The sequence below is a fragment of the Paramisgurnus dabryanus genome, chromosome 4 (assembly GCF_030506205.2).
Source record: "Paramisgurnus dabryanus chromosome 4, PD_genome_1.1, whole genome shotgun sequence".
In the NCBI taxonomy this organism is placed as follows: Eukaryota; Metazoa; Chordata; class Actinopteri; order Cypriniformes; family Cobitidae; genus Paramisgurnus; species Paramisgurnus dabryanus.
This window is the reverse complement of record NC_133340.1, coordinates 41,596,198-41,706,215: the sequence shown is the minus strand read 5'-3', so window position 1 is coordinate 41,706,215 and position 110,018 is coordinate 41,596,198. Positions and strand designations below refer to the sequence as shown.

The 110,018-nt window shown below is 38.8% G+C and overlaps 3 protein-coding genes across 4 annotated transcripts; all 3 read left to right on the top strand.

Moving 5' to 3' along the window:
- The first annotated feature begins 20,426 nt into the window (after positions 1–20,426).
- On the top strand, positions 20,427–31,357 carry klhl2 (kelch-like family member 2). Its single transcript, XM_065254642.2, has 15 exons — positions 20,427–20,769; positions 21,067–21,192; positions 21,567–21,673; positions 24,503–24,624; positions 25,037–25,199; positions 25,295–25,404; positions 25,785–25,901; positions 25,991–26,140; positions 27,460–27,577; positions 28,049–28,246; positions 28,442–28,543; positions 28,606–28,734; positions 28,816–28,956; positions 29,042–29,185; positions 29,996–31,357. Exons 1-15 carry the CDS (start codon positions 20,753–20,755, stop codon positions 30,022–30,024), a joined length of 1,773 nt encoding a protein of 590 aa, XP_065110714.1. The 5' UTR covers positions 20,427–20,752; the 3' UTR covers positions 30,025–31,357.
- A 1,212-nt stretch (positions 31,358–32,569) lies between these two features.
- On the top strand, positions 32,570–36,284 carry msmo1 (methylsterol monooxygenase 1). Of its 2 annotated transcripts, none has more exons than XM_065254640.2 (6): positions 32,570–32,703; positions 33,475–33,758; positions 33,842–33,990; positions 34,183–34,309; positions 34,429–34,583; positions 35,514–36,284. In XM_065254640.2, the coding sequence occupies exons 2-6, from the start codon at positions 33,504–33,506 to the stop codon at positions 35,701–35,703; spliced, it is 876 nt and encodes a 291-aa protein (XP_065110712.1). In that variant the 5' UTR covers positions 32,570–32,703; positions 33,475–33,503; the 3' UTR covers positions 35,704–36,284. The 2 variants fall into 2 exon arrangements, with proteins under 2 accessions (XP_065110712.1, XP_065110713.1); XM_065254641.2 differs by lacking the exon at positions 32,570–32,703 and adding an exon at positions 32,795–32,933.
- A 1,077-nt stretch (positions 36,285–37,361) lies between these two features.
- On the top strand, positions 37,362–79,741 carry cpe (carboxypeptidase E). The gene is made up of 9 exons (XM_065275009.2): positions 37,362–37,836; positions 64,516–64,712; positions 72,164–72,331; positions 72,414–72,531; positions 72,885–73,067; positions 75,853–75,992; positions 77,427–77,526; positions 78,095–78,213; positions 78,302–79,741. Exons 1-9 carry the CDS (start codon positions 37,590–37,592, stop codon positions 78,398–78,400), a joined length of 1,371 nt encoding a protein of 456 aa, XP_065131081.1. The 5' UTR covers positions 37,362–37,589; the 3' UTR covers positions 78,401–79,741.
- Positions 79,742–110,018: the final 30,277 nt, after the last annotated feature.

Here is a 110,018-nt window from a genome sequence, read left to right as displayed (position 1 = left end):
ATGAGAAAAAATAGGTAATTGAAATGTGGCTCCCCTTGAGATGTCAGAAGGGGATAATATAGCCCATATATGCACTATCCAACACATTTTTGCTCACACCTAAAAAGTGGCAATTTTAACATGCTATAATAAATTATCTATATGATATTTTGAACTGAAACTTCACATACATACACTATTTGACATCTTAAAAAATTATTTTGAAATGTGCACTTTAAGTGCAGTTAATCTCTGTTGTTGTGTTACCATACCATTGCCTAACCATATCATGTATTAGTATGTGTTTCTGCTATTTCAAAGCTTACTATATGTAACAGCATGTCAATCATGGTGTTACTTATCTCTGTATAATGGTTTACTGTTCAGCATTGGTATAATGGCATAGTTACAGTAAGTTAACCATGTTCTTTCTTTCTAGGCTTCATCTTTATCTAAAAACAAACGGTGCTATATAGCACTAAAATTGGTTCTTTGCTCGTAATGATAGAATAACCATTTTTAGTGCCATATAGCACCGGGGAAGCACCAGTGAAGCACCTGTGTAGAACCATATAGTGCTATGTAAAACCATATGTGGTGCTATATGGCCCCTATATGGTTCTACACGTGCTTCACTGGTGCTATATGGCACTTAAAAATGGTTCTTCTATGATTACGAGCAAAGAACCAATTTTGGTGCTAAATAGCACCATTTGTTTTTAGAGTGTACATGTGCTGCAGAAATTGTTCTTCCTCTTTGATCCATATTACCATCACAGGTAAGGGTAAAGTAAAAAAAAATTTGTCATCAAAATGAACCCTTGTGTAAGCTATGTTTCTTAATGTTCAGACATTCGCGAGTGACAATAAATCCAGCTGAAATTTGTTTGTCGGACATATTTATAATATTAGGATATGTTAGCATGCTGTGCACTTATATTTTAAAGCATTATTAAAGGTTGACAATTGACACTTATTTGACAATTTCCTCTTGTTTGTGTGCTTGTGCTGCAGTCTATCTATACAGGACATCAACATGCAAAAGGCGTTCAAGCGTGACACCATCCAGGACCAACAGGTGGTTTTCAGAGACTCAGAGATGTAAGTTTACCAGTTCTGTGACATAACACCTTCTTTAAACATCCTCACCCCATACTGGTGTATCCATCTCACAAAAAACTGTCTGGGTCATATTTTACCCCGAGAACATACTAAAAGTTTTTTTTTGCCTAAAGATGTTGACACCTGTTTTATTGAGCATTAAGATTTTTCCAGCATTGTGACATTTTGCCACAGTTTTCCAGACAGGGCTTATAGTTCCAGACTAAAATGCGTGTTTGAGCGGCCTTAATTTCAAAACACCTTGTATTGACATATCTAAAAGGTCCTGATCCTATTTTTCAAACTTTAGTTAGTATGTAATGTTGCTGTTAGAGAATAATAATACCTGCAAAATAATAAAGCTCTAAGTTCACTGCCAGGCGATATAATTTCTTTAACAGAAGTCCCCTTTCAATGCCTACAGGGAACGGCTGGTTTGGACTACAACCCTCTACTTCCCGGTTGAATGACGGCAAAGCAAGAGTGTTTTACTAAACTCCACCCACAGGAATACATCTTTACAGGAAATGTACAGGAAAGGATGCGTATGTGTATCCTTCGCGCTCATCACGCGCTGAAATCACACACAATCCTATGCGCCCAGCACCGAAAGCACACCTTTCAATCACGCAATGACGCAATGAGGTGCACTTGCTAGCCTGTTCCATTTAACGTGTTCTCCGAATGCTTAAGAGGAGCCTTGCCTAGCCTCTGAAGGATACTTGTAAGGACTAGTCCTGCCAAGGAAGTATCCTTGACATTGAGAAACGGCTACTAACAAGCTGATGAACTGAATCAGGTGTTTTATATACAGTATGGAGACATCTAAAATGTTCTGGGAGGGGGGGCCCGAGGACTGGAGTTGAGAACCACTGTGCTTAATGATCACATTTATTACTTTATTAAAAAGAAAAAAAGCTGATTGTACAATCTGAAGTTAGATATAGGCTGCCAGCGAGTCCTTTCAGTTTTTCGCGACCACGGAAGAGCGCAAAATCAACAAAATGTCGATAATTGTGATCCTGCATTATTTGTCATATTCTGTATTAAATATTTCCAAAAATTAAAAATGTATTATAAAAATAAATTAAATATATCTGTCATTACATAAAGAGTAGACTACTCATGTCTCTATCAAATGTTGAAATGTACAGTAGTATCCTAGCATTTAGGAAGAATAGTTTTCTCATTTTTGTAAGTCACATTTGCTAAATGTTTAAATGTAATGGTAACTCGCAATTGATGTGCAGGCATTGATGCTAAAACAATAATAAAAAAACAAAAAAGACTATGATTACAATTAATAAAAAATAAAAAAACATGCGTACGCCAGTTCTCACAGTTGTGATCTATAAAAAACTAACTTGACAGTTGAATGTAAGCAAACTCTGAGCCATGCGTACGCACATTCTGGAGACAATGGTAATTGGCAACACAGATGATAAGGTTGTGAATTTAAGTGAGATTGAAGAAATGTCAGGCGAACAATTATAGAGCCCACAGACACACATTTTCACTCCATATCATACATTAGATCCACGTTACCATGAAAATTAAATCCAGTAGTGTTACTTGCTTGAGTGAAAATTGTTTCATAATATTTTACTTTAATTAATGTGCCTTTTTATCCTCAAATCTCAAACTGTGGAATTACAGCCATTAAACTCTCTGACAGTTGTTACGCTCTGTGTACTCGTTACAATAGTCCTACTGTAACTGTGGTGTTCATAACAAAAACGTCATGAAAAAACATGCATTTGCCTATCATAGGCTATAGCAAATGCATTTGCACCCATTTCTTTACCCATGGGCGTGCTGGCCTGAAAACAAGGTGTGTTTTGAGGCAACTAAAAACTAAAAAGACTATGCCATTGACCAACTAAAACCTGGTCTAAAGTCTAGAGTCAATAGCGCAATATTTTTTTGTTATTTAAAAAGCGTGTTAGTAATATGCGCTTATAAACAGTACAACAATGTGTGTACCCAACGTGCGTACACAACGTGTGCACAACGTGCAGCAGCACATAAAAAATTTTAAATATGAAAAATTAAAGCATTAAAATGTAAAAGATTATTATCGAGTCTCTTACACATAAATGAGGACAGATTACAGGACTTTAGAAGGCATGAAGAGCTGCTTCACTTGTAGCCTGGTTAAGCATATTTTTTAGCTTTTAAAAAGTGCAAATATTGCATTTATCTTGAAATGTTTTTTTAAATGCTACCCCACAAATCTATTGTATTTGATGACTTTATAGCTTTGGATATGGTGAGACAATATCCATTTTTAAGTAACATTTTTCAAAACACTCACAGTGCTGTCTGAGTGCTGACCTTGTGTGGACAGAGTAAACTTACCCTGCTGTCGCCTACTCATAAATTAGATATTTTACAATAGAGTAGTATTTTAAGGATATCATTATGGTTTTTGAGTCACGGATCGAATCATTTTCAAATAAGTTTTCAGCTCCATTGCCATTGATGCGAATTGCATTCTGGTAAACTTAGATGTCAAAAGTCCACACAAGTCACTTCCTAATGCATTCTTGATAAAAGGGCGACGCAAGATGTTATGTGAACTGGGCTAAATGTGAACTTTGGATTGAAACAGAACCTGGACCCCAACTGATGCCATTTCACAAGTCCACAAGAATACAAGTACAGACAAGAATGCATATTTAGAAACGCCCATGGTTTCATATGCATTTGGATCTCCCTAGGCAAAGTGGCTCACTGACCAATGTTACCTTGACAATGCAGCACATGTGCATGGAATCCAGGATTCAATAGTTACAAATAAATATAATTTTTATTATTTCTTGTCAAATGTTGTTTATTTTTTGTCTTATTTCAAACTAAATTGTTTTGCTTTGCTTGATGTTTAAAGTAGATACAGTTAAGAAACACAGCAGCTGCTATTAAACACTTTCCTATAATCTAAACTATAGCCTTTAATACATTTTAACCTCAGATCAATATTGGTTATTACATTAAAATAACAATTCTGCTTAACTTTGTATAGTCGAATACCCCAGCCATATTTTCTTCAAAATGCACAGCGAGAACTTTTTATCAAAGATCACGTGATCACAAACAGAACTTGCATTCTGACTTTTTAACACATTTTAAGAATTGAATTCCTCATGCTATAGATAGGCAGAGTGCACAAAAAGGCAGTTGGACGCGGTAATGTACCCGGCCTAGTTGGTTTATGTTAAGCCTCACATTGGACTATCCCTATAATTAATTCCTGCAATATGGCAACGGATCTGTATGTTCAGTAAACTTTATTTAGGAACATTTTCTTTTTCGGGGCACTATAAAGAAAACCGGAAGAAATCCTATACCTCAAATTATCAGAGCCACTGCCTTTTTCATAAATGGTCTCATCTCATGTGTCAAGGAACTTATAATTATTGCACATGTAAAGGCTGACTCACCCCATTATTGATAAAGCATAAAGGCAGTTAAAACTCATTTCCCCCCTTTGTGGTGTTCTGACCGACACACCAAAATGACAGCTAATCTCCTAATTTAAATTTATTTATTTAACTCTTGTGCCTTGGTAACATAAAGTAGGTTTATTAGAATGTAAATGTACACTAGGTACTTTAAACACAGTCCTTTAATTGAATCATGACCTTTACTATCTGTCTTAAGACAAAGGACTTCTGACTCCTGCACTAAGGGTTAGAAAACGTTATCCCCACTGATCTATATAAATTATTGGATTGGCATGATGTCACAATTGTGAAGTCACCGCGCTGTCATATTGGTGTGCCCAAACATTCTATTAAAGTATTAGAACATTGTCAGATTTAAATGTAAAACAGTACTTACCAGTCTCCATTTTTATATCTGAAGTCTCCCTGTACATTATAACAACACAAACGTCCTGAGCATGTACATAGTTTGCCTGTTTATTTAAAGTTGTACATTTTACCTTTTAAAACAGAGTCACTACACATTCATCTTCATTACACTATCAGATCAGCGGACAGAAAGCAGCATATGTATTAGAGATTGACTGATACAGATTTTTTTTTAAACGATACCGATAAAAAATATTTGGTTGCTTATGTGCCCGATAACCAATTTGCTGAATCGATTTTTACTTACTGTAATACTACTGTTTTTGACACACTTAGAACAACATTACTGAACTGAACAAACCCTTCTAATAATAACAATTACTTCCTCTTTAAAATAACTTTTTTAATTAAAATAGATTTATAGTTTGAGAATGTTTGATCATTTTTGATCGAGCGTCACTTAAAAGTCTCATTAGCTAAGGAATCACATCCTTTGTTTGAAAACCTCAATTAAAGAACAGATTGATTCACATCCACAAAACAGCCATGAATGTTATTGGAATAAATCAATTTAAGACCAAATACTCTTAAAATGAATGTGTTAAAATAACACATCTTGTGTCTAGTTAAGGACAACACATCTAGTGTGTTGTCCTTAATTAAACACATCTCTGTGTTTTTTTTAACAACACACTTTGTGTTGTTTTAACACATCTTGTGTTGTCCCTTTTATTTATATGAACTCAAATGACACATAATGTGTTAAATAGTTTAACACAAAACAATGTGTTAAAATTAACACATCCTGGGTGTGTTGATTTTGAGTTCATATAAATTAAAGGGACAACACAAGATGTGTTAAAAAAACACAAAGTGTGTTGTTCCAGAAATAAAACAGAGAAGTGTTAAGTTAAGGATAACACTAGGGGCCCTATTTTAAACGATCTAAGTGCATTGTCTAAGGGCATGGTCTAAATGGGCGTGTCCAATGCCACTTTTGCTAATTTAACGACGGGAAAAATGGTTTGTGCGCTGAGCGCACGGTCGAAAAGGAATGATCATATTTCCCTAATGAATAATGGGTGTGTTTTGGGCGTAATGTGCAATAAACCAATGAGAGTCTTATCTCTCATCCCCTTTAAAAGCCAGTTGCGCTGGCGCTATGTCTAATTCCTATTTAGATGACAGACTGTGTAAACTGAAAAACTAAGTGGAGGAAGAAGACAAAATCATTGTAATCTCATAAAATAATTTGCAAATATGCAAGAAAAGGTTTGTACTCTAAAAATACAAACAAGAGATAAAGAACTTACAAACGTGTGGAGAGCCGAAGCGTTTCAGCACTCGGACAGCGCCTTTGGATTTTTTTAAAGCATTATTTAATGTTTCTCTTTTCACCATCCACAGTTACAGAGTCATCAAATACAATAAATCCGTAGGGTATCATTTAAAAATAGATGCATTTGTTTAAAGCAAAGCATTTTTTTTCTTTCAGATTTATTTCTGCAAATATTTAACGTAAGATTAACGTTAATCTAATTACTACTAGTCTTCTTCACTAGATGTCACCCTCTGTTTTGCCTTGCGCGATGTTACCAAGAAGCGAGAGGCAAGCCTGTCATTCATTCATTCAGTGCTTAAAATGGCAGTTTCAGGTGCTTCATCGACGTTGAAGCTTGAATCCAGTATAAAAACCGGCCCGAGACCGGAATCGAAAACTGAACAGAGCCCTTGATGTGTTGTCCTTAACTAGAAACAAGATGTGTTATTTTAACACATTCATTTTAAGAGTGTAGGAAATGGCAAATGTAAATTAGATTATTAAAATTTTCATTTCGCACCAAACATTGCACATATAGACTGTTTCATCGGGTCGGAACTTTACTTCCGGTTTCTGTTTGTTTAATGGCCTGACTAGTTGCTTTACTGAACTCTTGAAATATACCTCATTGGTTTCCTAGGTCATCTATGTGTTGTTTATTGTGCTTGTTATATAAATCCTATACTTTAAAAGGACTTTCTTGTTATTTATTCTTAGCGGAGTTTACTGGAAGTTACGTGTTTTCTACGAAAGCCGCTTGTTTATGTTGTTACTGCTGAAACCGTCCATAGTAAATTTAAATACAGAAATGCATTTCCTTTTTACATATTGCATTGCCATATTGCATATTACATTCTAAATTGAATATTGCTACCAATAATGCTTCTATAGGTGCAACCCTACCCAGGTGCAGTGGGTCTGAAGCAGTGTCTAAGGGTACATCTCAATTCGAAGGCTAGATCCTTTGAAGGACGTAGACTTTGAAGGCTGCAACATCTCAAGTCATGAAGCGAACTGAAATGATACGGTCTAGCCTATGGAGGCAGTTGGATGACCTGCTGTTCCCACCCACCGCAACTGTCAGCAGGACACAAGAGCGGAAGTTTCAGACTTTGAAAAATGAATATGGAGCCAGATTTATTTTATTTTATAGCATATATGATCTTAGCTCTGAAGGGGCACATCCTCTTCGCTCTGAAGGGGCACATCCTCTTCGCTCTGAAGGGGCAAATCCTCTTCACTCTGAAGGGGGTTATACCCTTGGCTCTGAAGGGGATTATACCCTTGGCTCTGAAGGGGATTATACCCTTGGCTCGTAGGGGCAAATCCTCTTCGCTCTGAAGGGGCACATCCTCTTCGCTCTGAAGGGGCACATCCTCTTCGCTCTGAAGGGGCACATCCTCTTCGCTCTGAAGGGGCACATCCTCTTCGCTCTAAAGGGGATTATACCCTTGGCTCTGAAGGGGATTATACCCTTGGCTCGTAGGGGCAAATTCTCTTCGCTCTGAAGGGGCACATCCTCTTCGCTCTGAAGGGGCACATCCTCTTCGCTCTGAAGGGGCACATCCTCTTCGCTCTGAAGGGGCACATCCTCTTCGCTCTGAAGGGGCACATCCTCTTCGCTCTGAAGGGGCACATCCTCTTCGCTCTGAAGGGGCACATCCTCTTCGCTCTGAAGGGGAAAATCCTCTTCGCTCTGAAGGGGCACATCCTCTTCGCTCTGAAGGGGCACATCCTCTTCACTCTGAAGGGGCAAATCCTCTTCGCTCTGAAGGGGCACAGTAATGATACACCTACAAGTACATAGGCAACAATGTCAATTAGTACACACGCCTCTTACTGCTGATTGGCTAGCTGATTGAATAAGTGTGTTTTGGTAGTTGGCTGGACTCCCTTTTCCAAATCATGCACCCCGCCTTTAACTAGTACCACACCTTTAGTGGTCAAACTGAACACAGATTCACACAAATGCTGTAATTTCACCCTAAATGCATATAGATAACGTTTATCATTCTATTTTTTATTATTCAATTTGTTTAACTCCTAGATAAAGCAATAAAAGCAAAACACTCACTAGGAGTTGCAAAAATACTTAATCTGGTCAAAATGATATAAAGAACGTGTTAAATATGCTGCAGTGTTTATATTGCATGGGGAGGTGCATTTATGCAGACAGTGACAATTACTTACTCATTGTTGACTGTTAATCACACAGAAGACGAGAATCGTTCAAATCGTGTAATGTTTTAAAAATCCAGCTAAGACCAGCATAAGCTGGTGAACTGGTTTTAGCTGGTCTTCCAGCTTGGTTTTAGTTGTTATTTCTGGTGTAGAAAGCTGGTCTAGCTGTGTTTTGGTCACTTTTTAAGCTTTGCCAGGCTGGGAGGACTAGCTTAAACCAGCTACTGCCACCTTAAACCAGTTAAAACCAGCTACCAGCTTATGCTGGTTTTCGCTGGATTTTTCAGAAGGGGGGGTCTGTGTTGCTCTACACAATTCGCATACGGAGTGTGAAACAGGCTAGTTGTCGTTACCTGCGGTACTTAACAGTTATTGGCGACGTCTTTAATATAAATTACACAAAATTCACCGTCTGTTGAGCTGAGTCCGTTGATTTGTTTACGCTGTGAGATTTTGTAACTATAGCAACCGCTTCTCCGTTGCCGTTTTGACCATTGTAATATACTTACACACTAAAAGACGCTTTAGGTTAACTTAGCCCTACAAATGGCGTCCCCTTCGCGCATAAATGCCGTTTGAAAAAATGCCCAATGTCCTGTCAGCAATAACCTACTGCCCACTTAATGATGTGCCTTTTTGTTATTGCTGTCAGTTTGGGTGCTGGTCACTCACTGTTGCCAGACATTTGTAAAGTCACAGTAATAGCTAAAATACTTTATGTCTAAAAAGGATTTTAATAATGGAACCTGACAACATTGCTGCATCCGCGCTCTCACAACTGCGTGCTCAAATCTCACAGCGTAAACTATTATACAGTGAATTGTCAAAACCGGATTATACGCAGATGTCAATATTCGTTATAAATGGCTATTTGGTCATTCGGATAACTTTAAAAAAATCAATATTAAAAATATTAAAAACATTCAAAAATATTTTTTTTAAATTTAAAAATATCTTTTCAGAGCATTTTTTGTTGATGAGTACATTAAAGTTACGTGAAAATATTATATATTTTTATGACTTACAGAAAATGTCAAGTAATTAAGATGAAATGTCAAATAGTTAAAATAATTAAACCACATAAAATCTTACACGAGTGTATCGCAACGCCTGTGTTCCGCACTTACCGTTACCGTTCTGATGCTTACCACTAAATGATAGAATCCAGCTCTAACTGCGCTTTATATAAGTTCTATATGACGTCATACACTGTAGGTTCCATGGAAACGCGTCTGTGTCACGTGCGCGCAGGACGAGGAAAGCGGGCCAATTAAATCCATGTCGTTTTCTTAAAAATGTAAACATTTCAAAGCCGATATAAAATTATAGATGTAATCTTGCATGCTTTTTATTTACGTATGTAACGTTAAAAATGTTTTTATATTTTTTTATATATATTATAATATATAATTAATTTTATTAAATTTTTTAATAATGTACTGTGTGGTATTTTTGACAGTTGATCGAGTGTTGTGGTTGTAGCACAGAGATGACGTTTTATGTGGGCGGAGCCCAACTGGTGGCAGAAAGTGAAAGCTCTGCAGTAGCGGGCTGAAGGGTTATAGCAATTTAAATTCTGTCGTGTACTGTCGAGGGATGTTTCCCCTATGTTTCTCTTTATTTAGTGTAATGTAGCGTTTTCATGATGTTACGTTTATTTTTTAGATAAATTAAAAGTTTAAATGACTTGGCTACTGATGTGCATGTATGTAATGTATATCTTTTGTTTTTTTATTGGTAAATAAAAAAATATTTTAACAGTATGTACCGCTAAAGTACATATAAAAGCAGTACTATCGTGTGTTCTATTTAATTCCATTTAAATTTCCATATATAATTCCATATATATATATAGCCTACATGTTTGTTCTAAACTAAAACTTTGTTATTATTAAAATATTACGTTAAATTAATATGAATAGGCCTGTTTATAACACTTTACATCGTGTGTGTGTGTGTGTGTGTGTGTGTGTGTGTGTGTGTGTGTGTGTGTGTGTGTGTGTGTGTGTGTGTACCTGGTAATTATCACGTTGTGGGGACCAATTGTCCCCACAAAGATAGGAATACCAGTGTTTTTGTGACCTTGTGGGGACATTTTGATGTCCCCATGAGGAAACAAGCTTATAAATCAAACAAGATGATGTTTATTGAAAATCTAAGGTACAAGAAAGGTTTTTGTGATGGTTGGGGTTAGGGAATGGGGCAGGTAAGGGGAATAGAATATACAGTTTGTACTGTATAAAATGCATTACGTCTATGGAATGTCCCCATAAAACATGGAAACCTGTGTGTGTGTGTGTGTGCGTGCGTGCGTGCGTGCGTGCGTGCGTGCGTGTGTGTGTGTGTGTTATATTTATATATTTATTAAGTATGTAAACATAATAATTTTAGAACAAACAGGAAGAAGACATAGGGTAAGATGTAAGGTAAAAAGAAAACGGAAAAATTAAAAAACATTTAATAAATTATGATATGCTTTTTCAGTATAACCCATTCAATTCTTTAATCTTTCTTTATAAATTATAAACCTAACCTGATGAAAACGCTATAAGAAACACATAGAGGGAACAGACATCTTCTCTAATTATTTTATATTCTAATTATTAAAAGATCAGTGTGGAAGCTCACAACCGGTACTAAAAGTACAAAAGACAGCATGTTTAATTTTACTCCATGATTTTTTTATCTGATTTACAGTATAATCTGTGAATTAATCTTTTTTGGGACACATTTTTACTAGGCAGTGCTGCACAGAACTAAATACAGCTGATCTTCATGGATTAAATCTGACTTTTTTCATGTTTAAGTGCTATAATTGGGTCCCAGTGCTTGTATAAACTTAGAAAATGTTAAAAAGGTCAACCCAGTAACTTAGTTTTGGTGAACCATTCTCTGCAAGCATGTGAAAAATAGGTCAATAAAATTGTGATGTCAGAAGAGGATAATACCGCCCCTTAATATGCACTATCCAACAACAGCACTGCCAACATGCAAAAGGTGTTCAAGCGTGACACCATCCAGGACCAACAGGTGGTTTTCAGAGACTCAGAGATGTAAGTTTACCAGTGCTGTGACATAACACCTTCTCTAAACATCCTCACCCCATACTGGTGTATCCATCTCACAAAAAAATGTCTGGGTCATATTTTCACCCCAAGAACGTACTAAAAGTTTTTTTGCCTAAAGATGTTGACACCTGTTTTTATTATGCATTAAGATTTTTCCAGCATTGTGACATTTTGGGGCAGTTTCCCAGACAGGGCTTATAGTTCCAGACTTAAATGTGTGTTTGAGCTGCCTTAATTTCAAAACACATTTAATTGACGACATCTTAAAGGTCACGTTCTTCCTGATCCAATTTTTTAAACTATAGTTAGTGTTATGTTGCTGTTTGAACATAAAAATACCTGCAAAAAGATAAAGCTCAAAGTTCACTGCCAGGAGATATATTTTCTTTAACAGAAGTCCCCTTTCAAAGCCTACAGGGAACGGCCATTTTAGACTACAGCCCCCTACTTCTCGGTTGAATGACGTCAAAGCAAGAGTGTTTGACTAAAATCTCCCCACAGGAATACGTCAGTCGCCAGCTATGGCTCTGCTAAGCTAAGCTGCTGTCGAATCACAACACACTAAACAAACTACACAATCAGAACTTGTTACGTATTTCTAAAGGAGGGACTTCATAGAACAAGCAAGACATCAGCTCGTTTTAAGGACAGTGAAAACAGCGCTATACAGATAAGTAAATTGTGTGAAAAATAATGTGCTTTTTTACACTTGAAACATGAACACATGTTATATTGCACACTGTAAACACAATCAAAGCTTCAAAAACACAGGAAAATGGGACCTTTAACATATATCAGTATTGTTGTTTTGTCTCAAGATGCAAACCAGTATTGTTTTTGTAAGGTTTGTTTGTAAAAACTAAGCACATCTGAGATTATTCAATAAATCCTTTATCATTTCATACAACACTTGTCTCCTACCTGCTGTACATTCTCTTCATCTCTGTATCTGCCGCATGGTTGATTTGAAGTATTAACTCACCACAGAGTGAAAATTTGAGTATAGACTATAGACATATAATATCTGCCAGCCGTACTGTATCCATAGTGGGATACATCAATTTCGTTTGGATCTATCAATCTGCTGAGCATCTGTTTTCAGCTACTGCGCCATCAGGCAAAATTTAATCAGAAAAACAAGACAAATTGAGCAGATTAAAAACATTAAAAGATCTTAAACTGTTTGTTTGTCGTAGATATTTAACACAACTCAAATAGAGAAGCTGACTTCTGATGGACCTGGATAGATGATCTCATTGTTCCTGGGGATTTTAGAGCAGCAGATGCCCTTCTGCTAAAGACCTAAAGGCCTATATGTTAAATATAATTCTCTACAAGTAATATGTTTTAAACTGCTCCTATCATTGCTAAAAAACAACGTTATTTTGTGTATTTGTTAAAATACAATGTGTTTGCGTGGTTTATGGTTAAAAAACACATTATTTTCCACATACCGTACATTTTTGTAGCTCCAGATATACTGCTTTCCTCAAATGCATTGTTTTTGTACAAAACTCATTGTTCTGAAAAGCGCTGTGTCCCTGATTGGCCAGCTAATCTGTACGTTGTGATTGGCCTGAATACCTCTGATGTTAGCTGGAAATGTGAAGCTCCTTACCATGTTTGAAAGATTCGGTCACAATGCAATGCTAACAGGAGTTAACTTACAGGCTGTGAGTCCAAGCGGGAAGAAGTATGATAATGTCGGTCTTGTCCACGTCAACAGGCCCAGGAAGTAACTTACCTACAATCCGTGCATTTGTTGTACTCCAAGAAAAGAGATTTTTACGTTGGAAACCATAACTTGCGTTATCGTTTACTTTGGGGTATGTAGCTTTTGCATATTGTAAACATGTACTAATACACACTTACAAACCAAAGGAAATGTAAAATCATGAAACGGATAGTTGCTTTTTAAGGGTGGAACACTGATAAAAAACAAAGACAAGTAAACTAGAAAAATCAACCACAGTTGAACCAGAAACCATGGTTTTAAAGTGGATTGATTACCACTTGTATTATCATAGTTTTACCACAAATGTGGTTATAACATGATTACTGTACCTGGGAATTTTCATAAGTTTTTTAATGGCATAGTGTCATGATTTCTGTCTTACCGGCTGCCGTGTGCTCTGCTTTTCTTGTGTTTGTTGTGCTTTGTTGACAGGTCACGTTTGCGCGTCTTCACAGGTGATTCCCTTTGCTCATTGATTTATCACTTACGTCATCTCACAGCTGATCCTCGTTGATCGCCCGATCGGTTTGTTATTTAACTACCCTCAAGCCGTTTCTCAATATGCGTTCTTGTCTGTACTTGTGTTCTTGCGGACTTGTGAAACGTCATCAGTCGCGGCCCAAGTACTGTTCCAATTCAAAGTTCGCATCAAGCCCAAGTTCACATAAAATCCCCGGATGTGTTCTTGATCCGCCCATTTTATCGAGGATGCATCAGAGGAGACTTGTGTGGACTTATGACAGCGAAGTTTCCCAGAATGCATTTCGCGTCAGGAGTTCGTTCTTCCGAGTCTGAACTTACAAGTTCGAACTACGAAGGACACAAGTCCGAGTTCAGCGTACTTGGTTTTGAGAAACGGTCTCAGTTCTTTGTTCTGTGCGAGTTTGTCTTCGTACCTCGTCGCCTAGTCTTGTCTAGTTTTTGATTTATTCTAATAGCATTTTTGTCTGTGTAATCTGCTGCCTTCCAGCTTCCTAGTTCCTGCCTGTGATTTTTCTTCGCAAGGACTCGCCAGCATTGTGGATTATCTGAACCTTTCCTGCATTGTGACTTATCTGAACTTTCTCTGCATTTTGGATTAACCTTTCCTGCATTGTGACTTATCTGAACTTTCTCTGCATTTTGGATTAACCATTTAGTCACCAGCCTCCATCGATTGGACTAGGAGTTCCGGGGGTTTTCCCCACGGATTGTCCGGTTGCCTGGGCTTCCCATTAATTCCTGTTCTCTCTCTCTCTCTGTCGCAGCGCCAGCTGGGTTGCAACTTTGCGCTGTCCAGCGAGACTGTTTGAGGTCGACTACCGTGGTTCAGCACAGCCGGTGAAATTTCCACGGCGTTTCTACATCACAGACTATCACTCTGTCCAAGGGCTTCCGTGACGCGGCGCTCACAGAAGCGGTCTACAAGCCCCGCCCCGTATCGGGGTTCCCACACTATCTACCCGTGCGTGTGTTAAAGCCGGGGGGTTTTTCTTCTGTCTCTGCTGGCGGCTCATTCTCTTCTCTGACTCCCTCAACTTATTGTTCAATAAATTACCTCTGCATTGGAATCTATCTGTCTTTGTCATTCCTAACAGGACAAACTCGCCAGGAATGGATTCCGCGGAGGTTGATTCGCTGAGGACGGCGCTCGCTCAGCAAGGGTCCTGGTTGGGGCAACACACTGCACAGCTTTCCTCCACTGCCCAGGAGGTGGACGATCTCACGGCACGGGTTGCCGAGCTAACCTCTCGTCTCGACCAGGTCCGTCGCGATACCACTTCATCTATGCTGCCGTCTGAAGCGGAGCCCCATGCCACCGATCCGCCGCCCTATGACGGTGATCCGTCTTCCTGCCGGGCTTTCATGTCCCAATGTTCACTCATTTTTGCTCTCCAGCCCCGTCGTTATGCCTCGGAACGCACCCGGGTGGCCTACGTCATTACTCGCCTGGTTGGCAAAGCCCGCGACTGGGCGACTGCGGTCTGGGATGCCCAAGACCCCTGTTGCAGATCTTTTGAGGTATTCCGGGAGGAAATGGAGAGACTTTTTGACCGCGCTGTGCGCGGGGATGCCGCCGCCGCCCGACTGGTTCGCCTAGTTCAAGGTAAATCTTCAGTCACAGAATATGCCATCGAATTTAAGACCCTGGCGGCTGGCTGCCGCTGGAACGAGGAGGCCCTCCGTGCCCAGTTCGTCGATGGATTGGCTGATGGTATTCAAGACGAGTTTGCCACGCCTGAGCTTCCCCGTTCACTGGAGGGTATTATCGATCTAGCTCTCAGAGTTGAAGCACGGAGGCTCCTCCGTAGTCAACGGCGCTCTCTTCGCCAGCGCACCCTTTTTTCTCATCCCATTCAACCGGAGCTCGTTCCCAGCCCTGTCCCCGCTGAGTCCGAACCCATGCAAGTTGGGGGTCTTCGCCTGTCAGAGAGAGAGAGGGATCGTCGACTCCGCAATAATCTTTGTCTTTATTGTGGGAAGCCCGGGCACGTAGCTAGGACCTGTCCGGTAAAAGGGTCCGCCCATCAGTGAGGACGGGAGTCCTGGTGGGCGCCACAGTTTCCAAATTCTCCCCGACCTCGTGCACAGAGCTACCAGTGAGATTGTCCTTCTCCGGGCAGGACCATTCCACCGTAGCTCTTCTCAACTCCGGTGCAGAAGGAAACTTTATTGACGAGAACCTGGCCCGTGCTTGGGGTCTTCCTGTTGTTCCGCTCCAGTCACCCCTTGAAGTTTGGTCTCTCCGAGGGCAGCAGATGGCACAGATCACACATTGCACATCTCCTGTGAGTTTGTTTATTTCTGGCAATCACCGTGAGCAGATTGTGCTGCACCTTCTGCATGCTTCCATCTCTCCCATCATTCTGGGGCATGCCTGGTTGGCGCAGCACAATCCTCACGTTGATTGGCAACGTAGTGTAGTGTTGTCTTGGTCTCAATCTTGTCATGTTTCGTGTTTGGGTTCTGCGGCTTCTCTCTCTGTGTCCTCTCTTCCTCAGGTACCGGCGGTCGATTTGACCGGAGTCCCGGCGGAGTATGCCGACATCGGCCAGGTCTTCAGTAAAGCCCGGGCCACCTCCCTTCCCCCTCACCGGCCGTATGATTGTACTATCGATCTCCTCCCAGGCTCTTCTCCGCCTAAAGGTAGACTTTATTCCCTTTCCGGTCCAGAAAGGCAGGCAATGGACCAATATATTAATGATGCCTTACGTGCGGGTCTCATCCGTCCCTCCACCTCGCCCGCTGGGGCAGGGTTTTTCTTTGTCAAGAAGAAGGACGGCTCCCTGCGTCCCTTTATAGATTACAGAGGTCTTAATGACATTACTGTTAAGAATAGGTACCCCCTGCCTTTAATGTCTACTGCTTTTGAGCTTTTACAGGGAGCACAGTTCTTTACCAAACTCGATCTGCGCAATGCCTATCATTTGGTGCGCATAAGGGAGGGCGATGAATGGAAGACAGCGTTTAACACCCCCTCTGGACACTTCGAGTACTGCGTTCTGCCGTTCGGGCTCACGAACGTCCCCTCTGTCTTCCAGGCTCTGGTTAACGACGTGTTGAGAGACATGATTAACAAATTTGTCTTTGTGTATTTAGATGATATTCTCATCTTTTCTCCCTCTATGCAGGAACACACTCGACACGTTCGCAGAGTTCTTCAAAGACTTCTGGAGAATCACTTATTTGTTAAGGCGGAGAAGTGCGAGTTTCACAAGAGGTCAGTTTCGTTCCTAGGGTTTGTGATAGCCGCTGGTGAGATACGTCCTGACCCAGCCAAGATCAAAGCGGTCGCTCAATGGCCTGTCCCCGTTTCCCGTAAGGAGCTGTTACGTTTCTTGGGGTTCGCCAATTTTTACCGGGGATTCATCCGAAACTACAGCCAGGTCGCTCAGCCACTTACGGATCTCACCTCAACTAAAGTTAAATTTGCCTGGAATGAGAGGGCTCAGGAGGCCTTTGGTAATTTAAAGTCCAGATTTATCTCTGCTCCTATTCTCTCCATTCCAGATCCTGCTGCGCAGTTTATTGTTGAGGTGGATGCTTCTGATGTTGGGGTAGGCGCCGTTTTGTCTCAGCGGTCTTCCAAGGACGGAAAGGTGCATCCTTGCGCCTATTTCTCACACAGCCTCAACCCAGCCGAACGCAACTATGACATAGGTAATCGGGAGCTGCTGGCGGTCAAGTTAGCCTTGGAGGAGTGGCGTCACTGGTTGGAGGGATCCTCAGAGCCTTTCCTGGTCTGGACGGATCATAAGAACCTTGAGTATATCCGTTCAGCCAGGAGATTGTCATCGCGTCAGGCTCGCTGGGCACTCTTCTTTGACCGATTCAACTTCATCCTCTCGTACCGGCCTGGCTCAAAGAACACCAAGCCCGATGCCCTTTCCCGCATGTTCGATTGTCCCGAGCCCACCAGAGACGAAACCATTCTCCCGAAGGGGCGAGTGGTGGGTTCACTGCGCTGGGGAATCGAGCAGAGGGTTGAGCGGGCCGGCCGAGAGGGGGAAGTGCCAGAGGGGTGTCCAGCGGGTCGATTGTGGGTACCGGTCTCGCTCCGCTCTGAGGTCATCCGGTGGGGTCACGAATCCAGGTTGGTTTGTCATCCAGGTGTTCGGAGAACGTTGGAAGCCGTTCGTCAACGTTTTTGGTGGCCCTCAATGGGTCATGATGTCAGACAGTTTGTACTAGCCTGTCAAGTTTGTGCCCGTAATAAGGCTTCTCATTCAGCACCCATTGGTCAACTCATGCCCCTTCCTATCCCGTCCCGTCCCTGGTCCCATATTGCTATTGATTTTGTTACCAATTTACCTAGTTCTAAGGGTAACACAGTAATTTTGACCATAGTTGACCGCTTCTCCAAAGCGGCTCATTTTGTTCCCCTGCCCAAGCTTCCCACTGCCAAAGAAACAGCACAAGTAATGATTGAACACGTCTTTCGCTTACATGGTCTGCCCACAGACGTTGTTTCAGATAGGGGTACGGTCCGGAGGAGAGGTGTTGGGTACCGGCCCGGGACATCCTGGATCCTGGCCTGATAGAGGACTTCCGTCGGAGACAAGGTGAGCCCTCCACCGCACCGCCAAGAGGCGGTCGTGGGGAGGGGGTCCTGTCATGATTTCTGTCTTACCGGCTGCCGTGTGCTCTGCTTTTCTTGTGTTTGTTGTGCTTTGTTGACAGGTCACGTTTGCGCGTCTTCACAGGTGATTCCCTTTGCTCATTGATTTATCACTTACGTCATCTCACAGCTGATCCTCGTTGATCGCCCGATCGGTTTGTTATTTAACTACCCTCAGTTCTTTGTTCTGTGCGAGTTTGTCTTCGTACCTCGTCGCCTAGTCTTGTCTAGTTTTTGATTTATTCTAATAGCATTTTTGTCTGTGTAATCTGCTGCCTTCCAGCTTCCTAGTTCCTGCCTGTGATTTTTCTTCGCAAGGACTCGCCAGCATTGTGGATTATCTGAACCTTTCCTGCATTGTGACTTATCTGAACTTTCTCTGCATTTTGGATTAACCTTTCCTGCATTGTGACTTATCTGAACTTTCTCTGCATTTTGGATTAACCATTTAGTCACCAGCCTCCATCGATTGGACTAGGAGTTCCGGGGGTTTTCCCCACGGATTGTCCGGTTGCCTGGGCTTCCCATTAATTCCTGTTCTCTCTCTCTCTCTGTCGCAGCGCCAGCTGGGTTGCAACTTTGCGCTGTCCAGCGAGACTGTTTGAGGTCGACTACCGTGGTTCAGCACAGCCGGTGAAATTTCCACGGCGTTTCTACATCACAGACTATCACTCTGTCCAAGGGCTTCCGTGACGCGGCGCTCACAGAAGCGGTCTACAAGCCCCGCCCCGTATCGGGGTTCCCACACTATCTACCCGTGCGTGTGTTAAAGCCGGGGGGTTTTTCTTCTGTCTCTGCTGGCGGCTCATTCTCTTCTCTGACTCCCTCAACTTATTGTTCAATAAATTACCTCTGCATTGGAATCTATCTGTCTTTGTCATTCCTAACACATAGGCCTAATGAAAACTCCTTTACTGCATTTTGACAATCTGATCTCTGATCAGTTTGATCATGCAAAAGCATTATACGCCTATCACTTTTAATTTACAAACCATGCATGATACAGTAGGGCTGAGTGATTTATTGAATATTAGATATTGTCAAGAGAATTGAAGGAATAAAATAGCAGAATACACTATATATCGAATATGGTTGGAAATTACAATTAATGTGCCAAAGACTATAAATTCACTTCCCCTTTAAGTCACATGAGTAGAGCAAAATGTAATTCCTCATTTAGTACAACAGTAAAGTGTGGAGGGAGACATGCAAGTGGATGATGAGTAGGCATGGGCCGGTTACCGGTTTCAAGGTATACCGAGGTTTAAAACAGTCAAGGTTTCAAAACCACTAAAATTTTCTGTGATACCGTCTCCAAGGTATGAGCTGTGCTTATACAAAATTCATTAAATCATGAAGTCATGTGATTGATTTGATGTTTACATTTAATATATATTACGAAAATATTATATATGTTTTGAAAGCATATTATAATTTAAAGGCTTTATTGTACCTGGCATTTAAAAATAACACATTTTAGTGTTGCAGTGGCAATACAGCAACACCGTGAAACCGTGGTATTTTTGCTAAAGGTTATCATACCGCCAGAATCTTATACCGGCCCATGCCTAATGATGAGTCCTCTTAAAGCATTGGTGTAGTAAACGCAGGTATACAGAGTTATTAGATGTTATACCCACTTCTAAATTCGAAATATTATTTAATAATATTCATTTCATAACGATCGTTACACTGAGAAGTCCAGCAGCAGAAGTGAAGTGACAATAGTGGCTGATCTTGGAGTGAACTAAATATAGTCTTACATGTCACTGTTCAAAACACGTTGTTTAACCCAAGTTTGGCCTTTTAAATATAATGGGGGCATAAATTAAGAGTATACCCACTTCTCCAGGCACCACTACATCACTTCCCAAAATAATGTAATATGGAGATGATTTAGTTTTCAGAAAAGAGACTATAGAAATGCCATTATTTGCAAAGAGTTGAAATTAACAAGTTCTACAAAGGGTGGTAGAATCGCCAGAATTTACTTTACATGGGTTCGTTTAATAAGCACTAAGTAGTTCAGGTCTGTTTATAACATTTTTTTCTGACAAACAACAAAAATCAGTTGTGTAAATGTACATGTAATGTTGAAGTCTTCCACCAGTAGTTGGCGCTGTGGCTCCGCTCGTACGTTCGTGCTTTCGACGAAGAAGAGCGTCTGTCTTTCCTTCACTCTTGTTTTTGTATGTGAGCTGTAGAAAAATAACAGTCGTCTTTAGTCTCTGGATGTGTCCTCTTTCACCCACACATCAGACCCTACTGTTGCTCATTATCCGGATACATTGACACCGACATTGAGGCAGATCGTCACCAGCGGAGCTGGACCCGAACACGGGGACTCAGTCAAGCCCGGTTCAGCTCGGTTCGGTGGACGGGACACAGTGGCGATTTGAACGACAGGGTGCGATTAGAGATGGAGAGACGCAGACTGATTTGAACATAGCCAGCGATATGGAGATACATCCACTGTAAGAGCAGAGAGTGTGTATGTGAATGAGTGACCTGCATGTGTTCACACTACTGTAAAATGTCAATACAGAGTAAATATGTGTAGCACAAAGATCACGTGACATCGTTTTCCATACACTTCAGCACTGTCACATGTCAGCTGGCATATGTCAAATAATGTCATGTATACCAACTCCCATATGGTCACTTCATTAATAACAGAGACTGTCTTTATGCTCAGAGACATTTAGGCTATGTGTTATTCGGGATAGTATTGTAGGTTATGATTTGTATATTTGTGTGTGTGCGTGTTTCAGATGCACTAAGCTTTGCCATCATAAAGCTGTGGAGCTGAAGGATGATGTATGTGAGAAACAGAGTGCTGTCACTATCAATCCACGTCACATGAGAAAAGCCTTCAGGATCATGAACGAGCTCCGCAGGTGTGTGTATCTGTGTGTGATATCTGTTTGTTTATCTATCTAAATGTGACAGATGTTTTATTCTCTTTCTCTTAAAAGAGTTGATTATTTATGTGTTTGTTGTAAGATGTGACCCTAAACCACAAAACCAGTCAAAAGGGACAATGTTTTAAAATTGAGATTTATACGTAAGCTGAATAAATACGATTTGTAAATACATTTTTGAATTACATTTTTGAAAATACATTTTAGGAAATTACAAAATGTCTTGAAAAATAATCTTTACTAATGATTTTTGGCGTTAAAAAATTTGTAATTTTTGGCTGTTGCTACAAATATATATTCATGCTACTTTATGTGTAATACGTGTCTCTGTCTGTTTCTCTGCTTTGCAGTCAAAGTGTGTTGTGTGATGTCACCATCATTGCGGAGGATGTGGAGATAGCTGCTCATCGAGTCGTCTTAGCTGCTGGGAGTCCTTACTTCCATGCCATGTTTACAGGTGAGAACTTACTCGCAGCAATGGTCAGAATGGTCCTGGTCTATCACCATGTACTAACAGATTGGAAATAGCAAAAACCTGTATTTTATTACACAATTTTTGTTCATGTATGTGGCCTGTGTGTTAAACAAGACTCTACAAAATTGATAAGAAAAAATTCCCGCAATATTAAAGACACAATGGGGCGGTTTACCAGACAGGGATTAGACTAGTCCTAGACTAAATAAATGTAAGAGCTGTGCAAACTGAAAGCAACTTGAACTTGCATTAACATATCTTAAAATACATCAGTACAGTACCCTTTGTTTTGCCTCAAAATAGACAAAAGTAATGTTTTTAGTAAGTCATGTTTGTTAAAACTAGTTATATTTCCTAATTAAAACTAATGCCTAATCCTGTTTCAAAATAATCCCTGTCTGGGAAACCACTCCATAATAAACTAAATATTTTTGTTTTTTTCATTAAAATATCCAAAAACTACTAGCATAGCATTTTATATAAGGAGCGCAGATGCAAAAGCCATTAAGCGCCACCTCCGTCAAAAATTAGATCATGATATTAACCAAATGCTCTCGCCATGATGTATATGTTTATGTATAATTTTGCTTCAGATCATACAAAAATACGTCAGTATCCTGACGTGTAAAAAAAATGTTGGCAGAATTAAAAAAAGGAGTTTGATTAAAAATGCGTACTTACAGATTACAAATGTTGTCAACAATGTTTGAATCCAGAATTTTTTTTAAAAAGCAGTCTGCCCCTGTTCATAGAGTCGCCCGTCAATGGTGTCATGTCCCCATAATTCTGGGTTTATGCTTTTACAACGTTTCAAAACTTCATTGTATTACTATATCCATGAACATGATTTGTAAGTCCTGTCATACTGATTTCCAATCCACAGTGGGGAAAAGACTACAACTCCCAATATTTCATACTTCTTTAAAGTGACATCAAGTAATGCCATTGTTTTTGTTTGACCTCTCACAGTGAAAATTACATATTTAAAGTTCACATAACACATGCTATTTCTGCTAATCTAAAGTTTTTAGTAAATATAAAGTAATAATACATCCTTCATATATTCAAATAGTCTTTAATTTTATCAGATTTATAAATGACAAATCAGCTGTACTGATTCCTTTCGAAAGAGCCCAAGCTCCTGGAGGCATACCACGGGCAAGGCGAGTTGCGATCAAGCAAAACACAAATCATTATCCCACTATCTATGGTTTACTTATGATTCACTACGTTTGTGTCATTTACATAATATGCACTTAAAGGGATAGTTCGACCAAAAATGATATTAAACCCATGATTTACTCACCCCCAAGCTGTCCGAGTTGCATATATCCATCGTTTTTCAGACAAACACATTTTCTGATATTTTAGAAAGTGTTTTAGATCTTTCAGTTGATTAAATGTAATGTTACGGGGTCCACCCATAGTCCACGACCTTCAAGTCCAAAAAAGTGCGTCCATCCTTCACAAATTAAATCCAAACGGCTCCAGGATGATAAACAAAGGTCTTCTGAGGGTAATCCGCGCGGTGTTGTTGTAGAAATATCCATATTTAAAACTTTATTAACGAAAATAAATACCTTCCGGTAGTGCCGCCATCTTAGTCGCGTCCGCATTCAGGAGAGAGTATTAGCGTAGTGTACGCCCTTTTCTTAGTAACATATGACAAATTCGGAGGACGGGGGCACAGAGCAGCAGCAGAGTAGCATCCGTAGGCTGCGTAAGCTCTCATCCTGAATGCGGACGCGACTAAGATGGCGACGCTACCGGAAGGTATTTATTTTCGTTAATAAAGTTTTAAATATGGATATTTCTACAACAACACCGCGCGGATTACCCTCAGAAGACCTTTGTTTATCATCCTGGAGCCATTTGGTTTTAATTTGTGAAGGATGGACGCACTTTTTTTGGACTTGAAGGTCGTGGACCCCGTAACATTATATTTAATCAACTGAAAGATCTAAAACATTTTCTAAAATATCCGAAAATGTGTTTGTCTGAAAAACGATGGACATATGCAACTCGGACAGCTTGGGGGTGAGTAAATCATGGGTTTAATATCATTTTTGGCCGAACTATCCCTTTAAGCACCGATTGCCAACAAAACACAGACATTTGATGCAGTTTTACTTACTGCCTGCGACTCGTGACCCGGTTGGGACCCCATTTCAGAGTTAAACACACACGCAAAACTCCACTGCTACCCCGTATAAACAAACTATATCCATTGTTTTCCCAATGCTTGGTTCTTTGGGAAGCTGAACAAGCTTAAATTTCCCTCACAAACAACAACACACTTCTTTGGTGATGTTGATTTCATGTCAGCTCTTGGTTGGTGTGTGCGTGCGCATATAAAGCCTTCCACTGTACTTAATGCACTAAAATTGCCCATAAAATAAATAAAGCAAAATTGTTACGTATGAATCGTACCTGGCGAAGTGCATTTGGCACAGAAATACTCGTCAAACGTCCAACTGCTTTATTGACATGCATGAAATAGCTTTAAAGAACAAGAAAGAGTTACCATTGGATAAAATACAACACAACATTGCCAGCACATATTACATAGTAGTGGTTCGTGATTAAACCTGTAGTCCTGCTTCTAGCACCACAGATATCAATATTATCTATTTCTTAACTTAAATTGTGCAGTAATTTAGTTCATGTATTCTCTCATGAAGGCTTAATTGTCTCATAAATGCTTCATAAACTTAACAATGAAATTAAAGAGAGGGCTCTGTTTCACTGAGGACTATCCATGTACAGATTTCTGTCCTCATCAGGTGACATATTTGGTTTCTGTTTTTGTAGGAGAGATGACAGAGAGCCGTCAGAAAAAGGTTAGAATCAAAGAGATTGATGGCTGGACCCTGGGAATGCTGATCGATTATGTTTACACTGCTGAAATCCAAGTCACGGAGGAGAATGTGCAGGTTTGTAGGTCACTGGAGCATTTTGATACTTTTGTGTGCAGGAGAAATGGCATATTACCTAAAGTTTGTTGTTTGATTATGATTTCAATTAAATTGTTTTATTTTCTTACCCAAAAATAAAAAATATATGGAATATTCATGGAAAATGTGAAGTTTCTTTAGTCTAAAGGTTTGGGAGCCCTGTCCTGTGTCAAAGAGTTTTCCTTCTGTTAATGCTGTGTTAAACCTAAAAGGACAGAAATCAGGAAGTGTGTGTTGTGTTGTGTGGGAGGGTGTCAGTACTTTATGTGTCTGTGCAGTTGGATAGACTGAGGGTGTGAAACTGAGGCTGTGTTTTGAGGAATCTGCTCAAGTGCAAACATTGCAATACATTTTCAGTGAAAAACTTAAGTGCTGATGTCGGTGTGTTTAGGTTCTCCTTCCCGCTGCTGGTCTGCTCCAGCTGCAGGAGGTAAAAAAGGCCTGCTGTGAGTTTCTTGTTACTCAGCTTCACCCGACCAACTGCCTCGGTATCCGCGCTTTCGCCGACCTGCACGCCTGCACGGAGCTTCTCAATCTCGCCAACACGTATGCAGGTGTGTGGATATGTGATTATTCTGGAGTCCTATTTGATGTGTCAGAAACTCTGTTTGACAGTTTTTATCTCTCTCCCACTTCTTGACACTCACAGAGCAACACTTTTCTGAGGTCGTGCAGAGCGAGGAGTTTCTCAATCTGGGCATGGAGCAAGTGTGCAGCCTCATAGCAAGTGACAAACTCACCATTCCATCAGAGGAAAAGGTAACGTTACCCTATGATGAGCGGCCTGATGCCTTGTGTTGACATACGGTCTGATGCTTGTAACTACAGAAGCGCACGGGTGATTGTATCATGCAGACCTCGGCAGCACTGTTGCCATGGTAATGCACCGCTGGTACAATAAGACTATGGGAATAGCTGTAGCTGCTGGTGAGAGCTTGTTTGTCGTCATGGAAACAGGAGTCGGACATAGCAAAGTGTGGGCACCATGCTGTGTTATTTTGCCATGGCAACACCAGCATCTAAAGATAACATGTCTCATATGTGTCTCTTGTGACCATGTGTGACCAGATTTCATCTCTGATTTTGTGACTGTGCTCAGATTGTGCCACATTTGTTACATCAAAAGTGTGTGTTTGCAGGTGTTTGAAGCAGTCATCGCGTGGGTTACACATGATAAAGATGTGCGTCAAGAACATATGGCTCATCTGATGGAACATGTCCGCTTACCCCTACTTTCCAGAGAGTACTTGGTACAGGTGTGTTTGCATATATGCAAAGAGTTTAATGCATAGGAGCTTTGGTGAAAGAATTTAATAAATGTAATATCATTAAACATTGTGTGTAGAGGGTGGAGGAGGAAACTCTGGTGAAGAACAGCAGCACGTGTAAAGACTACCTGATTGAAGCCATGAAGTACCACCTTTTGCCTGCTGACCAGCGCTCTATGATGAAAACCATCCGCACCAGAGTGAGAACACCCATCAGCTACCCAAAGGTTTGTCTGGACAATCTTTCGGAAATAGTAGAGGTCATGCACTTTATCACGAATATTCCACAGCAATTGACCAGCATTAAAGGGGTAATTAACCCAAAAATGAAAATTCTGTGATCATTTACTCACCTGCATACATTTTTTTTGTTCTGATGAACACAAAGGAAGATATTTTGAGAAATGTTTGTAGCCAAACCGTTCGCCCCATTTCAAAGAAATCCAGCTTTAATAGTCAATTTTCTTAAAAAAATAATCCAGATAATTTACTCACCACCATGTTATCCAAAATGTTGATGTCTTTCTTTGTTCAGTCGAGAAGAAATTATGTTTTTTGAGCAAAACATTCCAGGATTTATCTCTTTTTAATGACCCCAATACTTAATGCAGTTTAAAATTGCAGTTTCAAGGGCTCTAAATGATCCCAAACAAGCCATAAGGGTCTTATCTAGTGAAACGATTGTCATATTTTGGCAAGAAAAATAAAAAATACACTTTTAGAAAGGATTTACACATCTTTGTGCGTTAAGCTTTTAACACATTATGTGTCATTTTGTGTTAAAATATAACACAAGTTGTGTTAAAAGTAACACAAAATGTGTTGTTTCAATAATAACACAGAGATGGGTAGGAGATTCATGGACAAGAAGAACGGTCCTCTTTATACACACTTGTAAACACTGAAGAGTAGTGTCGCATACGTCATCTGTGACCTCTTTAAGTGATGACGTATTACGTGAGGTTGCGCTGGCTCATCACACAGCCGGAGGAAGACGAGAAGTTGTGGTTTAAAAGTGCTTATTTTCCTTGCAAAAAATGACAATCGTTTTGCTAGATAAGACCCTTACGCCTCGTTTGGGATCGTTTAGAGTCAATTAAAACTGTTAAGTGTTGTGATCCATTAAAGTCCATTAAAATGAGAAAAATCCTTGAATGTTTTCCTAAAAAAAAGCCAAATTTCCCTCACAAACAAAAACACTTCTTTGGTGATGTTGATTTCGTCACAAACCATTGATAGGTATGTGTGTGCGCTATTTTGGCATGAAGTGCCAAAGAACATATGAATCTCTCATGTTCGAAAAAAAAGGTACCTAGCGAAGTGCATTGGGCACACAAATGCGCATTGTAAGTCCAACTGCTTTTTTGACACTTTCCATATGTTTAGCATGTGGAATCCAACTTTTAACAGCGTTATTAAGTCAGAAAACATAAAATAGCATGAGACCCCCAGCATTTAAAGGCCTAAACTATCAGTTTTCCAGTTACACTGCTGTTATATTTCTAGAGGGTTTTAATTGTAATGTGTGTGTATGTATGTGTTTAAGGTGATGGTTGTGGTGGGGGGGCAAGCACCCAAAGCCATTCGCAGTGTGGAGTGCTTTGATTTTGAGGAAGAGAGATGGTTTCAAGTGGCAGAATTGCCTTCCAGACGATGTCGAGCAGGTGAGCAGACACACACTCATATCAATGCAAATTACTGACATTCTGGGCAGACACCAGGAAGACTCCCATTGAAACTGATTTCTCATTAAAACATTTATGCATTTGGCAGATGCTTTTATTTAAATCAACAGTGTAGTCAGGCTTGACATTTTATGAGTATGTCTACATTACTTGGGAATCAAATCCATGATTTTGGCTTGCTAGTGCCATGCGCTACCAAAGCTACAGGTGAACTTAAATGCATCACGCCAGTCCTTATCAATCTCCTGAATATAATCTTTTCCCAGAAGTTATCTCTGCTCATGGACAAAGTCTTGTCACATATTTCCCTGGTGGGGCCCAGATTAAGATTAACACAACTACACAGACTACCTGCATTTCTGAGATATAACAATTTTCTGTTTTTTGCGGTTTTGTTTTGATCTTTTTTGTATAAATGAATACATTTGGCTTTGTATTATTTGTGCAAAGGTGTGGTGTACATGGGCGGTATCGTGTACGCTGTTGGCGGGTTTAACGGGTCATTGCGTGTGAGGACGGTGGATGCTTATGACCCGGTGAAAGACGAGTGGTGCTGTGTCAGCAGCATGCAGGACCGGAGGTCAACACTAGGGGCCGCTGTGCTCAACGGACTGCTGTACGCTGTTGGGGGCTTCGATGGCAGCACGGGTAACACAAACACAATGTATTAGAATTAAATATGCTTTGCATGCACTTACACATATACACAGAGTGAAAATAGCATCTGTTCATGATTTACATAGAGAAATGCATCTCTGGCAAGGCTCATTCAGATGATATTGCTGTGATACTGAGATGTATTGCCACATATGTGACCTTTACAATGTTGATGATGGTTTGCAGGTTTAGCTACTGTAGAGGCTTATAATGCCAAAGCCAACGAGTGGTTCCACGTAGGTCCCATGAGCACACGCCGCAGCAGCGTGGGAGTCGGAGTCGTTGGAGGTTAGTGATTTCCACAACCAATAAGAGTCAACAAGATACACAGTTTTTACAGTTTTTTTTAGGTTTGTTGTATGCAGTTGGAGGATATGATGGAGCGACGCGTCAGTGTTTAAGTACTGTTGAGGCCTACAACCCCAACACAAATGAATGGACTTACACTTCAGAGATGGGAACTCGACGTAGTGGTGCCGGTAACATCCACAGCCACGCTGATAACTTTGCATATGCCGTCATCACTGTGTATTTGTGTAAACCACACATATGCGTTTCAGGTGTAGGTGTATTGAAAGGCCTGCTGTATGCTGTGGGTGGGCACGATGGCCCTTTGGTTAGAAAGAGCTGTGAGGTTTATGACCCAGCCACCAACACTTGGAAACAAGTGGCTGATATGAACATGTGCCGTAGGAATGCTGGTGAGTTGGATCAACAGTACAGCATCTACAACCATCTTTCTTATAGCTGTTATGGATCAACGTGGTATTTCGCTTATTGTTACAGGTGTGTGTGCTGTGGGTAACCTGCTATATGTGATTGGTGGGGATGACGGCTCCTGCAACCTGTCTTCAGTAGAGTTCTACAATCCAAATAGTGATAAATGGACACTGCTGCCCACCTGTATGAGCACAGGACGCAGCTATGCAGGTCAGAGATCAAAACCTGTTTTAAATGACATACTACCATACTAACATTTCAGTATGTATAATCTGTGTAGTGTGCAAATAAAAAAAACATAGGCAGAGTTTGGGGGGGCACTTTTCCCCCAGACCAGAACTAATTATGATTTTGTCTGAGCTAATAATGAATAAAAAATATAAGAATTCATATTTTATTTGTTATAAAACCCTGGCAAACAACTACATGACAACATGTGCAGTATGTACAACAGAACACACTGTGTGAGAAAGCATCTGCCAAAAACATAAATAATACAGAGCTCCATCTAGTGGTTGTTTGATATACAATGAAATTCTACTTTATAAAGGGACACTCCACTTTTTCTGAAAATAGGCTCATTTTCCAGCTCCCCTATAGTGAAACATTTTATTTTTACTGTTTTGGAGTCCATTCAGCTGATCTCCGGGTCTTGCGGTACCACTTTTAGCATAGCTTAGCATAATCCATTGAATCTGATAAGACCATTAGCATCGAGCTCTAAAATAACCAAAGAGTTTCAATATTTTTCCTATTTAAAACTTGACTCTTCTGTAGTTACATCGTGTACTAAAACCAACGGAAAATTAAAAGTTGCGAGTTTCTAGGCCGATATGGCTAGGAATTATACTCTCATTCCGGCGTAATAATCAAGGACTTTGGTGCCGTAGCATGGGTGCAGAAGGCGCAATGATATTACGCAGCCCCCAAAAATAGTCCCCTTGGTAACTTTCAATAGAAGGGGACTATTTTCGGGCATTTATGAATGACATTTTTTGATATATGCTGTGTGTGTGTTAGGTGTGACCGTCATTGATAAACCTCTCTGAGCAGCTGAGGATTTGTTGAACACTTGACCTGAAGCTGACGTACAGCAGAGGATTTGCTAACACTGAAGCTCTTGCAGAGGCTGAGACTTCATCCTGGAACTGCTTCACCATGGACATGGCCTGAAGAATACTGCTCTCTCTCTGTCTCTATCTCTCTCTCTCTCTCTCTCTCCTTCTCTCTCACACACACACACACACACAGACACAGACATTAATTTATATACATAAGTACACATTCACACACACTACTGTACCTCCCAGTTTGTCTCTAGCATACAGTATACACTACACACACACACTATCTCTACTGTTTCTGTTTCTCTTGTTTGAGAGTAGTCAAAGATGAAGATTAATGCACTTTGAGGAGGAGCACTAATGAAGAAGGATCAAAACATAACAGTGTTGTTAAACTCTGAGAAAAGACTGGTGATCATATTTGGCCAGCGCATATGGAACGCATTTCTGAGTTGAGCTAAAGCGATGGCCGGTGATTTTGCTGCTTGATCATTTGAGCTGAATTTCTTGATGATCTTTGCTCATTCAAATAAAGTTTGAGTAAAATTGGGTCTAGTTTAGGACCAGCACTTTGTTGCCTCTTGGAAGCTTGTTATGAGGTCATTGGACTTCAAACCATCTTCATTATGAAGGTCGGATGTGAATTTAGTTTCACGTTTGGAGCGGAAACTTTGCTTGCCCGCCTATATGGGAGAACGGTCTCCTTTGAATACAAGCAAACTTTTATGATTGTTTGCCAAATTAGATTTGAAGTCTTAAAGTTTGAACTGTCTGTTGGTGTTTTTTATTTTAATATCCTCTGGATTTTTTCTTGTGGTCCAGTTGTATGAGAATTGCAATCTTTGACATATTTGAAATGCCTGTTAACTTGAACGCTTCGACATGCACGACACTGTGTGGACTTATGATGGTTGCTTGGGTATTAAACCGCTTTGCATGGTTCTCAATACTGATACTTGTGTGCCATTCTTAAACTACTACTGTATTCAGTAACCAACGTGACATGCTCTGTGCGGTATTGTACACTGAAGAAGTATAAAGGTTCTTTCTATAGTAAAAACTTTCTTTTCTCTCTGTTTTGTTCCTTTTTCTTACCCTTGTTCTTTCTTTTTTTGTAGTTTCTTTGTTTTCTGTATCTTTTATCTATTCTTCGCTTATTGTTTAGTATTTAACTCTCTTTAACTGCTGTCACCAAGCCTGTTAATTTAATGTGTGTATGTAAATAATAAGTGTATTATTAAATGTCAGTCAAGAGAATGTTGTGTACTTGAATTGTTTCATAACTTGTTTTGTAATATTAATAATAAACATGCTTGTAAATACACATTAGGGTGAGTGTGTTTACATGAGCTCATGAACAGCACACCATATAATATCACTTTAAAATAAAGTTGTATTCCCTACTAAAACATCCAGCATGAGCTGGTAGCTGGTTAAGGTGGCAGTAGCTGGTCCTTCCAGCCTGGCAAAGCTGGTGGGTCAGCTGGTCTTTCAGCCTGACCAGCTAAGTCCAGCTAGACCATCTTAAAAGGCGACCAAAACACAGCTAGATCAGCATAAAAAGTGACCAACAAAACACAGCTAGACCAGCTAAAACCAAGCTGGGAGACCAGCTAAAACCAGTTTACCAGCTTATGCTGACCTAAGCTGGATTTTTCAGTAGGGTTTGTTAAAAATTTGTAAATGCTAACATGAACAATGTAGTTTTTTTTAACATTTACTAATTATTTGTTAATTATTTGCTAATTAATGTTAGTTAATGTCAATACAGCTATTTATGTTAGTTAATTGTGTATTAATTGATGTTAACAGTTACTATTCCTACTAAAAAAATCCAGCTAAGACCAGTCTCCTAGCTTGGTTTTGGCTGGTTTTGCTTGTGTAGCAAGCTGGTCTAGCTGTGTTTTGGTCACTTTTTGACCTGGTCTAGCTGAAGATCAGCTGATCCACCAGCTTTGCCAGGCTGGGCGGAGCAGTTTATACCAGCTACTGCCACCTTTAACCAGCTAAAATCAGCTACTGCCACCTTAAACCAGCTACCAGTTTATGCTGGTCTTAGCTGGATTTTTGGTTTTAAAAATGTATTTATAAGTAAATGCTGAAACTAACATGAACTTAGATTAATAAATTATGTTTAAGTGTTGTTAATTGATAGTTCATGTTAGCATTTATTAATTGTTAACAAATACAACCTTATTGTAAAGTGTTACCATAATATCAAATAATAATATTTACTGTGTTAAAATGGGATAATATTTACTGTGTTAAAATGGGATGTCTATTCTAAAGTTTTAGGTGTTATTACATATTTCGGTTTATATTGCACATTCTTCGCATTTTATAATGAACATGCTTCATATTTAACAAGGGTGGTAAATAAATTGATCCACATCCAATACACGCAAGTTATCTAAGACAAACGCGTTTCCTATTGGCTGTTGATGCCAGAAGTAAAGATCTCACTATCGTCAGTTCATTGCCTCAGCCAATCAGCACGTGGCCTATGATCGCACACGTCCGTCTCCTTCTTGTGTTAGCCAATCAGCGCGCAGTTATTGCGGGCCTACACCATTCTCCTCTTGTCTGAGCCAATGGTCATATGTAAATGTGTAATACATTAAAAGCGTCCACACTTCAGCAAGGTAGAGGGATAGCTGCTCACAGGTAAGGCAACATAATTCGTGCAGAACTGGATAATCTTGGATGGCGATTTTTACTATATTTAGATATTGACATTTAACGATATTAAAAACGGTTGTATTATCTTCAGTGTTTATACGGAAACTCTTGCGCTATTTCGCTTCTAGCTAATGTACAAAATACTGTAAACACGCAGAGAGTTAAATATTAATGTTGGACTGCTGTGCATTTGAGTTGTTTAAGAAATTATATAAGTATGTGTTGTTTAAGGGCTTGGGTTAGGTTAACAGTGTTGATACTAACTAATTTAGATTAGAACTAAAGTGATAAACAAATGATGGCAAACGTAACTTATTATATCTGATTAATTATTGTGGCTATATTAGTATCATAGCATATGGGTGCCAAAATAACATAACAATTATTAAGGAAATATCATATGGTTATGTGAAATGAAAAGCTGATATTCAAATATATTTATATTCTCTTCATATATTTGTCTAATTTTCTGTTTAATCTTTATATATTTTTTCCTTAAATCAGATAATTAATTACTGTGCAATGTTAGTTTGTGAAACTTGGATTAAGAGTAAGTTAAACTGATCTACACAATTAAATTTTTTTGCAATTAGGTATAGCTTTTACTTTTGTGTGCTTCATTTAATTTTATTGATATTTAGGATTTAGTTGTGTATAAAATATTTTTGGTAATTTGAAATTGAAAAGCACCAAGTGTCTACCTACTTTCAGATAACTAACTGAATCTTATCGATCTTTATTCGTTTGTTTATATAGTTTACAAAGAGACCCATTGACTCGCTGTCATGGAGGTGAACGGCACAGTCAACATACTGTCTTCGGCGTACCTGGCCGTTGAATTTGTGGACTCGGTTCTGCCAGCCAATCCGCTGCAGGAACCTCTGAAGCACGCCTGGAACCACATGCTGCAGAACTATAGCAAATTCCAGATCGCCACTTGGGGATCCCTCATCGTCCATGAACTGATATATTTCCTGTTTTGTCTGCCTGGCTTTGTCTTTCAGTTCCTCCCCTTCATGCAGAAATATAAGATCCAACCGGTATGTTGATTTTTATGTATTTGTAATAAATTCTAATAACTTAAAGCTGAACTTTTCTGAACTTTCTTCGTTTTTGCTTGTAGGACAAACCAGAGACATGGGAGAAGCAGTGGAAGTGCTTGAAAATGCTGCTGTTTAATCACTTCTTTATCCAACTACCACTCATCTGTGGGACATATTACTTTACTGAGTTCTTCAGCATTCCTTATGATTGGGACTCTATGCCTCGCTGGTGAGCAGGGGTTTCATTCTATTTTTACACTGTGGGTTGTCTATCCACAATGAATGTAAAAAAGTAAACATGACACATTCATGACACATTCAGTTTTATTGGAGCAGGATTTTGGACCAGTCAGATTTTGCTCTTTTTTTTGAGTTCGAGTGGCCCTTGATCTATTGTTAAACATTTCTTTTTCCATTTCAGGCCTTATATTTTGGTCCAATGTTTTGGCTGTGCAGTGATTGAGGACACATGGCATTACTTCCTTCACCGAGCCCTACATCACCGCAGAATCTACAAACACATCCATAAAGTCCATCACGACTTCACTGTAAGCTGTTGACAATTAATATGCAAATTAAGAAAAACATGAATCTTTCATTTGCGTAATTTAAGTTAATGATAATTAACCTCTCTGTGCAATAATTTTTTTCTGTCTTTGTATGTTAGGCTCCTTTTGGCATGCAGGCCGAGTATGCCCACCCTCTCGAGACCATCATTCTGGGAGCAGGATTCTTCATTGGCATCATGATCTTCTGCAATCATGTTGTTATGCTCTGGGCCTGGGTCACTTTCCGTCTGATGGAAACTATTGATGTTCACAGGTAAGATCAGCACACATGTCTTTATTGTTATCATATTAACACAGTCATTATGTTAATGGTACTTTGCACAATTACAATGGCTTTCAGGGGGTGTGCACACCAAAGCTTTAAACACGGCTGAAACCCTTATCGGCGGACTCTGACTGCTAGTTTTTTTTCAGCTGAGCACTTTGGTTGCTGTGATACTTCTTTATTATTTATTAGTTTATTAGTCGTTGAACGACCAACGTTGGTTGGTTGTTGTGATGTTTATGCCACCCCTTGCACTGTGAATGGACGTCTGTGTGAAAACTGACATTGACGAGCTGAGCTTTTCACCCTTAAGTTTAATATTTTTCAACTCTCTGTGCTCAGCGATGAGCACAGAAAAACGCTGGGTGCCGGCTTTCAGCGCAAAAAATGCCAGCCGCTGGCTTTTTTGAAAAATGCATTGCTTCTATTGGAAACAATTGAAAACATATGCTGCCGTAAAAACTTTGATGTGCACGCCACCATTATGGTGATCACTGTTTGCATTTCATTAGCTCATTTACATATAAAAGGACACACCCCAAAATGGTACATTTTCCCCACATCTATAAAGTGGCAGTTTTAACATGTTATATTAAATTATCTATGGGGTATTATGAGATAAAACTTTACATACACACTTTGGTGATAACAAAGACTTATTTTTCATCTTAAGGAAGTCTCATAAAATGTCCCCTTTAACATTGCTGATTATGTTGATTTGTGGAAAGTGCCGAATCATTTATTGCAACACTAGGGGGCACTGTGATATCAATTTATATGAAATTGTGTCATTTTAATTAAATCATAAAGCATTTTTATTGTATTGTAATGCTTTTAAGTACTTTTTCTTATCAATTAATTTATATTGTATGCATGTCTTTTTATCATTTGATGTTTCTTCTCTTGTTCTATGTTTAGTGGCTATGACATTCCTCTGAACCCCCTGCATCTGATTCCATTCTACGCTGGCGCTCGCTTCCATGACTTCCACCACATGAATTTTGTGGGTAACTACGGTTCTACATTCACCTGGTGGGACAAACTCTTTGACACGGATTCCCAGTATTACAAACATTACAGCCACAATAAAGCAGTGAAGACCGACTGATTGACAGAAGTGCACTTACTAAAATATACAGCAGTTTCACCATCATGCAGAAGGATCTGTCTCCCATGGACTTCTGTTTGGGCATGTTTCCCCCACACACACCTGCTGTAAAGTATTTCATATTGGACTGAATTAATTCAGATCAATCAAGGCCACCTTCTCTCACCAATGTGCCTTTGAAAAAGGGAAAACACAACCCCACTGGTCGCAGTTGTCTAGAGGACTTTTAGGAATTAAAGGAACAATGACACCCTGTTTTCTGTGTTATCAACAATCTCGTTTAAGTAATGACTTATTATTCCATTCCATTCTTGAAAAGCACTTTACTTTCACCTGAACAAGGACACACTGTCTTAAAATGTTATTTTTCTAATGACTTTTTTCTTTGCAGAATTAGAAAATAGATAAACACTGTAAAGGTTTTGATGAAAACCCATTGTAAAAGAAATATAATGGACCTTGAATAGAATGTGGAAAAACATTACAAATAAATATACATTTATATATAATTGAAACCAAAATTGTTTGCATGTTAATTTGACAATGCTAGTTTATAACTTAGTAAAATTACCAAAAATGTTGTCTTTGTGTCTGTGAGAATGATTTAAAATAAGACAAAAAAGCATTATTTCTTAGTGTTTGGTTATTGTTGTGGACAATGAGGAGGGCTTTGAAGTAAAAAATTCAATTCAGTTTTCCAATTGTTTGTTATCCCGAAGCAGCTTCACATGAAATAAAAACAAAGATAAAACACGAAACCAAAGAACAACAAAGCATGGCAGTTTTAAATATTGTTTTGGATAGATGATTTGAAGTTACATGGAGTTATTCAAATTTAGGTTAAGATCCTTTGGTTTAGTTCATATCCGGCGTAGCAAGTCAGTCCCTGGCCCATGTGCAAAAAAAAAATTATGGGCCCCCTTTAAGACAAAGCCCCCTCCCAACCTTGCCCGTTGGCACTGTTAAATGTGGCGCGCAGGTCTGTTAACAACATATACTTTTAATAAGGTAGTCAAATATTTTTACTTTACTTTTTTACTTTAAAGGGTAGATTTAAATAAAGAAAAACTTCTCCGCCTTCTCTTTTCTCTTTAAGGCCCCACTTTTATGTTTATATTTGTCCATCCTTAATGTTCATGTAGATAGCCGCTATAGTAACCTCTCACGCTGTTTCCTTTTTTTTTTTTTTTGCATATATAAAGAATTATGTATTTTGGTATTTATGTACCACTTGAGTAAACTATATTGATCATGCCTTAGTTTTAAGCAAATTGGAAAATCTGTTGTGTTGTTTGTTATATATTTTTTTATTTTATTCATAATTTTCATTTTTTTTTCATATATTTGCCAGTAGACCTTGTTTTCTAAATAGCAATGTAACAAGTGCTTTTCAGAAAGCATTTTTCAATGTTATAATTAGGAAGTTTTCTAATGAGTGACACTTTATATATGGCAAATATATACAGCTATTAGATAATAAATACAACGTGATTTGGTTAACATTTTGTTTATAGCTACATTTAAGTGAATGGGGTTTATGAACCTTGCTGACTGTGCCCCATTAAGTTGCTTAGGGCCCCCAGAAATCTAGGATCGGCACTGGATTTACATATGTCCATTTCTCTCTTGTGTCATTACATAAGCCACGCCCATGCAGGGGTAGCACCGTGCGCGTTCACTCACTGTGCGTGTGTAATCTTGTGCTCGAAGCATCGCGCCGCACGTCCGTCATCTCAGGCGCGTTCTCGCTTTTGAACAGGTACTACACTCGCGCCCCCTCATCAATTCTGCGGGCTTTCTCTGCGCACGACGCTAAAGCGAGAAAGAAGCAGGAAGGAAATAAAGAAAAGATAGAAGATAGATACGCGAAAAGAGAGACGGGAGTGATGAAGGTGCGAGCGGCGGTGTTTTGCGGAGCTTGGCTTCTGCTGGCCCTGGCCTTGGGCGGGGATGCTGCGGGCGATGGAGCCATCTCGTTTGAGTACCACCGATATGAGGAGATGCGGAAAGCGCTCGTGTCGGTGTGGCTGCAGTGCCCGTCCATCACCCGCATCTACACGGTAGGCGAGAGTTACGAGCGCCGAGAGCTGCTGGTGCTGGAAATGAGCGACAACCCCGGGATCCACGAGCCTGGTGAGAGATGCTTATAATGAAGAAAGACCATGAACCGTTTAAACTATGTGGCAATAGGCTATATAATCTTGCTTGACGTAAGTTGTTTTCAACATGCCTATCCAGCCTACATAGAATTTGATCAGGCCATAAATGAAAGCCACAGATCAATAAATGGGGTTCTCATATTAAAAGTAAGCTACCCATCCATTTGAATAGCCTTTGCCATTGTGTGTTTTATATATGTATTTATACCCACGTTTTTCTCTTCAGACATAAGAATTGGGTCTGTTAATGAGAGCACATCTCATACTCATAATTTATAACTCTGACGCAAAACCAAATCTGCCCTCCTGCCGAAAACACGCGCATTCACTGAAAGGTTATTTTGAGATAAATTAATCATATTTGTCAAACATTTAAATTTGTAACCATGCAAAATGTTCCCTAATTTTAAAGTTCAACGGTGATTTTGTAAAGGAAACGAGGTTAATCATTTTACATAGGTTTTATTAATCATTGAATGGATGTCTATCCCTGTTGACGGTGATGCGCAGGTGCGCGTCCTCGACAGCAGCTCACTATGCGCGTGGACGCCATTTTGCAAGGATGTAATTCTTGCAGATTACGCCTTATACCCAGTCAATGCAAAGTCATACAGTTAAAAATAATAGGTCATTTTTACATTACATTGTAATTAAACATATTTGTGACAGAGTAGTACAACATAACAGTTATTTTAGCAGCCTAAACATTGTACTATTGACGTCATTATTTCTGTTTATACATAATATAATTTATGCATTTACATGTTATGTCATGTTTACACTGTAAGGTAAAGTGTTGCTAAAAGAACTGTTGTTTTTTGCTGTGCACATTCATGGCTTTTTGATGACCTGGTTGTACACTAGGCCTACATGTTTAAGTAATAATATTCATTTATTTTTCAGTATGTGTTTTGTAGGCTCATAGATAAATACTATAGCCAAAGTCTTTGATTCATATAGCCTACCTTAATTTAGCGTGCTCCATTTGGATTTTGGATATACCCACACAGTCCGGAATTAGACCATGGATTGTGATAAATGACTTAATGTCTCACACTGAAAGCTACACAGAAATCCATCAAATATTTAGGAGTAGTTAGTAAAAAGCTTTGGGGATCATTTGTCCTGGTTTGAGTACATGGTTGTTAAAGCTTAATTTGAAGTGTGTACTGTATGATATTGCATACATCTCTTGTCTAATAAAAAATATTTATGATTGTTTAGGCCTTTAAGAGTTTACGTCAGTGTGGCAATAGCTGTATCATCAATCACCACTGGGTCCTGGTAAAGTTAAATACTTACATAAGGACCCATTAAAACAAATATAATTCTGGTCGGCAAATATTTTGATGTTAAAGGGGCCATGGCATAAAAATCTGACTTTTTCCATGTTTAAGTGCTATGATTGTGTCCCCAGTGCTTCTATCAACTATAGCAAATGTGAAAAAGATCAACCCAGTAACTTAGTTTTAGTAAACCATTCTCTACAAGCACATGAAAAAATAGGTCGTTGAAATTTGGCTCTCCTTATGATGTCATAAGGAGCTCTTATTATAATAATACCACCCCTTAATCTGCACTATCCAACCACAGCACTGCCATTTAGTTCTGAGAAAAGCACAATTGACTTTTAATTGCAAAAAAACACCATCATTGTGATCAGTGTTTGAATTTCATCAGCTCATTTGCACTTTAAAGGCCACACCCAAAACGGCAAATTTTTGCACACACCTACAAAGTGGCAATTTTAACATTCTATAATAAATGATTTATATGGTATTTTGAGCTAAAACTTCACATATGTGCTCTGGGGACACCAAAGATTTATTTGACATCTTAAAAAAGTCTTGTGCCATGGCCCCTTTAATGTCAAATGCAATATGTTTTATATTTACATTAGAGCATTTAAAGTAGAAGATGCTTATCCAAAGCGACATACCAAAGTGAGGAAAACAACAGAGCGATTCATCTTAGGAGGCAAAAATAGTGGTAGAATACAAGGTTTCAAGAATTGAATAGAAGGAATAGAGAGAAAGAAGTAGATTTTTAAAAAATTTATAGTGTGTGCAACCTTTGATATGATGTAAATACGGATGCAAGGCGTTTCTGTTTTTTTTAAATTGGCCATTGAGTTTATCTGTTCACTCAGCAAAGCTGATTAAGACTCATGTAGCCTACAGTTTATGTTGTGGCTTTCCATGTGTTTGAGGGAGTGTAAACAAGAGCGTGTGATCATATGTGTTTTTGTATATTCAAGTGTGAATACTTGGAGGGGGAAGACTTTTTCCTAAAGGTAGTGCTCCTGTTCCTTAAATAGCTGTCCATATGTGTGTTTGCGTAGATATGACTCATTGCATTAAGTCTTTTATTGCTACCAGATGAGTTTCCAGCACTGCCCACGCCCCGTAACTATGGGCAACCAGCTGCACCTCAGCAGCAGTGTACAGATGCAAGCGAAAGAGAGTGAGAGCAGGATATCAAAGAGAGGGCCCGTCGTCAGGCGACTCTGTGCGGCTAATGTCGAGTGTTACGGCTGAGCAGAAATAGCTGTTGCCCTGGAGACAGATCAGCTTAACGCCATGAGCCACGCACCTCTATGTGCTCAGTCAGATGAGGATGAGTGGAAGAATTAGCATACAGTACCGGCTGCCCTGATGGCTGGGACACGCTCAGAAACAGGCCATCTGGTGCTGTGCTGAACGAGCATGTAAGATCACCTATGCCGGTACACTGTTAGAAAAAATGGTCAAAAAAGGTCCCCTATTTGTCACTGGAGAGCAGTACCCTTTAAAAAGGTCCTAATAGGTACCATTAGGTACCATTAGATACTACTATTATGTATCTTTGAGGTACTAATAAGCTCTTTGGGTTTTAGAGGTAGTAAAATTAACCCTTTAGGTGCAAAGCTGTACTTTTTAAAAGGATACAACCCTGAAGTGCATATTTTGACCATTGACAGTGTAGTCAACACATTTACCCTTTAGCGTGTTACACAGTCTACATTATTCTAGTAAACAACAAAAAAACAAACCCCAAATAGTATTTAGGTGAATACTTATTTACCTTAGCTTTTAAGGTGCATACAGGGGTGTGAAGAAAGTGGTATACCTTCAGGGAGTAAAAGTTCATTAATAATACATTCCAGTGGGTTTACACATCTGTCCCCATCTCTCTTTTTGTTAGCCCCATCTGTGACACAATATGTTTGCAAAAGAAATTGAGAGAAAAACCAACAAGCCAATCCTCATTGCTTACCAAAAGGAGAATATTAAATATGATGCGTCTTTTTCAGTTGCCTGTTTTTGAAAGCCAGGCTAAAGTCTTATAATCTAACTACGAAATTTGGAGCATCAAATTTTGATTTCACTCATTGAATTTATTTTAATTTCCATCTTTGATATGGCCTTACTTCAGTCAGTATTAAAGATATCTAGGTTGTATTTTCACAGAATGTTCTTTACATTATATAGACCGTTTCAGCAGTAACAATATAAACAAGCGGCTGTCACGGTCCGCACGTAACTTCCGGTAAACTCCGCTAAGAATAAATAACAACAAAGTTCTTTAAACATAGTTTATTTATATAACAAGCAAAAAAACAACACATAGATTACCTAGGAAACCAAAACATTTGTTATTTTTGACGAGGCATTCGTTCAAGAGATCAGTTTAGTAACTAGTCAGACCATTAAAAAAACGAAACCGGAAGTAAGGTTCGGATCCAGACGTGTATCACGTGCGTCCAATGAAACCGTCTATAGGATGATGCAGATAACAGTAAATAATAAATAAAATGCTTGTTTTTCACAAAGCAGGTCACATTTATTTATAACCATTTTGCACATTAAAACATTTCGGTCTATGATGACCATTCATTCTGTATGTAAAACAAACTTTTTGTTATTAAACCAACCCCAAATTTTTTCTTAAGTGAAACTGTCGCTCAGATTGTATCCTAAAATGCATGTCATACACTACAGCACAAACACTATTGAATTGTGTTTGTTTCCACTGGAAGAGTGTGCTGAATCAATTATCTTAAGTTAATGGTCTCCTTGGGTCAACATGGTCATGGAAACCAGGCCTTCAGTGACGTCTCAATGTGTGTTTGCGTGTGTCTTTAGAACAGACTTGAGTTAAAAGCACACAGTTTTTGTGACTGATTGATGGATGGGTTTAGTAAAAAGGTCTAAATACACAGGAAGAAGTATTTATCAAAGATTTGAGAGATGAATCTGGAACGAAAATCAGTGTTGATTTTGTTGATGGAAAGAATGAGGAAATTAGATTTCTTACAGGATGTTATGTAAAGTGATAATGTGTGGTTGTGTTATCAAGTGATTAGGGTCAAAAAGATTCAAATAAAAATTCTGTATTTTTCTCTCTCTCTCTTTCTCGCTCTTGCTTTAGTTTTTCCTTGCATGACAAGATGAGACAGCATTTTCAGCATTGCATTTTTCCTCTTTGGGTTCTCTGTTCTCTCCCTGTGTGTCTGGCAGAGAAAGAGAGAGAGAGAGAGAGAGAGAGAGAGAGAAAGAGAAAGAGAAAGAGAGAGAGAGAGAGGCCATGAAAGGGCAACAAGAGCAGTTCCAGTAAATTTAATGTAAATGTTTCAACCCATGGTTGAGAAACAACAACCCAGCAAATGGGTTTAAACAACCTAGCATTGGGTCATTTTTTAAACCAGTGGTGTGTTCTGTCCAGTATTGACCCAGTCTTGGGTTAAAAAACAACCCAACACTTTTTAAAGTGTATAGATTCTGAGGTAGAATTTATATGGTGGCTTGTTCTTGAAGTAAACTCAGTAATCATAAACCTTCATAATATACATTTTATTATTGGCTCTAGAGAACCTGGTTCTCCACATTAAGCATGTTTGCAATGACACCCATTGGTCTTACAGTACTGTGCAAAAGTCTAAGGTCACCTCACCTTGCTACCTTTAAATGTGTTGTTTTTGCAATTGTACAGTTAAGTGATCATATATAATTATATCTCAGTTTTCAGAAAATACAGGAAATGTGTATGTAGTCTTAAAAACAGTATAAAAGTCTAAGCTGAAGTGTCAAGTTTTTAGGGTAAACTCCCCTTCCACTTGAACAATAGCAGGCAGCTACAGGATCTCTTAAACCTAAATGAAATTAAATCCTAATTTCTAATTCTAATCAAATGTCTTCAGGACTTCAGTCTTTTCAAAAAAGCTCAAGATGTGTTTTGTACCAAGAGACGTCACACTAAATACTGACTGATGCCTGAAGAAGACATTTAGTTCTGAAAATTGTTGAGTTTTTTTTTTTGTGTACGTGTTTCCTGTATTTTCTGTTTGTATCTTAAAAAAGAATGAAAAAAAGGACATTAAAACTTTGCTAAAACAACAAAGCTGGTGATGGTGGCCTAAGACTTTTGCACAGTACAGTATATTCTTCAAAGAAAATACATCAAAGCTACATCAAAGTTCAGGGCATATACTGTATTAATAGTTGATAAGTAGGTACTTGATCTATTTCAGTACATACGGGCACAGTATGCGATTTCGGATGCAGGGTTGATCTTTTGTGCAGTTGAGCATTGCGTCTGCAGATCAAGGATTTGATTCCCAGGAAACACACATACTGATAAAAAAATGACAGTATATTTTGCAAACACTGTAAGTCACTTTGGATAAAAACTTGTGTCAATAAAAAAAGACTAAATATGCACACATTTAATAGTGATAGCAAAACTTCACAGTGCAAGGCTTAGGTTTTTGGCAAGTGACACTGAAGTCTTGTTGATCAGGGATGAAAAGTATGCCAGCAGTTTAAGAGACCTGCAAGAATAATTCCTGATACTGTGAACAGTAGAGCGAAGAATTGCCAGTAGTGCATACCGGTGAGACCATCTGAACTGTGTCCTAATAAAAGAGTGCTGTGTGTCTTTAAATGTTTCTGTGATTGAGGCATTCTGTTCTAAATGAGGTTAACAGATGCTGTGTAGTTATTCTTTCTATTCAAGTGAGAAAAATGGATTAAGGGATGAGAAAGAAAAGATACAATTGTGATTTGATACAATGTTTTTCCATGTTGATCTTATGGAAATGTTTAGAGAGTAAGAGGTCATTTAGGTAAAATTTGGTGATCTACCATCGCTTTGTTTGTCAGTTTCACTGATAGATTAGCAGTTTTTCATAGCTCCAGTCTTCACCTCATCTGTACAACACATGATTTCCTCATCATCATTTGTTACAAGACAACATTGCTTTGTTGAGATAACACAAATAAATACAGGTTTTTGCGGTTAATGGGTAGTTTGTTCTGCACAATCTGTGTAGGATTTTGCAAACCGAATTTTCTTAGTGAACTGATCATTTTATTTTGTAAGATGAGGGGTTTAATATACCTCACAAGGAAATGATACATCAACAAAAATTAATTGCATTGGTTTTGGAATTTACTGCAGTAATACCCAACGTATCACATACTAATTTCTTGTGCAAAGTACTTGAAATGTTCTGATTCAGTATATCATTTGGCTCCTGTTGTCACATTTAATACTTATATTTAAAAAGCTCAGATGCATAAGCCGCTAAACATTACCTCCGTCAAAAATGAAATAATGATACTATTAACCGAATGCTCTCTGCATGTTTTATACCTTCATCAAATACTTTAACTTCAAATCCACTTAATCCTACTGGCCTCAGACCTTTCAGAAATAGCATTTTGCTCATTTACAAGAAAACATGTCAGATGCATTTAGAGGGTTTTGCATCTGAACTCATAACGACATATCATTGTGTCATTAGGGAAGCTCCGATCGATCGGCCATAGATTGGTATCAGTCGATCATCCAAATTAAATGACTCGATCGGTACTTGCTAAATGTAACGATCTCATGAACCGATCTGTTTGAAACCAATTTACTTTTGAAATCATAGGGCTCCTGAATGCGGGTGAAATTTGAGTCCATTTTTACAACCCATTACTTGTGTGCGACATGCAAATTTGGATTTCACTCTCTACCTTTACAGAAATATGCAGTGTTGGCTCGTGACTGCACAACCGGGGTGCGCTAATTCAAAATAAGTGTTCGGAGTGTCATGTGTGTGCTTCCTTTTTTCAAAATATGTGTTCTGCGCCTCAAGAGATCTTGTGTGCATCACGTGTTTTGTCAAAATAAGTGCCTGCTGCACATGCGTCAAAACCGTTTATGATAAAAGAGACACTCACGTTTACCACCAGCTAAACCAGCATCAAACCAGCATAGACCAGCATAATTCACATGCTGGTTTGATGCTCTTTTTTCAGCAGGGATATACCTTATTAAATAATACAAAGGCAACTTTTGTTGTAGGGTTGAGACGGTATGAAAATTTCATATCATGATTGTAGTGACAAAGTCATCGCGGTTATCAATATTATCATTGTTTTGTTAAAATGAGAATGGAAATGTTCAAAAAGAACAGATACACACAATGAAAACAAAAGTTTTATTTTTTAGAAATCACAATTTAATATTTCATGTCCCTGAAATTATTTCTGTGGTAAAAAAAAATCTGTCTAAGAAGTTTACCGTGAATGAATACAATACATTATGCCTTAAATGCCTTCTTGTGCAAAAACTATGTTGCAGGTGCACGTCTGCGTCAAACTGATTCTGGCTGGACAGGATTTACTGCGAGTTGTCTGAATCATGGTAATCAAACACGGTTGTAATGATAATTACATTTTAAACAATAATACTAACCATCAGGACATTTTATCGTGGTTAATCGTGAAACCGGTTACCGTCCCATCCCTAATTTGTTGTTTTACTTTTTCTAAAAAAAAAATATTAACAGTTACAGGCATCAAAGAGCTTACATATTAGCTTGAAAAAAAAAATCAGTATCAGGCATTGGTATCGGCAGATTATGACAACAAGAAATCGGTCCTCGGTATAGGCTGCAAAAATCCCTATTGGCTAAAAGGATCCCGTATTATTATTAAGCTTAATTACATAAATTATCTGCTTATCTGGGGTGAAGAAAGAAATCTTTGTTTGGGTTGTGAGTTATAATGAATGTTACAAATTCAGATAAATATATGCAAAACTTGTCAGCAGGTGCCCGGTCAAGTAAAATACTTCACTGAAAATAAAAATCGGCATAAAAAGTTATTTTATGAAAAACAAACAAAATTTCGTTTAATAGAGGTTTGCCTCCTAGAGACCGTTTTTGGTCTTTAATAAAACAACTTTGAAAGCATTCAGGGGTGTGTTTCTTCCGGATAAATCCGGAATTCCGGCTTTTCCGACCTGAAAATGAGGCTTTCGTGAATCATGCAAATCCATTTTTTGAGTGTGTGTGTGTGTGTGTGGTCCGTGTACCTTCGGATAATTCGTTTATTCGTTTCTGTCTTCAAAACGGAAAAACAAATAAACAGTTCATTTATTACATATTCCACTCTACTCGTGAACATAAAACACCAGTTTTGGGTTTGTTTTTGTCAGAATGTGATCTAATGCATCAAATAAATTTACAATAAAACCAAAACGAAAAATCAAGCATTTTATGATCAAAGTTCGTTTTTGTCCACCGGAAGTTCTCTTGTACTGGCTTGTGAACAGGAGCATTATAAATATTAACATTAAATAGCAACTTAAGGGGAACACTATGTCGCAGTACATCACTTTAGGAAGCGACGGGCACATAAAGTTGCCTGCTGTACTGGAGCGTGAGGGTGTAGCATACACGCGTGTACCAGCGAACAACATTATTATATAATAAAAATATACTATATAATAGGCATATATTATAATATGAATTTAATAAATTTGCAGACATATGCCAATGAAATCATTTTAATAAGGTTGTGCATATGACAGAGCAATCATGCTCTCCTGTAAGTTTTATTCGCTTATACAGTCCCACTTTTAAACTTTTTTCTGCTATTATTATTTATTCGGATATGGCATAAACCGTGATAAAAAAATGTGTAGGCTATTGCCTAAAAAATAAATGCTGCACAAACCTCTTCCACTACATGAGAAAAGATGTGGCTGCGTTGCGATTTCACTGTTTGCAGCATACCGTGTCAAATGCCTATAAGGATTCTTGTGGTGTGGGATTAAATGCGTATAAATACGTCAGGGGTCGGAACTCTGGTCTTCCCTGACGGGAACGGGCGGTCTGGCCTGTGTTTCCCGATAAAATTGAACTTAGCACTTAAGAGCGCTTTCTACGAGCTTTAATGAACGTTAGTTATTCTTTCACGTGCATTTCCCAAAAATGGACTTAATCGCACAATGACTGGCTATACGTTTGTCAAGAGCAAAAATGTCGCATATAGAATGACTCTTAATTGTAGCACAAGCTTGTTAAAAGTTTAGCCTAATGACCTTCACACAATGTTCATCTATTGTTAATAATATTGTTTAATATTGTTCAATGACTAATTGCACGTCTTAATAATTTATGCCATGTGAAATCATCTTTTCTATATTTAGTTAGGACTCATTCCATTGTGAATTGCCTTTTTAAGTTTATAATATTACTTATTTCGCTATCATTGATATATTATTATCTTATGCCTTTCTATGTAATGTTTATTTTACATTTATTTTACCAGCACGGGTGTACACTGTTCTATGCATACTGTACACATTATATTAAGCACAACCTTTGGTCATTATTAACTTCACAATCAAAGAATGGATTATAAGTGCTTAATGATACAATGTCTCTGCAAATATTTAGTCTCCTCAAGTATTGCCTTCTACATTTTAAAGAATAGATGAAAGGCGAAACATCATCACGGTAGAGCTGTGCTACTTAAGTTACGATGCTTTTGGGAAATGCAGCCCTGACTGACAATAGCGCACTCCCGACATCTTTTGACAGCGTTAGCGTTGGCATATCCGCACTTCATTCTGATCACATGTACACCTGCAAGAATGTTTGAAATAGTTTGGCAGAAAATAGGTTTTTATGGTTTTTAGTGATATGTTTATATGTTGCTTAGTGATATGCTTTGCCCTATTTAATGTCTGTTTCTTTGTTATATTTTGCGTTGACCGTGAATGTTTTTTTTAAATATGCCCTGTAAACCTGGCAATATGTTTGCATCCCGATGATGCCACGAGTGCACCTTAAAAGAGAGTAACATTCTTTATAGGTTCTAAATGTCAGTTAAGCTATAGTTCAGTTAAAAGTTATTTTTTACTAGATACAAACCTACGTTTTCCCTTCATTCATATTTTGCTAATAATTAGTGACAACCGTCGTAGGGAAAAAAAGTTTGGAAAAAAGCATTCTAAGCGGTGAAACACAGAGTGAATTTAAGTCGGTGCACGGTGCGGGACGAAAAAAAAATGCCGCGTAGACCTCTATTTTAAACCCTAGGTGTGTATGTGTGTGTCTCGAATAAATAATAATAAAAAAAGAAATAACATTCAAAACTCCGACTGTAAGCGAATGAGACATGGGAGCACATTGCAATTCACGCTCTTATTATGGCTGTAATCTGTTACCACAATAGTACTTGTTCTGTTAAAATTATTTATTAGATATTAATATAGTAATGATAGCAATAATAAGTAATAATATAAACTTTAAAAGGCAATGCACAATGGTATGAGTCCAAACTGAATATGGAAAAGAGGATTTCACATAACATAAAATATTAAAAAGTGCAATTAGTCATTGAACAATATTAAACAATATTATTAACAATATTATTACATGCACATTGTGTGAAGATCATTAGGCTAAACTTTTAACAAGCTTGTGCTACAATTAAGAGTCATTCTATAGGCGACATTTCAGCTCTTGACAAACGGATAGCCAGTCATTGTGCGATTAAGTGCATTTTTGGGAAATGCACGTAAAAAAGAATAACTAACGTTCATTAAAGCTCGTAGAAAGCGCTCTTAAGTGCTAAGTTCAATTTTATCGGGAAACACAGGCCAGACCGCCCGTTCCCGTCAGGGAAGACCAGAGTTCCGACCCCTGACGTATTTATACGCATTTTAATCCCACACCACAAGAATCTTTATAGGCATTTGACACGGTATGCTGCAAACAGTAAAATCGCAACGCAGCCACATCTTTTCTCATGTAGTGGAAGAGGTTTGTGCAGCATTTATTTTTTAGGCAATAGCCTTCTCATTTTTTTTATCACGGTGCATGCCATATCCGAATAAATAATAATAGCAGAAAAAAGTTTAAAAGTGGGACTGTATAAGCGAATAAAACTTACAGGAGAGCATGATTGCTCTGTCATATGCACAACCTTATTAAAATGATTTCATTGGCATATGTCTGCAAATTTATTAAATTCATATTATAATATATGCCTATTATATAGTATATTTTTATTATAAAATAATGTTGTTCGCTGGTACACGCGTGTATGCTACACTCTCACGCTCCAGCACAGCAGGCAGCTTTATGTGCCCGTCGCTTCCTAAAGTGATGTACTGCGACATAGTGTTCCCCTTAAATTGCTATTTAATGTTAATATTTATAATGCTCCTGTTCACAAGCGCTCAGTACAAGAGAACTTCCGGTGGACAAAAACGAACTTTGATCATAAAATGCTTGATTTTTCGTTTTGGTTTTATTGTAAATTTATTTGATGCATTAGATCACATTCTGACAAAAACAAACCCAAAACTGGTGTTATATGTTCACGAGTAGAGTGGAATATGTAATAAATGAACTGTTTATTTGTTTTTCCGTTTTGAAGACAGAAACGAATAAACGAATTATCCGAAGGTACACGGACTGTGTGTATAAGGCACCGTTATAAATGACCGCATATCACTCCGCAAGTAGTCTTATTTATTTGTCACGATGGAACTTCATTCAAAGCAGAGCTCACTAAGCTTGCAGTCGGATCTCCGGCGTGTGGTAGTGGCTGCGAATAAAAAAAATCATGTGTTCGCCTACAAATAATATGAGAGGAACACATATTTCACTCTCAACCAAACTAACAAACCAGCCAATAAGAAGTAGAATAGGGAGGGGTCTTTGAGGTGTGGCTGAGATCCAGCTGCAGATGCCGCGCGGCCGCGGAGAAGTCATAATAAGTTAACTTTGTCAGCAGGATGAAGAGTAAGTATATGAAGCAGACGACCTAATTGATAAATTACTTAAATCAGTGGTGCTGGGCATGGATAGAAGGATTAGGCAGAGACAAACAGCATTTTAGTAAGAATTTAAGAGAACCTGCCAGGTGTTTGCTGCTTTGACAAAACTGTCCGTTTCAAATCAGGCTATGCCAGTAATGTAAATATCAGATTACTCATCGAGGTGAAATGCTGTCTCGCGATATCAATATAAAGTTGCTTTTTTTGTCAAAAAGTTTGCTTGCATTATATTATTCTGTAATCACATACGTTAACGCATGCATATACGCAAATCAAATCAAACGTCATCCTGGCGAACACACACGTACGTTTGCTTCTCTTAATGGTTGGTGAATCTGGCAGTAACGCTTGCGATTACAGAATAATATAATGACAAACACAAACATTCGTGGATCTGGTTTGTGAAATGCGAAGCTCTTTACTGTTGGATGCTTTGCCAAAAGAACTATATAAAAGACAAATGCACTTGATTGCCTTTCCAGAAAGTCACAAAATCATTTGAATTAAGTAACTTAAATGTTACAGTATCCACTTTAAATTCAGCGTTCAAATGTTGTAATCAATAATTAATCTGTATTAAATGCCCCCACTAATTATTCTATAAACATTAAACATGTTTTGACCAATGGCGAATCTCATTTATCAAGTTGTGTATATGGTTTGTGTGCCCTATTATTATTACAATATGCAACCAAAGATTTTACTAAAAGGGCACAAATTTGTTTACAAGAACATACAAATCCTCATAGATGTAGTCACTTATTTTTACTCTCAAAATGCACCACATTGATATATTTACCTTTAAATGCACAAAATGATTTTGTTCAGTCTGATGCAGTGGCAAGGCTATATAATGGTCAGGGTGGCACTTGCCCACGCAGATTGATGATTCGCCATTCAGATCGATCAATTTCGAGGCCAAATTATATTTCAACTGTATTTCATTTTATCTATATGTGTATGTGCGTGTATGCGTGCATATGTATGTAGCCACATCATGGTAGGTGTGCCGTATATTTTCCTGCTTTTTTGTCCTTCGCCAATCACACCTATGAGCATTAGTGACAGTGTGTCGATTTTTGTTTCTTTTCAAACTCGCAGATATAATGAATGTTACTCAGAGATGCTATTCTAAGCATATACAGTAAACAAACGAAAACACCTTCCCTTTCTGGCTTTCTCACACACCCATCCACAAAACCATGCACAATCACGCACACATAGCACATTCAGAAGCACATTTCCTGTGGACCAGCCTGGGAATACTTTGCTTCGACATCTGCAAAAGTGTTTTGCTGTAATTTCATTTTAAAGAAATTGGAGCTTCAAAGGACAGTTGTAAATGTGACAGAGAGACACATACTTTTTAAAGTTTTTAAAGGACGCTTTGTGCTCGCTACTCTTTAATTGCGAGATGTAGAATATTTAGATGTTCGGAGATGGCAATGAAATGGACGGCTATAAAAGGCCAGAGCCTGCAAGGACCCCTGCTGAATAAAACAGCGCTTCCATCTGCTTCTAATCTGTGTTCAGCGAATAAATGTGCATTTATACAATGCTGTATGCCTTTGTATTCTTGTTTAACTGGCGTGTTGGCTTTTTCAAAACCACTCTGCCCAATGTAAACATACTTTTCAAATTCACTCAGCTATTAAATGGATATTTCGGCCAAAAATGAAAACTAGATATTAAAGTTTGAAGACAAACTTTATGTTGGCTTGAAAAAGCGTAGCCTGAACGTTTAAAACAGATTGACAGAAGTTTAGTTTAGTAGGCTATCTGGCAGTTAGTATGTTTAAGTATGAAGCTAACATGATTAGCATGAAGCTAGCATGAAGCTAACATGATTAGCATGAAGCTAGCATGATGCTAGCATGATTAGCATGAAGCTAGCATGATGCTAGCATGATTAGCATGAAGCTAGCATGATGCTAGCATGATTAGCATGATGCTAACATGATGCTAGCATGATTAGCATGAAGCTAGCATGATGCTAGCATGAAGCTAGCATAATTAGCATGAAGCTAGCATGAAGCTAGCATGATGCTAGCATGATTAGCATGAAGCTAGCATGATGCTAGCATGATTAGCATGTAGCTAGCATGATGTTAGCATGATTAGCATGTAGCTAAGCATGATGCTAGCATGATTAGCATGAAGCTAGCATGATTAGCACGTTGCTAGCATGATGCTAGCATGATTAGCATGTAGCTAGCATGAAGCTAGCATGATGCTAGCATGATTAGCATGAAGCTAGCATGATGCTAGCATGATTAGCATGAAGCTAGCATGATGCTAGCATGATTAGCATGAAGCTAGCATGAAGCTAGCATGATGCTAGCATGATTAGCATGAAGCTAGCATGATGCTAGCATGATTAGCATGAAGCTAGCATGATGCTAGCATGATTAGCATGAAGCTAGCATGATGTTAGCATGATTAGCATGTAGCTAGCATGAAGCTAGCATGAAGCTAGCATGATGCTAGCATGATTAGCATGAAGCTAGCATGATGCTAGCATGATTAGCATGAAGCTAGCATGATGCTAGCATGATTAGCATGAAGCTAGCATGAAGCTAGCATGATGCTAGCATGATTAGCATGAAGCTAGCATGATGCTAGCATGATTAGCATGAATCTAGCATGATGCTAGCATGATTAGCATGAAGCTGGCATGATGTTAGCATGATTAGCATGTAGCTAGCATGAAGCTAGCATGAAGCTAGCCTTATGCTAGCATGATTAGCATGAAGCTAGCATGATGCTAGCATGATTAGCATGAAGCTAGCATGATTAGCATGAAGCTAGCATGATGCTAGCATGATTAGCATGAAGCTAGCATGATGCTAGCATGATTAGCATGAAGCTAGCATGATTAGCATGAAGCTAGCATGATGCTAGCATGATTAGCATGAAGCTAGCATGATGCTAGCATGATTAGCATGAAGCTAGCATGATTAGCATGAAGCTAGCATGATGCTAGCATGATTAGCATGTAGCTAGCATGAAGCTAACATGAAGCTAGCATGATGCTAGCATGATTAGCATGAAGCTAGCATGATGCTAGCATGATTAGCATGTAGCTAGCATGATTAGCATGTAGCTAGCATGATTAGCATGAAGCTAGCATGATGCTAGCATGATTAGCATGAAGCTAGCATGATGCTAGCATGAATAGCATGAAGCTAGCATAAAGCTAGCATGATTAGCATGAAACTAGCATGATTCTAGCATGATTAGCATGAAGCTAGCATGATGCTAGCATGATTAGCATGAAGCTAGCATGAAACTAGCAAGATTAGCATGAAGCTAGCATGAAGCTAGCACGAGGCTTGCATGATTAACATGAAGTTAGCATGAGAATAGCATGATTAGCATGAAGCTAGCATGATTTAACGTGAAGCTGGCATGATTAGCATGATGCTAGCATGATTAGCATTAAGCTAGCACTATTTAGCGTGCAGCTAACAAGATTTAACATGAAGTTAGCATGATTTAGCATGAAGTTAGCAAGATTTATTATGAAATTAGCATAAAGCTAGCATGAAACTAGCATGAAGCTAGTATGACTTAGCATGGAGCTAGCATGAAGCTAACATGACCCAAAGACCCAACCCCCATGTCTCTATGATGTTCAGATCCAGAGATATAAGGCTTTGTTTATTATGTTGCTAGGGTGCTCAAATTGGTTGCTAGGGGCGTGGTTTAATACCTCAGTAGGAATCCTAAGAGACTGATTGGATGCCTGAGTAAAATGAGCCCACCCCTATGTCTCTATGACACTCTGGTGTAAAGATATCCATCTGGGCTTTTTATAATGGTAGTCTATGGGAGATGTTGCTAGGGTACCCAAAATTGTTGCTAGGGGCGTGGCTAAATAGCTTTGGGGAGATCCTAAGAGACTGATTGGATGACTGAGTAAAATGAGCCCACCCCCATGTCTCTACGACACTCTAAAGTAAAGATATTCCATCTGGGACGCTTTTATTCCCTTATATGGGCATGTTTCCTGCCCCATTATAAGTCAATGGGAAATTTTGGGGGCCTCTTACACCCCAGTGGTATAGCTTACACCCCATTGTGATGTATGTTCTTACAGAGCCTGTCAGCCACCTTAAATGTGGTAAGCCACAAGTTTCTACAAGTTTCTCACTCACAGCTATGACCCGTCAAAGTTTGTCTCAATGTTAAGTCAATGGAAAGTTTGGGGTGTTCGAGACCCCCGTTTAGGAATTCGGATGGTCCCATCAGTTAGAAAAGATATAGCACACTAAGTCAGACCAGTCTGAAGGTCTGTGGAAAATTTGGTGCATGTAGCTTGAAAGCCCTAGGACGAGTTAGTTGCCGAAATTTTGGGGGGAGAAAAAGAATAATAATAATAATAACTAGATATTAAAGTTTGAAGACAAACTTTATGTTGGCTTGAAAAAGCGTAGCCTGAACATTTAAAACGGTTTGACAGAAGTTTAGTTTAGTAGGCTGTCTGGCAGTTAGTATGTTTAAGTTTGAAGGTAGCATGATTTAACATGATGCTATCATGATTAGCATGAAGCTAGCATGATGCTATTATGATTAGCATGAAGCTAACATGATGCTAGCATGATTAGCATGAAGCTACCATGATTAGCATGAAGCTAGCATGATGTTAACATGATTAGCATTAAGCTAGCATGAAGCTAGCATGATGCTAACATGATTAGCATGATGCTAGCATGATTAGCATGAAGCTAGCATGATGATAGCATGATTAGCATGAAGCTGGCATGATGCTAACATGATTAGCATGAAGCTAGCATGATTAGCATGATGTTAGCATGATTAGCATGAAGCTAGCATGATGCTAGCATGATTAGCATGAAGCTAGCATGATGGTAGCATGATTAGCATGAAGCTAGTATGATGCTAGCATTGATTAGCATGAAGCTAGCATGATGCTAGCATTGATTAGCATGAAGCTAGCATGATTAGCATGAAGCTAGCATGATGCTAGCATGATTAGCATGAAGCTAGCATGATGCTAGCATGATTAGCATGAAGCTAGCATGATTAGCATGAAGCTAGCATGATGCTAGCATGATTAGCATGAAGCTAGCATGATGCTAGCATGATTAGCATGATGCTAGCATGATGTTAGCATTGATTAGCATGAAGCTAGCATGATGCTAGCATTGATTAGCATGAAGCTAGCATGATGCTAACATGATTAGCATGAAGCTAGCATGATGTTAGCATGATTAGCATGAAGTTAGCATGATGCTAGCATGATTAGCATGATGTTAGCATGATGCTAGCATGATTAGCATAAAGCTAGCATGATGTTAGCATGATTAGCATGAAGCTAGCATGATGTTAGCATGATAAGCATGAAGCTAGCATGATGCTAACATGATTAGCATGAAGCTAGCATGATGCTAGCATGATTAGCATGAAGCTAGCATGATTCTAGCATGATTAGCATGAAGCTAGCATGAATCTAGCATGATTAGCATGAAGCTACCATGATGTTAGCATGATTAGCATGAAGCTAGCATGATGCTAGTATGATTAGCATGAAACTAGCATGAGGCTAGCATGATTAGCATGAAGAAAACATGAGGTTAGCATGATTAGCATAAAGCTAGCATGATTTAACGTGAAGCTAGCATGATTAGCATGATGATAGCATGATTAGCATGAAGCTAGCACTATTTAGCGTGAAGCTAACAAGATTTAACATGAAGCTAGCATAATTTAGCATGAAGTTAGCAAGCTATATTATGAAATTAGCATAAAGCTAGCATGAAACTAGCATGAAGCTAGTATGACTTAGCATGGAGCTAGCATGAAGCTAACATGACCCGAAGACCCAACCCCCATGTCTCTATGATGTTCAGATCCAAAGATATAAGGCTTTGTTTATTATGTTGCTAGGGTGCTCATATTTGGTTGCTAGGGGCGTGGCTTAACACCTCAATAAGAATCCTATTAAGACTGATTGGATGCCTGAGTAAAATGAGCCCACCCCTATGTCTTTATGACACTGTGGTGCAGAGATATCCATCTGGGCTTTTTATAATGGTAGTCTATGGGAGATGTTGCTAAGGTACCCAAAATTGTTGCTAGGGGCGTGGCTTAATAGCTCTGGGGTGATCCTAAGAGACCTATTGGATGACTGAGTAAAATGAGCCCACCCCCATGTCTCTACGACACTCTAAAGTAAAGATATTCCATCTGGGACGCTTTTATTCCCTTATATGGGCATGTTCCCTGCCCCATTATAAGTCTATGGGAAATTTTGGGGGCCTCGTACACCCCAGGGGTATAGCTTACACCCCATTGTGAGTTATGTTCTCACAGTGCCTGTCAGCCTCCTTGAATGTGGTAAGCCACAAGTTTCTACAAGTTTCTCACTCACAGCTATGACCCGTCAAAGTTTGTCTCAATGTTAAGTCAATGGAAATTTTGGGGTGTTCGAGACCCCCGTTTAGGAATTCGGAAGGTCCCATCAGTTAGAAAAGATATAGCACACTAAGTCAGACCAGTCTGAAGGTCTGTGGAAAATTTGGTGCATGTAGCTTGAAAGCCCTAGGACGAGTTAGTGTCAGAAATTTTGGGAGGAGAAGAAAGAATAATAACTAGATAGTAAAGTTTGAAGACAAACTTTATGTTGGCTTGAGAAAGCGTAGCCTGAACGTTTAAAACGGTTTGACATAAGTTTAGTTTAGTAGGCTATCTGGCTGTTAGTATGTTTAAGTATGAAGGTAGCATGATTTACCATGAAGCTAGCATGATGTTAGCATGATTAGCATGAAGCTAGCATGATGCTAGCATGATTAGCATGAAGCTAGCATGATAAGCATGAAGCTAGCATGATGCTAGCATGATTAGCATGAAGCTAGCATGATGCTAGCATGATTAGCATGAAGCTAGCATGATTAGCATGAAGCTAGTATGATGCTAGCATGATGTTAGCATGATTAGCATGAAGCTAGCATGATTAGCATGAAGCTAGCATGATGCTAGCATGATTAGCATGAAGCTAGCATGATGCTAGCATGATTTGCATGAAGCTAGCATGATGCTAGCATGATTAGCATGAAGCTAGCATGATGCTAGCATGATTAGCATGAAGCTAGCTTGATGCTAACATGATTAGCATGAAGTTAGCATGATGCTAGCATGATTAGCATGATGCTAGCATGATGCTAGCATGATTAGCATGAAGCTAGCATGATGCTAGCATGATTAGCATGAAGCTAGCATGATGCTAGCATGATTAGCATGAAGCTAGCATGAAGCTAGCATGATTAGCATGAAGTTAGCATGAAGCTAGCATGATGCTAGTATGATTAGCATGAAGCTAGCATGATGCTAGCATGATTAGCATGAAGCTAGCATGATGTTAGCATGATTAGCATGAAGCTAGCATGAAGTTAGCATGATTAGCATGAAGCTAGCATGAAGTTAGCATGATTAGCATGAAGCTAGCATGATGTTAGCATGATTAGCATGAAGCTAGCATGAAGCTAGCATGATTAGCAAGAAGCTAGCATGAAGCTAACATTTATTGCGTTGCTAGGGTACTAAGTTTGGTTGCTAGGGAGAAAATTGGCATCCCATAATGATCACCCTTCAAGCCACAAGTTAAACGGTCCAACCCCCGTGTCTCTACAATGTTCTGATGCGGAGATATAAGGCTTTGTTTATTCCGTTGCTAGGGTACTAATTTTGGTTGCTAGGGAGAAAATTGGCATCCCATAATGATCACACTTCAAGCCACAAGTAAAACGGTCCAACCCCCGTGTCTCTATGATGTTCTGAAGCGGAGATATAAGGCTTTGTTTATTCCGTTGCTAGGGTACTAAGTTTGGTTGCTAGGGAAAAAATTGGCATCCCATAATGATTACACTTCAAGCCACAAGAAAAACGGTCCAACCCCTGTGTCTCTACGATGTTCAGATCCAGAGATATAAGGCTTTGTTTATTATGTTGCTAGGGTCTTCATATTTTGTTGCTAGGGGCGTGGCTTAATACCTCAATAAGAATCCTAAGAGACTGATTGGATGCCTGAGTAAAATGAGCCCACCCCTATGTCTCTATGACACTCTGGTGCAAAGATATCCATCTGGGCTTTTTATAATGGTAGTCTATGGGAGATGTTGCTAGGGTACCCAAAATTGTTGCTAGGGGCGTGGCTTAATATCTCTGGGGTGATCCTAAGAGACTGATTGGATGCTTGAGTAAAATGAGCCCACCCCCATGTCTCTAAGACACTCTAAAGTGAAGATATTCCATCTGGGACGCTTTTTTTCCCTTTTATGGGCATATTTCCTGCCCCATTATAAGTCAATGGGAAATTTTGGGGGCCTCTTACACCCCAGGGGTACAGCTTACACCCCATTGTGAGGTATGTTCTTACACAGCCTGTCAGCCTCCTTAAATGTGGTAAGCCACAAGTTTCTACAAGTTTCTCACTCGCAGCTTTGACCCGTCAAAGTTTGTCTCAATGTTAAGTCAATGGAAATTTTGGGGTGTTTCAGCGCCCCGTTTAGGAATTCGGAAGGTCCCATCAGTTAGAAAAGATATAGCACACCTCGTCAGATCAGACCGAAAGTCTGTCCAAAGTTTGATGGCTGTAGCTTGAAAGCTCTAGGACGAGTTAGAGTTAGAAATTTTAGTCTCAGAAGAAAAAGAATAATAATAATAATAATAATAATAATAATAATAATAATAATAAGTTTAAGTGCAACAACAGTATGTTGGCTTTCTCAAGCCAACATAATAACTAGATAGAAAAGTTTGAAGACAAACTTTATGTTGGCTTGACAAAGCCTGGCCTGAACGTTTAAAAAAGTTTAAGAGAAACTTAAAACAAGTTTAGTTTAGTAGTCTAACTCGCCTTAAACATGATTTAACAAAAAGTTAGCATGTTACATGATTTAGCACTAAGTTAGCATGATGCTAACATGAATTAGCATGAAGTTAGCATGATGCTAACATGAATTAGCATGAAGCTAGCATGATGCTAACATGAATTAGCATGAAACTAGCATGATTCTAACATGAATTAGCATGAAGCTAGCATGAAGTTAACATGAATTAGCATGAAGCTAGCATGATGCTAACATGAATTAGCATGAAGATAGCATGATGCTAACATGAATTAGCATGAAGCTAACATGAATTAGCATGAAGCTAGCATGATGCTAACATGAATTAACATGAAGCTAACATGAATTAGCATGAAGTTAGCATGATGCTAACATGAATTAGCATGAAGCTAGCATGATGCTAACATGAATTAGCATGAAACTAGCATGATTCTAACATGAATTAGCATGAAGCTAGCATGAAGTTAACATGAATTAGCATGAAGCTAGCATGATGCTAACATGAATTAGCATGAAGATAGCATGATGCTAACATGAATTAGCATGAAGCTAACATGAATTAGCATGAAGCTAGCATGATGCTAACATGAATTAGCATGAAGCTAGCATGAAGCTAACATGAATTAGCATGAAGCTAGCATGATGCTAACATGAATTAGCATGAAGCTAGCATGATGCTAACATGAATTAGCATGAAGCTAGCATGAAGCTAACATGAATTAGCATGAAGCTAACATAATGCTAACATGAATTAGCATGAAGTTAACATGATGCTATCATGAATTAGCATGAAGCTAACATGATGCTGACATGAATTAGCATGAAGCTAGCACGATGCTAACATGAATTAGCATGAAGCTATCATGAAGCTAGCATGATTAGCATGAAGCTAGCATGATTAGCATGAAGCTAGCATGATTAGCATGAAGCTAGCATGATTAGCATGAAGCTAGCATGATTAGCATGAAGCTAGCATGATGTTAACATGAATTAGCATGATGCTAACATGAATTAACATGATGCTAACATGATTAGCATGAAGTTAGCATGATGTTAACATGAATTATCATGAAGCTAGCATGATGCTAACATGAATTAGCATGAAGCTAACATGAATTAGCATGAAGCTACCATGATGCTAACATGAAGATAACATGAATTAGCATAAAGCTAACATGAATTAGCATGAAGCTAGCATGATGATAACATGAATACGCATGAAGCTAGCATGATGCTATAATGAATTAACATGAAGCTAACATGAATTAGCATGAAGTTAGCATTATGCTAACATGAATTAGCATGAAGCTAGCATAATGCTAACATGAATTAGCATGAAGCTAGCATGATGCTAACATGAATTAGCATGAAGCTAGCATGATGCTAACATGAATTAGCATGAAGCTAGCATGATGCTAACATGAATTAGCATGAAGCTAGCATGATGCTAACATGAATTAACATGAAACTAGCATGATGTTAACATGAATTAACATGAAACTAGCATGATGCTAACATGAATTAGCATGAAGTTAGCAAGATTTATTATGAAATTAGCATAAAGCTAGCAAGAAACTAGCATGAAGCTAGTATGACTTAGCATGAAGCTAGCATAAGGCTAACATGACCAAAATACCCAACCCCCATGTCTATATGATGTTCGGATCCAGAGATATAAGGCTTTGTTTATTATGTTGCTAGGGTGCTCATATTTGGTTGCTAGGGGCGTGGCTTAATACCTTGATAAGAATCCTCAGAGACTGATTGGATGCCTGAGTAAAATGAGCCCACCCCCATGTCTCTGTGACACTGTGCTGCAAAGATATCCTTCTGGGCATTTTATAATGGCAGTCTATGGGATATGTTGCTAGGGTGCCCAAAAATGGTTGCTAGGGGCGTGGCTTAATAGCTATGAGATGATCCCTAGAGACTGATTGGATGCCTGAGTAAAATGAGCCCACCCCCATGTCTCTACGACACTCTAAAGTGAAGATATTCCATCTGGGACGTTTTTATTCCCTTATATGGGCATGTTCCTTGCCCCATTATAAGTCAATGGGGAAATTTGGGTGCCCCTTACACCCCAGGGGTGAAACTTACACCCCAATGTGAGGTATGTTCTCACAGTGCCTGTCAGCCTCTTCAAATGTGGTAACCCACAAGTTTCTACAAATTTCTCGCTTGCAGCTATGACCCGTCAAAGTTTGCCGCAATGTTAAGTCAATGGAAAATTTGGGGTGTTTGAGCGCCCCGTTTAGGAATTCGGTAGGTCCCATCAGTTAGAAAAGATATAGCATAAATCTACGTACCAGTCTTAAAAGTTTTGTAAAGTTTTGTGGGTGTAGCTTGAAAGCTCTAGGAGGAGTTACAGTTAGAAAAAGTGTGGACCAGAAGAATAATAATAATAATAATAATAATAACTAGATAGTAAAGTTTGAAGACAAACTTTATGTTGGCTTGAGAAAGCGTAGCCTGAACGTTTAAAACGGTTTGACATAAGTTTAGTTTAGTAGGCTATCTGGCTGTTAGTATGTTTAAGTATGAAGGTAGCATGATTTACCATGAAGCTAGCATGATGTTAGCATGATTAGCATGAAGCTAGCATGATGCTAGCATGATTAGAATGAAGCTAGCTTGATGCTAGCATGATTAGCATGAAGCTAGCATGATAAGCATGAAGCTAGCATGATGCTAGCATGATTAGCATGAAGCTAGCATGATGCTAGCATGATTAGCATGAAGCTAGCATGATGCTAGCATGATTAGCATGAAGCTAGCATGATTAGCATGAAGCTAGTATGATGCTAACATGATGTTAGCATGATTAGCATGAAGCTAGCATGATGCTAGCATGATTAGCATGAAGCTAGCATGATGCTAGCATGATTAGCATGAAGCTAGCATGATGCTAGCATGATTAGCATGAAGCTAGCATGATGCTAGCATGATTAGCATGAAGCTAGCATGATGTTAGCATGATTTGCATGAAGCTAGCATGATGCTAGCATGATTAGCATGAAGCTAGCATGATGCTAGCATGATTAGCATGAAGCTAGCATGATGCTAGCATGATTAGCATGAAGCTAGCATGATGCTAGCATGATTAGCATGAAGCTAGCATGAAGCTAGCATGATGTTAGCATGAAGCTAGCATGAAGCTAGCATGATTAGCATGAAGTTAGCATGAAGCTAGCATGATGCTAGTATGATTAGCATGAAGCTAGCATGATGCTAGCATGATTAGCATGAAGCTAGCATGATGTTAGCATGATTAGCATGAAGCTAGCATGAAGTTAGCATGATTAGCATGAAGCTAGCATGAAGTTAGCATGATAAGCATGTAGCTAGCATGATGTTACCATGATTAGCATGAAGCTAGCATGAAGCTAGCATGATTAGCAAGAAGCTAGCATGAAGCTAACATTTATTGCGTTGCTAGGGTACTAAGTTTGGTTGCTAGGGAGAAAATTGGCATCCCATAATGATCACCCTTCAAGCCACAAGTTAAACGGTCCAACCGCCGTGTCTCTACAATGTTCTGATGCGGAGATATAAGGCTTTGTTTATTCCGTTGCTAGGGTACTAAGTTTGGTTGCTAGGGAGAAAATTGGCATCCCATAATGATCACACTTCAAGCCACAAGTAAAACGGTCCAACCCCCGTGTCTCTATGATGTTCTGAAGCGGAGATATAAGGCTTTGTTTATTCCGTTGCTAGGGTACTAAGTTTGGTTGCTAGGGAAAAAATTGGCATCCCATAATGATTACACTTCAAGCCACAAGAAAAACGGTCCAACCCCTGTGTCTCTACGATGTTCAGATCCAGAGATATAAGGCTTTGTTTATTATGTTGCTAGGGTCTTCATATTTAGTTGCTAGGGGCGTGGCTTAATACCTCAATAAGAATCCTAAGAGACTGATTGGATGCCTGAGTAAAATGAGCCCACCCCTATGTCTCTATGACACTCTGGTGCAAAGATATCCATCTGGGCTTTTTATAATGGTAGTCTATGGGAGATGTTGCTAGGGTACCCAAAATTGTTGCTAGGGGCGTGGCTTAATATCTCTGGGGTGATCCTAAGAGACTGATTGGATGCTTGAGTAAAATGAGCCCACCCCCATGTCTCTAAGACACTCTAAAGTGAAGATATTCCATCTGGGACGCTTTTTTTCCCTTTTATGGGCATGTTTCCTGCCCCATTATAAGTCAATGGGAAAATTTGGGGGCCTCTTACACCCCAGGGGTACAGCTTACACCCCATTGTGAGGTATGTTCTTACACAGCCTGTCAGCCTCCTTAAATGTGGTAAGCCACAAGTTTCTACAAGTTTCTCACTCGCAGCTATGACCCGTCAAAGTTTGTCTCAATGTTAAGTCAATGGAAATTTTGGGGTGTTTCAGCGCCCCGTTTAGGAATTCGGAAGGTCCCATCAGTTAGAAAAGATATAGCACACCTCGTCAGATCAGACCGAAAGTCTGTCCAAAGTTTGATGGCTGTAGCTTGAAAGCTCTAGGACGAGTTAGAGTTAGAAATTTTAGTCTCAGAAGAAAAAGAATAATAATAATAATAATAATAATAATAATAATAATAATAATAAGTTTAAGTGCAACAACAGTATGTTGGCTTTCTCAAGCCAACATAATAATAAGCTTAGATCGAAGAACAGTATGTTGGCTTTGTCAAGCCAACATAATAAGTTTAAAAGCAATAACAGTATGTTGGCTTTTTCAAGCCAACATAATAAGTTTAATAGCAATAACAATATATTGGCTTTTTCAAAGCCAACATAATTACTCACCCTCAAGCCATTACATATGTCGATCTTTTTTATACGGACACATGTTCAGATATTTTTGAAAATGTCCTAGCATACTCCATTTGTTTAGTCAAGCTTTTGTATATAAATGCATTGCATAAAAATAGCCATTTTTGTGTTTTTTTCTGAAACATCATTTAATATCCACCATATATTGTGTACGTATACAATGCCCTATGCCTTTGTGTTCTTGTTTGTTTTTCCTTTACCGCTTTGCCCAATGTAAACATCCTGTTCAGTTTCACTGTGCTGTTACAGAAATAGTTTACCCAACTATGTAAAGTCATCATCTAATCATTATTTACTCACCCTCATGTCAGTGCATTTAAATAACTGAATCATTAATTCAAGTCTGTCGTTCTAGTCATTCTACAGAGAACAAGTTGATTTTGTTGACAAAATGCCTTAATGATTGTGGTAACCCTTATGAAAATTAACCATGGCTTTACTACATACACCAAGAGAACATGGTTACTACAATTTTACCACTATAAAACTATGGTTTATTTTCGTAAGGAAAATGAGGCAATGGGGTGAAGTGGCCACCGGTGACTTATTTTTCGAGGGCGCACGATGCGAAGCTTGTCAAAACATGTATTTACCTCGTCGTGTGTGGCTCGTCATATCAAAATATGTGTTCAGCGCTTCATGTGAACCTTTTTGCATCACGTGTCATGTTAAAATACGTGCCTTCTACAGACGCATTTATGATAAAAAAAGACGCTTGCGTTTGCCAACTACTTGCTGGTATACTGAATATACTTTAGAAATTATGAGAATGACAAATAACTGAGTTTTTGTTGTGTGTCTGTGAATGCACATATGTGTACAGTCATTAACTGTTTGTTTTCTGTGACAGGTGAACCGGAGTTCAAGTACATTGGGAACATGCACGGCAATGAGGCTGTGGGCAGAGAGTTGCTTATTTATCTGGCTCAGTATCTGTGTAATGAGTACCAGGCGGGCAATGACACCATCATCGACCTGATCCACTCCACACGGATTCACATCATGCCCTCAATGAATCCTGACGGCTTTGAAAAGGCCGCCTCACAGGTAACAGGCACACAGGCACAGAGTATTTCTGCAGTCAGAAGGGTTCATTTACACAACAATCAGGTACTTGATTAGGTATTTATTTATTGAAAATAAAATGATATTTTAAATATTTGGGTTAAATTTGAAAAAATTAAAGCATTTGCAGTCTTTAAAGGGATAGTTCACCCAAAAATGATTCATTGTTTACTCACCCTTACGTTGTTCTAAACCTGTATTAGATTTTTTATTTTTATGAACACAAAAGAAGATTTTTTGATAAATGATGGTAAGCACGGAGCTCACCATTAAATTCTATAGTAGGAAAAAATATTTTGGATGTGTTGTGATAAATGATGAAGATATTTTGATAAATGATGGTAAGCACACAGTTGATGGTACCCATTGAATTCCATCATCTTTTTTTTTTATTCCTACTATGGAAGTCAGTTGTTACAATCAGCTGTGTGCTTATCATCATTTATCAAAATATCTTCTTTTGTGTTAATCAGAAAAAAGAAATGTATACAGATTTAGAACAACATGAGGATGAGAATTTTATTTTTTGGGTGAACTATCCCTTTAACTTAGCTTAGCTTAGCGAAATTCTGTTAATATATATATTTTCTTATAATATTCCAGATACAATCTTAAAACGTCACTGTTTCAATTTTATGTAATGTAAAATGGAAAAGTTGCTCCTTTGCGTTTTTTGCATACAGACATTGTTACTAAAACAATTCCCGTTCACGGATCCTGTTGTGGATCGTTTTTGTTTTCAAGCGCCACATTTTGATAAATACAAATATTATGACCAGATTAAAGGGATAGTTCGGCCAAAAATGATATTAAACCCATGATTTACTCACCCCCAAGCTGTCCGAGTTGCATATGTCCATCCTTTTTCAGCATTAACGTAAAATTCTCCCACCCAATACCCCACTTGTGAATACAGGTTATGACCCTCCAGGAGGAGTGTGAACAAGGTATGCGGTCAGCTTTAGGCTTGACTCAGGGAAAAGGACCCCCCCTGCCTTGCATAGGCCCGTGGGTTTCGCCACTCAAACATCTAGGCAATCTCATGAGTGGGGATGGGACACAAGCTCAGGTTTGATTACCCTGTAGCTGGCCACCTTTGATGAGGGTGTCTAGTGTTGAAAGGCCGAAACACCCCCTGATTCAAAGGAACACTACTGATGATGTGCCCCAATTTACAGCTTTCCCACGACTGAGATACAGCTCTCACGCCACTCTCAACATTAAGGCAAACCTCATGTGCATATCCCCCATTGGCACAAAGGACAGTTTACCATCATGTCCTGTGTTTTATAATTCTGAGTATCTGGACTTGTCCAGTGACCGCTGTGAAAGAACAGCTGACAACATAGGAAAGTCTGTGTGACAGCTTGGAGAGACAGCTGACTGGAGGGAATAGTCCCCACTGGGGCTGTCATGGGCTAGCTACCCATGGCGGCAGTCTCCGATGCTATTTCAGTTTATTGGAGACACCCGCCAAATGCTACAGAAAGTGAACAAAGGAACATACCCCTAGAGCCTGCGAGAGCGGGGGCGCAAGATGGCTCGATGACTGATAATATGGTTACAGACCCAGGAATGGATATGACTACGAGCAAGAACTTGGCACATGAGACAACCACAACAGCAGCAGGACACTCACTGCAAGTGTGCACCTGTGGCTGGGCAAAAATGACATCATTCAGGGGGTTCAGGACCCACCAGGGAAGGAGAGGGTGCTTGAGAGAGCAGAGACAAGGGCCTCGCATTGACCAGTACTTCTTACGAAGCAACCAGTCAAGTCAGTCGATTGAAGCACAGCGACGGGAAAAAAATCATAGTTCGCAGAGCATCAGTACTCTTGTAACTGAAGAGAATACAAGCACAGAAAGATTGGTGGAGGAACCCACCCAACCACAGAGACCTCCTAAGGAGGAAAAGATCAAAGGGCACAGACCGTGTGTGAAATGGCCTAAAGCTGTTGAGAAGAGAGAGTGGGAGATAATCAACAATGACCTGGCGAAAATCCTGGAGCAACAGGTGGGCACAGCAGAGAAAAAGCTGGAAAGGATGGGTGACATTATCTATCATTATGGAGAAGAGTGCTTTGGAGTGAAGATAAGGAGAAACAACAAAACATCAACACCAGCCAAATCCAGGAGGCAGCAAGAGATCGATAGGCTGGTTAAGGAGAGAAGGCAGCTGAGGAAGCAGTGGAAGAAGGCCTCTGATGCAGAGAGAGAGGGGCTCATGCTACTCCAGGGGGACATTAAGTGTCGATTGGCAACCTTGCGAAGAGCAGAGAACTTAAGGAAACGTCGTAGGAAGAAGAAACACACAAGAACAAGGTTCTATAAAAACCCCTTCAAGTTCATCAAAGACCTCTTTGCTAAGGAAAAAAGCGGAATCCTGAAAATTCCAAAGCAGGAATTGGAAGAATATCTGAGAGAAATGCATCATCACATGAAAAGGCATGAACAGTTAGTTATCCCACATGATATACCACCTATTAAACCTTCTGAATACAATCTGGAATCTTGCCCTCCAAAATGGAAGGAAGTGGAGAGTACAGTACGTCGTGCAAGATCAGCATCAGCCCCTGGGCCAAATGGAGTACCGTATAAGCTCTACAAGAATGCACCAGATGTACTACGCTATCTTTGGAGGCTAATGGGGATAGTGTGGCAGAAAGGAACAATACCCAAGGCGTGGCGAAGGGCCGGGGGAGTGTTAATTCCTAAGGAGAAGGATGCGACTGATATAAGTCAATTCCGGCCAATCTGCCTTCTTAATGTTGAGGGGAAAATCTTTTTTAGTGTGATAGCACGGAGGTTATCCACTTACCTGGAGAAGAATGGGTACATTGATACATCAGTACAGAAGGCTGGCATTCCTGGGTATGCTGGTTGCTTAGAGCATACCAGTATGATCTGGCATCAGATTCAAGCAGCGAAGAAAGACAAAAGAGACATCCATGTCGTCTTCCTTGACTTGGCCAATGCCTTTGGAGCAGTTCCCCATAACCTCCTTTGGGAATCCTTTAACTTTTTTCAAGTTCCATCATCAGTCACTAGGTTAGTAAAAGCCTATTATGAAGACCTGCAACTGTGCTTCACAACAGCTGACTTTACAACCTCATGGCAGTGCTTAGAGCAAGGCATAATGGCAGGCTGTACAATCTCACCCCTGGCTTTCACAATGGCCATGGAGGTAATCATCAGGGCATCAAGATGGGTAGTGGGGGGGAGCGGATTAAGAACGGGATCCGCCTTCCACCTATCCGAGCATACATGGATGACATGACCATTTTGACTACTACTGCAGCATGTACCTGGAGGTTACTGGGAAAACTGCAGGAGAACATCAAGTGGGCCCGGATGAAAATCAAGCCGAACAAGTCACGAAGCATCTCAATAGTCAAGGGACAGCTTAAAATCGTGAAGTTTTGCATTGGTGACAACCCAATACCAACAGTGGCTGAGCAACCTGTCAAAAGCCTGGGCAGATGGTACGACGCAAGTCTCAGGGACAAAGACCAGGTGCAGCAAGTAAGGCAGGACATCACTAACAGTCTTGAGAACATTAACAGGACCCTACTGCCAGGGAAGCTCAAGCTCTGGTGCCTGCAATTTGGACTTCTCCCTCGAGTAATGTGGCCACTTACTATATACGACGTTCTAATAACAACTGTGGAGAAGATGGAACGAACCATGACTTCTTATGTGAAGAAATGGTTAGGACTCCCACGATGTCTGACTAACATCAGTCTTTATGGTAAAGGGATCCTTGAGCTGCCAATTACAAGCCTCACAGAAGAATTCAAGTGCTGTAAAGTAAGACTCCAGATGACTTTGAAAGACTCCAGAGATCAAATCATCGGTAATGCTGTTCCATCCCTGCTAACTGGACGGAAATGGGCACCATCTGACGCGGTGCAGAAAGCTACATCAGCCCTGAGGCACAGTGATATCGTAGGGCATGTCCAGTTGGGAAGAGGTGGCCTTGGCCTTACGGCAAGTAAACCAACTTGGCATAAGGCCTCGACATCAGAGAGAAGGAAAATGGTGGTTGAGGAGGTGCGCCGTCAGGAGGAGGTGGAAAGATGTGCAAAGGCTGTCTCTCTTGTCAAACAGGGACAATGGATGAGGTGGGAAGGCTTGGAGAGGAGAAGAATGAGTTGGAGAGAGATCTGGGAAATGGAGGCAAGTAACATCAGTTTCATCATCAGAGCCACCTATGATGTACTCCCATCTCAAAAAAACCTCCACCAGTGGTATGGCGAGGACCCAACCTGTGCCCTCTGCCCAACTCCAGCAACTCTTAAACATATCTTGACTGGTTGTAAGACCAGCCTTACACAAGGTCGCTACACCTGGAGGCACAACAAGGTCCTCAAGAGTTTGGCAGCAGCTCTTCAACTCCTTGCCCCTGAGAACTAATTCCATCACAGCTCCAACCTTCATCCAAGAGGGACAGAAAAAGCCCAACCATCCCCCTATCAAATCAGAAGCTGGACAACTAGCCATGGCCCGGGATTGGAAGATCCTAGTCGATATTGGCCAACAACTAACCTTTCCACCTGAGATTGCAGTTACCACCCTTAGGCCAGACTTGGTACTCTGGTCCTCTTCAGTGAAGTCTGTTTACATCATAGAGCTCACAGTCCCATGGGAGAGTTCAACAGAAGAGGCCTATGAGCGCAAGAAATTACGCTACACAGATCTGGCAGCAGACGCTCAACAACGAGGGTGGAAAGCTACAATTTATCCAGTGGAAGTGGGATGTAGAGGTTTTGTGTCTTCGTCCACCATCAGATTGTTGAAAGATCTAGGCATTCATGGACAGACTCTGCGACAGACAATAAAATCACTTTCTGAAGCAGCCGAAAGAAGCAGTCAGTGGATATGGATTAAGCGGAAGGACCCATGTTGGGCTCAAAAGGCATTAACGTAAAATTCTCCCACCCAATACCCCACTTGTGAATACAGGTTATGACCCTCCAGGAGGAGTGTGAACAAGGTATGCGGTCAGCTTTAGGCTTGACTCAGGGAAAAGGACCCCCCCTGCCTTGCATAGGCCCGTGGGTTGCGCCACTCAAACATCTAGGCAATCTCATGAGTGGGGATGGGACACAAGCCCAGGTTTGATTACCCTGTAGCTGGCCACCTTTGATGAGGGTGTCTAGTGTTGAAAGGCCGAAACACCCCCTGATTCAAAGGAACACTACTGATGATGTGCCCCAATTTACAGCTTTCCCACAACTGAGATACAGCTCTCACGCCACTCTCAACATTAAGGCAAACCTCATGTGCATATCCCCCATTGGCACAAAGGACAGTTTACCATCATGTCCTGTGTTTTATAATTCTCAGACAAACACATTTTCGGGTATTTTAGAAAATGTTTTAGATCTTTCAGTTGATTAAATGTAATGTTACGGGGTGCACCCATAGTCCACGACCTTCAAGTCCAAAAAAAGTGCGTCCATCCTTCACAAATTCAATCCAAACGGCTCAAGGATGATAAACAAAGGTCTTCTGATGGTAATCCGCGCGGTGTTGTTGTAGAAATATCCATATTTAAAACTTTATAAATGAAAATAAATACCTTCCGGTAGCGCCGCCATCTTAGATACCTCTGTATTCAGGAGAGAGTATTAGCGTAGTGTACGCACTTTTCTTAGTGACGTATGACAAATTCGCAGGGCGGGGGCACAGAGCAGCAGCAGAGTAGCCTCCGTAGGCTGCGTAAGCTCTCATCTTGAATGCGGACGCGACTAAGATGGCGGCGCTACCGGAAGGTATTTATTTTCGTTAATAAAGTTTTAAATATGGATATTTCTACAACAACACCGCGCGGATTACCCTCAGAAGACCTTTGTTTATCATCCTGGAGCCGTTTGGATTGAATTTGTGAAGGATGGACGCACTTTTTTTGGACTTGAAGGTCGTGGACTATGGGTGGACCCCGTAACATTACATTTAATCAACTGAAAGATCTAAAACATTTTCTAAAATACCCGAAAATGTGTTTGTCTGAAAAACGATGGACATATGCAACTCGGACAGCTTGGGGGTGAATAAATCATGGGTTTAATATCATTTTTGGCCAAACTATCCCTTTAACAATTGTTTTACAAGGTATCTTATCTTAAAGTAACGTTATTATAAGAACCTAAATTAATGTGTTTTTTTTTTATAATTTATTTTCAAAACATCCTTTTAGCCAATGGGGAGCCTGTTTTATTTTTAGGCCCCCAAAAGGCAAGTAAAAGTTTTTAGTTTCAATTCGATTCCTCCCTCATCATTTAGCGTTACACTTGTTTGTTGTTTAGCTGTATACATATGCTGATTTCATATCACTTTGCTGTGGTTTACCACATCCTTTAGATTCTTACACTTACATATAGCACTTGTGTGGGCTTTGACATTTAAAGACACATGAGTCATGTTTTATATAAAGGTGCTTTGCACTTTCAGCTGTATTTGGTGACAATAAATACCCCCTGTCCCACATACCCAAATACACTTCTCTGGAAGTGACTGCTTTCGTAAAGTCCTCTCTGGGGGATTTTGAGCACAAACGCTACATGTTTAGTGGGCACAGTCAGATGAAAAGTGGGAACCAAGGGTGGCCACAGCAGTATACAATAGAGGCAAATCTTAGCTATGGCCCTGAATAGAGTAAGAGATTTCTTTAGATAAATGGTTTTACTATGATAGAAAGGTAAACATTGGGGTTTTTCTTGAGTCAACGGCTTGTCTGGTTTTATTTTTAAGTTAAAGCAGTGATTGTGTTCAGGCTTCGCTTTTCAGCCAAAACTTAAGACTTCGGCATTTCCTGGTGTAGCATCTGCAAAATGAGATGTAACTTCTCTGCCTAAAACATAGTCCCCTCAGTCTGTTCATCTCCTGTTTTACATTGATGCATTTGGCAGACACATTCATCCAGTGCAACTTATGGTGAATTCAAGGATATAATTTTTTCAGTATGTGGCTTCCCTAGAAATTGAACCCATGACCTTTAAATTGCTAACATAACTTGCTACCAATTGAGCTACAGGACCAAAGAGATTTATGGATTTATGTGTTAGTTAAACATTCATGGACAGACTTGTGACCTGATTTTCATAACTTTAATTCTTACAACCTCTTTCAGTCCATTCAGTCCAATTTCTTGGATCTACAAGATGTATATATTCAGTTATTTTTAGATTCATATACAATTGCAAAATGAGGTTACATATGAAGAGCTAAGATGCCAAAGCCTCTAAACGGCACATACGTCAAAAATAAGATAATGATACTGATCGAATGCTCTAGGCACATATTATATATTCATCAAATACTTTCGCTTCAAATCCGCATAATCCCACCCTCAGGCAATTCAGAAATACAGTTTTTGGCAGAATTTTGAAAGAATTATGCTAATAGTATGATTATTACATGCATTTGCAGTCTGGAGAAATGAAGGACTGGTTTGTGGGTCGCAGTAATGCTCAAGGCATTGATCTGAACCGGAACTTTCCAGACCTCGATCGCATTGTCTACATGAACGAAAAAGAGGGTGGAGCCAACAACCACCTCCTTAAAAACATGAAAAAAGCCGTGGATGAAAACACCAAGGTGGGACAGCGTTTCAAATATTGTACTGAAATATTGCAAAATACAGAGTTGCAAATGTATTTGATCTCCGTGTCTGTTACAGCTGGCTCCAGAAACCAAGGCCGTCATTCACTGGATCATGGACATACCATTCGTCCTCTCAGCCAATCTTCACGGAGGTGATGTGGTGGCCAACTACCCATATGATGAGACACGCAGTGGTGAGACACATGCAATAAACACACACAGCCATATAGTTTAGTATAGTGAGTACACCCATACAGTATAATATGTATGTATGGTTTAGCAGTTTAATATAGTTTAGTATGGTGAGTTTAATTTAGGAGCACACCCATACAGTTTGGTATAACGCATATACCCATATAGATTATTGTAGTGAGTAAACCTATTTTTCTATGTGATCATTACAGAATTAAACTTAGCAAAATACAGGCAATCATAATTGTGATGTCTTAAATGAAATGTGATGGACATTTGTTGTGAATACAACTGAATATTGGTAAGACAGAACCAGCTCCGGTTAAAGGTTTTCATCTTTCTCTTTAATCTCCAGGCTCCACTCATGAGTATAGCACCAGTCCAGATGATATGGTGTTTAAGAGTTTAGCAAAGTCCTATTCCAGCTACAACCCAGTGATGTCTGACCCAAACCGACCACCGTGCCGCAAGAATGACGATGATTCCAGCTTTAAAGAGGGCATCACCAATGGAGGAGCCTGGTACAGTGTCCCTGGAGGTACAAATGGACAACCTTAATTATCTGATGCATTTGTCAGTTAGCCTTAAAATAACGCAGTCACGTCTATGCCAGTCGCGGCTCGTGACTGCTCATCAGAGGGGCGCAAATTCAAAATATGTGTTCGAAGTGTCATGTGTGTTGCTTGCGTCTTCAAAATATGTGTTTGTTGCGTCATGTGAACCAAGTGCATCAGGTGTTTTGTCAAAATAAGTGCCTGCTGCATACGCGTCAAAACACATGCAAGACACTCCCTGAACAGTAAACTCTGATTACGCATGAGATTATGCGAGGATCTGGCAAACGCAAGCGTCTCTTTTATCATAAACCCTTTAGACGCGTCTACAGCAGGCACTTATTTTGACAAGACACGTGATGCACATAGGTTCACTTGACGCGCAGAACACATATTTTGAAATTACGAACCACACACATGACGGGCTACATACATGTTGTGACGAACTTCGCATCGAGCGCCCTCGAAAAAAGAAGCCACTGGCCGCCACTGTTCTACACACTGATTAAAGTAATGTAGTGACACATACCTTTTGCTTTTTGTTCCACAAAAAATAAAAAAAAAACGTTGTAAATGACAGTATCCCACTTTAATATAGTTCATAAATATAGAAATAATATATACTGTAATATAAATAATGTAGGACTGAATGTCGGAGACCATGCGGTTACTAACATACACACATTTGTAGTACTGATCATGTACAAAAGGTCAGATTTCATTGCTTCTGTCTAAGCACAAAAGAGGCCCTAAGAAAATTCCCAAATCAAGCAATAAAAATACAAATATTTTATTAGAAGTATTTCTAAATACTATATTGGAATATTATATTTCTTTATTTATTGAATCTATTAAAATAAAACATTTTTTTTATATTTTGGGTTAAATATGAAAAATTATCACCTTTGAAGGAACACACCTACATTTTGGGAATTAAGCTTATTCACCATATTCCATCAGAGTTAGTCAAGTCCATACATACCTTTTTCATCCCTGCGCATGCCGTAACTCATTCTGACGCACCCCTGCTAGCTTAGCTTAGCACAAAGACTGGAAGAAAATGGCTCCAGCTAGCATACTGCTCCCTATAAGTGACAAAATGATGCCAACATTATCCTATTTATATGTTTTGATTTGTATAGTCACATCGTGTACAAAGGTCATATGAGAGACAGGAAAATTTAACAGTATACATACTGAGAACTATATTCTCAGAAGGCAAAGCACTGCTACATGGGCGGAGTGACTCTGAGCAACTCTCTGCTCCTCACCACTGGGTTTCTCGGGTGCTGCGAGCAAATCACTCCGCCCAAGTAGCAGTTCTTCTGAGAATATAGTTCCCAGTATGTATACTGTTAAAAGATCGCTGTGTCTCATATGACCTTGTTATTTGTATACAGTGTTATACAAATCATTATACAAATAACATCTTATAAATAGGAAAATGTTGGCGTTATTTTGTCACTTATAGGGAGCAGTATGCTAGCTGGTGCCATTTACTTTCAGTCTTTGTGCTAAGCTAAGCTAGCGGGGGTGCGTCAGACAGAGTTACGGCACGCGTGGGGATGAAAAAGGTATGTATGGACTTATCTAACTCTGGGGGATACAGTAAATAAGCTAAATTCCCAAAATGTGGCCGTGTTCCTTTACCTTAGCCTAGCTTAGATAAATTCTGGTAATACAGCGTTTCTTGTAATAGTCCGGCTACAATCTTAAAGGTCCACTGTGTTTTTGTGGCGGCATGAGATTGTATGGCTCAATACACTACTTACCCCTCCCTTTCGAAACACATAGTGAAACTATGGTAAGCTATTTCCATGTAAGGGGACCTGCTTTGTATATAGATAAAAACGGCTCATTCTAAGCAACCTGATCTCACGAATTTCCGTGGCATAGTCACGGAATTTTGTGCTCATTTTTCCGTGGCATTCTCACGGATCTCCGCATTTTTCCGTGGCCCTGCTACGGACTGTCTTTTTCCGTGGCTTTCTCACGGATTGGTTACTCAACTGTTTTGTCCTATTTTCTTACCATTTTCGCTTCGGTTTAGGGTTAGATTTACATGAAATTACATCCCTACCCAAACCCAACTCTAACCCCAACGCCAGGCGACAATTGTTTAAAGTTTAGAAAATATAAAAAAATAAATCAGAAAAAATAGTATAAACCAATAGTTAAAGTGACATACTAACGCAAACACCAAATCTAACCCTTAACCGAAGCGAAAATGGTTTGAAAATAGGAAAAAGCAGTTGAGTAACCAATCCGTGAGAATGCCACGGAAAAAGACAGTCCGTAGCAGGGCCACGGAAAAATGCGGAGATCCGTGAGAATGCCACGGAAAAATGAGCACAAAATTCCGTGACTATCCCACGGAACTTTGTGAGATCATGTTGCTCTAAGGTAATAAAAACAATACAGTTCATTATGTAAGGTCGTACACTGCTGATAATAAAGTTATTTATATTATATTGCATTTCTGTCAAGAGATCCTTTTAAAAGTTACACATTGCACATTTAAAGATGTCACTGTTTCAATTTTGTAGTTGTGTGCTGCTGGGGTGCACTTAGTGATGTTACTACAATTTTTACTATGCATTTACACTGCTGTTCTTGGTAGTGGTCTATCAAAAGTAAGTCCAGATTCTATTGGGGTAGGGCCGTGTTTGTTTAGGTGATTTCAAATGTCAACATTGGCTCTCAGAGATCATGCACCCCGCCTTTAACAATGTTGCCGACTCTTGATCTGTACCACCTTTTTTCTCTCAGGTATGCAAGACTTTAACTATTTGAGCAGTAACTGCTTTGAGATTACTCTGGAGCTGAGCTGTGATAAGTTTCCTCCTGAGGACACACTCAAACAGTACTGGGACCAGAACCGCAACTCACTTGTCAACTACATAGAGCAGGTACAGACCATTTTTTGTCTTTCATCCCTTTCATCCTAAGCTGGTTGGCTGGTTTTACCTGGCCTCCCAGCCTGGAGAGACCAGCTGGTTAAGCTTGTGTAGCAGGCTTAGCTGGTGAGGCTGGGAACCCAGCTGACCCACCAGCTAAAACCGGGCTGGAAGACCAGTTTTGCGAAGCTGGGAGGACCAACTTAAACCAGCTACAGGTCAACCAGCCTTGTCAAGCTGGCCAAGCTTCCAGCTTGGTAAAGATGTTTTTAAAGCAACACTATGTAGTTTTTTTTACCTTTTAATAATGTCTCTAAAATTATTTCAGTGATAGAACAACTTTTAACTGGACAAATTGTACTGTTGCTGCAACCTGAGCAGCCTCCTAGCTGCTACAAGCACACTCTGAAAGTGGCGGTGGAGGGTAGGAAACCCAGCCCCGCCCCTCCACCTGCCTGCAGAAGAGTGTCTGATACCAGGCACTGTTGCGCTTTTCAACCACATGGGGGACCTGTAAGTCATTTTTACATGGAAACTACACAGTGTTGCTTTAGGCTGGTGGGTCAGCTTAAAAGTGTCCAAAACCATTCTAAATCCAGCCTCCTACACCTGCCATAACCAGTTAAATCCAGGCTGGGAGACTAGCTACAGTAAAACCAGACTTTTTTACATCTTATATGATTTTCAAAATGTGACAAACATGAGGATAAAAAAATCCTAGATTTAACTGTTTTGCTCCTATAATGTGTATAATGTGAGATTTTCAACCAGAGTCTCGACAAATCTTGCAAAATCAAGCGAGACTTCAGAATAAGCATGGCGGATGATATGCAGGAAGAAATTTCAATGATAGTGTTTGGAATAATTTTCACAGAAATTTCAAGGTAAAAAAAGAAAAGCGTTTGGGTGAAGTCATGGAGACAGCAGGAACATGGTCTGAAGAAGTTCATTGTGCATCAACTTCACTTTGTGCTGCGCCATGACTGCTTCCGTCTTCCATCATCTCGCTTTCTGATTGGATATTGTTTCGTTTCACGTGATAATCTCAAGAGTGTGCACGCGTTTGTCCCACACATCAGTTGTTCTGATCGTATATATTAAACATGTTTAATATTTACGATTCGCGATCGGGGTGGCTTCGACGTTCTTCCGATCAGGTTCGGACACCCTTTACACACCTCACACCAAGGGAAAATCTGATATGATAATCTGTACAACCATCAAGATAATGAGGACATAGCTAGAATTGTCGGAAGTGGGGAAATCGACCCAAAATCAGCCCGATTATCTTTTGGTGTGTACCCAGCATTAGGCTGGTTTTAGCTGGTCTTTTCAGTAGGGACATTCCTAGTTCTTCTTTCAGCCTGTTGACAGATAGCTGTTGGGTTTGTGGAGAGTCAGGATTAGCAGATTTTCATCCCATTTGATCCCTCGTGTCCTTTACAGGTTCACAGGGGAGTGACTGGATTTGTGCGTGATCTTCAGGGCAGCCCCATTTCCAACGCATCTATCTCTGTTGAAGGCATTGACCACGACATCACCACAGGTACACATCACATGCACATCTGAGATGAATAATTAAAATACATTTAAATATACTGTGAATTAAACAAACACAGGCACATATTTCTTATACCCTCCTTCCCTCCCCAACTTTTCCCTTGGCAACCAAATGCCAATATGTTCAAAATGGACACATTTTGTTTATTCATCGTTTTATTGGCCTGGTCAGAATGCAATATTTTAATTGCAATGCAGAGCCACTGCATTTTAAGTCTTGTCAGATCAACATATAAATGTCTTACCTACAATTACAGTTATTTACCAAAGGAATAGTTCAAATTCGCCTTCCCTCATGACATCCCAAATGTAAATTACCTCCCTTCTTCAATATTATATTTAAAATGCAGTTGTGATATCCTATTATATGGTGCCTAGTTGTCATGTGCACAGTTCATCTTTATTTTTCATTTTACATTTAACTATTCCTTAAAATAAAAAATAAAAAAAGTTACACAACCTAGATGTGACTGCCCTGTTTAGCACTGCCCTCTTGTGGCCATTTTAAGCATTATTTCTAAACGTTTCACATCCATGTTTAATTTTTTCTTCAGCTAAGGATGGCGATTATTGGCGTTTGTTGGCTCCTGGTAACTACAAAGTTACAGCTGCCGCTCCTGGATACCTCACCGTGGTCAAGAAAGTAGCTGTTCCTCACAGCCCCGCTACACGAGTAAACACTTTTATCACAGACACTTATAGCCTTTGTTTTTCAACTTCTCCTTACATCTCAGATCTCTCTCTCTCTCTGTCTCTTTCAGGTGGATTTTGAGCTGGAGTCAATGGAAGAGAGGAAAGAAGAAGAGAAAGAGGAGCTCATGGACTGGTGGAAGATGATGTCAGAGACCCTCAACTTTTAAACAAGCTGCGGCTGAGATCATCGCAAGCTTACTGGGTGTAAAATATTTATTGTTGTCATATGTTCTTCAACTTAAACCCAACATTCTGTTTATTTGTTCATTTTGAATGTTTTATGTTAGAGGCACTGCATCCGGACTTTATAACAGCCATAATACACATACATGTTGACAAAGACAACAGCTGGTATAGTTGGTCCACAAAATGTATTGTTGGGTAAATGATCTGCGTCCTTGTATACATGGATGAATACACGGATTGACACTGAATCGAATGCTACAGTGTGCAATCTTGGTAAAGTGCCCCTACAGTAAAGTTGATCTATTGCTGGGTTTTTGCAATTTTGATCAACCTAGTTATTCATACGATATAAACATGCATAACACAGACAGTTAATATTGTGGAAGCCGTTTGACTGATCTATATTTTGTAACGTTGTGTTTTACGTTGATATCGTGCTATGTTTTTGTAGCTATTGTCATCAATCACACCAACCAATCAGAGAGCACTGTGTTGTGATGAATGTACGTGTCAGCAATGATTATTACTATTTATTCTGATTGTGACTGATTATGACTGAAGCCTATGTAGTCGACACTCATTTACGCCTGAACATAATTCTCTTTCTATACAGACACTGTCTTGTGAGTTTAAAAAAGTTATGCTTGATGTTTTTAATGGGAGTGCTTTTGATAAACCTATTTCCTATTTACTAATGCTTTGATAAGTTCACTTTAACTGAACAGCAGCTACAAATTAAATGGAAGAGGTTATCGACTGAACTCCTAACTTATATTAAATAATAATGAACATATAGATAATAGCTATAAACTTGTATTATCTATGTTTGTAAAACAGTTACGTTTCAGTTAATAAAAACCAACAGATTTTAATGGCACAAATATGTTTATTGAAATGTATGGAGATATCTGAAGGTTTTGTAATCTATACCAAAATGCACAAATGTGTCCTGTACGGTACTGTCAGGAACTGCAATCTTATTGAATATAATGATATATTGAATCAATGATATATTGTTCCTTTTTTCAGCGTCATTATAATTACAAATTTATGTACTATTACAATGCCACGTTCGAAGGCAAATGCTAAATTATTCAATATAATGATGAAATATATCTTTTCACATGTCATCTCTATTAAACGTCTACTCATCAAAATGAAACCTAAAGCTTAAACCTAAAATATTAGTGTCACAAAATGGCATTTTAAGTCAGCTTAAATGTTTCTTATCTGAAACATCAATGGAAGTTCTTGTAAATGAATGTAATGATGGTTAAATTAAACTTAATTCACAAACAAAAATAAATTTCCCTTTCTGTTGTCATTGATTCATGTGTGTCTTAATTTTATGTGATGCAACTATATAGAAAGTGCATGTGGATGTTGTCTATACAATAATGTACAAAAGATGTCACTGGGACAGTACCCTTTCGAAAAGTACCTAAAGGGTGCATATCGGTACCTAAATGGTACATACAAAAAAGTACCGTTCCAGTGACAGCTTTTGTAACTTTATTTCTAACAGTGTATGAGACTAAGTTATTCTGAATTACTGCAAAATTTATATTTTAAGTAGTTTTGAAATGCATAGACGTAAGATGTAATTGAAGTACACTGTAAAAAGTAAAAGCTGTTTTACTTAAAAAAAAGTACTTCAGTTGGTAACAAAAAAAATTCATAACAATTTTTATGTTTAGCTTTATGTAAGCTTTATTTCTTTAATGGTCAATTTCAGCGCATGAAGTACAGTGGAAGTCCGTATATGGGCATTTTAACCGGAATAGCTCAAGTGCACGTCAATAGGCTTCTTCGACTTCATACTGCGCCGCTAGAACTAAGTTAACAAGCGGATGACATCAAAGTACCGCGAGAGCTAGTCGAAATTAGACGTCTCTATATGATTTTTATCCAACTCGCAGTACTTTGACGTCATCCGCCTGTCTTTTTTTCGGCGCTGCATGAAGTCGAACATGTCTGTGTTTTGATGGCAAAGTGCATTTTATGTTAAGACACAAACATGTAGGGAATCGTTATCCAGAGATAGTGGAATATCTGTTTTGTGTGTTTTGCTAGATGTGTGTTTTGCTAGCTCGTGACTCGCTCCGCGTGCGGTATGCCTAACGTTAGAGGTGTTGTTCGGGTTTATTCGGAAAGCGGATCTGTCTTTTATAAATGGATGTAATACTTCTCTATAGGTACTTAAGATTAACAAGAGATTATCAGAAAACGCGTGTGTTATCTGAGCTTTGAAGTCAGAAAATGTAAGTTGAAAAAACATTTACTTTTTACAGTGTAGTAGGCTATTGTAAAAAATGAACATTTCATTAACCAGTTACTTAGGCTGGTAATATTTTTCTCCCATCACGCCAGTCTATGAGGCTTTCTATTTTTACCTTGATATACCAAATTAATTATTGCTGTGGAATGGTCATTTGATTAATTGTACCGTAAAGAAGTTCAAGTGTAATAAGTTGGTGTCTTGGTCCTTTAAGCAACAACACATAGATCTAACTTTCTAAAGTGAAATTATAAAAGTTCCTTGTAGACTTTAAAAGCTGTCCAATGGCATCGGTCTGCTTTTTAAGTTCTAATTGGATCCTTTATGTTTAATAGTTCTTTAAGATCTCATCTAAAAATCCAATTACCAGTTACATCTACATAATTTCCCGTTGAGCAGATTTGCAAAGAAACACTTTCTATGACTTTCAGAATTAAGTCTGAAGTTCAGTGTTACCATTTCGAAGTTTTCATACTATTATTTCCTCATTGCAAAGTTTTGCAGTTACGGTTTGTTGTGTCGGCAAGTTATTAAGCTCTATTCTGTATAATTGCTGGCATAGCAGATCCAAGTCTCCCCATTATTCATTCCTTGTCTATTAGCATAAACCTGATCAATAGTATTGATCAGAGAGGAGACATGTATTGTATGGCACGGCTCCTGTTGGCCCGAGGGGTCCCAGAATGCCTAAAACAGCAATACTATTTCTCTAAGGTACGCTTCTCTCATTACTTCCCTCAGAGAGGTGCGAGAGTAGCATTGATATGTGTTTAATTAGAGCTAAAAATACACATGCTCTTTCCCATGAGAGCTGACACCAGTGTATAATGAAATGCATTACAAAAGAGCAAAAAGTTTTCACAAACGAACAATAACTTGCGCATTGCAGGATGCCCTGCAATCTTATGCAGGCATGTCAGCTTTTTTTCTGATCATCTGTTTAAAGTTTTTAACAAACAAATAAACAAACAAACAAACTTTAGTTTATTTTAATGTGAAAAGATTACAATATATATATAAAAAAATGACATACATGTAATTTCTCTTGTGAATGTGACCATAAAAAGCCCCATTATATGTATTTACTGAAATTACTACTGCACACCTCTTATACAATCAACAGAGGGCGCTGTTGAAACATATGTTTTAAGTTGGAATAATGGATTAATAAAAAAGAGATTGGATGGTGCCTTACGGAAATAAAAAAAATCACTTAAATCAGTTTTCATGTAAAGCATGAATAAATCCTACATATACGGTCCTGTAGCTCAGTAAGTAAAGCATTGCATTTACAGGGTAAAGGGTTTATTCCCCAGGAACACACTTATTAAAATGTACAGCTTGAATGCACTGTAACTTGCTTTGGATAAATGTGTCTGCCAAATGTATACTATAAATGTGAAGGTTTTATTAAAACTTTCTAATATTTAACACATATATAGATGTCACAGATACTTAAATGTTTATATTTAACATTTATGTTCAAGCACCTAACAAATGCTATTATCCAAAGCGACTTTCCAAAATGAGGAATACATTGACAGTGTTTATTATCGAAGATGATGCTCATACAGCGCACATACTGTATTATGAATGTAAGCAAAGGATTCTTGTGGGTCTCTATGCTGAGGTCCAGAACAAGTGCCAAATGCATAACAGACACAAGCTCACATACACCCACAGGGAGACAAATGTTGGAAGGGGAGGAACCGTGAAAGAGAAATCAACGCTGAAAAAGACAGAGGTGGTCACATGCCACATATGCACTCAAGGATTTTTATATTTGTGTGTGTATATGTGTGTTAAGGCGACCATAAGCATGCGTGAAGCTGCAGTGCTTTGATTCAAGACCTGTTTCAAATCCTCCCTTTCTTTTCGCTTTCTTCCCAGTTTCAGTATTTCCTTGCTCTTTTGTTCTTCTGGGTGGCCTAACCTTCTCCTATTTCTCCAAATTTCCGTGTATCACTGGTCTGTAAACACCATCCTAATTTTTGTGTGCGTATGTTGCAATTGTATATGTACAGTATTTGTGTATATGCACAGTGAAAAACAAGAGAGACAATTTATAATCATGTTGTGTTGTTTGTGATCTCTCTAAAGAGAGAGAGAGAGAGAGAGAGAGAGAGAGAGAGAGAGAGAGAGAGAGAGAGAGAGGGTGGAGATGCTGAAAAGGTCATTGGGTCTGGTTTGTGTATCGTGATGGTTATCATGAGATGTGATCGTACCACACTCTTCTACAATCTCTTTTCTTTTTTACTGGCTCTGTCATCCTCATTAATGTCAAGCATCGCTTATTGTTTATACGTTATAATTGCTTATAAACCTTAGCAGGTAATGCATTTGGTTCTGTTTGTATGAGCATGAATTTTAGGATAATATCATTTAGTATACAACACCCTACAACAAATAGCACTTTTCTTAAAACACCTTAGCAACTCCCTATAACAAGACCCTGGCAATCACCCACAACACCATTGGGGGCAAAAAACAGTTTAGTCTATACTAATCTCGGTTCTCTCATCTGCGTATGTAGAGGGTGCGCCTGTGACTCAAGCACAACTGTATCTTTAAACCGTATCTATTAATTATGATACCCGCTGGGGTACTGCGGGGAAATCCAGCCAGGAATGAAATGTGTGTGTGTGTGTGTGTGTGTGTGTGTGTGCAGTTGTGTGTATGAGGAGTCTTCCCAGGTAAAAAAGTAGTACACTTCCATAATGTACTTAAAGTGCTGTATTTTCACACACTAATTTTGTACTTAATACACTAAAAATTCTTATTTAGTACTTCTTAAGATTATCTAAGTGTACTTATTTGTGCTATTTTTGTCATTTTTGTCCCCATTTTTCATGAGATGAACTCAAAGTTTTAAGACGTTTTCTACACAAAAGGCCTATTTTTCCTAAATATTGTTCACAATTCTGTGTTAAGGCTGTTTCACACGGTACGTGGAAACCGCGAGTGTTTAGTTCTTTTTCAATAGGAGACATGCGGAAAGCGGCAAAACGGGGGCGGTTACAGAGGTGAAATCCTATTCCTTCTCCGGACATGGTACTTCATGACAGGCGCCGTTGAAGATAAACATATTTGCACTAAATGCTGCACAAAACGCTTCCAATACAAGAGAAAAGCTGAAGCCGCGCGGCGATTTTGCCGCTTACCGCGTACCGTGTGAAACCGCCTTTAGTGAGCACTTTGCCGAAATAATCCATCCACCTCATGGGTGTGGCATATCAAGATGCTGATTAGACAGCATGACTATTGCACAGGTGTGCCTTAGGCTGGCCACAATAAAAGGCCACCCTTAAATGTGCAGTTTTACTGTATTGGGGGGGTCCAAAAACCAGTCAGTATCTGGTGTAACCACCATTTGCCTCACGCAGATGTTCAGGTTAGTGATTGTGGCCTGTGAAATGTTGGTCCACTCCTTTTCAATGGCTGTGCAAGGTTGCTGGATATTGGCAGGAACTGGAATACGCTGTGGTAAACGCCGACCCAGAGCATCCCAAACATGCTCAATGGATGATATGTCTAGTGAGTATGCTGGCCGTGTAAGAACTCAGCGTCCAGGAATTGTGTATGGAACCTTGCAACATGGGGTTGTGCATTATCATGCTGTAAAATGAAGTGATTGTCTTGGATGAATGGCACTACAATGGGCCTCAGGGTCTCGTCACAGTATCAAAATGCCATCAATAAAATGCATGTGTGTTCATTGTCCATAACATATACCTGCCCATACCATAACCCTAAAGTGCCAGGCACCACTGAATGTGAGCATTTGCCCACTCAAGTCAGTTACAACGATGAACTGCAGTCAGGTCGAGACTCCGATAGGGACGAAGAGCATGCAGATGAGCTTCCCTGAGATGGTTTATGACTGTCTGTGCAGAAATTCCTTGGTTATGCAAACCAATTGTTGCAGCAGCTGTCCGGGTGGCTGGTTTCGGACTACCTTGGAGATGAAGATGTTGGATGTGGAGGTCCTGGGCTGGTGTGGTTACATGTGATCTGCGGTTGTGAGGCCAGTTGGATGTACTGCCAAATTCCCTGAAAAACCTTCGTAGACGGCTTATGGTAGAGAAATGAACATTCAATTCACGGCGACAGCTGTGGTGGACATTCCTGCAATTGCACGCTCCTTCAAAACCTTTCACATCTGTGCCATTGTGCTGTGTGATAAAACAGCACATTTTAGAGTGGCCTTTTATGGTGCCGAGCCTAAGGCACACCTGTGCAATAATAATGCTGTCTTATCAGCACCTTGACATGCCACACCTGTGAGGTGGATGGATTGGCAAAGGAAAAGTGCTCACTAACACAGATTTAGACAGATTTGTGAACAATATTTGAAAGAAATAGGCCTTTTGTGTTAATAAACAAACTCTTAGATCAAACTCTTGAGTTCAGCTCATGAAAAATGGGACAAAAAGTGTTGCGTTTATAATTTTGTTCTGTGTATGTGACCCTGCCTGTGAAAACCCAGCTAAAGTCATTTTTTTCTACATAAAATTATCCTACATAATGTAGCTTAAGAACATTTTGCAAACTTAAAACCTTGATATTATTCATATTTACTAAAGCCATGTGACACACTAAATATACTGTAATCACAAGGAGAGCTCCCTACTAGGCATTACTGCCAGACACACTTCCAGTGCCATTTGGGGCAGCTGCAGGGTCATCAGCTTGAGGTTTCGCTCCTTTAATCCCAGAACATCTCTGGGTTGTGGTGCAGTGATAGGGACATCTCTCTGCCATCCCTTTTCACCTTTCTGTCTCCTTTTCTTTGTTATGTCTTGTATCACTTTTTAACTAACAGCATAACTTCTTGTTCAATGTCTTATAAAACAAAAGTCACATCAGAAATGCTCTGTATGTGTGCATACTCAAGCACTGACCCTGCATTTCCCCGTTGACTCCAGTGATGTCTGACAGACACATGCTTTAGGGACGTTTTCATGCAGACCGTCTAGAGTTTGAGTGTTATGTATTAGAACAGTTGCTTTAGGGAATCCTCCAATCACAGGGACAGGCAGTCACCTCCACAGACCTCAACTGAACCTGCCACAGCCAATCAGAGACGACTTATCATAGGTCACCACCTCAGGCGCATAAACATGACCACATTCTTTTTCACATTTTATCTTATTTTCACAGTTACTCATAGTAACTTACCAATAGGGCCCAAAAGTTAAGGTAATGACTATAATAAATTGCAGTGCATGTATTTTTAATATAGGCAAGGCTATTGGGCATAGTTGGGCATAACATGAAAGGAAGCATTTTTAAGTTTTTTTTATAAATGCATAATAAAAACTCAATATGTTTCTTTACTGTATGTTCGAAAGAAGATATTATATATACTTTATACCAGTGTTTCCCAACCTTTTCATACGGCACACCACTATCACAATAAGCATTAACAGAATTGCACAAACCTGTATTGCAATACATAAATGACTTGTTAAACTGAAATATTTTACTATGTTATATGTAGTACTCACATTCAATGCAATTACACTTGTTTTTGATGAACACAAAGATGATATCCTGACTGGAATTGATGACACACGCAGTTGTGACCAACTCAGCAATCTGGTAGCTAGCTTCGAGCGCTTTTTCAAAAACTGTGGCAGTGTTATTTTTCCACGGCACACCAAACAAGCTGTCATGGCACACTAGTGTGCCACGGCACAGTGGTTGTGAAACACTGCATTAAATGGACAAAAGTAAAGGGTCGCCTGACCATTACACCAACAGAGACTTCAATGACATTACATTCAAGTGCAATAGACTTAAATATAGATCTGGTCCCAACTTTGCAGCAATTTTAGCTTACACTCTTCTTGGAAGGATTTCCAAAATTTTTTGGAGCATTTCGATGGAAATCTGTGCTTATTCATTCTGTAGCGCCTGTATGAGATCAGACATGAATATTGGGTGAGAAAGCCTTGTTCACAATCTTTGTTCAGCTCATCCCAAAGATAGTTGATATAGGTCAGGGCTCTGCATTATTTTTGTATTTTATTCGGATAATCGTACACTATGTACAACAAATTCATGACATTGGCACCTTGTAAAACCAACCCAGTCTCACCCCAATGACTGTGTTAGTAAAACCGCTATGTTTTCCAATAAGAACAGGTTGAAAAAAACTTCACTTTTGAACCCAGGTGAAAAAAAAGTGCACTAAAATACACTTTATTTAAGTACACTTAGTACACTTTTCCACAATATACTAAAAGTGCTCTATTTTCGCACACTAATTTTGAACTTAGTATACTAAAAAGTAGTATTTAGTACTTCTTAAGATGAACTTAATACCATCTTAGTGTACTCAACTGTGCTATTTTGAGACACCATGAAGTTGAACTAAAATGTATTTTTAACATACTAGGTCTGTATTTTAAAAAAATATATTTAATTATAACTTGAAGTACACTTGAACCCACCTTTAAGCATTTTTAAATATACTTTAAAGTATACTAATGGTATGTTAAAATAATATTCCAAATGTATTCCCAGGTGAAACAAGTTCACTAAAATACACTATTTAAGTACACTTTCCACATTATACTAAAAGTGCTCTATTTTCGCACACTAATTTTGAACTTAGTATACTAAAAAGTAGTATTTAATACTTCTTAAGATGAACTTAATACCATCTTAGTGTACTCAACTGTGCTATTTTGAGACACCATGAAGTTGAACTAAAATGTATTTTTAACATACTAGGTCTGTATTTAAAAAAATATATTTCATTATAACTTGAAGTACACTTGAACCCACTTTTAAGCATTTTTAAATATATTTTAAAGTATACTAATGGTATGTTAAAATAATATTCCAAATGTATTCCCAGGTGAAACAAGTTCACTAAAATACACTATTTAAGTACACTTTCCACATTATACTAAAAGTGCTCTATTTTCACACACTAATTTTGAACTTAGTATACTAAAAAGTAGTATTAAGTACTTTTTAAGATGAACTTAAAACCATCTTAGTGTACTCAACTGTGCTTTTTTGAGACACCATGAAGTTGAACTAAAATGTAATTTTAACATACTAGGTCTGTATTTAAAAAATATCTTTAATTACAACTTGAACCCATCTTTAAACATTTACGAATCTACTTTAAAATATACTAGTAGTATGTTAAAATAATATACCAAATGTATTCCCAGGTGAAAAAGTTCACTAAAATACACTTTAAGTTCACAACCTTAAAGGTGCTCTAAGCGAATTGAAGCGTTTTAGACCATAAAACATTTTTTGTTACATACCGGAAACATCTCCTCACTATCTGCTTGCTGCCTGTCCGCTGATCAAACTGTAAAAAAACGCGATCTCTGTAGACAGCCCAGGCTTCACAAACGGCAATATCAACAAATGGCCAAACCTAGCAGCACAAAACCAAACAAAGTATTCCAGCCAATAAACGACAAGAAGGATTTGGGGGTGGGGGTTGGGCGCGTTCATGAAAGCACGGAAGGGAGGGGGAGGGGGAGGAGTTAGCTACGCTCTGTCTGTTTGAAAACAGTTCAAACATCAACAGGAAGTGACGTCGCACATTATTCGCTTAGAGCGCCTTTAAGGTACCAAAAGCTCTTTATTTTCGTGCAGTAAATTGTGCTTAATATACTAAAAAGTAGTATTTAGTACTTGTTAAGACAAACTTAATCTAAGTGTACTCAACTGTGCTATTTTCTAAAATTGTATTCAGTTACAACTTGAAGCACATTTGAACCCACCTTTTAAACATTTATAAATGTAATTTAATAATTTCAGATATAATAATATTACATAAATAATATAGCATACAAAATGAAATAATAATATATTGCCCACACATTTGTATACATAAAATAAATCATTTCTAATGTACTGTATGTGACATTTGAATTACAGTCAAGTTTACTATTAGAATGTTATACATGTACTATTTTACCTGCATGTTTGCCACCAAAACATGTTTTAACTCATTCTAAAATGATACCTATTCTGTATTCATACATACGAACCGGTTTCTTCCATCATTAACAACTAATTAAATGTTAAAGAAACAACTAAGTATGTATTTACTGCTATTGAAATGATTTTACAATATAAAACAAAGATCAGTGAAATGCAATGAGCTACTTTTATCAAATTGTGGAACATTAATACATCAATATGAAAAGTACACTATGAATATGCAACCATTGAATAATTATATAATCATAATGATGTAATTCTCTAAACAAAAAGTTACTGGACAAATGCAGAAGTGCATTTGAACTAACTCGAGATAAACCTACAAATGGCTGAACCAAAACACAAAGCAGTTTAAATGTCACGTTTAAGTGGAGGGTCACTTCTTCTTGCCATTAAGACACTGCAGACTTAATCACAAGGTCTGTGAAAAGGAAACAGAATTTTTTTTTGGTAGCACTGGTGCTCACAACTTTAAAGAGTTAGGAGCACCAGCAAAAATGTAGGCGCATCCATCCAAAAATTAAAAAGCACCACAACTACAATGTATATGTTAATAGATTTATTTTATTAAAATAAAATGCAACCACCAGGCTTTACATATCCTATGGCCAGCATTTAAAATGTGGTCTTTTTTTTTTTTTTTTTTACTGCATAGATTCCTAAATTAATACCCAACTGCTTTTGAAATAGTATAGCAATAATAATTTACCAATTACAGATTACAGGTAAAATGATTAAGATTACAATAGAAAATCTAGCAAACACGTAAAACACTGATTAATTGGGACATTTACAAAAGTGACCTTAATATAGAAGGCTTAATATAGAAGGCTAATATTGGTATTGATAACTGCATTACCAGGATGCTATTACTACTAAATATGTTTTAAAAATATATTTTTTTATAAAAACATACCATCAACATTGTCGTGTTCCACATCAACATGGACCACAAGGATGTTTGTCGGATGTCCATTCACCAGCGCATGCGCACATACACTATCAAACACTCTTTGACAGACAGGTCGGTGTCTCCATCAATAATGAATACATTTGTCATGACACTACTAGTGTTTTTAGCACTTTCGCCATGTTTAAGCAAGGTCTGTATGGAGCGAATTTTGTGCCAATATTTTACAAACAAATACAGCATTTTGCAAACAAACTCAATCTGTTTTACAAAGGGAAAACTTGACTCGCAAACAAACAGAAAACGCTTTGCAAATAATAAAGGCAATTTGAGAGAAAATGCAGATGTGTTACAAATATGTACTGTGTTTTGTAAATGTGACCATGATTTTTTCACAAATGTGACCATGATTTTTTCACAAATGTGACCATGATTTTCTCACAAATGGGACCATGATTTTCTCACAAATGGGACCATGATTTTCTCACAAATGGGACCATGATTTTCTCACAAATGGGACCATGATTTTCTCACAAATGGGACCATGATTTTCTCACAAATGGGACCATGCAATCCAGAACAGCAGATGGCGCTGTTTCAACTTTTTCAGGCATTGGAAAAAAGCCCAGGGGAAAAGCCCTGAATTTTAACATACATATCACCCCTGACAGTGGCAGCAACTGAATAAAGACATTTCATTTGTCGGGCTTCATTCTGTTAATCTCACTGATTTTATTGTAAGTGTTAATAATAATAAATGTTTGTTAATAGTAAACAAATTCTGTGTGTCAAGACAATGAATTCAACTTACAATGCTTATCAAAAGATGCAGGATAATAAATGAAACTCTTTGGAGAAAGAGTGTGGTAGGGACATAATAAACCCAACATCGGCTGTCTGGACAGAGTGGCCAGTTCAAGCAACAGTAACCAACCAACCAGGATCATAGTCATTTGAGCACTCTGAACAAGATAAACTTCTACAAAATGTTAATCCTTTTAAAGTTGGTCTTATCTTGTCAGGCTAGGAGGACCAGTTTAAACCAGCTTCTTTCACAATAGCCAAGCTGGCAAAGCTTCCAGCCTAGTCAAGCTGGTTTGGGCTGGTGTGATCAGCCTGACCAGCTACAGTATAAAAGCAAAAATCCTTCTAATACTAGCTTAAGCTAAAACCAGGCTGGAACACCATCTTAACACTCTGGGGTCGGCTGCGGCGCGGGCGCCTCAAACTCTTTATTTTTTAATCACTCCCCAAAGAGACTTAGATAACTCTGCTGATTTTGGACATACAGATATGATTTATACATCATTTAAAACGTTAAAGTGTCTAGTTTTTTTCTGTCCACTCCCAATAAAAACAGAATGTTGTGCTTTTCGCAAAATTAAGAAAATAAACATGATGCGCGTTTTGTTCTCTCTCCCTAAGTGAAGTCCTTTCAGAAACACGTCAGAAAAATGAACTGTAACTTAACAAATACTTGTCATACAAACAAAAGATAAATGTCTACATAATGCTTCGAATGTCTGCTTTTAAATGATGTAAGTGAAATCGAAAACAAATATTGTAATTCGTTGTTAACTGTATTAGAAGAGAGAGATGTGCCGTCTTTCTTCTGTTGCTTCATTATCTATAATGAGCCACGCCCCGCTCCATTGAAGAGAAGAGCAGAGATCATCCATATTCATTAATCAACCCCACAGTCAATGGACATTCCGTCTCTGCAGCCATTCACTGCTGTGTTGAGTTTTAATCCGAGTGCTGGAAACATGACATCTACTTGTTTACTAGTGACTGTAACTAAAGTTATCTCCAGACGCGAGTGTGACTCGATCGACGTCCAGACGCACACACAAACACACAATGCCTCATATTTGAAGCGCTTTGTGGTATCATTATAAAAGATGCGATTGCACACACCACATAACTGTTTACTCGCGCCTAAATCTCCAGACAGACGCGAGTGTGTGTGCTTCGTCAGTGTGATAGGATCGATGTTCAAACTCACACACACACGATGCCTCATTTTTGATGCGCTTTGTGGTATTCTTAAGATGCAAGTGTGTGTGCTTCGTCTGTGTGACGCGATGTCCAAACTCACACACAAACATACGATGCCTCATATTTGACGCACTTTGTGGTGTTCTTATAAAAGATGCAAGTGTGTGTGCTTCGACGGTGTGACGCGATGTACAAATGCACACACAAAGACACGATGCCTCATTTGACGCGCTTTTTGGTATTCTTATAAAAGACGATTGCAAACATCACATCTACTTGGTTACTCTCGCCTAGTAAATAAAAGTTATCTCCATGCGCTTATGTTTTCTTTGTGCTTCCGTCAGACGTGATCAACGGCCAAACGCATACACAAACACACAATCATATTTGACGCACTTTGTATTAAGATGCATCTAAACACATCTAAAACCCAGTTTATTCGCGTATATCTCTGCACAGTAAGTTTATTTAATGCAGGATCATGCATGTGAAGGCATTTCTTTTGTCTTGCTTTCACAAACAAACACTTAACAATAATGGCATCTTCACATTCCTGCCTAAAGGCTCATTATGCAGCTCATTATGCAAGTGTATTGTTCTTCAGCAGTGTATTGTCAATCACAGATTATTCAAGAGCTTCCAGCCTCCTTGCATATTGCCTTCCTAACCAAAAAGTGACTTTGAAATTGTAAATCAATATATTGTGTTATGTGAAGGAGTAAGCAGAATGATTTTCACATCATTTTAAAGAAAAAACTCTAGACTACTAGATCCTGCTTTGAAAAGTTTTAGGAAAACATGTTTAGAATGAGTTTTGTGGACTTATATCAGTCACTTAAATTTTTTTCTTTTTCAAAAACCACGCATAAACATTTTTCTCTCAAAAATACAAACATGTACATACATGTTAATCATATAATATAGTAGCCCAGTTTGTGCTGAATGCAGTGTTATAAGACTTTTGCCATTATTATGTTTTTAAGCAACTAAAAAAAGCACAAATGTCAGTGCAGGTCAAAACTTCTCAAGGGCCCTAAAAACCCCTTAGACCCCAGAGGGTTAAACCAGTCAACCAGCATAGGCTGGTATTAGCTGTTATTTTTCTGCAGGGGATATAATAAATTTTATTTATAATGCACTTTCTAAAACTCAAAGCACCATAATATATGAGATTCTCAGGAACATACACATACAAAAGTAAACAAGTTAGTAATAATCATTTTGCAATAGTAAGCTATTTTAAAAGGATAAGTCTTTAAGGATCACTTAAAACAGTCCAGTGATGGTGAGTTTCTTATCACCAAAAGAAGAGAATTTAGAGAATCAGACGGGGTATAGGGATTGACAATTGCAAATGTATAGAATTCAGATGGAATTCAATGTCTTTACACACAGAATGTGTTTACTATTAACAGACATTAATTATTATCAACACTTTCAATAAATCCAGAGATTAACAACATGAACCACGAAAAATTAATTTAGTCTTCATTCAGTTGCTGGCACTGTCCGGGGTGATATGTAAGTTAAAATTCAGGGCTTTTCAGGGAGACTAGTTGAAAATGCCTAATAAGGTTGAAACAGCGCCATCTGCTGTTTTGGATTGGATGGTCACATTTGTGAGAAAATCATGGTCCCGTTTGTGAGAAAATCATGGTCCCATTTGTGAGAAAATCATGGTCCCATTTGTGAGAAAATCATGGTCACATTTGTGAGAAAATCATGGTCACATTTGTGAGAAAATCATGGTCCCATTTGTGAGAAAATCATGGTCACATTTGTGAAAAAATCCTGGTCATATTTACAAAACACAGTACATATTTGTAACACCTCTGCATTTTCTCTCAAATTGCCTTTATTATTTGCAAAGTTTTTTCTGTTAGTTTGCGAGTCAAGTTTTCCCTTTGCAAAGCAGATTGAGTTTGTTTGCAAAATGCCAAATTTGTTTGTAAAATTATGGCACAAAATTCGCTCCATAGGTCTGGCGCTTAAAATGTTTTGATTCCGCCACCAACGCCGTTTTACAGGATTTACAGTAAGCAAAGTAAGTTACATCGAGCCATTTTCATAGCGGAGACACTCGAAATCTTTAAGCCACTCTCTCTGAAAGGTTTAACGTCAAGTCTTATTTTCCGGTGGTGGAGTCGCATTTGAATCCGGATCGTCGTCATTAATTACAGTAGTAACATTGGCTGTAGTCGGCTTGTTCTCGTCATGCTCGCGGTGCGTCTTATTTTCGCGCTTCACGTACCAACGTAGCACGGCAACAAGGAATGACTGACGCTCATATTAGCCAATCTGCGGTCTTCATTAAACGTAAGAACTTGATGGTGAAATTTGATTGGTTATGTAACGTTGGAGAGAACACTGAACCTGGGACAGCAGCACGCAGCATCACAATCTAAATCAAGTCGCACCACAACAAAATGGCACACAAGTCGCACAAATGCTCCCAAATATATTTTAAGGTCGCACAGATTAAATTTCGGTCACATATGCGACCAAAATATTCGCAATTTCGAGCCCTGACAGTAGCCACCGTTCAACCTGAAGAGGGCAGCACTCAGACGTTTTTACAACATATATTGTAGTATTGAAACACTTTATATCCAAATGTCAAAAAACTTACACTAATAAAGCATCATTCTTACAGATCATTAACTAAAAAAGTTGGTTTAAGGTTTAGTTACTCTATAAACATTAGCATTAGAAAAACACAAAAGTTATCTAAATGTTATACAAATACTGTAGAACTAAAAACTTACCACCAAGAATAAGTATTTTTACGGGCTGTATCTTCATCTGTTCATCTCTACTTCGACTTATTAGATATTCTCGGCTCTGATTGGTCAATTTGAATGCCGCTGTGCTAAAAAAAGACAGGCTGTTATGATTTCTGAAATACAACAAGAGAAATGAAATGCCTAACTTTACTCACTAAAAAAATGTAACGTTATGTTCCAAAAGCCACACAACATACACGCTTTAAGAAGCTGGGTTAAAATTAAGACATACTGTAATACTAAATGTTCTACTTATTTAATAGTTCACTAAAAATAAAAAGCAAAAATCTGTCATCACTTAACTTACCCTCATGTTCTCTCATTCATCTTCAAACAAAAACCGATGTACTTTAATGAAATCCAAGAAACGTATATTTCCCCTCGATGTCAGATCCACTTGATACTTAAAAACTGCTCACATTTCAAAAAGTTAATCGCAACAGCAATAAAAAACATCGCCGAAGTAATCCATGTGAATCGCGTTGTTTCAGCCAAGTCCTCTGATGATCACTATATATAATTTTACAGTTTTAGTTTCAACTTTTAATCCACATTTTCCAACGATCACGCACGTTGTGTATCGAACAACTGAATCAGGAAGCCAATGTGACGTACTGAATCCCAAGAACCAATGAGGTTTAGTCAGGTCCGTCACGTGTGTTGTTTGAATATAAACACTAACAAATTTATGTGGATTAACTTTGTAAAATCAATATATAATGCAAGTTTTATGATATGATGTTGAAATTGCAATGTTAGCCTATTAAAATTAATGTACATGTTTAAAAAAATATATGTTTTTTTCTAAATACACTAAAACTTCTGTAAAAGTATGCTTGTGTTTAACATACTTTTTTTTTAAATGTGTAATTAAACATATATTTTTTCCCAGCGTACCATAGTGCTCTTTTTAGAAATACGTTAAATGTATGCTTGAGTTTAGCATACTTATAAAAAGTGTAATTAAAAATATATTTATTACCAGTGTACCTCTAGTGTACTTTTTAGAAATACATTAAAAGTATGCTTGAGTTTAGCATACTTTTTTAAAGTGTAATTAAAGATATAATTATTACCAGCGTACCTATAGTGTACTTTTTAGAAATACATTAAAAGTATGCTTGAGTTTAGCATACTTGTAAAAAGTGTAATTAAAAATATGTTTATTACCAGTGTACCTGTAGTGCACTTTTTAGAAATACATCAAAATTATGCTTGAGTTTAGCATACTTTTTTAAAGTGTAATTAAAGATATATTTATTACCAGTGTACCTCTAGTGCACTTTTTAGAAATACATTAAAAGTATGCTTGAGTTTAGCATACTTTTTTAAAGTGTAATTAAAGATATAATTATTACCAGCGTACCTCTAGTATACTTTTTAGAAATACATTAAAAGTATGCTTGAGTTTAGCATACTTATAAAAAGTGTAATTAAAGATATATTTATTACCAGTGTACCTCTAGTGCACTTTTTAGAAATACATTAAAAGTATGCTTGAGTTTAGCATACTTTTTTAAAGCATAATTAAAGATATTTTTATTACCAGCGTACCTCTAGTGTACTTTTTAGAAATACATTAAAAGTATGCTTGAGTTTAGCATACTTATAAAAAGTGTAATTAAAGATATATTTATTACCAGTGTACCTCTAGTGCACTTTTTAGAAATACATTAAAAGTATGCTTGAGTTTAGCATACTTTTTTAAAGCATAATTAAAGATATTTTTATTACCAGCGTACCTCTAGTGTACTTTTTAGAAATACATTAAAAGTATGCTTGAGTTTAGCATACTTATAAAAAGTGTAATTAAAGATATATTTATTACCAGTGTACCTCTAGTGCACTTTTTAGAAATACATTAAAAGTATGCTTGAGTTTATCATACTTTTAAAAAGTGTAATTAAAGATATAATTATTACCAGCGTACCTCTAGTGCACTTTTTAGAAATAAATTAAAAGTATGCTTGAGTTTAGCATACTTTTAAAAAGTGTAATTAAGCATATATTTATTACCAACGTACTTGTAGTACACTTTTTTGAAATACATTTAAAAGTTATTTAACATATTTTTAATACACTTTAAATAAGCACGTTGGGAATACAAATGTACTAAAAACATATTACTTAAATTTTAAGTATATTTTTAATACATTAAATACTACTTTTTTTTCACCTGGGAAGGTTCACTCACAAAATATGGGTATACAAAAATACCTTGGAAAGTGCACGGCAAATTTTCGTCCTTTTCATCGACCCAAGGAGGAGCTGCAAAGATGAGACCACTGAGGTCTATAATATCTGATGCTGAAGTAGTAGTGGATTATGAGTACAGAAATGTCTGGGCCAGGCTTAGTAGATGGATGGATAGACAGACATACAAATAAGACTTTTATAATATTTGTATGAACATTTCATTAATTCACCCCTCACAAGCATCCTAAAACAATTACACACATACACATAAACCCAAACAAACAGAAGCTCCTATAGTTTATGTAACAATCCTCCCAGTATCCTTTGACAAACACTCTTCGCATCCTCTTCCTGTTTCAAAGGGGGCCATTTCCTGTTGGCGCTGCCACCTCAGCTGTCCAATCTTCCCTTTACCTCAGAGCCGGAGTGGTTTAGTCCGCATTGCTCTTATCTTATCTGGCGCAGTCCACACCTTGATAGTGAGGTGATGGAGGGAGAAAAAGTTGTGAGGGGCTGCACATGAACTTGTGAACACACACACACACACACACACACACACACACACACACACACACACACACACACACACACACACACACACACACACACACACACACACACACACACACACACACACACACACACACACACATTCTGGTTTCCATGTTTTGTGGGGACATTCCATAGACGTTATGCATTTTATACCGTACAAATTTTATATTCTATTCCCTTCCCCTAAACCAAACCCAACCCCAACTAGCACAGAAAACTTTCTGATACCTAAGATTTTCAGTAAACTTCATTCTGTTTGATTAATAAGCTTGTTTCCTCATGGGGACCTCAAAATGTCCCCACAAGGTCACAAAAATACTGGTATTCCTATCTTTGTGTGGACACACACCTCATGAAATGCAGCATTTTATTGCTTCGTAATATCTGTAAAATGTATATTTAACTGAAAACAGCATTTTGTAATTTAGTTGGAATGAAATATAAATAAATATATAATAATAAGTTTTATTTATCTTTTGAAATGTTTACTGCATAATATTTCAAAATGTACAGAATACAAATGTGCACACATAGACATATGTTTGTCTAGAAGTTATTTACAAAATTTAGAGTTATTCCTTTCAGTTCATCCTTCGGTCCATCAGAATCCATTCAGTCTCAAATTGCTTGCAGAAAGTCCACACACGTTCAAATAGTCCCTAAAGCTGGTCATAATGCACTTCCACTCTGAAGAGGAAACATATCTCACATGGCCAGAAACTCAAAGAGACACCAGTTCCTGACACACACTCTTTACTTTAGGAAAATCACGGCATGGTGATTTCCGTGTACTCACACGGGGCCGAAAGCTCAGCTCCCTTCAGAAATTACTCAACTACTGTATGTGCCTTATATAATTTCTAGATTATGTCTTTTGCGAGTACATATTTTATCTCTCCTTCTGCACCTGTCTAATGCAGTTTCTTTTTAGTTTGCTAACTTCACTGCTTTATGTTAAAAATAAATACATTGCACTGTATAAAATTCAGCTTCAAAATGTTTTCCCAACAAATGGAAATAATGTAACCCTTTTTTATTTTTAGTCAATTTATTATTTGGCATACTGAATATGATAAGTCTACTAACAAATATTTTTTGTAAATTAACCTTTTTTATCAGGCTTTTATGTTTAGGTTCAGTACAGTTTTTGCGTGAATTTCACTTTAATGGCAATGAAAATGTTATTAGTGAGTGATTGAAATGCCTTATTTAAAAAATGTCACAAATTTTACTGTTTTTCCCTGCAAAACCCTATGCTTGTAAGCTGTTTGGCAAAAACCTCCACTAATAAAAATATTCACTTCTTTGGACAAGACATCAAAATCACTAAAGATGCCACTAAAACCATGGCAAATGATGAAAGTCAGAATGTAAAAATGAAGAACTGAGCCACACATTAGGGGGCGCTGTGATCCATCTTGCTGCCACTTTTGTGTTATATTCAGGTCCAAGTAGGCTACTTACAAGCCAAGGGACAGTTTAACTGTGATCAATTCATGCACGTTCAAACCAATTATTCCAATTTATCTTCCGTGCACTTAGAGGACTTTACGAAAAAATCGACATTTATCAGATTCTGCCAACAAAAGGCATTTCTGAATAGCCTGAGGCCAGGATTATACTGATTTTAGGCGGAGGTGTTTGAGGAAAATATAATACATGTCCAAAGCATTTGATTAATATCGTTATCTCATTTCTTGACGGAGATGGCGTTTAGCGACTTTTGTATCTGAACTCCTCAGTTCATTAAATAAAGGTTTTCAGAAAGCATTCTGCATGTTTAATTTGACGGTTAATATGTCTTTAAAGATTAGTTAAGTGTTGTCTCTGATAGTTTACTGTTGTATTAAGTGTTTTTTTTAATGAATGATGATTGAAAAATTAACCTCAACCATCACTGTGCTGTAAAAATCAACTAAGATTTACAAGTTATTTCAACTTACTATTATTTATATTGACTATAGATAACTCATCTCAAGATAAATAATAGTAAGATAAAATGACTTGGGTAAATCTGGGTTGATTAAACAAAAACATTTAAGGCAGCAAATAATTTTTTACAGTGTGAAGTTTGTGTTTTAGTGTTGAGATCTAAGTGCATGCTGTGAAACTGCTAGTACTAAAAGTGCATTCAACACAAACTTTAGCTTTTTGATCGGAAGCAGTTCGTTGCCATGACTGGATTTGATCTGAGGCTAATGTTGTGCAGTCTGGCGTCCCCAGAGGTCAATTTTGGGCCCTTTTTAATATTAATGTTTATCCTCTTGGACAACTTTAAGGATCACTTGGTTTCTTTCTGAGTGTATTTTTAAGATGAAAGAATGGATGACAGTTCATTTTCTTTGTCTTACCAGTAAAAAGACTGAGATTATTGTTAGTTCACCCCACCAACTACACAAAGCAGAGCTGGTCACTCTAACTCTTGATGGTTCAAATGTAGAGTTTCAAACAAAATTGTTGTTTACTATTGCTGAAAGATTGAAAAACACTTTTGTGTTTTCCCATATCGGTTACTGTGATGCCTTGTTAGCTGGCATATCAAAAGCTACTTTAAACAAAATGCAGGTTTTGCAAAATTGGGCTGCCAGAATCCTTACTAGAAATAATATATGAGACCATATTACCTATAGGGGCCATATTCCCATTAGGTTTAAGGTGGACTTCAACATTTTTATGCTTACATTGCATGGTAACTCCATATACTCCAAAAAGTGATCTTCGTTCTTCAGAAACTGGTCTTTTAACTGTTCCCTCAACTTGTTTAAGATTAATGTGAGACAAGGCTTTTTCTTCATTAGCTCCAAAACTTTGGAATTCTCTACCGATTGAAATTATGCAAACTAAATCTTGTGGTATTTTTAAATCTCAGCATAAAACCCATTTTTAGTTTTTAATTGATTTATTGTCTTTTATGTTAATTTTACAGTGTATTATGTCTGTTTAATTTAAATATTTGTGTGTGCTGTATCTTTGTTGTTTTAATTGTTTCTGTACAGTGCTTTGAGATCATCTTAAAGGTGTGTATGTTGCTCTGGCTAACAGGGTTACCGCTGGGAATTTCAGATTTCCGAATTCAGTCAGCTACGGCCTCCATTATAACATTCAATAAGATGCGCCTGGGCTCCGAAATTGTCGAATATGCCCTGGGCCCCTACTTTTTGGTGTCCCAGACCAATATGATAGCATAGATGTAGAACACAAGAGTTTTCAGTTAGTAATGCCATTGTAAAAATGCACAATTCACAACTGTAAAAATAACTTAACAAACATTTTAAAGGCAACTTGCTGCACAGCTTTTTTTAGTTTACTCAACTCAATTTACTTAAGCCAACAAGTTGAACCAACTTAAACTGATAAAACAATAAGCAAGTTACTGAGTTCACTCGACTAGTGACTTAAGTCCTCTTAATTCAATTCAATTCAATTCAATTTTATTTATGTAGCGCTTTTCACAAAAGTCAATTGTTTCAAAGCAGCTTTACATAAATAGAAGCAGTGAAAAGCACAGAAAACGACAGATAGCACAACAAAATACATGATAGCATGAGCAGTAAAATTTGCTGCGGCTATGACTCAATATTATAATTGCACGTATTACTAAAGCAACGTATAGAAGAGGAAGCTAGGTAAAGCCCAAAAAGGCTGCCTCCCCGGGGTGAAAAACCCCCTAGGAGAAAAAAAAAACCCCGGGCTTTTATCCGAGGAAAAATAAGTCCTAGGAGGGAAAAACCCTTGGGAGAACGGAAATGGAGATTTAGCGGAGATTAAGCGGTTCTGCCGGTGATCGTTTGTCAGGTATCAGCTGGGCATAACGTTGAAGGACAGCCAGTAGATCAGAGGTGTGCCGACTTTCACATCTACCGGGACTGGGTCTGTTTGTCTCGTCCTCGGGTCGAGGACGAGACAGGGAGAGAAAAACAAAATCGTATTAGCGTAGCGGCCGTTCATATGTATTGAAGTGTCACACAGTGATGTGGTTTAACTCAGCTTAGTTCCAGACAGACTAAATATTGCGGCATAATTATGTTATCCACAGTTGAGGATTTAGCAAATTGGGGGCCCAATGCGAGGGTATATATGGTAAATAAGGGTCGCCTTCCGATCTTTAAGAGAAAATGAAACCTGACGACCCGTTTGACTAAGGCCTAAAGCCCCACTGTCGTCGTTAATGCAGGTTCAGTGGCAAACGGGTCTATATAGTATACCATTTACAGGACCAGGAGAAAACGCCAAAAACATCGCAACCCGACCATACGTGTTAACCCGTTTGACTAAGGCCGGAAGCCCCACTGTCGTCGTTAATGCAGGTTCAGTGGCAAACGGGTCTGTATGGCATACTATTCATAAGACTTACGATAGCGCCAAAATCGCAACCCGACCATACGTGCCAACCCGTTTGACTAAGGCTGAGAGGCCCCACTGTCGTCGTTAATGCAGGTTCAGTGGCAAACGGGTCTGTATGGCATACTATTCACAAGACACACGAAAGCGCGAAAAACGCAACCCGACCATACGTGCCAACCTGTTTGACTAAGGCTGGAGGCCCCACTGTCGTCGTTAATGCAGGTTCAGTGGCAAACGGGTATGTATGGCATACTATTCACAAGACACACGAAAGCGCGAAAAACGCAACCCGACCATACATACCAACCCGTTTGACTAAGGCTGGAGGCCCCACTGTCGTCGTTAAGGCAGGTTCAGTGGCAAACGGGTCTGTATGGCATACTATTCACAAGACACACGAAAGCACCAAAATCGCAACCCGACCATACGTGCCAAACCGTTTGACTAAGGCCGGAAGCCCCACTGTCGTCGTTAATGCAGGTTCAGTGGCAAACGGTGGCAAACTATTTAATGCAATTCATTTTAAGTGTTCATGCAGAAAAGGTTTTTATTTATTTATTTGGTTGTTCCGTGAAAAAAAACTATTGCGAGTTAAGAACCTTTACTAGACAAATTATGCGAATGCTTTGTTGAAGAGAAAAGTTTTAAGTCTAGATTTAAAATGATCGACTGTGTCTGATTCTCGGACATCGGTTGGTAAATCATTCCAGAGCTTAGGGGCTAAGTAGGAAAAGGATCTTCCACTTTTAGACACTTTTGATAGTCTAGGGATAATCAATAGGCCAGAATTTTGCGACCGTAGTGTGCGTGATGGATTGTATTCTGATAGTAATTCTCTAAGATATGAGGGTGCTAAGCCATTTAAAGCTTTGTAGGTGATTAGTGATATTTTAAATTGGATGCGATATTTAACTGGTAGCCAGTGTAAAGATGCCAGAATTGGGCTTATGTGGTCATACTTCTTAGATCGAGTAAGTACCCTTGCAGAAGCGTTTTGAACTAGCTGAAGCTTGTTGATCTGATTTGAATGGCATCCCCCGAGTAGCGAGTTACAATAGTCTATTCTAGAGGTCATAAAAGCATGAATAAGCTTCTCTGCGTCAGATGTAGACAGTATATGGCGTATTTTTGAGATATTTCTAAGATGGAAGAATGCTGTGCGGCAGACGTTGGCGATATGACTATCAAAGGATAAGTTGCTGTCGAACATCACACCTAAGTTCCTAACCGTGGAAGATGGCACCACAGTACAGCCATCTATGTGCAATTTGTAATCTGACATATTATGTTTGTAGCGATTTGGTTCAATAATAAGTACCTCTGTCTTATTGGAGTTGAGCTTAAGAAAGTTATGTGCCATCCAGTCACTAACATCGCTAATGCAGTCTTTTAGCTTAGAAAACGTGTGTGTTTCGCTGGGATGCGAGGAGATGTAAAGCTGGGTATCATCCGCATAGCAGTGAAAACTTATGTTATGTTTCCTGATAATGTCTCCTAGGGGTAACATGTATAACGAGAACAGGATAGGACCTAAAACTGATCCCTGCGGTACACCGTATTTAACCAGGGAGTGATATGACTCTTCCTCATTTACATAAACAAAGTGATAGCGATTGGTTAGATATGACCTAAACCAGGCTAGCGCCTGACCACTGATACCAACATAGTTTTCTAGTCTATTGAGTAGGATTCTGTGGTCTATTGTGTCAAATGCTGCACTAAGGTCTAGTAATATAAGAATTGAGATTTCACCACGATCGGATGTTAATAGGAGGTCATTTGTAACTCTAAGCAACGCTGTCTCTGTGCTATGGTGGGGCCTGAATCCTGATTGGAACTTTTCATATGTACTATTATTTGTCAAGAATGTGCGTAACTGGCTTGCCACTACCTTTTCTAATATTTTCGAAAGAAAATGGAGATTTGAGATTGGTCTAAAGTTATTAAGTTCTCCTTGGTCAAGCTGTGGTTTTTTAATCAGCGGTTTAATAACTGCTAGTTTGAAAGCTGTTGGAAGGTATCCTATTTCTAGCGATGAGTTAAAGATGTTTAGAACCGGGGTTGACACTACAGGGAATACTTCTTTAAGTAGTTTTGTGGGAACGGGGTCAAATATACAGGACGATGATTTGGATGATGTGACTAGTTTAGAGAGCTCATCTATTGTAGTAGGTTTAAATGAATCAAGATGTTCGTATGGTAGTCTAGTGTTAAGTGAACTAATGGGTAGAGTGGTGGCTGCCTGGGTAGCTACGATGTTTTCCCTAATAGCCGAAATTTTGTTAGAAAAGAAGTTCATGAAGTCGTTACTATTGTGTTGAAGTTTACTATTGGTTTCTGTTTGTTCTTTGTTTCTAGTCAGTTTCGCAACTGTGCTAAAGAGGAAATGAGGGTTATTATGATTCTCATTTATAAGCTTGCTAAGATATGTAGATCTGGCGGTTTTAATAGCCTGTCTGTAGTGTTTAACACTCTGTTTCCATGCTGCGCGCCATACTTCTAACTTTGTGCTTCTATAATTTCTTTCCATTTTTCTAGCTGCCTTTTTAAGGGCTGCTGTGTGATGGTCATACCATGGAGCTGGCGGTTTTTCTTTGAATCTCTTTTTTCGAATGGGAGCAACGGCATCCAATGTGTTAGAACAGACATTGTTTAGGTTTTCTATTTCAATATCTAGATCGTCACAGTTATCTGCTACATGTTTCATTTGGGACAGGTCTGGAAGAGTGCTAATAAAGCTATCTTTAGTGGTGGAAATAATTGTTCTGGCTAGTCGGTAGCATGTTGTAGATTGAGTGATCCTATCTAGAAGTACAGTGTATGACACAAGGTAATGGTCAGAAACTGCATCACTCTGAGGTGATATTTCGACGTCATTAATATTGAGTCCGAGTGACAGAATTAAGTCTAATGTGTGATTACGAGTATGCGTTGGTCCTGTCACGTTTTGTCTAATATTGAGAGAATTTAGAACATCTATAAACGCACGTCCTAACGCGTCTTTTGGGTTGTCCACATGGACATTAAAATCACCAACAATAAGAGCTTTATCTACAGTGACTACAAGCTCAGATAGGAAATCTGCTATTTCATTAAGGAAATCTGCATGGTGGCCCGGTGGTCTATAGATTGTCGCTAAAGCAAAAGAAAGCTGTTTGTGGTTACGATCAGTTATTTCCATATTTAACAACATTACTTCAAATGATTTAAATTTTAGCTCAGATTTTTGGTTTACTTCAAAAATTGTGTTGTATATTGTAGCTACACCACCCCCTCTCCCCTTTAATCGAGGTTCGTGTTTATAATAATAGTCTTGTGGGGTGGATTCATTTAAACTAATGTAGTCGTCTGCTTTAAGCCAGGTTTCTGTTAAACAGAGTACATCTAAGTTTTGGTCTGTAATTATTTCATTGACAATAGGTTCTTTATTGGTAAGCGATCTAATGTTAAGAAGGCCGAATTTTAACATTCGAGATTCATCTGTTAATGTATTGTTTTCTAATTTTATTTGAATCAGATTTGTACCAGATGTAACAAGCGGTGCCCTGTATTTATTTGTTCGGGGAACAGATACAGTTGAAATGTGCTGATATTTCGGTAAGATTGACTCGAAGTGCTGGGATATAAGTGGTCTTGACATATCACGGCAGCTAACAGATGGACGGTTAAGCCGATCCGGCTGTTTCCTGACCTGGACCCTGGATAGTCAGACTATATCAGAATTAAGACTATTGATCAGATTTTTAGTGAGTATAGCACTTCCTTCCGATGACGGATGAAGGCCCTCTCGGGTTAGGAGAAATGGTCTTCCCCAGAAATGCTTCCAATTGTCTATAAACCCTACGTTATGCTGAGGGCACCACTTTGACATCCATCCATTGAGAGACACTAATCTACTATGTGTTTCATCTCCCCGGTAGGCGGGGAGGGGACCAGAGCATATTACATTGTCTGACATTGTTTTTGCAATTTCACACATCTCCTTAATATTATCTTTGGTGATTTCCGACTGGCGGAGCCTAGTGTCATTCGTGCCGGCGTGAATAACAATCTTAGAAAACTTCCGCTTAGCATTAGCCAGCACTTTAAGTTTGGATCTAATGTCAGACGTTCTGGCTCCCGGTATACAGTCGACTATGGTGTTTGGTGCCTCAATGTTAGTGTTCCTGAGTATAGAATCTCCAATGACCAGGGCACTTTTAAAAGGTGTTTCAGCTGGTGTACTCCTTAGGGGATCGAATCTGTTAGAAATTGTCGTTACGTTATGGGTCTTAGAAGGACGCCTTATATGACTATGCCGCCTAACAGTCACCCAGTTTGAACGCCGACTTGACTCTGATGACGGAACCGAGCCATGTGTATTTTGATAAACACTATGCGCGCTCGATACAGTATTTGTAATATTTATATTAGCATCTGATGTCGGAACCGAGCCATTAGTCTTTTCGCTCGATAGATTATTTGCGACAGTAACATTAGCGGTTTTGCTATCCTCAACTAGCGTTCGGATGCGCGATTCTAGTTCAGCAACCTTCTCAGTTAACCTTAATACTTCAATACACTTAGTGCATGTAAACCCCTCTATGCTAACAGCAGAAGCTAAACTATACATGTGGCAAGTAGTACATGTTACAATAACAAGCGGAGTCTTACCGCTTTCATGCTGGGCGATGGCGTCTTCGTTTACCCGAACGCGGTCCCCGGAGCTGCATCGCGTGGGGTGTTCGGTTGTGACACGCCTCGGTCGCCTGCGAACGTCTGGGGCCAGGGTGATGTTTGGCTTGTTGAATCTGCGAAGGCCGGGCAGCGGTTCCTCCACAGCTTCCCGATCGCTTTCATATCGTTCACGGTCCGTGAAGCTGCATCGCGTGGAATGCATGTTTGTTGCTCGCTTGTGGACGTCGGAAGGCAGGGTGAAGTGGGCGCTGTACCTCGCCTTGGATCTGCTAAAACCGGGAAACAACTCCTCCACAGCTTCCCGCTCAGGTGAGGATAGGTCAGAAAAGCATATATCAGATGAATCCGCCATTAGATCGGAAAATGCTAGCTTCAGCCTCCACCGTGTGGATGCTAGCGGGCTATATGCTAACACTGGGTGTTTATTAGTGATAAATAGTTTCACGTGGTAGTACTGCTCAATAATCGTCACGGTAAAGTATTCCTATGTAAAACTAATAAGTTATATTATATAAATAGGAATAAGATGGTAAAAATAAAGCTTTTAGATGATGAACTCGACGGAGCTACGATGCAGGATCTGTCTTAATTTAAAGGATTACAACTGTATAAACACCATTCCAGCATCTATCCATAAAGTTAATTCACATACAAGTTGGGTGAAGAGCAATTTAGTATATCAAATTCAACTATCATGCATGTTTTTGGACTGTGGGAGAAAACCCACAAGAACATGCAAGCTCCACACAAAAAGTCTCCTGACCAAAGTCTTTGTCTGACTCAGCCCTAGCTTGAACCAAAGACCTTTTTGCTGTGAGGCAACAGTGATGCAAGTATCCCACTGTGCCACCCTCTCTAGGGCTGGGCGGTATGACGGTATATTCCGTTACCGCGGAATAAAATGTCATACGTTAACAGATTTTTCTATTCCGTCTATTCCGCGGAATGCAAATAAGTGGGCGTGGCTAACTCTGCCCTCCAGCATGTAAGACTGAGTGTGACGGAGAAACATGTAAAATAGTTTACTTATAAAAAATGAACGAGTTATTTGTGTTATTTTTATAATAAGTGCCAGTGAATGAATCCACCGCGGGTCACGCAGCGAGACTCTTGTCTTGCTCGCTCTCGTGCTCTCTCTCTCTCTCTCTCGCGCGCGCGCTCTCTCTCTCCTCTCGCGTGCAGAGGTCTCTCTAGGCAAGCGCAAGGAGCTGCGACGCGAAATAAAGAGTTCTTCTCGCACATAAAGCTAATAGTTGTAAAGTTTTCTGAACTTTAAGCAAGCTCAGACAAAACTCGCGTTTATATCAGTGATGTGCGCTGCTGGAGCGACGTAGTTTGACGCGCCATTTGCTTATACAAACATATTTGATCGGAAAGACAAGAGATGCAAATGTTAAGGTATAATAGAAAGTAAAGGGCGTCAAGATCTTAAAACAAACTTTATGATCATCACATCATAGCACCTGTGACATTTATAGAGCTTCGTCTCTCATATAGGCTATACTGTAGGTATTTATCCTGTCTGTAGGTTTTTGCATATATTTATACCTGTTCATTTTACATATTGCATATGTTTAATGTAATGTATGCATAAATACAAAATACAATGAAGGCATACTATAGCTTCAATAGTCTATGAAATTAATAACTCAATTAAAAACAAGATTCTGTCTAATCAAGACTTATCTGTTGTTATCTTCTGGGCATTTTCACTTTAACATTATTAACTTTAAATTGCTCGTATTTTAAAACTGTGGTGAGCATTTAGTTAAAAGCTATAGTGAGTGTTGTATTTCTGTACATTGTTATTATCAAAAAACAATATAAACTGAAAAACATGTATACCGTCAAATCAGGGGCGTCAGTTTGTGTTGAAAAGTGGTGGGGACAAAAGTGTTTCCCATACATAGGCTCTACTTGGGCGCTGCGCCCAGGTAAATTGCGACCCGCCCAGGTAAAAAAAAATCACTTTACGAATTTCCGTATTTTCTGAACTCGACTGGATGACCCGTGTTTTGGAGAGAGAGAGAGCGCGAGAGAGAGAGAGCGCGAGAGAGAGAGAGCGAGAGAGAGAGCGCGCGAGAGAGAGAGAGAGCGAGAGAGAGAGAGCGCGAGAGAGAGCGAGAGAGAGAGAGAGCGAGAGAGAGAGAGCGCGAGAGAGAGAGGTGGGGGTCGGTGACCGTGAAGATGATGCACGCGTCATAAACTCATCATCCAGCGCGGCAAACTGGATCAACTGCAGCAGCACATACGGAGCAGCCAGGGAGGGAACACACTGCGACCAAAATGGTCGCATATGCTTATGTGCATATGTGTTAATAGCATCTAAGTTGGCTTCATTTTGCGTGCAAGCACGTTGTGTCTCTCCGGTTGAGTGTCCGTTCACGTGCTCTTTGTTTCTCAGTGAATTGGGCGCGACGCGAAGCAACCTCAGTGTCACATTGTATCCTTTCATGTTTCTGAACTTGAGCAGAGTTTTACCATTAGAGGTCTTTCTTCACTGAGGACGCGGGACCCGTACGGTTCCGGGTTTATATTTTAAATGGTCAGATGGGTCCGGGTCGGTCCTAGTTCATTACTTCGGGTCCCAAGTCTGATTAATATTGTGTGTAAAACCCGAGTCGATCAGAGAACGGCCGTGAGCGCTACCGCGCTAAAGCTCGAGTGCTGTTTTAGCGTGCCTCCGGTTTCTATGGCGATAGCAACTGGCTCTTGTCACGACCACGCGCCGCTTAATTTTCAATAGACAATATCTTTACTAAAATCTAAACAGTTTGCACAGAGATTGTAGCAAAAAGCAGTGCTAATACTGAACGAGCAAAGGTCTAGCTGACTCAGGATATAAAAAACGCAAAGCTGTAATGTAAAGTCTGTCATCGGGACAGCAAGTAGACTTTTAAATCTGAAATAATGAGTGGATTAAGCTTTTTTTAATCGGCAAAAGAGAAATAGAAAGCAGAAGCAGTAAAAGTGCCTATCTTATAGAAGTTATTACCATTATAACGTCAGTCACATTTATAATCTATAGACCTGCACTGTCTATATAGGCTATAGTATACATAGTATTGTATATAATTGAGTTTGATAAAAGGGGTCATCAAATTGCTTCATATATCAGTGCAAAAACAAAGTGTTTTCGTGGTGCTTTGACAAACAGTGTCAGCTTTGTTTATGGCAAAAAAAGTTTGGGGTGGTTAGATTAATGAACTATAATGTGAAATTAATATGAATGTTTTATAAATCAAAGTATTGTGTTGTGTCACACATTATTAGTTCTTTGTTACATGTATAGTAGACCTTTTTTTGTCGGTGGATAATAATGATTGCCCTTTTCCCCATCTACCACCACAAGTAAATTTCAGATCTGTGGGAAACACTGGCCATAAGATGAAAAAACATTACAGCAGGACGGGAAAAATATTGAGTAACGGCGCATCAAAAATGGCAGTGTAGGCTGGTCAACAACACAAAAATATTCAGCATAAAACCCTCAACAATGTCGACTGCACATGTAACAGTCCCTGCAACACCAGCTCAACCGAACAGCGCCAAAGCACCATACTGTAAAAAAACAGCAGCACGTTAAGTCAATGATTACAATGAAATTCTGTACATATATAAAAGAAAACACACTATAAGCATACAACACAACATGTGTGACCCTGGACCACAAAACCAGTCAGACACTGCAAAAATGCTTTTCAAGAAAAAAATTCTTAAGATTTTTTTGTCTTGTTTTCAGTAAAAATATCAAAAAATTCTTAAATTAGGATGCTTTTTCTTGATGTGCAAAATGACCTAAGAAAATATGTCTAGTTTTTAGACCAAAAATACCAAATGTAAGTGATTTTGTGCATAAAAACAAGCAAAAAATCTGCCAA

Bases quoted from the DNA above. Each gene is read 5' to 3' on its own strand.
- klhl2 (XM_065254642.2), top strand. The intron at 28,957-29,041 runs GTGAGTTGGATC...TTATTGTTACAG, and splicing joins CATGTGCCGTAGGAATGCTG to GTGTGTGTGCTGTGGGTAAC. The intron at 29,186-29,995 runs GTCAGAGATCAA...TGTGTGTGTTAG, and splicing joins CACAGGACGCAGCTATGCAG to GTGTGACCGTCATTGATAAA.
- msmo1 (XM_065254640.2), top strand. From the start codon at position 33,504: ATGGAGGTGAACGGCACAGTCAACATACTGTCTTCGGCGTACCTGGCC. The intron at 34,310-34,428 runs GTAAGCTGTTGA...TTTGTATGTTAG, and splicing joins AAGTCCATCACGACTTCACT to GCTCCTTTTGGCATGCAGGC. The intron at 34,584-35,513 runs GTAAGATCAGCA...TTCTATGTTTAG, and splicing joins GAAACTATTGATGTTCACAG to TGGCTATGACATTCCTCTGA.
- cpe (XM_065275009.2), top strand. From the start codon at position 37,590: ATGAAGGTGCGAGCGGCGGTGTTTTGCGGAGCTTGGCTTCTGCTGGCC. The intron at 37,837-64,515 runs GTGAGAGATGCT...TTTCTGTGACAG, and splicing joins CCCCGGGATCCACGAGCCTG to GTGAACCGGAGTTCAAGTAC. The intron at 73,068-75,852 runs GTACAAATGGAC...TTTTTCTCTCAG, and splicing joins CTGGTACAGTGTCCCTGGAG to GTATGCAAGACTTTAACTAT.